At 42.7% G+C, this 144,179-nt stretch overlaps 1 protein-coding gene across 1 annotated transcript; it reads left to right on the forward strand.

Annotated features, from left to right (window-relative positions):
* Positions 1 to 19,340: 19,340 nt before the first annotated feature.
* Positions 19,341 to 76,393, forward strand: FER1L6 (fer-1 like family member 6; the record flags this gene model as incomplete). The annotated part of the gene is made up of 41 exons (XM_080609732.1): positions 19,341 to 19,372; positions 20,750 to 20,838; positions 23,420 to 23,543; positions 24,156 to 24,210; positions 24,305 to 24,436; positions 25,166 to 25,228; positions 29,122 to 29,200; positions 30,387 to 30,543; positions 31,675 to 31,861; positions 33,416 to 33,608; positions 34,502 to 34,851; positions 37,971 to 38,079; positions 39,739 to 39,919; positions 40,805 to 40,925; positions 42,233 to 42,333; positions 42,978 to 43,068; positions 43,826 to 43,945; positions 44,837 to 44,989; positions 46,289 to 46,475; positions 47,020 to 47,144; positions 48,524 to 48,658; positions 49,205 to 49,354; positions 50,648 to 50,758; positions 52,754 to 52,915; positions 54,027 to 54,210; positions 54,407 to 54,591; positions 56,850 to 56,972; positions 57,104 to 57,143; positions 57,611 to 57,726; positions 58,840 to 58,971; positions 60,024 to 60,149; positions 60,361 to 60,488; positions 63,669 to 63,839; positions 64,960 to 65,120; positions 66,042 to 66,184; positions 66,753 to 66,841; positions 68,946 to 69,044; positions 71,287 to 71,528; positions 71,868 to 72,031; positions 73,706 to 73,806; positions 76,213 to 76,393. The coding sequence occupies 41 exons, from the start codon at positions 19,341 to 19,343 to the stop codon at positions 76,391 to 76,393; spliced, it is 5,592 nt and encodes a 1,863-aa protein (XP_080465858.1).
* Between the last annotated feature and the right edge of the window lie 67,786 nt (positions 76,394 to 144,179).

Raw genomic sequence — 144,179 nt, forward strand, 5'->3', positions numbered from 1 at the left:
AAATTAGGGAAATAAAAATACCTAGGGTGAGATAGGTTCTTAATGACTTCTTAGGTTCTTAATGACTTCTTTGCCTCGGTCTTCACTGGCAAAGTCTCTGACTGCACCACCCAAGTCTTGGAAGGCGAACGGAGGAACGGTGAGAATGAAGACCCTAGGCCCACTGTAGGAGAGGATCTGGTTCGAGACCATCTTAAAAACCTAAACGTGCACAAGTCCATGGGACCTGACGAAATCCATCCACGGGTCCTGAAGGAGCTGGCGAATGAAGTTGCTAAGCCACTGGCCATCATATTTGAAAAACCATGGCAGTCAGGTGAAGTTCCCAACGACTGGAAAAAGGGAAATATAACCCCCATTTTCAAGAAGGGGAAAATGGATGACCCTGGGAATTACCGACCAGCCAGTCTCACCTCTGTGCCTGGCAAACTCTTGGAGCAGATTCTCCTGGAAGGCATGCTAAGGCACATGAAAAACAAGGAGGTGGCTGGTGACAGCCAGCATGGCTTCACTAAGGGGAAATCCTGCCTGACCAATTTGGTGGCCTTCTATGATGGGGCTACAGAACTGATGGTCGGGGCAGAGCAGTTGACGTCATCTGCCTGGACGTGTGCAAAGCGTTCGACACTGTCCCACACGACATCCTTGTCTCTAAATTGGAGAGACATCAATTTGATGGGTGGACCACTCAGTGGATAAAGAACTGGCTGGATGGCCGCACGCAAAGAGTTGTGGTCAATGGCTCGATGTCCGGCTGGAAACCGGTAACGAGTGGTGTCCGTCAGGGATCGGTGTTGGGACCGGTCTTGTTCAACATCTTTGTTGGTGACATGGACAGTGGGATTGAGTGCGCCCTCAGCAAGTTTGCCAATGACACCAAGCTGTGTGGTTTGGTTGATACGCTGGAGGGAAGGGATGCCATCCAGAGGGACCTCGACACACTTGTGAGGTGGGCTGATGCCAACCTTATGAAGTTTAACCATGCCAAGTGCAAGGTCCTACACCTGGGTCAGAGCAATCCCAGGCACAGCTACAAGTTGGGCAAAGAAGAGATTCAGAGCAGCCCTGCAGAGAAGGACTTGGGGGTGTTGGTCGATGAAAAAATGAACATGAGCCGGCTTCAGTGTGCGCTCGCAGCCCAGAAAGCCAACCATATTGTGTGCAGTTCTGGTGTCCTCAACATAAAAAGGACATGGAACTGCTGGAACAAGTCCAGAGGAGGGCACGAGGATGATCAGGGGACTGGAGCACCTCCTGTATGAAGACAGGCTGAGAAAGTTGTGGCTGTTCATCCTGGAGAAGAGAAGGCTGCGTGGAGACCTCAGAGCAGCCTTCCAGTATCTGAAGGGGACCTACGAGAATGCTGGGGAGGGACTCTTCATCAGGGACTGTAGTGACAGGACAAGGGGTAATGGGTTCAAACTTAAACAGGGGAAGTTTAGATTGGATCTAAGGAAGAAATTCTTTATTGAGAGGGTGGTGAGGCACTGGAATGGGTTGCCCAGGGAGGTTGTGAATGCTCCATCCTTGTCGGTGTTCAAGGCCAGGTTGGATGAGGCCTTGGGTGGCATGGTTTAGTGTGAGGTGTCCCTGCCCATGGCAGGGGGGTTGGAACTGGATGATCTTAAGGTCCTTTCCAACCCTAACTATTCTGTGATTCTATGATTCTATGAGATCAATGTCACTTAATCTCGTTTCAGGCTGGATGTGAGGAAGAAATCTACAATGAGGGTGGTGAATTGCCCAGAGAGGTGGTGGATGCGCCACCCCTGGAGACATTTAAGGCCAGGCTGGATGTGGTTTTGGGCAACCTGATTGCATTGAAAATGTCCCTGCTTATTGCAGGGTGGTTGGACTTGATGATCTTTAAAAGCTCCCTCCAACTCAAACTATTTTATGATCTTATGATAAAGCCCCTTTTGTGTCTACACAGTGAAGTGAGGCAAAGCTCTGCTGGACTCCTCTGGAGAGGAACATTAGCAAGCACCCTGGAGCACAGATTTGAGGGCAGCTGGTTCCTGATTTGTATCTATCTGGCATCACGAGATGCTTCTGCCTTCTTAGGATGGGTCAATATCCTAAATGTGAAGAAATTCATTATGTCAATTCTGTAATGTAATGATCAGTGGCAGCTATAATATGTACTGAGCTAATTGTTCTCCAGAAAAGTGCCCCAAGTAATTACAAAGTGATGGAATATGGAATAGAGTTAATTTTCTTCCTAGTAGCTAGTACAGTGCTGTATTTTGGCTTTAGTCTGAGCCACAGAGCAAGTGGCTGTGTGGTTCACCCACAATAGTTTGGAATGACTTCCAGAAAATTGAGTTTCCATCTTTTGTATTATTTGAATCAGTTTTCAAAGCTCAGCTTTGGGGCATCACCTGCTGAAAGCTGGTGGGTCACACTCAGCTCCCCTAACACACTGTATCACAAGCAAAATTGGAACTGTATTAGCAACAGGCACGTAGAGCCACTAGAGATACCAGGGAGCTCAGACACCCACAAAGTTTGACAAGTATAGCGCAGGATCCATAGCACACCCACAGAGCAGTGAAGGGAGACCAAGCGGGATGTCCTGAAGCACTGATTGCCCTTGTTGAGGCAGAATTGCTCCCTTTGTATCCTTATTTCTGAACCTGCGTCAGAGCACTATTGCTATAGTTGGCATAACATAAATATCAGGAACATGGCTGAGAGCAGAAGAGGAGATTGGTAAAGGGGAGTGATGCCTCTATCCCTCTAACAGCATTGAGCTGTTAAATTGATTCAGATTGCTGTGTGAAACCCCACCAATGACAAATGACTAAAAACTAGGTGATATGAACACATCTCTGTGTGTTTTCCTTAGCACCTAGAGCATCCGAGCTGACTAGCCAAGTGCTAAAGCAGCCGTAAACCCTAAAAATATTCAAATAAGAATATTCTAACAAGTATTGGTGACCTTTATTGTGTCCCTCTGACACAGCCTGTTTTTAACTGAGATGAAAGCAGTTTCTGTTTGGAAAGACCCGAATTAACCTTCATAATGTAAGACATTTATCTTGCCAAGAGATCTGGCTTTTCTTTCCTTCCCTATTTGCTCCTCAGCACAACTCCTTGGCAACTCTTGAACATGAATTGCAAAGCTACTGAACTGAGTAGCAAAATGCACATGCAATGTACTGCACAGTGAGCCAGGTCTCCTCTTTTTGTGCTAATTGTATTAATTGCAGCATTTTGCTTGCCCTTTTGTGTGAACGACAATTTTTAATACATGAAAGAGGTTCACTTTTGCAAAACTGTGGAGCACAGTGAAGCATATATATATATACTTGATAAGAGAGATCAACTAATTAACACCCTCTGTATTTGGTCAGCAGGTTGATGTTTGGTTAGTTTAATTAGGTTAAGCAAGACATTGCCTAAAATATGCCTATGCTTTCTTTCAAAGTTTATATCTGTATTGCTGCAATGACAAATGGAAGTGTTGCATTTGCTGTATTGCTGTGACACTGTACAACATCATTTGCTGTGTGAATAATTTGAAAACATTATGGTTGCAAATGCCCTAGGGAAGCAAGAAAATAGAATAATTCCCATATTGCAGCTGCATCATCTGTAGTTCAGGGCGGATGTATGACTTGTGCAGTCACAGTAACATCAACATTGCTGCAGAGAGCAGATTTCATCCTCAACCCATGCTGTAAATTGAGATATACCTGCACACACCTTTACCAGTAGCAGAATATAGGATCATAGGGCAGGATCCCAGGGCAACTGAGCTTGGAAGGGCCCTCGGGTGGTCTCTAGTCTACCCTCCTGCTCAGAGGAGTTGAGCCATGAGTACAGACCAGGTTGCTCAAGGCTTGGTCCAACCAGGGTTTGGAAACATGCCATGGACAGAGGCTGTACAACCACACTGAGCACGTGCTCCAATGCTGGACTCTCCTTATAATGAAAACACTTTTTTGTATATCCAGGACATATCTGGAGCGATATCCCTAAAGGGAACTAAAATCCTGAGCTTTTTCTTGTGCCTATCCACTCCACCAGTCTTTAATATCTTGTATAAACTCCCATTGATTTCATTGGGATATTTGCACAGAGGGGACGGTAGTCTGGACTGGCAAGCTTGGAGAGGGTGTCTGTGCATGTGGAGAAGGAGCAGGAATTGTATCAGTGCTGTACTGTCCTTAATATTTATATTAATTACATACCTGTCCTGTGAAAGGAAATGCATACCCCATTTGTGCATCATTGCACCCGAGAACATCAGATTATTGTGTTTCTGGAGCTGTTTTATGAGCCAAAATGCTGTCTTAATCATAAGCTGGTTATACCTGACCACAGCAGTGGGGAGAACCCACTCGTGGCAGGAAGAAGGAGGAAAATATGTCTCTGTAAATGAGCACAATGAGCTAAACCCACAGAGTTTTGCAAGGCTTCACTAAGCAGCCAACTACACTTGTACATCTTAGAGCTGTAGGAAACCTTATCCAGAGTAAGAGTCATGAATATAATCAAGTGTTTAAACAGCCTCACCCTACTCTGACGGATATCACAGTGGGTTAATCATAAACACAGACAGAATCCCTATGGCAGCCAAGGGAAGAAGAGTGATGTGTCTTGCAGGTGCTGGATGAGTTGGTGAAGGCTGGCTTGGCACCAGACAACAGAAAAGTATAGGAGATGGAGGAAAAAAAGCCAAGGTAATGTCTCTCATATTTTTCCTCTTTTTGGGGGGTTAGGGACAGTGAAAATATAAGACATTTTGCAGTGAGAAAACTGAGGTTTAGAAATACATGAAGACTTAAAATTTTAATACTGATGTGCTTGTGTGAGGGTTTCATTTGTGCCATAAAGTTTTGTATTTATTATTTTTATACTTTAAAAGTCTGTAAAGGAAGATCATTAATTCTATTAAACTGAAAATGGGAGCAGATGGATGTCTCTGGCAAGAATATTTTCTGGTGTCCACTGTTTCTGGATGTTTAGTGTCTTCAGGATTACTCTGGTTCACACTTGTTAGGCATCAACCCAGCAGTAAGAGAACAGAAATTACTTACGTGCTCTGGTCTAGGGCTTTTTGGCTCAAATGTAGGAGTGGTTTCTGTGACCTCATCAGCTGGTCTAACATAACTGGTATCTCTCCCTGTAGTTTCGTGGTTCTGCCTTGAAAAATATATAGAAAGAGCATGCCATGTTTCTTAGGTAGACGCAGGTATGCTTCACTTTACCCAGTAAGAACTGCTTTTGATTTCAATAAGATGCACCTAAGGGCAAAAATTGACACTTAAATCTTCTAATGCTCAGGTGCAGCTGGAAATAATCTTATTTTCCTGAAATCAATCCAAATCATGAGCTAAGGATCAATCATTTGTGAAGTGCTTGTTTCCCATAAGGGAAGGAAACTGGCTTTTTTGCTGAAACAGAACAGAGGATTGTATGGGTGTTTGTGCCTATGAGTGTAGTATACATGGAGATGTGTATATCCATGTTTATTTGCATGTTTCTATATTTCTGTTTATAGTAAGATTGTTTAAATAGGATATCTTGCTTATAGTGTATTTTCTTGTCCCTGCCCTCTTTTGCAGTAGAGCTGAGTGTGGTGTTAGCAAACAAATTTTGCCCTGGCTGTTACAAACCAAACCCAGAACTTTTTCATGGATTTTGTAGTGTCTCTACAGCCTCAGAGATGTGGAACTGAGACCAAAGGTTGGCCAAAGGGCTTACAGGATTTGCCTGAGAATTTACCATAAATTAATTTATATAAATAGTAAATAAATGGTAGTGGTTAAATAAATTTAACATAGTGACAAAGTTTAGTTTGTGCCTGACCTAATTCAAGGACAACTGCACAAGGTTTTCTGCGTGAAGAGAAAGCCAAGTTTTGTTTCAATAGTTTGCTTCCTTCATTGAAACAGGTTAACAAAATGTACCTAACTCTGGTAAGATTGAGATCAACTTTTCTATTCCTTCTGCTGAAATGGATTTGTCCTGCTGAGAGAATTGCATGGTTTTGGAGTCTGAGTTATTTACTGTTCTGTGGATCTAATCCTGCAGACAACAGAAATCTTCTCCATCAGATGCCTGGGGTATTGGGTTTGTCTCTGCACCAGAGAGTTCCCAGGCTCAGGGCTTTTTAAATTAACTCTGAACTATTCATTAGCTTTGGAAAGTGGTAATAGTTTGTTTTTCATGGATTAGATACATCTCATTTCAGGTGGTGTGGCTGAATTTTAACAAACCATGGTCATACCAATGCAAAGCTTCATAAACAAGCAGTGCTAAGAACACTCAGGAATTTCAATTGTCCACAGGAAAATGTAGAATAGCACAATGAGAGGAATCCAGTCTAAGAATTAGTAATACCAACTCTTTGTGGCTCCTTTGTTTAGATTGCTTTCTGACATCAATAGACTTTTACTTTGAGGATGCTGAAGTACTCAGTATTTCATTCAGTCCATGGTCTCATTTTCTTATGTACTGCTATTGTAACTTCAGAAGTGACCTGGGTTTCTATGGGCAGTAAGGAAATACGGGTACTATTAGAGCTGACATTCTACTTATTGATTCTGATTTTCTCTCAGATGCAGGTCTGGGATAGCTCTAGAGAAATGACTAATGGCACCAGCTAGTCCTTGTGTGTGAACATGGAGCTTCTTCCAAACTTGTCTTTAGTTGGATTTTGTCTAGCACTATGGTTAGAGGGGGTGCATTGCTCATATTAGCCCTTGGCTGTTGTGTTGCTATGTCTCTGTCATGGTTTAAGCCCTGGCTGTAAATTAGAACCACGCAGTCTACTTCCCCCCCCCACCCCCCAGAGGGATGGGGAGGAGAATCGAAAGAATGCAACTCCCACGGGTTGAGATAAAAACAGTCCAGTAACTAAGGTATAACACAAATCACTGCTGCTACCACCAATAATAATAATGATAAGAGAAATAACAAGGGAAGAGAATACGATACCGCTCGCCAGAAAAGAGAACCCGACCGAAAAAGAGGACGTGCCCTTCCGGGTAGCTCCCAGTTACATCCCCTGGCATGACGTGCTGTGGTATGGAATACCTCTTTGGCTAGTTTGGGTCGGGTGTCCTGTCCCCGCTTCCTCCTGGCCCCTCCTCCTCCCTGGCAGAGCATGAGATTCACAAAGTCCTTGGTCAGTCTAAACATCAGTGTTATCAGCTTTGTTCCCAGGCCAAAAGTCAAAACCACAGCGCTGCAACAGCTACTAAGAAGGAGAAAAACTGACTGCTACTGCTGAACCCAGGACAGTCTCCCCCGCAGCGAATGGCTCTGTGGTGTCAGGCTGCCTGCGGGTTAAACCACAACACACACATAGCTGTGTCTGGCCTTTGCTACTTCCCTGATCAGCACCTCCAGTGGGTTGCCTAGGGCCAAGGGGCAGCAGCCTTGTGTCCTATTTGTATCCCTTGGAAGCCCCCTGGGATTTGGCTTGAGCAGTAACCTAATGCTCTGCAAATAATTGTTTAAGGTGGTATTTTGTTTCTCTCTCTCATGACTAGTTTAGGACCGAAGGAGGAAGGAGTTTATTTGGCCTGACGGGCTACAGGCTATCCGCAGTGAAAATCAGATCGCCCTGCAATGATTGCTGTCTGAACTTGGACACAATTTCTCTACCAGCTATTACTGGAGAGTGATGAACAGCCAGCGGTTTGGAGATCCTATTGGTGGGCTGTAGTTTTGGGCTATGAGTCCTAATAGCTGTACTGAGTAGAAGGCAGAGCCTTATTTCCCCATCAAAGCTCATGACTCTGCCTTTGGGACTGATAGGGTTTGGTACAAAATACGGCATCCTTAAGGATGTTTCATATCCATGACGCAGGCAGCCTTTGATGACTGGAAACACATGGGTGTGGAAGGAAAGGAGAAGAATTAAACCACTGTGGCTTAATTCATGCCTTGACAAGAGACTAATCTGTGACTTGGAGCTGATCCTATGGCCATCTCCAACCTTACATATTATTGTGTGCTAAGTCCACTCAGATGGGACTTGTTACTCCTCTTCTCTTCTAGCTCTGCAGTAATTTGCTGACAAATCTTGCCAGCGGTCTTTGTAAAGTTGAAGATTAGAAGTACTGCAAAATAACAAGCCCCATGGGGAGAAGTGGGATGCACAGCTAAGCTGTGAAGCATGGGGTTGAATGCTGAGACCTGGCACTGACTATGAAGGTTTGAACCACTGCCTGTGAGAAATGGCTCAGTAGGGGATACTTGTCTGCCTGACTTCATGGGAACAAAGCTTGGTCAAGAGCAATTCCTGTCCAGGATGGAGATCCAGGCTTGATTTTACACCCACAGGGCACTAAGTGAGGCATCAGCACTGACTATGGGCTGATAATAGACCCCTCCTGGCTGATCTGGCAATGAGGCTTCTCTCTGCCTTGTTGCCTTGCTGCTGAGCGCATTTCTTTTGCAGACCAGCACAGACCCAAGCCTGTCACTAGTGCTTCATTACTTTGTGAATACAATAGGTTTTCATGGCAGTACAATGCTGCAGCACCAAGCAGGTAGGTGGAAGAGGAAGCAGGGGTGCAGACATCTGCCAGCAATTGCTCGGCTGCTTTGAGACAAAGTTGGGATTACAATTCAGGACTCCAAGTACCACCGCCTCTGCACTTCAGTGTGGTTTTCTCTTCCTAAAATAACATTTATAGTAAAGCAAGTGCAAAATGTTTGTGCTAGAGATGATGCCACAAAGCCGAGGTCCCTTGGGTAGGGCACTGAATGCAGTACTTCACTGCCACAAGCCATTTTCTTTATTTTTTCAGGTTTGAAATCTCTTCCTTTACATCAAAGCATTCATCAGTTCAATATGCGGGAAGAAAGGCAGTCACGGAGGGTAACCCAACCACATTGCTCCACACCAGCCAGGTCTTGCAGCAGTTGGCAGGTTCTGGCTCTTCATCTCTGGCTGACTGCCCAGCAACATGCTCCCTGAAGCTGCAGGAAGCACTGGGACAATGATCCTGCTATGGTCCTGAACAGATGCTTCCATATCTGTACTTCTCTTGGCCTGTGGTCAGCTCTGAAACATCACCTAAATAAGTCAAATCCTGTTTTTTCTACTTGGCTCTATCAAACCCCTTATTTTTAGATGATTATTAGCTAGATGTTCCTGCGTAGTTTTTAACACATGGATTCTTCCCTTAAAAATTACAGTAATACCATTTCCAGGGCTACCCAGTCACTGGGATAACACATCAATTTATACCTGCTGAGGAGATGGCCTCTTTGAGCTTCTCAGTTTTTCTAACCAGGTATCACTTCCTCTCAAATAAGGTGTTCCATCGCTTTGAGGACTCCCCAGCAGCAGATGATATGTGTTTCATGTTCTCTGACATACCATAAAAAGAATTCACTACTATTTATAGCTGCTTGCATTTGGCATCAACATGCCCAGTTTGGGACCACTTAGAATCATGGGCTGGAAAGGACCATTATAGGTCGCCTAGTCCAACCTCCCTGCCATAAGCAGGGACATTTTCAGCTAGATCGGGTTGCTCAGAGCCCTGTCTGACCTGACCTCCAATGGTTCCAGGGATGGAGCATCCACTGCCTCTCTGGGCAACCTGTTCCTGTGGCTCAGTGAAGCAAAAGGCACTGAGTCCCTCAGGGTTTCCAAGGTGATTGAGAACAATATTCTGCACCCATTAGAAAAACTAAGAACAAAACATGGGCACGTTCTCACGAAGTGCCTGTGGTAGTTTCGATGAACCATATTGCTCAAGCCTTAGATGCACTGTCCCATCTCTGTAAACACTGTGGTTTTCATCAGAGCACTTTTCAAACTTCTCAATTCTCCTAATGATCCTTCCATGGGACAGGTAAATTAACTGAACCCATTAACTGAACAGGACACTGAAAGCTACCTAACTTTATGGATGTGGCAGGAATGAGGCTGGAAATAGACTCTGTATCTTGGCTTTCTCCTTATCCCTTCCCTTCCACTGAAGTCCTGGTTTAGCCCAGGACTGGTCTACCTGTTATGAGAGAAGAGGGACTGAGTCACTTTTTAACTTACTGACTATTGAAAACCTCCCCTTATGTAATCTTTCTATTTCTTTACACTCCTAAACATCCTGTAACTTGGGCACTTGGTTTATCAGGCAGCTCAGAGCAACACCCCCTTTGTAAATACAAGGAGTTTCTGTTCGACACAAAATTCATAAAATGAAAACCCCAGCAGTTTCTGTTCACCCATTCCCGTGGCACAGAGCAATTCCCCACGCAGAGGGATTACTGCCTACTGCCACCTTGCACAGCAGGCAGTGCTCAGGTGATATTTTTTACTGCCTTTGATCCAATGGCAGGTAAAGGCCAGGACCTGGCTGTGTTTGGGCCAGGAAAAGAAGGAAAGGAGAGAAAGAGAAGTCCTGATTAAGTCAAAACAGCTGTCAAAAGGTCACCTCAGCTTTTGCTACTCAAGTGCTAATTGGGTGCTCAGCTTCTTGCTGAAAGGGGCACATGTTTCCTGGCTTGTGTTGGGTCTTATGGAATGGTTTGTGCAGTTAGGAAAGAAGCTGTTTGGGATTTGGACGGTGTAGGTGACTTGCAGTCTGGTAGGGAGTCTATGCAAGGAGAGTTTGTTTACCTGCCAGGATGCTGGTGAGCGAAACTGATGAGCCATGGGTGGCTATTCAGAGTGCCCAGGAGCGTCTGTCCTGGACAGCTTTTTCCTGCGGAGCTGCCAGTTCAGCTTATTCAGTTGCAAATGTTAGGGCAAGGTAATGAAACTGGTCTGTGTTGGTAACGACTCATTTCTGAATTCAGCCCTGCAAGAGAGATGGGGTTGGAAGTCTAAATAAAAAGTTTGATGTTTTCTTTTTGTTTTGGGTGTTACAAAACTGCAACTCTTCCATTGAGAGGGCTCACTGGCTGTTCACGGTGTTTAGGATTTCATCTAGAAGCAGAGTGCTTTAAAACCTGGCTTGGGTGAATGTGCTTTGCACGGTATGTCCCAAAGGACCACGCTATTCTGCTGTCAGCCAAGTCTGCCTGCACTAGATGTGCTATTAAACATGTTGCTATGCCCTTCCTTAGCGTAGTTGATGCTTTCCCCTGAAAAAGTTATTAAGCCTTTTAAGAGAATTAGATAGCTAAAGCAACAGTAATGGCCTGGGGCAGAGGCACATCATCACCCAAACACGTGATTCACCAGCATGTGGTGCTGGTGAATTCTGTTATCATTGTGGTTTTTTATGGTGGCTTGTTTGTGTTAGAAAGAAGAGGAAGATGGGAGAAAATATGAAAAGAAATTGAAGAAAAGTATGCCCAGAAAAGCCCGAATCAGAACCTGGGGCTAACTGTGAACTTCAGAAGGGTGAATGGAAAAAAACCTATTTAATTTTCTGCTCCAGTGGAGAAAAGGGTATTTTGCACATGCTTTTTAAAGATACAGGATTGCATGAAATATCTGATTTAATTACCATTTCTCCTGCTAGCAGAGCTTTGCCCAACTGCTCAAGTTAAATAAGAGTATGATTGGTGCTTGTCGTGGTTTAAGCCAGTCGGCAAGTCAGCCACGCAGTTTCTACTCTCCCCCCTCCTGGAGGGATGGAGAGGAGAATGGAAAGAATGTAACTCCCACGGGTTGAGATAAGAACAGCCCAGTAACTAAGGTATAACACAAACCACTACTGCTGCCACCAATAATAATAATAATGATAAGGGAAATAACAAGGGAAGAGAATATGATACCACCCGCCGAAATGAGCCCGACCAAGGAGAGAGTGCCCTTCTGAGTAACTCCCAGTTACATCCCCGAGCATGACATGCTGTGGCATGGAATACCTCTTTGGCGAGTTTGGGTCAGGTGTCCTGTCCCTGCTTCCTACCAGCTTCGCCTCCTCCCTGACAGAGCATGAGACTCACAAAGTCCTTGGTCAGATCAAACATCGGTGTTATCAGCTCTATTCCCAGGCTGAAAGTCAAAAACACAGCGCTGCACCAGCTACTAAGAAGGAGAAAAAATGACTGCTACTGCTGAACCCAGGACTGTGCTGGTAAAGGGCAGGGCTGCTGGTAGACAGCAAGGCAGGAAGCTTGTACCTTGTAGAACTGAGTCAGAGCAAACAAGCCTGACCTGCAGAGGCAGGCATCTCCTAAAAGTCACCCACAAGAAACTAAAGATCATCCAGTTCCAACCCCCCTGCCATGGGCAGGGACACCTCACACTAAACCATCTCACCCAAGGCCTCATCCAACCTGACCTTGAACACCGACAAGGATGGAGCATTCACAACCTCCCTGGGCAACCCATTCCAGTGCCTCACCACCCTCTCAATAAAGAATTTCTTCCTTATATCCAATCTAAACTTCCCCTGTTTAAGTTTGAACCCATTACCCCTTGTCCTGTCACTACAGTCCCTGATGAAGAGTCCATCCCCAGCATCCTTGTAGGCCCCCTTCAGATACTGGAAGGCTGGTATGAGGTCTCCACGCAGCCTTCTCTTCTCCAGGATGAACAGCCCCAACTTCCTCAGCCTATCTTCATAGGGGAGGTGCTCCAGTCCCCTGATCATCCTCGTGGCCCTCCTCTGCACTTGTTCTAACAGTTCCATGTCCTTTTTATGTTGAGGACACCAGAACTGCACACAATACTGCAAGTGAGGTCTCATGAGAGCAGAGTAGAGGGGCAGGATCACCTCCTTTGACCTGCTGGTCATGCTTCTTTTGATGCAGCCCAGGATACAGTTGGCTTTCTGGGCTGCGAGCGCACACTGAAGCCGGCTCATGTTCATTTTTTCATCAACCAACACCCCCAAGTCCTTCTCTGCAGGGCTGCTCTGAATCTCTTCTCTGCCCAACCTGTAGCTGTGCCTGGGATTGCTCTGACCCAGGTGTAGGACCTTGCACTTGGCATGGTTAAACTTCATAAGGTTGGCATCAGCCCACCTCACAAGCGTGTCGAGGTCCCTCTGGATGGCATCCCTTCCCTCCGGCGTATCAACTGAACCACACAGCTTGGTGTCATCGGCAATATTGCTGAGGGCGCACTCAATCCCACTGTCCATGTCACCGACAAAGATGTTGAACAAGACCGGTCCCAACACCGATCCCTGAGGGACACCACTCATTACTGGTCTCCAGCTGGACATCGAGCCATTGTCCACAACTCTTTGCGTGCAGCCATCCAGCCAGTTCTTTATCCACCGAGTGGTCCACTCATCAAATTGATGTCTCTCCAATTTAGAGACAAGGATGTCATGTGGGACAGTGTCGAACGCTTTGCACAAGTCCAGGTAGATGACATCAACTGCTCTGCCCCTGTCCATCAGTTTCGTAGCCCCATCATAGAAGGCCACCAAATTGGTCAGGCAGGATTTCCCCTTAGTGAAGCCATGCTGGCTGTCACCAACCACCTCCTTGTTTTTCGTGTGCCTTTGCATGCCTTCCAGGAGAATCTGCTCCAAGATTTTGCCAGGCAAGGAGGTGAGACTGAGTGGTCTGTAATTCCCCGGGTCATCCGTTTTTTTTATCTCATTTCTTACACTTACTAAAAACTTATTTCATTTTTGACTGCTGCGGTGCACTGAACTCAAATTTTACAGAGAGTTATCTACAAAGACAGCAGAATGAGTTGCAATCACTAATGTTCTTGTATGGACAGAGTTATTGTATAAGTATTATTGACACTATATTGTCACCAGGGAATCGTATTTTCTTATTGATGAGATATTAACAGTTGAGACTAGAGATACAATGTCATTGTGTCACATTGTGAAAACCACTAGCTTTAGAACTGATAACTGTGTGTGTGCCACAGCTGGTTTTTAAATAGCTTGCCATACAGGTTTGTGTATTCACCTTCTTAAGGAGATGAAGCTTTCCCATTGCAAATCCTTGGACCTATCAAAACAGCAAATCCAGTGGGAAATCAGGAAACATGGAAATAAGTTAAGACAGCTTGTGAGAGCTCTGAGATGTAAAAGAACCACAGCACAAATAATGGACTTGGGGATAAAGGGAGTTTCATTACTGAGTCAAGATAAAGTATCTGACAATATACTGTACAAAGCAAGCATGCACTGGCAAAGGAGAGAAGGGAATAAAGAGGGAAAATATTCCCTTAACTTCTGTAATCCTGTGAAAAGAAAGCAATGAGATGAGTATATGATTAACCATTTATTAAGATATTTTTTCCTTTCCATGTGTCCAAGAACACAGAAGTTATTTTATGCAGCTGCCTTTGACAATGAAATGCAATACAAGAAATTTCTTCCCTGGGACCTCATTTATTATCACAAACGACATACTAGCTTAATAAAAAATGTTTCTGAATTAAGTACTTATGCTTACATTACAGTTTTAGATTGCTTAGGCTTTTTATTTTGAATCCCTATCTTTTATTGTAATTATGTTTTACTGTTTGAAATGAGTGGTTTAAATTATGAGATAATTTACTTTTCCTTTCAGTTTCCTTGACTAATACATAGTGTGGAAATGATAACACGAGCTAAGTCTTTCTTATGTTTTTCCATTTAAAAAGGAAAGGTAAAACATTTTTATACACCTGAGAATTAAGTTTTTTCTGGTTGTGCATATTTGATCAAAATTAGAACTAAACATGTGGAGATAAGTATTCACCTAGGGCAATATTGTTTGATTTACTGCAAAACTCTTTGGAAAACAAAGATATGTTGAAAGAAGCAGAATTTTTAGCAGCTGCAAAAAAAAAAAACCAACCCTCCAAACAAACAACCTTATAAAATGCAAGGACACAGACCCACCTCACAGGTTTTACATTCATGCGCAAGAAAGCTGAAGACCATTTTTCTGCTTTCTTCAGTGTCAAATACTTTCTCAGTCAAGACACTCACTGTACCTGTATCCATAGCCTGACTGTCCATAGGCACTGGAGCTGGCTCAGATCTGAGCTGCACAAACCTTTGATCCTCCCTGAACTAAATCATTTTGATGGTGCCAGGAAGTTTGCTGAGACTCCTGCTTCCAGGGAGGAAGGAGCTTGGAGGGAAAAGCAGGGCAGCCGCTCCAATAAGGATCTTCTGCTGCCAGGAGCACACTGCAGCTCACTCACCCTGTCCACAGGAGGACTTCTGGATGGTCTCAGGAAGTGTATTGGATAAAACAGGGTTTGTTTCTGTGTCTGCCCTCTGTTTCCAAATCCCATTCCCTGGTTTTGTTCCTCTGTGTCCAACAGGCTCGTATGCCAATACTAGGGAATGGCATCCCAAGGCTCATGGCTACAAAAATGGACCTTGATAAGCATCTTTGTTTAATGCAGGTTGAACTCAAGACTGGTTTTTGCTTGAGCAAGGGGTAGAAAACTGCACTGAGAGGGGTCCTTGTGAAGGGGACAAAAGGTCCCTTTTCAAGCTACATATGCCTGTGTATAGATGGCTCAGGTTATTCTGACTTTATCACCAAAGGAGAAGTGATTTCTATCATCCTAGTGTCTTGAGTGAGTTCGATGACTTGAACCATATAAGTGCCTGTTTGTCTCGGATGATATAGGACTATTCCTAAAGCAAGAAGCTATTTTCCTCATACATCATTTCTCTGAGCACACAGACTTCTGGAAGGATTTTGCTGGAAGAAGTAACTAAATTTAAACTATGTGGAGAAATTCCAAGGAGATTCAGTATTTAGTAAGATCATTTGTACTCTTTTGCTGACAACTCTGAAGTGCCTTTTTTTGCCAGCTGTCATTTAAATTAGACTGAAAATTGCAATTATTGGATATCTGAGAGAACATTATGCAGTGCAAGAAGTGATCATGAAGCCTCTTTCATGACAGGACCTCTTAAATGAAAAAGAAAGGGCATGAAAGGACATTTTTGAAAGCTAATAAGCTAGAAATCAGAAGCTGCTATGGCTAAACCCTGGTAAGAGAAGAATACAGTATTTGAGTCTTTTTCAAAGAGTACGAAAATTAATTGAGAGACCCAGCAGACCTGTGGCACTGATAATAGGAAATAAACCCTTATATTTGTAGGTTTCTGGTGCAAATCCAACATGGTCTGAGTATAGTCAAATTCTGTGGTACGATTGGTGTCCCGCTCTTACTATTTGCATCAGGGAAGCCTCAATAAATCACAGTCATAGGGCCCACGCTGTCACTGTACATATGCAGAAGAGAAGAAGTTGTCCTAATTCTGGATTTTTTTTACAATCCCCATCTGGAAGGAGCTGGGAGATTCAGTCCTCTTTGAACTAATGAATGTTCTTGATTAGCTGAGATGTCTGATTTTTAATTGCTTCTAATCAAGGCACTTACAAAGGTAAACCTGTTGGTAGCTTATAGGAACTATTTGCTCTGCCTTCTCTTTGGGCATGAATTAGTTTCACTGTGTCTTAAATTAACTTGTTAGATTTAGGAAGGAGCAAAATCCTTCTCTCTATTTGGGCATCATGTAAGCATATGGGGGCTAAATCTGTCAATGCAGATGAAAGACTTTTTCTGCACCCCAAGCCTCTTGATTTCCCAGCTTCTTGCAGTGCCATGTTTGTGCCTTGCTGACAGCCAGAGGGTCCTGTTAGGACATGGGAGACACTTCACATGACATCTTTGAGATCTACTAGAGGTAGTGCACGATTTTATACCTGGTTTAGGGATTACAGATGGCTATGAATAACTTTGGGGACATTACTGAATCTGATGAAACTGCATGGAAGTCTGAAGTCTTCCCTTCTTGGCAACATTCTCCTGTGAAAGCATTCACTATCTTGGGAGAGGGGAAAGAGTGATTTTCAAGATTTCAGCAGCTCATTGAATTTATGTCAAAGCAGCGGTGAAAGGAAGCATTCTTTGTGGAAACTTGAAGAAAGATATTACTCTTTTTTTATTCTTAGAATCATAGACTCATAGAATAGTTAGGGTTGGAAAGGACCTTGAGATCATCCAGTTCCAACCCCCCTGCCATGGGCAGGGACACCTCACACTAAACCATCTCACCCAAGGCCTCATCCAACCTGGCCTTGAACACCGCCAAGGATGGAGCATTCACAACCTCCCTGGGCAACCCATTCCAGTGCCTCACCACCCTCTCAGTAAAGAATTTCTTCCTTATATCCAATCTAAACTTCCCCTGTTTAAGTTTGAACCCGTTACCCCTTGTCCTGTCACTACAGTCCCTGATGAAGAGTCCCTCCCCAGCATCCTTGTAGACCCCCTTCAGCTCCTTTTGATGCAGCCCAGGATATGGTTGGAGCATGACCAGCAGTTCGAAGGAGGTGATCCTGCCCCTCTACTCTGCTCTCGTGAGACCTCACTTGGAGTATTGTGTGCAGTTCTGGTGTCCTCAACATAAAAAGGACATGGAACTGTTGGAACAAGTGCAGAGGAGGGCCACGAGGATGATCAGGGGACTGGAGCACCTCCCGTATGAAGATAGGCTGAGAAAGTTGTGGCAGTTCATCCTGGAGAAGAGAAGGCTGCATGGAGACCTCATAGCAGCCTTCCAGTATCTGAAGGGGGCCTACAAGGATGCTGAGGATGGACTCTTCATCAGGGACTGTAGTGACAGGACAAGGGGTAATGGGTTAAAACTTAAACAGGGGAAGTTTAGATTGGATATAAGGAAGAAATTCTTTCCTGTGAGGGTGGTGAGGCACTGGAATGGGTTGCCCATGAAGTTGTGAATGCTCCATCCTTGGCGGTGTTCAAGGCCAGGTTGGACAGAGCCTTGGGTGACATGGTTTAGTGTGGGGTGTCCCTGCCCATGGCAGGGGGGTTGGAACTGGATGATCTTAAGGTCCTTTCCAACCCTAACTATTCTATGATTCTATGATTCCCTTTCCAGTTTGCAGTAACTTTTCATCCATAGCTAAATGCTCCTCAAATTTGCAGGTGATTTCAGATGTTTAAGCACTGATTGCTGTCAGGTTTGCTCAGCGTGTAGGGGCCTGCTGGATTAAGCTAGTTGGGCTGTGCTCTTCCCCAAGTAAGTTTTTATTCCTGCAGCAATTTAGGCAAACAAATCCTCTGATGATAAGGGAACAGAATATGTGCTGAATGTTTGTCACTGCAACTTGAAGCTAACAAAGAACCTGGAAAGTGTTGCCATTATACTTAATCCTTTGTGTTTCCACTCTCGCCCCATGGTTTGTTTGTCATTAGAGTTAATAGCACAAAATTCTAGAGCAGCATAGGTTGATTCTCCCTCTGAAATATGCAGCATATTTGTTTCCTTGGAAAAACTGTGGTATGAAATCATGCCCACGGAGAGCTCCTCTTGAATCAATGTGACCAATAACTAGGAAAGTAGCACAGAACAGCATACTAACAAAAGTGAAAATTTGTGTGAGATTTAGTGAATGTTTCAGCTCTCAAAAGGAGGTGAAAGTATATTTTCAAAATATAAAGAGGCAATTGCAACATTTAAAAATGAAAAGTTTCAGATATGCTGAAATGTTTGGCTTGACATTTCAAAATAAAAGGGACCAATTAGTCTGCAAACAGAACTCCTTATTTCACTACTATATAATATGAAATCTGAACTATGTTGATTTCAGCAAGCAGGTAAGATCTGCAACAATGGGATTTACATTTTCAGCCCCAAATAAAGCCAAGTGATTCATCTGCAATGAGTTTGGATTTCTGATATAAATCAAATTGGTCTCATTAATTCAAATGAAAAGTCCACAGGTTTTTATTTAATGAAAATAGCCTCTCAAGCTCAGTTTGGTTGTGCTGATTTCTTGTCTTTTTTATTTATTTATTTAGTTAACTTTGGTTTTGTTTTTAGTTTAGGCACTCAAAGCCATTATTGCCCACTCCTATTTCAAGCACTGTCCAGTTTACCGTTAAGGAAGAACTTTTGTGTATGTTTCCTCTGTTACTGTGGCTGTTTCACCAGACCTTGATTGGCAGCAAGAAGAGATGTGCTGACTCCAAGGGTCATTATTAAACATTGGTTCAAGCCTTTAAAGCCTTCAGAAACCTGGAAAAAATAAACTGCACACTCCAGTGCTCAGAGATTTGATTTACACTCCCCAAGCCCTTTTGGAATGATGAATCATGCAGCTTAAAACCACACACTTTGTAAGGGGATGAAAGATAAGAAAACTGTGAAGATAAACAAAAAGCAGCCAGTCCTTTCCCCAAGTGTAAGGATGTAACTGTGCTTAATTGCCCACTTTCATCTCTCAGGAAGGCAATTGCAGGACAGCCGGCTGCTTCCCACCCCTTCTCCAAAATCTTGGGTGGAAAGGGGCCTTCCATGCACAGCTCTAGTGCAGAAAATGGTGTTTCTGTTCCACATTGCTAAGAATGGATGCAGTGCTGAGCCCTGCTTATGGGCAAAGGAGAGAAGTCCCATCTTATTCCCACAGATTTCCTCTCTGCAGTGTATCAGCTCCTGCCTCGACTCCAGAGTATGGCAAAGCAGAAGCTGGAGCAGTTGGTCAGGTGTGAATTGAAGACTGTTAAAGTTAGTCTTGTACTCAGATTTGTTTTCTGCTTGCAAAACTCAGAACAGCGTTGGTGTCCTAGTGCAGGACCAGTGTTTGCGGATCCTGACATGGAGGCAAACAAAGATTTTGGTGGGTTGAGGCTAGCTGGCAACTGAGGAAGGTCTGTTGGCTATGGGAGGAAATAGGAGACCCTTTGTGGAGGGGAAAATGCTGAATGATGTTTGTAGAGACTTCCTTTTGCCCTCCTCTTTAAAACCAACTTCACAAAGCACAACAGCTCTTTTTCCCTACTTACTGAAGAGCTGAAGTATCAGTAAAAGAGTAAATTGAGAAAGGGACAACCAGCACAGACCTGAACAGCCAACATTGGCATTGCTGTTATAAGCACTTGGAGAAGTACTTTATCTTAGTTCAGCAGCTGTACTGCCTCCTGCTTGGGGCCATGGGGAGTTTTGCCATTCGTTTTCTAAGAAGCAAGACTGCACCATGTGTCCTTGCTGAGTGTCATGACATGTTTCATCTGGGATGACAACCAGACAGGGGCCATGCTTCTCTCGCCTGCATCTTGCCCTACAAACATACCTCATTCCTGGATGACTATGGTAGGTTCCTGGCAAGAAGCTGTGGTTAAAACAGTTGAACTGGAGGAGTAAGGAAGCCCTAATGAAGCTATAGAGCCACTTTAGACTGGCATGATCTGAAAAATGAATTCACCAAGCTTTAGCTGGGTTGGCTAGTTTTAAGCTGGATCAATTCCCAAATCCAGTGTAGGAAGAAGTGTGAAGCAGAAAAGCCCCACACTAGCTGGGATTGATGCTGGGTTTAAGCATCTCTAACACAGCTTGAGTACAGTTTGAGAAGAAACCCTTGTTCAGGCCATCTCATGGATTTGCTGTTGGAAAGGGCTGAGAACTAACTAAACAAATGGCAAAAGCTGTTGTAGTGTATGTGACACTGATACAGTGGATATCGTCACCAAGTAAGTTTATGCAAACACTTTTATGTTTATCTTAATTCACTGGAAAACTGCTTTTCATCTAGAACCTGTAATTTTTGAGAAGTTTTTATCTTTGGTCTTTTCACAGGCATAAGATATAGGTGTGGGAAGTCATTAGATTAAAAACTTGTCTCGAATTTCCTCTTTTTGCCTCGTCTTGGTTCGAAAAAAATGGCCAAATGTTCAGAATAAACAATATTAGATGAAACATAAAATCAAAGTTTTCTCTTGTTTGTTTTCAATAGAAGGAAAGTCAGAATATAATGATTTTGCTTGGAAATCAAAGCTCCCTCACAACAGTTCCTTGAGTTGAATTAGAGTCCAGCACAGAAGAGGGCTTGAAGATACACTGATTGCTTTGCTTTACTTTTTCAGAAAGGGACTCTTTGCTGGCATGAAGCTGAAGAAGAAGAAGAAGAAAAAAGGCGAGAAAGGGTTGACTATTGCAAACAAAGATGCACTGGGTAAGGCCTCATAAATCAATATTGTAACTGGGAAGAGCAGGTGGGGGATTATATTGTATCTAATTTCATGTGAACTCATTTGAATTATGTCTTAGGGCTTAGTATTGATAAAAAGGGCAGTAAACTCTTTGACACTCCTGAGTAAACAGAGAGCTAATTCTTTTTGCATTACCTATTTCCTTAAGTACACCTTCAGATTCTGTGGGTTCAGAGCGCTGCATTTGGTAAAGTAAAGCAGAAATGCCGGTCTGACTCTTACCATAGAGAGATGACATATTTTTGAAAGGTTTTTTTCTGCTCTAGAGATAGATAATTCATTAATTAAACAGGGGGAGTTTAGGTTAGATATAAAGAAGAAGTTCTTTACTGTGAGGGTGGTGAGGGAGTGGAATGGGTTGCCCAAAAAAGTGGTGAATGCTCCATCCCTGACAGTGTTCAAGGCCAGGTTGGATGAGGCCTTGGATGACATGGTTTAGTGTGAGGTGTCCCTGCCCATGGCTGGGGGGGTGTGGAACTTGATGATCTTAAGGTCCTTTCCAACCCAAACCATCCTGTGATTCTATGATTACAGGTGTATAATTTCTCCAAAAGATCTGCTTCTTCTAGAAAACGTAAGAACACAACCTGAGTATGCTCTGATGGCTGGATAGGCTGTCTCAGTAAAACTGTGACCTTCACTTAGTAGCAATTCTCTTAAATGTAGAGCAGCTATTTTATTTTAATTTTGAACTTTAATAATTATATTATTTTTAATTAATGTGCACACATCCATAAGACATGCAGAGTCTCCTATTTCTTTCCCTAACAGACCATTACTTTTCAAGCTAAGGACACATCTCCTGCACATCCTACCACTGTCATTCTCCTCCTATCACCACAGTCCTGCCATTCACCAAAACTGGTAGTTCAGCCACAACAAAGTCTTTACCTTTTGTAGTTTTATTTTGCAGTCAGTGATGGATTTTAAAAACATGGACTATTGTGTGTTTACAGTGAATTGTGTGATTTACAGTGCGTGAATTACAGTGTTGTAATAAACCAGCCATGTGTGTCTTGACTCATTCGTGGGCAGAAACAGGAATACATATTTGTGCCATGAACATTATTTAGCTAAGAGCAATGGTCCTTACAGCAAGGGGTTTGGGCTTTTGAAGCAGAGGAAGCCAAAGCCCATTGACCTTCTTACTAATTACAGATATGTTAGAGTTTATTTATCTTCTGCTCCATGAAATATACCTTGTTCTACAAGATAGATCATACTATAGTTTCTTCAAATTTTCCATGTAAGCATTCAGATCTCTCTTTATTTCATATGATTCTGTTTGAATCAATGGATAAATTGGAGTCCTTCTGCTGCATCTCCATGTATTTTATTAGTGTCTTTGCTGCTGATGTTTGCAACTAGCAAAAATACAGCAAACACCAGTTGTCTCTTGTCTTGACTGGAATTTGGGCTTAGGAGATCTATTGAGGGAGTGCGTATTAAGGGAATGTTGTCATTGAACCATTTGCATTTTCTCTTCCTGGATTCATACAGGGGAGTAATTCCTGCTGGTTAGTTATGCACAAACATATATATGGTTATTTAGGGAAAAAAAGTATAGCGATTCAGATAGTAAAATGTTCAGGGAAATAGAGATGTAAAGGGAAAAAAGCATAGAGTTTACATCTCAACAGAAACAGCACGGAACTCACATGCTGATGCCTGTCCCCCAACTGGTGGGAAGTTTCATCTGATTTATCCTCAAAGCAAACAAAATAGACTACTACAAGCCCATAATCAAACAGCATGCACTAGAGTAAACAGGATATCGAGGGTAGTCGTGAGAACTTGATGCTACACGTGCAAAACTACAGGCAGATACCTTTGCCTCAAGGGCTGAAAATTATGCGATGCCTACATGGATACAGAGACAAATTTGCCTTCCCTGTGTTCCATGGAGATTGGAGAAGAAACAGAGGGGCAGTTGAGGAGCATATATGTTGCGTGAGATTTCTAGTGGAGTAACCTTCATGGAGCTGATTCATGCTTGGCTGCCTCGCAACACAAGCAAAGGTTGTGTCTGTCTGTACCTGTCTGGTGGTTTTCCTCAGAGTAGGGGCTTGTGGAAGCCAACCGAAAAGGAACATTCGGACCTGGTAAGAGCAGTCCAAATGAGTTTTACTGTACATGGATGGTCCTTTGCTACCATCACCAGTTTCTAAACACCCCTCAAGTGACCATACCTTTGCAAAGAGACAAGAGAACATCACAACTCTTAGTTTAGTTTTGTAGTGGGAGCACAGTGCCATAAAATGCTTGCAGAAAATGCACTCGTATGTGTTTCCTTTCATTTGATGCAAGGTTAGTTACCATAGAGTGTTGTTGGGCAATTTATCTTTACTGTTGCAGGTACAACTTGGCAGCTTCTAGGGCAGAAATAACTGCTGCACAATACAAACCACTGCTGTATCACTATTTGTGATACCAAAATAATTAAATCTTCAGTTCATGCTGACAAATTCACTGCTGTGCTTCAAGTAGACTTTTCCTAGTAGAAATCAGAGGTGGTTTTGATTTCTTGATTGTTTTCTTCATCAGGTGATCAGGATGAAAGTGCAAATCAACATGGCACTCTCGGAAGACAAGAAGAGGGAGAGGAAGACCTAATGAACAGTGATGCATTGTCCAATATTTTTGGATCCCTAAGCCCAAAGAGGAAAAGGTGATCCCTTGTGTACCTTACCTAACATCCTCCTAAACACAGTTTTCATCCTTCTTAGGGATGACATTGCCCTAGGATAATACATCTGCTGACAGAAAATCCATCTGCTGACAGCACTGTTCCCTTCATTCATGCTCTCTCACATGACAGAGTGGGATGTACTTGTCAGCAAAATAGAATCGGTTCAAGACAGATTATCACCGTATGCTATCCAGTACAGGGAGAGATTGAAATGGATGCTGAGAGTGCCTCAACTGTGTTAATGAATTCTGCTAATGAAAATGAGCCAAAGGGGACAGCAATCTCTATACCTAAGAGCTTGTGTAGTTGTTCTTTTCATACAGGGAAGGAATGGAGTCAAGTTTAATAGGATTAGCAAGTGAAATCCTTCCCATGCATGGCAGGTAGCTGCACTGGTCTGTGGATGCAAAACATTTTCCTATTACCAAGTATACAAGAAAGAGATGATCTCTGCTGACGAAGTCAAGCATAACATTTCCCAGCAAAGCTACCTGCTGTAAACAATGTTTGCTTAGTGACAAAAAGTCCTACCAACACATGTCCAAGCTCTTGCCTAGAAGTGCCTAATGACTTGTTCTGTCATTTAAACAGGGCAAAGCTGACAGCCAGAATTCATGAAGAGGAGATGAAATCCCAGAACTACCAGGTGAGCAGGGTGATGGCCCTTATGTGCCTGTGACATCCCCAAGGCAGGCTGGACCTGAGCCCTGGAGTTTGTGTGGTGTCCTTGTGCCCCACAGATTGCCATCACTGTCATCGAGGCCAGGCAGCTGGTGGGTGAGAACATTGACCCTGTGGTGATCATTGAAATAGGTGATGAGAAGAAGCAAACGACAGTAAAGGAAGGCACAAACGCCCCTTTCTACAATGAGGTAGGTGCTTTCTTTTGGAGAAGGCACTTTCTTCAATGGCTCTGGGTGGCCTCCACCACTTGGTAGCTCAAAATGTGATGAACTAAGTTTGTGGCACCTTAGTGTCTGAGCAGGGAGGTCTGTCCAGGAGCTGTTTGAATTTCAAGCTCAGCCATGAACCAGTAATAGCTCCCTTGGGTTTAGCTTTATTTGCTTTTTCTCTTCTCAAGCACTGTCCATCCCCTTCCTTCACTGTCCACTGCATCCTGTCCTACTACCATTGCCTCTGCATTTTTTCAATTGATCCATTTGGGAGCTTTGTCTAAACTTCTCCCTCCCCCCAGACCTCTTTTTTTCTACCATTTCACTGTTTCAGACTTTCCTTGACATGTGTTGGTCCCATCTGATGATAAATGAGACCAATACAGTTGCCCAAACCAACCTTTGTGTTTTCTTCTGCCTCCTGTGCCTTTCGGCAATACTCTCTGATGCAGGATGAGGGCCCCAGGCATTTGTGAAGGGCAGTGCTGTGCAGCCATGCAAGGAGGAGAGTACAAAACAGATGTGGGCCACAGCAGACATGATCTAGGGAGCAAGGAAAGGGCTTTGCTGTGTCCATCACTGCCTCCCCAGTACACCAAGTGTCTCACCAGGGCTCTGTGCAGTAACCGCAAAAGCTAAACCATGCTGCTGACTGCGCTGGCTACCAGAACAAGGACAGTGCTGATTTGCTGTCCCCTTTCCCCACAGTACTTTGTGTTTGATTTCGTTGGACCGCAGGTGTTCCTGTTCGACAAAATAATCAACATCTCTGTAAGTACCTCAGAAAGCTTAGCACAGTAAGTAAAGGTCATTGTTGTCTGTGTGAGAAAGAGGAGGAAAAGCGGCTGGCAATGATTTGTAGAAACATCACCCTAAAAGAATATTAACTGTGCATTTTCAGGAGCATTCATTGCTGGGTTGGCAATCTGCAGGGTAGAATGTGAAAATTCAGCTTAGTTAACCCTTGCCAGCATTGTCTTCATCACTCTAATTTTCAAACTGCCACTTATTTCAAATGATTGAATTGAAACTTGTGGCTTGTCTCAGTTCCTCAGATAACAACTGTTTCTAACTGAACTGTCCAGATGCCTTATCCTCAGCAGTGGCTCTTGGGATGACTGGCTATTAGCATGGAGTGTGGGCTCCATGTGTTCAGTGCTATATCCCACGGCTCACTGTAAGTAAAGTCCTGGTGAAGCTACATGATATCTCAGCCCAGATGGGAGACATACATGCTCTTGGACTTGGGGCATTAGATAATGATTTGTGGTTTGGAAGGCCAAGTCTATGGAGCCATGCTAATTGTCTCACCTGAGGCTCATCACCACATTTAGCAAAGCTGCTAAGGAATTAAGGAAGATGTCAAGAGATTCTGGGCAGTGCTGTATTTTTATTACTTGGAAATATCGCAAGCTGTGCCTTTCATGAGCTGTTTTCTTTGCATTTCTACTGCCAGAACTCCCGCCACTTGGCCAGAGAAATGAGCAATGAGTTTTTGTCCCAGGAAAGGTTCCTTTTCCCTGAAGTACTTTGTCCATTTCAAAAGAGTACACCAGGAAGGGGTCTGTGCTGGTTGTGCTTAACAGAGACAGGCAGCGGTCAGGAGATCTGTGCGAAACCTCTTAGGGGTGTTCACCGTGTACCTGCTTTGCTGAGGCACTAAGAAAGTGACTTTCCCCAGCTACAGAAATATAAACTGTTCATTTATACATGGCCAGCTGAACAATGTGAAATTCATACCTGCATAAGGTGTCTGCAGATCTGACATTCAGTTATCCCCAAAGGCAGAGTTTACTATAGGTTGACAATGGCCCATCTTTTGCATGAGAGTGGGCATCATCTCACTGTTATGACTTATATCACAGAGTATGGCCCTGTATGTGTTTCTGACATGGTTTGTATCATCACAGTACTGAGGAGCCAGCTCTTGTTGGCTGGCTCCATCCCCCCCCCCCCCCCCCATCAGCTGATGGGGGATGTATAGTTATATTTCTCCAAGATACAGCCTGTCTTTCCTATCTCAAAATCATTTGACAAGGATTCCAAACGTCCAGCGGTGGAGGGAGGAGTGCCAGCTTCCGGAGTGTGATGGGGCGTGGGGAAATGTGTCGTAATTACCTGCTGTAAATCTGCATAGCTTTATCAGGCTCAGCAAATGTATTTGATTTATAGATGGTGAAGGTGTAACACTAACAAATTAAAAGTCATCTAGCCCAAAACTACTTTAAAAACCCCAACAAACCCCAACAAAGTAACCTAGCGCAATGCTTATGTATGCTACTGAAAACAGAGATTCATTACTTTGCAACTTAGTTTTGGAGAATGCAACATATCAGGGGAATAGAAACAAATAGAGGAAATATTTATGTGTTTGGAGTGGAGAAAACTCTGAGGGGTGGAAAGTTTCCCAGTACTTGCTTAACAATCTCATCTAAGGAGAAACAAAGATTGGCAGCCTCCATTACCAGCAATTGCTCATGCACCGAATTTGCTGAATCTGTGAAAATGAACTCACCTGCATGTGGAAGCTCAAGGAAAACAAAATAGATTTGTGCTGTTGTCCATTAGTGCAGCAGTTAGTCAAGCTGCATCCAAACCCTGCATTTGAGGGGAAAATGAGATTTTCAGTTTCTCAGCACCTGGTAATTAATTGATTTTTTTCTTCATTTATATCTTCCACTTCATTCCAGCAATCTTGTAGTAATGCCATATTAAAACTGAGATGATGCCCTTTTCATGCTAAACCTGTATCTCCAGTACTGAAATATTCCCCAGTTTCACACTGTGCGAGCTTGTCCTCATTAAGAAAATCTAAAGAAAATACTCTGGTCATCTATAGAGTCAATCAAGTGTGAAAAGACACAAACCTGTAATTAGATACAATGTAGAGGTGATGCTCCTCAAAAAGACAAGAGGTGTTTGCTATAAGCTTCATGCTCACCTGCTTTGTTAAATTAGAGAAAATATGATTAAAAAAATTACTAGGAAAGATACAGAGCATTTAATAGAAGCAGTGAGTTATTTCCTCTGTCGTTAAAAGCAATGTGTACTACAGGGAATGGAAACCCTCACTGTTTCAATGGGAACAGGGAGCTTTTACCCAAGGGCACCACATTCTAATCCAGCCTCATGGGAGCAAGGATCTGGTGCTATGATAGGACCTGGCGTCATTAGGAATTGAGGAAAAGCAGCACCAGTGCATGAAGCATTGGCTTCACACTGACTCCTCTCCCATGTGAATGTTGCTTAGTTTTTAATCTTTAATAGTAAAGTAAATAAAACTGCTCCTTCGCTCACTCTTGATTTTTAAGCCCTAGAAACCCTTCCTATGTTAAAGTGAAGAATTACCAAGGACAACTGAGTGTGTTCCCTAAATCACAGGGGCACAGTGGTCCCAGGCTTTTAATGGGGAATGACGTTATGTTGCAACAAGATACCTGAGTTTTCTGGTAGAGCTTGATGAAAGTGTCAGTCATCTTTATGACCCAGTGATCTTAAAGGTCTTTTCCAGCTTAGCTGATTCTATGATTTTGTGTATGTCTCCTCGTCTTGAAAAATGCACACAATGAAGGCACATGAATAATCCAGTGCAAAACCACAGAAGTCTTCTAACCCTAGAAAAGATGCATAGGTCCAAAGCCAGGGTATGATGTCTTCCAGACTCCTTAAATGCCCTCATAAGCTTGGTTGTTTGGCTCCAGCATTTAGATGGACCTTCTTTGAATGTGAGTGAGTCCCATGGGCTTAGTTTCTTTTTGCAGTTTAGCCAAGGTGTTAGAGACAATTCAGCCTGCTTTCAGGAGCTTTTCCACAACCAAGAAACAGGTTTCAATCTTTAAAGCTATTCTGAAACAAGGTCAAATATATTTATTGATTTATTGAGAAATACAGTTTCAGAGCCAGCCCTCCCTTAGAAGGTGTTGCTAGACTCTGCCTTGTCTGTAAAGTGAAGCACATGCATGTATTTAAAAACCAGGCACAGAAGTAATTAGATCCAGGAATCATGACATAGGAAAGTTATTAATTAAGTTTGAATTAAATTAAATTAAAGTAAATTCATTACTTGGCAAGAAGGATAAGGAGACAGGCTTGCTGGGGGCTGCTTGCTTTCTCATTTACATCTATATAACTTCTTTGATTTCATTAATATTGTGGGGGATAAATCAGAATGAAGTCTTTTATGTGCACATTGAAATTGCAAAGAAACACTCAGCTCTTTCTCCTCTGGGTGTACTCTGTTCTTATGGCAATTCAGCTATTGCACAGGAAGTGATATGATTTCTGCAGCCTAGTGTGAAACCATTTATGCCCCACGTGCTTTTATTAATTATGATTTATTTATAACTGCCAGGATAAGTAATATAACTGCATCTGCTCTGAAGACACATCCATCTTATCCTTGCTGTATATAATCCTGGGACCTGGAATGAACCTGTCTAATTCCACCTGGATGCAACTATGTTGGTTTCTAAATTAGCATAATGTTGGGTAAAGGATAGATTTCAAATGCTTGCTGTATCTTCTGCGGCTATGTACTCCCAGTTTTGGATGGTGCTTGATGTCGCTGCTTATTACCTCTGAACCCAATGAGATCTTTGGATTACTCTTTCTTATGCTGACTGAGAAGAAAGAGTGACCTTCTTTAACCAGCCTTTTTCTGACAGGTTTTGCACAATAAACTGATCGGGAGCATGCTGATCGGCTCCTTCAAAGTAGATGTGGGGACAGTGTATGGTCAGCCAGGTGAGTGGTACATTTTTTGCCCTTTTTGTCGTTAAATGAGAGGCAAGGCAGGGAAGCAGAGGACAGGGAGGTATGCTGCTTTTCCACTTAGATGATTGTGGTTTATGCCAGCGGATAAGTTAACAAGGTTTTTGGAAGAGTTGTTTTCCTATTTGGGTACCAGAGTATTAGCCAGATTTTTGGCAAAAAGTTCAACACTAAAAGCACCTTGACAAGTGGGAAGCACTTATCAAGGATGGCTTTTCTTTAGGGAATCAGAGTGGGCAGCTGAGCGTTCTACAAAACCTAATTTCATTTATTCATGACAGAGCATCCAAAGCTCTGCTACATGTGTTGGAGTGGAAGGGGTGGAGGGAATGAGAGCTGGATGGACTGTGCAAGGAACGGTAGGAGAGCATGAGACGAGAAGAGGAGCAATGAGAGAGAGAAGGAGATGACAAAAAGGTGACCACGATCCATCTTCAGAACTGTCCAGTGCCTGAAATTTGAAGCTAAGAAAAGATCACCTACCCTGGTTTTGGCCTTTTTTTACAACCATCCAAACCCCATTTATCTTTCTCTCTTTCACAATTGCTCAGGGACCTTGTATCTTCTCAGTCTTGGGGAATGAACATATTTAGGCCACTTGTTATAGATGTCACCCGGTTATGCAAAAGGTAGAGTTATTCAGGCCACCCTCTCTTCAGGGCTCCTGCAAGAGTCAGTAGAGAGAAATGGCTTGACTGAAGTGAGCAGTCTGCTTCTTCCTTTGATGGCTGTACACCCTTCTGCCTCCCTTTCTCAGCTGGCTGCCAAAGTTATGCCTGGCCACAGGTCCCAGCAAGGGTTTTGCTGACAGAGTTCTGAGACCTTCAATCAGTTCTCATCAAAAAGTTGCCCTTTACTCATAAAGCCTTAATTCAGCTGCTGAAATCTCACCCAACCTTCCACTGGTCTTTAGTCGCTGGTGTCAATAACCATTGATGAAAGTGAGCTTGTTTCTGATGAGCTCTAGATCAATCCTTTGTTTGCCTTTTTGGTCACACAACAGTTTGAACCCTCTAGATGTGCCTGGTAAACAAGTGTGTTTCTGCATGGTCCTTCTGAAAGCACAGATGTTTGCAGTGCCCTTTCTGGGAGAGGAGAAGAGAAGTGTTTGCAATTTTAGCATCCTCTATTTGAGTGTTTAACTTTTTCCATCTTACAGGTCATCAGTTTTGTGACAAGTGGGCACTTCTCACAGACCCTGCTGACATTAGGACAGGAGCCAAGGGGTACCTGAAGTGTGACATCAGTGTGACTGGGAAAGGTGATGCAATACAAGCTATGCAGAAAACAGCTGATACTGAGGAGCAGATTGAAAAGTATGGCAATATTTTCTTTTTTACTGCTTTCTTCTTTACTAAGTGTTCATTGCTCATTGCAGGTGGACTGGACTACATGATCTTTGAAAGTCTCTTCCAACCCAAACTATTCTGATTCAATAAGAGTCCTCTACCCTCCTTTTAGTCCTTTCCTCACTAGCTTAGGGTTAATAGCAGGATAGCATTGTATACCTGATGTTCTGATGTGCTCAAGGAGGGTTTTTGTAATCCTCTCAACTAAAATGTAGGACATGTTAGGGTCACATCTCTGCAGCTGATAGGGCTGACTGGGCTTGGTGGATAAGTGCCAGGTTATCCCTGACAGCAGGTTCTTTTATCTGAAACCAGTCAAATTTTTCTGAAATATTTCTGAAGAGCAGTGAAGTAAGAAGAAAAAAAAGTGAGGAAAAGTTATTCCTTCTCCTCTGTCAGATGTGTGTGCATGGATTCTTTCCATATGCTTAGATAAACTCAAGTGTATTAGCATTCTCCTTGTAAAATACAGAAGTTTAAGGTTGTAAAGTATGCTGCCAGCATACTTTAAATTTTACAGGAGCAAAGTTTCTGGCCAGTACTGACTTACTGGACCATGTTCATGGAGTGTCACCAAGAGGATGGAGGGCTGGAGCATGTGGTCTACAAGGAAAGGTGTGAATGGGGTCATGGTGGTGGTTTCTCGAGCCTTAAGAAGAGGAGATTCTGGGGTATTCTGTATGAAGAGGACAGAGCCAGACTCTATTTAGAGGAACACAGCAGAAAGATGAGAGGCATTGGATGCAGGTTAGAACAAGGGAATTTCAGAACAGAACTTTATTTTTTTACCAGGAATGTGATAAAATGGGGAATCTCCATCCTTGGAGATATTCAGAATTTACTGGACAAGTTCCTGAGGAACCTGGTCTAACTGGGCCTGGTTCTAGATCACAGACAAGTTCACATCACAAGAGTGATGCTGTATAATTTTCTCATGGTAACCAGAAAATGTTCAGTGTAGATACAGAAACAAATTCATGCACCTTTTTGTATCTTCTCAGGATGCAAGCTAACTTGAGATAACAATTTTGTTAGAAAAAACATTACTTCACTGTCTTAGTTTTCAATGTTCAGGAAATGGCTTCTTTATTCTTTCAGGAACCTCTTGATCCCCAAAGGTTTTCCATCTGAAAGACCTTGGGCCAGATTTTATGTGAGAATCTACAAAGCAGAAGGACTTCCGAAGATGAACTCTAGCATCATGGCCAATGTCACCAAAGCATTCATAGGAGACAGTAAGGACCTTGTGGATCCCTATGTGGTGGTCATGTTTGCAGGTCAAATGGTAATTGGGATCTTCTTGATCACAAATGCAGGCTTTCTTTCCCATTAGCTGTGCTACAGCAGGGGATTATGCTGATGCCCTTTAACTTGTAGTTTCATAAATGAAGTAATATACATATTTCTGACATCAGAAAGAATTTTTTCAGTTCTTAAATTATGCAGGAACAAAGTGATGGAAACACTTAATGCCAGTTCATGTAATATCAGCCTCACAGCAGTAGGTTAGATTAAGGCAGCAGGAGGGGAAAGAGAATTTTGTAGATCTGTTACTTAAACATCAGGTTACAAGACAGCAGATTACCTAGTGTGGTATTAGGTAAGTGGTTCTGGTCTACCTAGAGTGAAAAAAGGAAGCAGTAAAAGAAGAAAGTATAGTTCAGTCTGGATTTTAGGGTAGTGTATTGATTTCTGAATTATTCTGCTGTAATTCAGGACTCTTGCAGCTTTTCTGTGAGTAACAGAAGAGGAAGCATTTGATTAGTCTCTGTCTCAGTGTTGCTTGGCTTCTTTGCTCCCGGAGGTCCTTCAATATCAAACATGGTGCTAAAGAGAGCTGCTGAGAGGGGCCTTCTGACTTTGATGGAAAAGGAACACAGAGGAGCTCCAGAGGCCTGGTTCCTCTGGGCTACATCAATTACACACCATGCCAGGGACCTTGTCTTGATTCTTGGCGTAAATAAGAAAAGAATCAAACTGGAAACAATTTTAAGCCAGCAATGCTTTCTGTGTGCAAGGAAGTCTAAAGAAGAACTCCAGTTAGTCCTTTACAGGTGTTTCAGGCATGAGAACAAGGCACTTGGTGCTGAAAACATGTTTTGTTGTAAATCCAAATTGCAGAATATTACATCTCCAACTAGTATGTATTAAAACAGTCAGACACATGCAGCTACCTTAGGTTTAATAGAGGGCTGAAAAAGACACAAAAATAGGTCACTAATGTGGGTTTGCACCTGGGTGTATAAAATATGGGTTTAGAGTTCTCAGTTCTCCCCAGCAAATGTGAAGGTAAAAGACGGTGATATGGTTCTGCCATCTCCTTCAGGCTACAAGAAATAACACTGGTTTCTACCTCCCTAGGACACAGGCATATGCCCAGAATGTGAGCCACAGTAATCGTATTTTATACTAGATAAATTGCCTCAATTAAGGTATTTCCATTGGAACATGCAGCCTGGCAGCTGTAATGAATTTAATCTTTTATGAGACAAACTGTGCTACATTGCCATTACCCAGGTATTTCAAAAGCCATTTGAAGATGTGCAGTTTGCAGCAGAAATGCCAAAGTCTGGCTTCACAGATATGCTTTGTGCACAAGGGCCCTATTCCAGGCTCTGCTGTGTGCAAGTGAGAATTCTTTAGACGTAATGTGGTCTTTTACTAGCAATGGATGGGAAAGTAAACAAGCTGATAGAAAAGCTGAAGTACTTTCAAGATACGGTATTTGTGCTCTAAAAATGACTGGAGAGATATTGCTAAGTGCAGTTTGTGCTATACTCATTGCCATTCTCCAGAGTCTGACCCCTCTGGGGTTAAGTTTGCTGGACTTTCATTTCAGGGTCGGACAACAGTGCAGAAGAACTGTGCAGATCCGGTATGGCACGAACAGATTATCTTTAAGGAAATGTTTCCTCCACTCTGCCGAAGAGTCAAAATCCAGGTCTGGGATGAAGGCAGCATGAATGATGTGGCCTTAGCCACCCACTTCATTGACCTGAAGAAAATATCAAATGAACAAGACGGTGACAAAGGTAAAGGGGAAAATGTTCCAGAATATGCCAGAAAGAAAAATCTACTTGCTTGGAATCTGGGCATGCTAATCCCATTTTAGAAATGCCCAGAGCTCAAGCAAATATCCATAGTTTTTGTTGGTTCTGAGACACCTTCTCTTGCTTAATTTGAAGTTATGTTGCATTGTGCTCTACCACTGGTCTACCACTGACGTTCTTGTTACAGGGCTGCAGCATAATTTGGTACCTTCTTTGTGACTGTGGCAATAGTCTAGTCTATTATGGGTGACTGATGTACGTTTATAGACCATGCGGGTTTCTGTCAGTCAATGAAAGCCCAAAGTACAAATCACAGGTAGAGCAGGCCTATGGTTTTGATCTACCCAGTAAGAGCAAAGTGTTTATGTAAGGCTCAGTTGGGTGTTATTACAGTCCAAGGAGGAACATGGTCAGTTATCACAGCTCAGCAAAGTAACTTGATAATGTGGCAATTCAAATGCGTATCTGAGTCTTTAATCAGAAAATAAAAGATAAATCATATCAATTGAGTTGTGACATGGGCTTGAGAAGAGTTTTGACAGGGTGAGAAAGTCTCCATTCCACTTCCATCATGTCCTAACCCTCAGTTTATTGGAGCAAGCTCTTTTTACAAGAGGTGCAAATGGCCCAGCACTTTTGGTATGAACACTTTATGAGAAAGAGGTCCATACAGGCAGAGCTCCTGGGGCTCTGGGACAGGGTTCCTTGGGGCCTAAGAATTGCCCTCCAAAAGAGTGCTCTATATGAGATGGTCCTCACCTGCATAGAAATGGGTCTAGGTTTGGCTTTTGATGTGTAAGAGGCAAAATTTCTTGGAGCAGACAGGAAGTCTGTAACACCTAACAGAAATTCCATAAAAGGTGCTTTATCTCCAGGGTTTTTGCCTACCTTTGGGCCTGCCTGGATCAATCTGTATGGCTCACCCAGGAACCACAGCCTCATGGATGACCACCAGGAGCTTAACGAAGGTTTTGGAGAAGGGGTCTCCTTTAGGGGACGTCTCTTCATTCAGATTGCTGTGGAGATACTTTCAGGAGGAGCCCGTGAGTCAAAGTTTTCAAGTATTATCAAGGATATCAAATTGCCATCTAAAGATAAAGACTTCAAAGCACCCAAAGGAAAGGGCAAAACTGAGAAAGCAGGAGACGATCGCAAGTCAGCTTTTCCTTCAGATAAGATGAACTCAACCGAAGTGGAAGTCGAGCCATTTGATGTGCCTTCAGAGGTCGGTATAAGAGAAGAGGTTGATTGACATGTGGCTGTAAACCTCCAAGGGTGGCACTGATGTGTGTATTTGGATTCAGGTCTTGTAATACTGCTTTTACCTTCTTCCTACAGCTTCTACATGCCTTCATAGTCTTGAGATCTTCCCATAATAATGCATAATAATGCAGCACCTGTATACCTGTAAGGCATAAAAATATCTGAAGCAGGACTTGGTTTCCACAAAACTTAGTATCCTGTCCTATTGTCCCATATGCATTCATGTGTTCCTACTAGAAACTCATATGATCTATCTGCTAAATGACAATATGATTTATCTGCTAAATGACAGAGTCAATGGGGGAGATGGCAATTATGAAGTCTAATTTCCTACATCCGAGAAAATCAGTAGTTTTCCATTGGAGTCAGTAGGGAATGACTCACATAGGATTTGTACCAATGCAGACAGATACAGCCTCGTCTGTTTTATCTCCTCGTTTAACCCTGCATTGTCAATGTAGTTTTAGATTGCTGCTCTCTTTAGAAGCTGCAAATCTCTTGCTCAGTCTCCACTGGCGTTTATGGATGTTACTTTCCTAACTCCACCTGTTGTACTGGGTTACATCATGGGAAGATCTGTGCTATGATGCTTTGAGAAGGTTGTGCGGTTGAGACAGAGTATGTGGGCTCAGGTCCTGAGCCAACCCTTGAGCTTTGATTCTCTGCTCCATCACATCACTTTCTGGAAGCAACGGCACATTGGTGCATATGCAAGCTAAATTTTTTTTACTCAATAAATAGGAAGAAAAATATTCTCATAACCAATTTTCTTTCCACTTCAGTGTGTCATTGATCAAAATTTTGGCTTCTGTAGTGGGAGTCCCCCTTCAGTGCTTAAGGCACTCATATCCTTTATTAGATCTAATTCTTGGCCTTCTGACACCAACTCTACAAGTAGGGGGACTAATTATTCTTTGGTCTTGAGGCCTAGCCTTGACAAGTGTTCTTCCTTGACCTGTGCTCTGGCATTGCTGGTATGAGCGCTAGCTGAAACAAGGAGTGTGTTAGTAGAGAAATAGCATGGGTAATTGCAAGCTAATTGTGTGAACCTGTGCCCTGGTCTTGCTTTATATACTCACAAAGCTGTCCCTCAGTTCTTCTCTGAAGAATGTGATAGAGCTGACATGAAAATAAATGTATTTCCACATAGATTTTCCTTAAAATGGAAGAAAACCATTATTGTGAGTGGCTCAAACACTATGGTCTTAGGTGCTAGCTAAATACTCCAGGTAGAGGAACAAACCCTGCTGTAACTCCAATAAATATTAAAAGTAGCAAAAAGGATTTATGTCTGGCTACTGTGCCTCACTTTCAAATACAGGGTGAATAAAAGGCAACAACATAATACAGTGATGCTTGATATGCTTTTGGTTTTAACATTCAACAATGTTGCATGCTACAGTAAACACAGTAATTGTATTACAACTCTCTGAAAAGAAAAGCAGGAACTGAAGGCATTACAAATAAGGTGAAAAATGTGTCATAGAGCCTCTGAGAGAACAGAGGCAAATTACCCAGCCCCACAGCACAACCTTATTGACCCATTCTGGCAGCAAGAAGATATTAGACATTTGCAATTTGCTTTCTTTATAATGGGAGATAGATACATGTGTCATAGTCTCCGAGTCTTGGCTTTATTAGGCATCCTATACTTTGGGTTTGTGTTGAAAATCATTATGGTGCAGGGAAGCTAAAGCTACTCTGGTGCTGCAATCTGTTTGTGGTGTTAGCTTTGATATGTGACACTGCTAATTCATTCAATGAAGACCTATGCCCTTTTACTGTGTGTAGCAGAGGTTTTTCGAAATTAGGAGATCATGGGCTCTGTCAAAAGCTGTTTCTGCTTTGCAGAAGTCAAGGAAACAAATATTAATACACAGCTATGTTTTATTCATTGCCTCACTCAAGCAAAAGTAGCTAATACTTATCTTGCCTAATGGGCTTCAGTATGCTGGTGTCCATGCTGTGAAACAAGTAGGGTTTGCATTGGAGAGACTGCGGCAGTCATGGTGTAAATGTGGAGAGAACTCAAACCATAAAATGTATCTCCTTTGAGCTTAGTCTTTGTTTGAGGCTAATAACTTGTTTTGTTGATGACTCAAGAGTGCTAAAGGTGTCAGCTGGCTTCCTTGAGTGAGTGTGTGCCAGGGACAGGGAGACGCTGGGTCTTCAGACCTTTCAAACTCCACAAAAGGTCTTTTCATTCTCAGCATTTGCTGCTGTGCTGAGACCCTTTTGTTCCTGTGCTTACAAATTCTGTCAAAAGCTGAAAACAAGGTTACTGGGCTGTTGGTTTCTGTGCTGTGATGCCAGGGAAGGCAAAGAGAAGAGGACGGTGCCCCACCCCACCTTTGGGCCTGTGTTTTAAGACATAGTGGGATAAAAGAAAATAAAGGACTGCTTGGTTTCAGTAGGCTTTTGCACAGGGCTACCATCTAAAATGTGGATACCAGAAACCTTTGTGTCTTACTGGTGTCACTGGAGGCTGAGTCTCAAAGTCTTGAATTTGAGCATGGTCAAAGTCTTGATAGTACAAACACATGGGCAGGTTCAAGTCATCCTGGGGAAAGCAGAGCTGAGCAAGCACCCTCCTCTCTGGATGGGTTACAATGGCAGCATTTACTATTGCAATGCAAAGAAAGACTACTGCTACACTCACTGATAAATGACTTATATCAGGATGGTGATGTTTTGTTGCTGTTGCACAAAAAGTGTGCCCTTGAATTGCCATAGGTGTATAGTTTGGATGACGGTATAAGAATATGTGAAGATGCTGAAGCCATTTAATAGTGAGGCAGAGTATGAAGTGAAGGGTAGTGACTTTTATGTAATCAGTTATGATCTAACTGGACAATATTGCAAAACCCAAGTCACACAGGCTTATCTCTTTTTCCAATCACTTCACATTCTCAGAGAAGAGATATTACTTCTTCCTGCAAATTGCGCCTCCTTGGAGTGATGTATCTATGACAGTTACACAGCTGCTAGAGACTTACAGAGCCTCCTCTGTGCTGTAAAAAAGAGAAGAAGGTAAAATAAATGTGGTTTGTTTTTTTTTTCTGACTCCTTCTTATCCAATAGATCTATGAAGAGAAATTTGAGGAATACCTTCTCTTTGGGACATTCTTTGAAGCCACGATGATTGATAGGAAGCTTGGGGACAAGCCAATAACCTTTGAGGTTTCTGTTGGTAAGTGTAGGTTGGTAAGCTCTTCTCCAAAGCAGAGAGGGACTGTCAAGAGCAAGGGGATGTTAAGTGTTATTGGCAACTGTGTCTCAGTATTCAGGAGTCAGCTTCAGAATAGGACTTACATTTGAATAAACCCTTGATCTTCATTTCTCTGGATAGCAGTCAAGCTGGGCATACTGATACCTGGCTGTCTCTACTCTCAGATGTTTATTATCTCTATTAATGCAAATCATCTCTCCCACTATACACAGCAACTCACTCAGCATTTAGCCTCCTAATCTCTTAGCAGACAAAACTCAAGTAGTTTACTTCAGGGCAGAGTTCATTCCATGGTGCCCATTGAAGTTAGCCACTGGCTGTGAAGGATCCCCTTTGCAGGAAGGGTCCATGTGGACAGACTTAACCAACCCTGTTTAGCTACATTTGGGTCTGTAAGTATAGCACGGGGGTCTTGTACAGTCAAGCCTCAAAATGAATGCACCATGTTGTGCTCTAAGATCCTCCTGGTAAGTCCTGTTGTCTTTCCTAGTAAAGCAGCTCTGTAGAGTGTGAGGGGCCTCCTCATGGTGAAGCTGAATTGTCCCCAGGAGCAGACTGAAGAGCAAATGAAGACATTTTCTTGAACATTGAGTGGATAGTTTCGAAGCTATTCAAAGCTATTCAAAGTTTCAACTGTAAGGCTATGTGTGCAGGGAGAGATGCCTGTAACAAACAGGGCAATCAATGAGTGATACTGATTCCTGCTAAAACTTAGGAAGCAGAGCTGAGAATGCCACTAAACTAATTTGTATAGCTGGGCAAGAAATTCTACTGTTTCTTGTCAGAATTAGTACTAAAGATGAATCTGGCTTTCAATTCTGGACCTGAATATCTACCAGCTACCTGTGCAGTTGAAATTTGGATCCAAATTTGGCAAATGACCATTATTTACATGAAAGGCTGAACCAAAAGTTCAGATCAAGATGTCGTACGGGGTGATTTAGCACATCCTTCTCCTACAGGGAATGTTTTCTACCTGTCTCCCATAAAGGCTGTAATTGCCAGTCTAATGGATGCACCTCATTCCTAGTGCTAATAATTGCCCTTTAAGGCAAAATCCTATCAGAGAAGATGGCATTAGTCTTGAAGCTGGGGCCTCAAAGCATTGTTATTACTAACTCTGCAATTCTGCTATGCAATTTGCTTGTCTGAAAATGAGCTTTAGCACTTCTGAGACCAGACTTTGATATGATCATCCATATGTTGCAAAGAAGACATACATTTGCCGTGTAAATCAAACATGTACTGGGGCTCCCGGGTCTACAAATTTCACCAGCAGTATTGCTTTTGCTTCTGAATTTCTTTTGTAAAAGCAGAAGGTCCTCGGGTCTAACCACCTGGGATTGCATCACTTAGTGATGTGGGATAGTATACTAGGTATATGTCTATATTTCACATAGGGTAAATAAGGAAGCGCTGTGCTGGAGTCTGAAAAGTCACTGGGACTGACATACCTTGTCAGGACTTTTATAAACTGTGGTATGGCCAGAACAGATAATGAACAGGAAGAGACAAATACTTTCCACTTCTATGTCTGGTCTTTCTGAGTATTTTTAAACCTCATTTAGTTTTATCCCTTCCAAGCTAGTAATCTCTTCACTTATAACCGTGTGTCTCTAGGTAACTTTGGGAATATCACTGATGGGGTGTCAGCAGGAGCTGGAGGGAAAAAGAAGACATGTGATGGAGAAGAAGAAGAAAGTCTGCTACATGAGGGGGAGGATGAAGTTTCTCATGACCTGGGAGTACCCCTGATATCAACCACACCCCCTGAGAAGCCACTGATCACAACTGGGAACAGGTAGGATCTGTGGTTCAAAAAATCATGCAGGACTCTGGTTCCCATTTTATAATCCTGTGGGACTCATTAATGAACCCTTGCAAAACCAAACAAGTTGTGTGAAACAGAGGCTTTAAAATCCTTAATTACATCTTGCACAACAGTAAATTTTCTAAGCTGCAGTGAAGTGAACGAGCTCTGAGCCATTTTACACTCATCTTCTGATCTTGGCATCATAGGATCTTGAACTTCTGGTGTTTGTGAAAGGGTTGTGTTTACCAGCTGTGCATTGGAAGGTTTTAGGAAAGTCCAGCTCCTTCAGTGCTATCCCTGGTTGAGAGTCTATACTGTGATCACAAGTAACATCTACCCAGTGACCAGCTGTGCATTGAAAAGCTGATAAGATTTTAAGCCTTGCTTGTTTTTCATAGAATCACAGAATGGTTTGGGTTGGAAGGACTCTTAAAGATCATCTAGTTCCAACCCCCCTGCTATATAGGCAGGGACACCTTCCACTAGACCAGCTTCCTCAAAACCCCATCCAATCTGGCCTTGAACATTTCCAGGGATGTGGAATCATCTGGATTCCCTTGTTGCTTCCCAACATTAACAGTATTTCAGAGCTTCTCTGCATGCCTTTTTTTGCCTGGCTTTTCTCCCACCCTAGAAAGCGTTGAAATTAGATCCACTGACTTTCAGGGATCCTACAGATAGCATAAGTGATCTTTGTGTTTGTTCTTCCCCGTGTTTACTTGGAAGAACCATGGTTGGTTAGCACATAGGAACATGTCCTGTTGTGTCTTCAGTTTCTGTCCTATGAGAGAGCCCCAACAGTTTTACTTTCTCATGACTCCCCCTGAATTCTGCTCTCACCTTTATGATCTTCTCCATCCTTTGTTTTCACAGGAACTACCAGTACCTGCCGTACAACGAGAGGAAGCCCTGTATCTGTGTCAAGAGCTACTGGGGCAACCAGACCTTTCGTCTGTACTCTTCCAACACTCTTGAGAAAATGGCAGATCACTTGGTAAGTGGCAACTGTCCTCTCAGGCTCAGCAGAGTATGGCAGTGAGAGGTCAGGTTCCCAAAAGAGGCCTTCAAAATTTTCCCCAACTGCTCTCTTTGCTGTTCATTTTGTGAGAGAGTAACTGATATCAGTCCCTTCTCTTTTTATTTCTTTTTTTTTTTACCCCAAATTGCTTTGATCTATTAGAGCGAGTTGAGTATTCCTGTCCACAATTTGTTAATTTCTTTTTTTAGCTGTAAGGCTATCTTCTTTTCTCATAAACATTTTATTCTTTGCAAGAACAGTCAAACAATTCAAATGTGAGATATAGAGTAAATCTGTCTCCTATGGCTCTTCCTCTGATGTCTTCTTACCTAGATCATATGGTTTAACCTGTGTTTATGCTGGAGACTCTTTAAAGGACATTTTTTAGTTTCCTTAAAATCACCGTTAGAGACAAAATGTCATATCATCTCATGGGCCGTCAATGTGATGCCTTAGTCATACTGTTTTCCCATAATGAAGTTTCTTTCTACCTTTGTTTGATGACTATGAACAGTCTCAATAAAGTAGTAATCTCTTGGGTTTTCTTAAGAGACTTCTAGTGTTGAATATCTTAATTTGAGGCACTCAGATTAAGAGTCCAGTTCATCCTTCCTTTATCCTTATACACCTCATGAGCAAAAATACTGAAGTCATACTTATGCAAGGTAGCGTGAGAAGGCTTATAGGCCAACTTTTGAAAAGCAGTTAATTGAAAATTAAATTTCTAAATATCTATATGGATAGATATGCTTGTCAGTGTACCTGAACACCCACAGATCTTACTGGAAACCCAGCCACTTGTTTTGGTTTGTAAAAAACAGACTCCATTTCTCAATGATAACAGTAGGCGTTGTGGTAGACCTGATGTATGGATTCAAGTGGCTGCTAAAGTTTAAGAAGTTAACTCCAGCGGCTTGCTAAATTTGAGCAGCAGGGCTGGAAACAGAACCAAGAAGTACAGTTCCAACTCCTACCTAGTGAAGAATGTTTCCCACTGATGGGCCTTGGTCAAAGAATAGAGAAAACAAAGCTGCTCCAAGCAGTGGTAGCTTGGTCTAGTTGCTGGAGAGACTGGGGAAAGGTCAAACTAAATTATACTGCTGGAGTCTTCTCTCTGTGCACTTCAAGCATAGTGATATGACAAAGGTCTTGTTCTGTCAGGTTACAGTTACAGATGCCTCCCTTATTCTTGCTAGTTATATAGTGAATAATGGTGTTATAACACTGGCAGAATAGCAAAGTGTCCTCCTTTATATAACATATTTTTCATGTGGTTTTCACAGGAAGAATCATTAGAGCAAGTGAAGGAGTTGATCAAGGTTTCAGAGATTGCATCTGAGGAGAAAATGAGGACAGCCCTAAACGATTTTGTCAGTCAAAGCAGGTAACTACATTTACTAAAGGCATACAGAAAATCAGCTTTTTATGTTGACTGTAAATCTGGAGCTAGACAAGGAAACGGATGATAACAAAAAAAGCTACAGTAAACTTACTGAGACACATATTTTGTTTATTATGCTATAAAAGCAAAGGTCTTCCCAAAGTGTGGTTTCTATTTATACAGCTAAAATAATTTATTGCTATATTCAGTATTCAGTATTGACAGTTGACTGCTGACAATCACTGTCGTATTATTTTGGCTTTCTGGACTCTAAGCATAGAACGTATATGGGATAAGTAGAATTTAATACAGTGTGTGATATGCTGGACAAAGTTAAGATAAAAACAAAGGATTCCACATGCTGGTATAAATCACCCAGTGAGCTCTGTGTCAGATTTGATTTGGCTCAGGATAGATATAAACTGTAATTTCTAGATATTAACTCTGTTTCTGTGAAATGTAGTGCAGAATTTTTGGACTCTATTCTTTGAATCATAGAGATGCTCAATATTTATTTTGGAGAATATCAGCATCTGTGTCTTGTGGTTAAGGTACTGCAGCAGACAGAGAATATTTCATTCCCATGTCTTTTAGCAGCTCATGTTAAAAAATAGCACATGTAAGGCCCTGTTATTCTTGTGTCCTAGGGCCTTCATTACCATTGCTGAAAAGAGGCGAAAAGGATTGAACTACACTGCTTTGGACAAAAAGAGGCTCATGCTGTTCAAGCAAGAGCTGGTATGTGTATTTTTCATTGATACGATGATGTTAGCTGAAACCACACTGGTTGTATGCATTTTAATTTCTATTTGATTTCACCATACAGAATGCTTTGTAGTTAATATAAATAGCATGTTGTTTATTAATGAGCCCTACTGTGCTTAATAAAGAATTGTAAAATACCTCAAAATAATTCAGAACGTGATGTTTTAAAATACAAATAAGCCATTATAATAATGAGCTGATTTTTCTTTTCCATGCATCTTACAAGGGGATGATGCTGAGTTCAGTGTAAAACCACCAAATTAACACTGCTGTTAGTCATTTAATTACTGTGGTGTGCTGAACTTTAAGACTAGTAAAGTCTGGCATTTGGACCTAATCACTTCCACCACAGACCCAGTGAGAAGAAACCAAACCGGGTGGAGGTTGTCTGAATGTTTATTAGCTTTATTTACTGTTTGCAGCACTGCATTTGTCCATGAGTTCTTCCAGGACCAAGGCCTGATAATTCTAGGTGGTAATCAGATGTCTCTTGGAACTTTCATACATGCAGTACACATACAAAGAGAAAATGGGGGACATGCGCGTTTTATGTTATTTGGCTCCGAAGAGCTGATTGCTTTCTGTTGTGATAAAGAAGGTAGTTGTTACATTGAACCAACTGTCTCTATCTTTTCTTTTAAACTGGAATCAAAGACTGTTCTTTCCTGTGTCCAGTTCAAACTACTCGATAATGCATAAATAAGATACATACTATCTTTCCTGACTGCAGGAAACAATGTCCAGTGATGCCAAAGGAATTGTTCAGCAGCAGAAAAAAAAGATGCCACTGGATGAAATGATGCGTGAGACTCAGAGCTTCGTAGATAAAATTCGATTCTTGGCTGATGAGGTAATTCACACAGAAATTTTAATTTATATCCGTTCATCCCATATGTATACTGGCGGTTTGGGCACAGCCCACTTTCTGACCTGAATTCCTGTCTCCATTTGTGTGGATGTAGTGATTTGGGCTGGTATGATATCAGGGGTCTCTATATTATATTTCACTGTGTGGACACTGCTTAGACATGCTATTAAACCTGAGAACAGACATGGTCAGGCAAAATCCAACGAGTGTAGTGCTGTCCATCTGAGAGCTGTCTATGCTAGCAAACTAAACAGGGCCATGGCTATTCCCTGGGTCAGAGAGCAAGTGGCATAGCCTGGCATGGTTTGTAGCCTATGCCCAGATTCTCTTCCTTCCCAAAAGAGAGTGACCTTGCTCCCCATGTCTCCTGGGAGCAGCCCCTGAGCTGGTCTTTACTACCCAGGCTTTGCTGAGGAAATGTTATTTGGGACAGGGCAAGGCAATGCCATGGAGCATCCTCACAAGCAGAAGAGATGATTGTATGCCAGTGCTGAAGTCTGCTCCCTTTTGGTTTGCTGGTAGAGATGAAGTTGATGGTATTTCCATGGTAGGTACTTTTAGCTTATGCAGTCTGTGGGTAAATTATTTCCTGAGATTGTACCAAGGTTTTTAGTTTCAGTTTCTCCTGAAATGATTTATGGAGCGAGTGCTCCTTAATCTCTCTATAAAGCTCGTTATCTTCAGCTGTGCTTAGGGGTAGAGGTTAGGGCTACAAAGCCTGAAGTGACAGTCTCTTTTAGTCTGGTTGCACATCTACCAATCCACAGGAGCCATGAAGGAATCAGCTCTTGGTAGAGAGTGTTTTAACAAAAACAATGGTGTGGCTTATAGAAAGAATTCAGTTTGAGTTCAATATTCCTCATCATTTAACAGCCGCAGAATACGGTGCCTGATGTGTTCATCTGGATGCTCAGCAACCACAAGAGAGTTGCATATGCAAGAGTCCCAGCTAAAAACATACTCTATTCCCCAGCAAAAGAACAGAGAGGCAAGGACTGTGGGAAGATTAAAACCCATTTCCTGAAAGTAAGTCTGGGGTGCTCTGCAAACACAGGTAATGCCAGGGGACATTTGGTATTCAGATTTCTCCCAGGGATTGTATTTTACAGGCTCATCTTCATAATGTACTAAAAATGTGTACACGTTTATATATGCCATCTATTGTTGTTTGCTACTTACACTTATGCTTGTCCTTCTTTGAGCACTGTATCACTGCTAGGCTTTTGGTATATGAGTAATTAATTCTCTCACTACTTGTTATGGCAAGAATATAGCATTATTTATCTATAGCTGTACACATAGACAGAAGAGGCATAGCCTCTTTATTGGAAAAGATGCCAGAATGCAGCACACTGGGGGGAGACTGGTAGGAGATCAGCACACAGCATCTCAGATGGTAAGGAAACCTAGATATTCAGAGGTAAAACAGCAATTATTTATGTTTGCCATTTAGAATGTGCTTAGACTTGTGCAATATATGTCCAAAATATTGTTAAGATTTTATTCATCTTGAAAGAAAGTCTTAGTGGATGTACTCCTATGAAGGGAGTGTGACCAGGAGTGCCTGGCAGAGGAATATTATGCAATGTAATTGTTACTATCGCCATCAGGAAAAGCCCAAATAGATAAGACAATAGTAACTTCATGTAATGACTTTTCAGTGCTTTTTTTCACCTGAAGCTGTTGGGAGCACTCCCATAAAGCACAACTAAAGAGCAGCTAGAAATAGGTAAGCTCCTGATAGGTGCCATAGGTACTTGGTAAGCACAGTACTATTTGCCTGCATGAACAAAAAATGCCGCAATTAACTCTCCAGCCTCTTCAATATCAAGAATTACCTTAGAAACAGATAACACTGAGCTTAGCAGAGCTAAATGAAGTGGAAAGGGAGAGGAAGGAAATAATATTGTTTGTCAAGATTAATACTGGAATGTTTTCTGACCTGCCCAATAGAGTAATGTTTTTAGTAAAACATGGACTAACTATTGGAGACAGCAGAACTGCATGAAATGGAAAGTGGGCTGATGTCTGGGAAAAGTAGAGTATCGGCTGGCACTGACATGCTTGCAGCTCTTAGGCAGCCTGCACAAACCTCTGTATACTAGGCAGTATGCCACTGACTTTCAACAGAGCATTTCTTCCCTACGAATCACAGAAGTTCCTTGTGCTAAATAAGTCTCAGGGTCACTCACTAGGGAGAAATGCCATTTATCAGTGTATCAGTTCAGGGAATTCTCCTTTATTTTACGCTGGGTTGGTAGGATTCAGCATCCAGCCATCTCTCTCTTGTGAATTTGTTGGTGATGGGTGGATTTATTTCTTCAGTTACCAGGCAAGCGCCCACTGGGCTGGACTGTGCAGGCAAAGGTGGATATCTACCTATGGCTTGGATCTGCCAGCTATGCCCACAGCATCATGGAGAATTTGCCTGTAGGATATGAGACTGAATTACCATCGAACACCAATGCAGGGCACAGTGTGACACCCTCACCTGCCTGCCTGCTGTATAAAAGTAAGGCTCTGTTTTTTCTCCATGTTGGCAGTTAAGAGACATGGCCCCGAATGCTCTAATTCAGAGGGCAGCAATGCCTCTCATTTAAAGTAACTGTTCTAAAATGATCATGGCTTAGCATCTTTTCATTAGAAAAGGCTGGGTTTTTTTGCCAAGCCATCAGTCCTGATACTTTATGGATGTCTGGGAAAGAAAGGATCTGTTCACTTACAGTTTCTGTTCTCCATCCCATTAGTCTGTCTCCTTGTAATGAGGAAACATCCTTCACTTTTCCTGAAGCTACCATGTTGAATGCCTAGTAGATAAACCAGTGACAGGGGATTAAAACTCAGAGTTAATAACCTTGCAGTTATATTGGACATTGATTTTAAATGAATACAGAAGTCTTACACAATTTTTGAGTGTCTCGGGCATCCCTTTAGTGAGGCCTCTAGCAACAGTTGCCCCTGTCAGATCCTGGTTGGACAGCAGGTAATGAATCTTCCCTTCCTACCTACGTGCTGCATCAGTTCCATGAAGCTGACATTACTGTTTTCTGACACAGTCCTGCACCTCTTCCAGCTGAGAGCCCACATGTACCAGGCAAGGGGGCTCATTGCAGCTGACAGCACTGGACTTTCCGATCCTTTTGCAAAAGTTACTTTCACATCACACTGCCAGACCACAAAGGTAAGTTCCAAAGTCCCTTTCAGTAAATGAAAACATGTCTTTTTCCAATAAAGCCATGAAAAGGAAAAGTCTTCATTTTGCAAGGAGGTACCTAGCAGGGGAAGTTAGCTCCCTGCTGTTTAAGGGCAACTTCTGAGGGCTGACTGCAAGCTAGACAAAAGCGTAGGTGTAACCCGCTGCTCTAACATGAGGTTCAGTAGCACTGGTTTATTTCAGCTCAGATTCTCTGAGGCTACTGGGACATTGCAGCAAGTGAATTACCTTTCTCTACATCTTTTCTGTATGTTTGAAGTTTGGGCTGTTGTCATTGCATGGTATGAGGACGAACCCTCATGGTTTTCTTTTCCCATAGTCTTTGTGTGCAATGATCGAGCAAAGAATGGAGACCTTTATATGGCTTCTGTGGCCATGTCAGCCTGTGTGATGGAATTTGGCAAAGCACACTGGTGGCTTTAGAGTGGCAAAGTTGAAATGAGCTGAAACCAGAGAGATGTGAGACTTTCTGGACCACTTAAATGCTGCAAAAATGTAGCCATAGGGAGTGGTCTCACATCTCCCTCAGACATCTCCAAGGGGCAAATGGGCAAAGTAGAATTTGGCTCAGGAAATAATAGGATTTTATAGGTACAGAAGTGTTAAGTTTATTCACTGCCTGAATAAAGCATTGCAGCCAATAGCTTTCATGTTTTTTCGAATACTGTCAGCCAAGCGTCAATAAACTGTAGTCAGGAGCCTTATTTCCATTCAAAAGAACGATAGCAGGTTATGAGTCATTTTGCAGTTGTCATATTTTTCCTCTTTAAATGTTATCTTTGTTAAGTAAATTTCCTGCCAAGACAGTTAAATCGTTGCCTACGATGAAATGCCACAAGCATCCACATAAGTCAAATTACAGCGAATTAAAAAACTATTGATTTATTAGGAGTGGTTCATTAATTTTTTTTTTCATAGTGTTATGTGTCATTACACTGAAGAAAAAACAAGTTTGAATAAACAGACCCTGGACAAGTGAGAATTGGACTCGGTTTAGGACAAAGGCTTTATTGTAATAGCATTGGACATGCGTCTGCTCTCCTAAACCAACAGCTTTCCTCTAAATTTCATACTGAGCTTTGTCTATACAATCTAGTGGTCATGGATTGATATGCTTGTGAGGGGTGTGTGAGGCAAACAGGGAAGTGGAGAAACTGGAGATACCAGCCTGAGGGTGAAAGAATCCTATTCTTCTGGCTGGAAATAGCTGCTGAAAAACGTGGTGTCTCAGGCAAGGAATTGTTCAGTCTGTGGGAAAGGATGTCAGCAGCAGATCAGCACATCCTGCTGAAGGACTCCTAACCAACCAGTTCGTAGCTCGTTGACCATTTCCTCTCTTTCATTAGATCATTTCTCAGACATTATCCCCCACCTGGAACCAGATGCTGCTCTTCAACAGCATTGTGCTTCATGGTGACAGAGAGGAGATTGCTCAGTTCCCACCGGAGATTGTCATCGAGCTGTATGACGATGATGCTGTGGTAAACTCAAAATCCTTCTCAGTAAAAACATAGGCTTTTACATCATTGCCAGTGTGAAAGCAAAGCTGTGCTATTGAATAGGCATTAAATGGATGATCTTGCTGAACTGAGCTCAGTGTTACAGCGGTTTGCAGTTTAATATCTGAAAACAGCCTTGATGCCTTGAAAAGCTATGACCATTTTTTTTCCTGAGTGAATCTTGCTCCCAAAGACAGGCTTAGAGAAATCAGAAACATCTTGCCCCCACCTCCCTGGTACACAATTGCAAACATTTAGTCTAAGACTGAAAAGACACAGATTTATCTCTGACAATGCAAACTCTGTCACTGTCTCACTGACTGAATACTGAGGTCCGAACCTTTGGATGATCTGAAGAGGTAATAAACACCCAGCGTTTCCATTTTCATAGTTGCCTAGCATTCCACCTTGATCTTTCCTTCAGAAGAAGTTGTTTTCTTCCACAAATACTAAACTCCGCATCATCTTGGCTCCTGTGATATTTGTGAAGTTCAAATGAATTTGATGCCTGTGTTCTCCTTCATTTAGGGTAAGGCAGAATATATTGGTTCTACAGTGGCTGCCCCTGTGGTGAGACTTGCTGATCAAAACTATGAACCACCTAAACTTTCTTACTACCCAGTGTATTGTGGCAATCTTTCTGGAGGAGACCTTCTTGCTACATTTGAGCTTCTCGAGGTAAGCCAGACTTTCTTGACCATTACACTTCTACACCCTTGCCTCAAAAAAGCAGCCCATCAAGGCCCATCACCCTGTTGAATTAATGGGGACTGCAACTGGATCAGAATCATTCTGTTATTGGACCTCATAGTCCCCATACAACCTCTGTCACTCCCTCCACCCTGCCACCGGCCATTGTCCATGCACCCACCACCACCAGCCCCTCAGATGCTTTGAGCCTCATTTGCCCATCACTTGCCAGTAAATTGAACTCTGGCCTGAGAAACAACTGACAATCCCACCACCTCTGCAATGACCTGCTCTTTGGAGTAACACATGGCCCTGACTTTAGCAACCTCAAAACTCTCAGTACTTCTTTTACCATTAGGAAAAGCAAGTGGGGAATGATCAGGGAGACTGAATTTTCAGATAATAAGCTTTCAGTTTAGAGTGGGGTGTATCATGCCTGGGATTTCAGGGAATTTCAGTGGAATTTGCAGACTCACCAGTTAGAGGACACGTCTCCCTGATGGAAACCTACAGCAGTTTACTCTGAAATCTGAAAGGGGAAAAATGTGGAACTTGGTGACATTTTTTACAGATATTCCCAAGATAAAACAGGCTTTTAAGCGTGATGGACTAATTATGTTCTATTCTGAAACTTGAAATGTCCTACCATGTGGAACATTTCCTCATTATGGTGTATACATAGAGGATAGAGTCTAGCACCTTACCATAATTTTCCCTCTTTTTAAATTGAAATCCACTCTTTAGTGAACAAAGAGAGCATTGTATTTTGTTTTGCCATCTTCTGGGACAAGGGAGGCAGCACTGCTTCTGGGATGCATTCAAATATACCCCTGAGACTTCTCTATAGAGTTGACAAGAAAGTGTGTGTTTTAGCTGATGTTTCTGTCTGTTCACCAGCCTTTTAAAACTAGAATCAGATCTGGAATTTTCCTGTGTGAAAGTCTTCTCAGCAGTTCTGCTCAGGATTTTTGTTAAACAGAATTACCAAGCTTTTCATTTTTAGTAAATGGAATTACCATGCTTCCATACACACATGTCTTTAGGGCAGACTACGTCCTGTCAGGGCAAAGAAGCCTTCCTGCCAAATGCTTTAGCATCACTGCAGGACAGATAGCAATCCAGGTCACATTCCTCTCATGGCACAACCTGTGTCCTCTGCAATGTGTCTTGTAAAACTGCATTAAACTGATCGTTCTATGCGCTATTCACAGATACTTCTGATACTGTTTTGTTCTTCAAAAGAAAAAAACAGCCTAAGTTTAAGACTGTTCAATTTTTCAGATTCCTAAGTCAGATCCAGACAGACTTCCCCCCCTGGATCCACCAGATGCTGGCCAGTTTTACCCAGTCCCAGCTAACATCAGACCTGTTTTAAGCAAGTATAGAGTGGAGGTAAGTTACTTAGAGTGTTTCATTTCCAAATCTCAGCTTTGATTTATTATCTTATCGAACTGTAACAGTAAGGAATGATGATTTAAAAATCCCAATCAATAGGAATCATGTAAAAATAGCATCTAGATCCCAAAATAAATGTGGTAATCTTGGATCAAATTGATTCTCCCAGGCTGGGTATGCAAGGCAGTGCTTCCAGCTGAGGCTAGAAAGGGGGCATCACAGTCCTGACCTGCTGGGAAGGGATTGCTCCCGTGGCAGAGTGTAGCTGATGGACCTGTGCCTTGTGCAGCACAGGGAAGTGTCTGCAGGAGATGGAGAGCTTCCCTTTGCACCTCAGCAGAGGTGAAGTTCAGCATCAGCCACCTCCCAGGCTTTTCCTCAGTCCCAAACTTCAGCCAAGCCATGTTTCCTGCCTGTGTACAAATGCTTGTACCTTCTCTGCCCTCCTTTCTTATACCGTTTGGGTCCAAAGTCCCCTTATGCCCTTATGTTAAAAGCAGGGAAATGTGGTAGTTTTTCATGTCAGTGTAATGCCTGGATGCTCCCCAGCCTCACCACTCACTGTTAGTCATCACACAGCTTTCACACCACCTGCTTATTTGCCCCTTTTCCTATCAGACCCTGCTTGACTTCCCTGGTGGCCCTTCCCCAGAAGTAGTTCCAGCTTTGCCATCAACAATCAAGAGATTGAGCTGCTGAAAAGGAGAGAACAGTTATCAGCTCTGCTATATAATTTAGTTAAGCTACTGTTTTCTGTACATAGGAAAGAGTTTTTGTAAGCCGTATTCACCTTTTACACCTGACATTGTGAGGTAAATAAGCCTGTGAACTACTCTGCTGATGCTAAAGGACAACTTAAATCCTTAAGCTTAGGTGTTTCTCTGCGTATTGTGCCTTCTCGCTGCCCCTGCAGTAGGATTGCTTTGTGCTGCTCATACGTTTTCTATTTTACACTGCTGTGACATTCATCCCAACCAGCTCTGAGGCACCCAGCTTACAGGTATCCTCACTGCAGGCTTCTCGTTTGAACAGCTGATTAGAGCAGACACCTTCCCAAAGTGATTCAGATCTTAAATGGATTTTATCTCTGTCTCCTTTGGTTTTGGAGGGAGACCAAGACAACTCCACTCCTCAGTCTGATACCTCAGGCACCTTATAGGTGTTATAAACTATATCTTACACTGGTGGAAAAGGCCATGGAGCCATTGTAACTGTAAAAGTGTGCCCCAATTTTAAACGGGGACCTCTGGCAACAGAGCAGAATCTCACTGATCCTCATGCCCCTCTAGTGCCCCTTGCCATTCCCTGACTCACTCAAATGCCCAGTCCTGACCAGCTTTCAAGTTGTCGATGAAGCTCCCCATGATCCTTTTTGGTCCCAGTCTTCATTTCAGGTTCATAAATCTCACAGTTTCCCTCATCAGCTGTAAGTAACTATCTCTTGGTGCCCCAGCCCTCTCCTTCAGGGCCTCCCAGTGCATACTCTATAAAGTCCTATTTTTCCTGCAGATCCCTATTTTACACACCCAGTCTCCTTTTTGTCCTTCACACCAGGAGCATGGTCCTTCAAAGGAAAGCTGCTTGGAGACCTTCCACCATCCACTGCAGACCTGAAGGCTAGCTCAGCTGGCAAACCTCTGTTAATCACCTCTGCTTATATGGGATTTCTTAGCTCTTTCAACAGCTCTGACACTTCGAACAAACCGAGCCCCTGCTGTTCAGATGAACAGTCCGTTTGCCCTGTTGAAAAGACAGCTTGAAAATGTAATTGTTATGGCTTGCAGTTGGTAATAACTCCTTGGGAACAGTTGAATGTTACTAATGATTTTAATTTCCACCATTTATCCTGGTGCTTATTGGATATCAGATTCAAGTTGTTTGCTTTTTCCTGGTAGTCCTGCATTCCCAAATGGACATGAGGTGATGGGATCCCAGCAGTGGCTTCTCCTAAACTGAGGGGCCTCTACAGATTACCGATGTTTCTCTTTGCAGGTCCTATTCTGGGGTGTTCGAGAGCTAAAGAAAGTCCAGCTCCTTTCTGTAGATCGCCCCCAGGTCCTCATTGAGTGTGCAGGAAAAGGAGTGAAATCCTCTGTCATCCAGAGCTACAAGAAAAATCCCAATTTCAGTGGCCTTGCAGACTGGTTTGAAGTGGTGCGTACAGCATGCTGCTCCTTGACTGCCCATTCTCTGGTTAGGCAAGGTGTTAATTACTAATTTCCTTCCTTTCTTGACAAATACTTTCCTCTGTGTCTTGATTAAACACCAGGGGACATCCCTTCTTATGCAAAAGCTACTGATTTGAAGATGCTTTGAAAAACTTCTGCTACAACCACATGATAAAAGAAGATGATATTCCTCACGTTATGTCCCAAGTAGGCAAGGCAATATGTTGCCATCAGATTTATACTGATAGGCTGCAACTTGTTGGCAGATAACAGGTCTATTTTTAATACTTTTTCCTCCTCCTTTCCCATTTTAATGGGTAGTGCTCAGTTTCCTCTATTTTCTTTCAATTCTTTTAGTTTTCATTCGTGTGTTACTGAGCTATTAAGGGGATTGATTATTTCTGGCTCATGAGCTCTGGATCTTTTCACATTGCTGTTACAGTCTGGAAATTTGTCAGCTGACTTATAAGAGTTGGTACTTTCAATGGACAAAGATCAGCATCAGAAAAAAGTCATCTGTTCAATTTGGCTTAGTTGCTAGCATCAAAAGGGAAGAAGTTTATTTATAATACAAATGGATATCAAACCACTAACCTGGTTGCTGCAGTACTTTTAGGTTTCATTGTACATCACATGTCCAAAGAGCTGTTTTGCTTTTTGTAGTTCATCCCAACCACCCGGTGTCCACACCTCATGGTTGGCCAAGTGAGGCAGATAGGGTTAATAGCGTCCAAGAAAGTAGCAGTGGCATTAAGGCTCACAACTTCCAACACAGTGTTCATTCCTTCTGAACATTCCTGATTGTCCCAGTTTATTCTAACAAGAGATGCTTGTATATGACAGCATGGGACTCAACTCAGTAGCACGATCAGTACAGTCCATTCTGTATTCCTAAGGACAAAGCTTTCTCCAGACTTCGCAGAAAACTGTGGACAGAACCGTATTGCCTATGCTGTATGTATTTTGCATGTTGAGTATGTCAACAGATGAGAAGTAGAAGGGAGGGAAGAGTAAAGCTTCATTGTTGTGCATAACAAATATTCAATACATATTCTATATTTACAATTCTCATGCTGCTATCTGTCCTTCTCCACTAGGAGCTGCCCGAAAATGAACTCTTGCATCCACCACTAAGCATCTGTGTGGTCGACTGGAGAGCATTTGGGAGGAGTACTCTTGTTGGAACACATACTATCAATTGCCTTAAGCAATTCTTATATAAAAGCCAGCTGAGTCCTCAAGCCACACCAAACAGACTGCACATTGTAGAAACTGACAAAGGTAAATGTCCAATCCTGACCCCAAATAAAAAGACAAAGGACCTACTGGGAGGCTTAATACTAGGCACGTATGTAGAAGGTATGCTTAATTGTGTAGGGTCAAACTCTTAACTCATGTAGGATCATTTGATGATCACCAAACGTGGTGATAGCATCTCTGGCAAAATCTTAGCTAACTTGCAAAGTTTCAGTTTCAGCTTCACCTGAGACATCCCAGGCTGCTGAGTTATCCCAAGAAGAACCATTTTTAGCTGATCACACCTATGCCGAGGTGGAGCAGGGTCAATGTACAGTGCTAGAGCCAGACCCATATCTTGCAACAGTTCCTGCCACTGACCCAGAGCACTCTGCCTCTGAACCAGAGAAAGAGAGAAAACAGAAGGTGGGTGTACCTGAAGCTGCCAGCTAACTCTTTATTACAGTCTTCATAGAATCATAGAATCATAGAATAGTTAGGGTTGGAAAGGACTTTAAGATCATCCAGTTCCAATCCCCCCTGCCATGGGCAGGGACACCTCACACTAAACCATGTCATCCAAGGCCTCATCCAACCTGGCCTTGAACACTGCCAAGGATGGAGCATTCACAATCTCCCTGGGCAACCCATTCCAGTGCCTCACCACCCTCTCAGTAAAGAATTTCTTCCTTATATCCAATCTAAACTTCCCCTGTTTAAGTTTGAACCCATTACCCCTTGTCCTGTCACTACAGTCCCTGATGAAGAGTCCATCCTCAGCATCCTTGTAGGCCCTCTTCAGATACTGGAAGGCTGCTATGAGGTCTCCATGCAGCCTTCTCTTCTCCAGGCTGAACAGCCCAAATTTTCTCAGCCTATCTTCATACAGGAGGTGCTCCAGTCCCCTGATCATCCTCGTGGCCCTCCTCTGGACTTGTTCCAACAGTTCCATGTCCTTTTTATGTTGAGGACACCAGAACTGCACACAATACTGCAAGTGAGGTCTCACGAGAGCAGAGTAGAGGGGCAGGATCACCTCTTTTGACCTGCTGGTCACGCTCCTTTTGATGCAGCCCAGGATACGGTTGGCTTTCTGGGCTGCTTGCAGACTTCAGCCCTTCCTTTTAAAATAATAATCTCTCACTTTACTTAGGATTAGAGATTCTGGATACTGATGTTAACCGCTATGCTATCTTGCTGGCCCTTGAGAGAATTAGTTAGCAAATGCAGCTTTGACCCCACATAATTTCTCTATTTCTATTGATAGATACTTCCTTTTATTCCTTTTGTGCTAGGTTGTCATCTCATGGGAAAGTACTACTAGAGTAGTAGGATTTTTTTCTTTTCCTGGCCTTGAATGATCTACTTAACTGTGAAAGTCTCACTGTGAATGACTGTTTCTGTGTCCATGGCATTTAGGCAGCGATGAAAGCTCCCTTGTGTTAGACGCTGCACAAATGTGGAGCTGAAACTCTGTTTCCAAAAGATATTATGGTCAAAGCATAAAACTAGTGTCAGTCTGTGGGCAGAAGATAAGAAAGTACAGGAAAACAAAGCAATTCTGGTCAGCATGGTATTTACAAAGCAGTATGTGCTCTAGACAGCACGTTATTTTTTGTTCAGATGCACATGCTCCTCCTAGCCTCACTCATCGCACTCTTTTATTAGCAACAATAAAAGAAGAGGCTCCAGGACTGAATTGCCTTTCAGAAGCTGTTTCTGTAGCTACATAAAGCATACCTTTTAAACTTTGATGTTTCAGTGGTCAGGTGTTCTCTGCATCCTTCATAATTAGGTTGTCAAAGAAACTGCAGGGCTGTCTTGATTCCTAGATTTACGCACCAGACTGGATCTTTCATTTGGTACAGAACAATTTTAATGTACAACAGCAAACTATAGTAAGAGAAGAGTCCTCAAGTGAACCTGTAATTTAACCATCTGTGTTATATTAATTATCATTTGCACTTACCTAGGTACCATTCCCAATGATCTGCCTTTGCTCTGAACTCCCCAGCCCAAGTAACAACTCTCTGCAAGGGCATAGGATAAAACATTCTTTAACAAGGGCCAATCTTTAGACAAGAGTGAAGTTAGTAAGATTTGCCACATGATGATCTTCAGGATCAGATTTTAGCTTTTTATAAGAAGAGAACAGCTAAACTGCACAACTTTTGGAACTTTGTTCTTCCAAAAGGCAATAAAGTAATAATGGGAGTTCTTAAAATACTTGCAGACTTCAGTGGGAGAAACCAATTTGTATCTGAATGTTCACATCGATTAAAACAGCACTACCTATTTCTCTGTGTAGATTTGCCTGGTTTAGTGGTTCACCCTGTAGCAATAGCTTAAATGTTTAAAGTTCTGGCATCATCAGTAGGTAATACAGAGATAGCTTTAATAATATGATGATCATCTAATTGAAGATGTCCCTCCTCATTGCAGGGGGGTTGGACTAGATGACCTTTGAAGGTCCTTTCCAATCCAAACTATTCTATGATTCTAAGATTCGATGACAAACTGTCTAGCAATAAAAGGCAGAGACATATAATTCATAATGCATTTTATTTAGCTCTTGGAGGTTGAAATTTTCTTAATATATACCTATTCATGCTTGATGTCATGATTCAGGTGATTAGTTTTGATCAGTTCTAAAGTTCAATGGTGTTTTCCCCATGCTTTGATAGGATATGAAAAAATCCATCCGACGGTCAACAAAGAGGAGAAAAAGAACAATTGCAGATGAATCAGCTGAAAATGTTATTGACTGGTGGTCAAAATACTATGCTTCTGTGCTCAAAATGCAAAAGGTAAGTCACCCAGAATGACCAAAACTCTCATGGGTGAACAATGTTGTAAAAGTAGATTTACTGCTGAATGATTCCTTTTTGTCATTGCATGCATAATGAGGAGTTTGTCCATCATCTTTTTCTTTTGAAAGGCTAAGAGAATATTTTCCAATGAGGGAAAACCTGAAGAGAGTAAGTAAATTATTTGCATTTTTCTGTTATTTTGTAATGCCAATACTTTGCTTCTCTACTATTTTACTGTCAGCACTCAATGTCTGGTAACAGAGTACTACCGAGTACTGGGTTCTTTCCTCCACAGCTCATCAGAATTATAGCATCTTTCCATGTCAGAGCTGACTGCACTTCATCAATGATTGAGGTGATTTCTGTTTTAAAGGAGGAAGCAAGGAAGGAGTGATACAGGTCACCATCACTAGTAGTGGTCCACCAAGCTTATCACAAAGACAGCCACAGAGAGGATAACATGCCACCTCTCTGCCTGGGAGGAATGGTGGGAAAAGAGAAGACTTATGCTTGGCAATAATAAAATGAATGGAGAAGGAGTGAGGGGGACTCTTTAAAATGTATTTTGCATCCTTATCTGAAGCACTTCATGTGCTTTGCTCACTAAACCCCATGATGTCATGAAATCTTTACAGATAATCAAACTTCTGACCACATTGCATTGATCATAGAAGAGGAGCCAGACAAAAAGAAGAAGGAAAAGACACTGAAAAGGAAACAGAAAGAAACTCCAAACTTAGCAACACTGCAGGTAAGGGAAAAGTAAGGCTGAGAAGTAAGACTGTTATTAGCGTCTTCCCAAAGCTTGACATCAGCAGCTGAATTTAGCAAACCCTCTTTACATTTATTTCAGAGACTTTAAAATGAATAAAACACACAAAATGATAGTGATAATGCACTTCAGCACATGGGGCCCAGAGGAAAGCAGGGTCTCGTACAGCAGATGTGGCCAGCTTGGCCTCAGACCTTCAATTTACCAGTATAAATACACCTGGAGAGACTTCAGTGAAAATTCAGTTTTGTTGTTTGCCTGTAAACCACTGAATTTGGAAATGCCAAAATTCATGTTGGAAATATTACAGGCTATTAAGAATGACTTAAAAAAGAGTATGGAAGGCATCGCTGCAATTGCTTGTGCATCCTCCTCTTGGGGAGGTAAAATTCAGCTTGCATTAGAGTTTGGTTGGGTAACGATAGGAAGAATTCAAAGAAAACTATGCAGGTCATGCAAAATGACAGGAGAGATGAAGAGGTTTGAAAGGATTAGGACTGCTTGGATTAGACTGTAGCTGAATAAACAGGAATTTGAAACTGCTGTTTTCATTTTTTAAGAGATGGCAGTAGTCCACAGAATAACACTTGATAAATTACAGGAAGGAAGTACTGAAAAAAACCCAACCCATTCTTTTAAAAATTATTTGGTATTTTTGCCTATGCTAAGGCTCTGTCCCCACAGCACTTTATTGCTGTCTGCTTTGCTCTCATGTTGTGACACATTAACCTAATAGAATGGATCAGTACATCAAAGGCACATTGTAGAGATGAAACAGAAGCAAAGAGCAATGCATCCAGTTTTTCACCCACACCAGTGCTTGCAAATGTTCATTCCAGCCCTCCCAGAGCCACTTCTACCTGCTGATATAATGTGCTATTCCAGTAGTTGGGAAGGACTTTGATTAAGGACAAAATTGTTCCTGTTTTAGGTGGGGAATTAACTTCTTTCCCCGAAGGACTTTGCAAAACCTTGGTTTTATTAAAATCTGTATTTTGAGTCAAAATGGATTGCTAGACACCCTGCAATAAAAAAGTTGCTATAAATATATTGACTGCATCACAAAAAATAAGCATTCTCCTATTTTCAAAGATTTATGAAGGAGACTTGGAGAGTGAATTTAATAACTTTGAGGACTGGGTGAAAACTTTCCAGCTCTTAAGAGGAAAATCTAATGATGAAGTTCATGCTGACTCTGAAGACAGAATAATAGGAAAATTTAAGGTGAGCTTTAACATTGATTAAATGGGTAATAATTTGGAGACTTTATGTTTTCATGCATATTTTGGATATACCAAAGATGAAAGAAAAAGACATTGACAGTCTATTGTAAATAGAATTATCTCTTTTATTGGATCTAGAGTAATATTTTTCCTTTCCCATTATCTGATAGATGAAAGCAGCATTCAGCATCACGTGTTCACTGCTTGTTTGAGACAACGAATTACAAAAGAGTTTTAAATCACAGAAAAGGAAGAAGAGAGATTTTATGTAATCAAAATTGTGCTAATGCAACTTAGTTACTGCACTATCAGCTACAGCATCTTGTATGTAATTTTCAGTAATCTAAATGGAGGCCCTTACAGCTACTCCAGTTGGAAACAATTGCACAGCCTGATCCAGGGCACCATCAGGCAAATCTGAAAACACAGTTCAAAGCATGAATAATGTTAGTAGGATTTCAAGAACTTTGTAGTTTAGAGGAACTGATTGAACTCATTGATACCTCAATAAGTTTGCAATGCAAATTTCTGTTCAAATGACTTGCTAATTGCTTTCAGGCAGTACGAGCTATTCAGCAGTGTGAGTTAATATTGATTTATGAGTTGTATAGTGGCTGCAAAAATACAGCTGGACTCCAATTGCACTGCTGTGAAACTGACTCAGTGGAGTTGCCAATTTGCAAATATACAGTTAAGGGCAAAATAATGTTTTTTAGAATATTAAGAAAACTAGATTTAGAACACCTGCAGGTGTTAGTGCCTTTAAATAATAACCCAGAGAGCTAAGGGCATGCAAGTACTTCTTGCAAGCATGGTGATTGTACCATGATTTGATTATAGAGCAGAAGCATTTTAAAAGATGATGTTTATCACACTGAAGCCTGTGGTCTCTTTGAGTGGTACCATAAAAGGTCTTGTGTATACATCTATACTGCAGTGCGGGCTGCTTGAATGATGTTTTGTTTGCATTCAGAGAGTTGGTTTTAAATTGAACTTGATCTGTTTTCGAGGGAGATAAAAGACAATATATTGTCTTTTACAATATATTACCAGGGCTCCTTCTGCATATACCCAAGTCCTAAGGATGGCAGCTTCCTGGACAGAGGGCAGCCCCGCATCCTGCAAGGGATACCACCAAATCACTCTGTCAAAGTCCTCATCAGAGTTTATATTGTGGCAGTAAGTAGGCAGATGTTCTTTTAACCTTGCAATAACTTGAGTGTTTCTTTTCAACTCGTTTTACCTCCAGTGTCTTTGCAGTGAAGCTTGTAAAATCCTTACCTATGTGGTAGAAATTTTTTGGGTCATATTTCAGACAATGTTTTGTGTTTTAGAAATGGGTGTCCAGAGTTGACAAGCATCTTGAGGACACAGTCTTTCTCTCTAACAGGCACTTAACCTCAGCCCAGCTGATCCAGATGGCAAGTCAGATCCCTACATTGTGCTGAGACTGGGCAACACAGAAATTAAAGACAGGGAAAACTACATCCCGAAGCAGCTAAACCCAGTATTTGGAAGGTCAGTGATCTCTTATTTTCTTATTCAGGGATAATTCCTGCTTTATCACTTGCTACAACTATTGATGTTACTATTACAAAGTGGGTTTTATATACTGATTTTTGCCTGTTTGGATGTTTTGTAATTCTGTTGGTTGAAATGTTGAGAACTGTTATCATCCTGTGTGATAATAAATGCTTTAATTTTCCCACCAGTCATAACACATCATGGAATGCAAGCTGTGAGAGGTTTTGCAAAATGATGCATGAGAGGAAATGAGGCAACAAATGATCTTGCCTGTGCTAATTAATGCAATTGTTAAGCTCCAAGGGAAATAAATATCAGCCCATTGAAGTGTGGTTTCACAGTCTTTGTTGCTGTTTAAGGCACCAAATAAATCTCATGATTTTAGAACTAGGACAAACCCCCTAGTTTTTTGAACCTGCAGAGCTTTCTGAATGGGTGAGCCAGGGGCAAGCTGTCAGTAAAACATCAGCTTTGTGTTTTCAATATTTTATACTTATTTATATTGTTAATGTCAATTGCTGTGGGTTTTGCCAGCAAGTTTCCTGTTTTAAGAAGCTTGAAAATGTTTTGAATTGGGATGGAGTTGTTCTTTTAGAACACTCAGACAGAGAAACTATACTAGGTTGAACTGAAAGCTCCCTTGGCCAGGGTCCTCCCTGTGAAAGCAGAGACTCAAAAAACAGCATAAGGAGAAAAGACAAGAGTAGAGCAGCCCCTCCATAGCATGCCATCTCAGTTTCTGTGATTTAATCTCCTTAGCAGAGGCTGCAGCTGAACCATCATCATGATAAAGCACAGGCAGTATAGATGCATATACATGGAATGGGAAATCACCATTATGTTTGCTTTAGAAAATGTTAGGAATAGGCTGTTCATTTGCATAGTCCTTGCTGCTGCCAGTGACAACACCGGGGTGACTGGACCAGCAACTTCTTCGCAGCAGTAGCGTCAGTCATAGTAACTACTATTGTCATCCTAGAAACCCTGGTCAGCATGGCACCGCTGACCTCCAGCAATCCCAGACTGTTTTCAAACACCTCTAATGCAAAAACTGCTCTGCTCTTGCTAAAAAATTGACTTTGGCCACTTGGAGAATAAGGAAAGAACTCATCCTTCGGGAGACAAAGCTCAGTTTTGCTTTGGAGAAATCCAGAGCCAGTGTTGTTCTGGTGATGATGTCCCATCTTCCGCTGATTTGTCAAGTCTCTTTTAAATCACTTTTATATTTTCAGCATCTGTAAACATCTCAGCAATGATTTCTATCCCTGAAAAATGCACTGAGTGAAAAGGGAGTTCTGACCTTTGCTTTTTTGACACTTGTCTAGAACTTTTGCCTGATCATTTCAGTGGGTGACCTGGTGTCATGGTTTAAGCCCAGGCCGTAAATTAGAACCACGCAGTTTCTACTCCCCACCCCCCCCCCCCCCCCCGAAGGGATGAGTCAGCCTGACTGGGAGGAAATGGCAAAAGCACCCCATTGTGACTGGTCCAGAGGCTCCATGCATCCTCGGCATAGATTACCTCAGGAGAGGGTACTTCAAAGACCCAAAAGGGTACCGATGGGCTTTTGGTATTGCTGCTTTGGAGACTGAGGAAAATGAGCAGCTGTCCACCTTGCCTGGTCTCTCAGAGGATCCCTCTGTTGTGGGGTTGCTGAAGGTTGAAGAACAACAAGTGCCAATCGTGATCACAACAGTGCACCGGCAGCAGTATCGCACCAACCGAGACTCCCTGATTCCCATCCATAAACTGATCCGTAGTCTGGAGAGTCAGGAAGTGATCAGCAGGACCCGCTCACCCTTTAATAGCCCCATATGGCCAGTGCGAAAGTCTAACGGAGAGTGGAGACTAACAGTAGACTATCGTGGCCTGAATGAAGTCACACCACCATTGAGTGCTGCTGTACCGGACATGCTAGACCTTCAGTATGAATTAGAGTCAAAGGCAGCCAAGTGGTATGCCACGATTGATATTGCCAATGCATTCTTCTCAATTCGTTTGGCAGCAGAGTGCAGGCCACAGTTTGCTTTTATTTGGAGGGGCGTTCAGTACACTTGGAACCGACTGCCCCAGGGGTGGAAACACAGCCCTACCATCTGCCATGGACTGATCCAGAATGCACTGGAACAGGGGCAAGCTCCAGAACACCTGCAGTACATTGATGACATTATTGTGTGGGGTGATACAGCGGAAGAAGTCTTTGAAAAAGGGAGGGAAATAATCCAAATCCTGCTGAAAGCTGGTTTTGCCATAAAACGGAGTAAGGTCAAGGGACCTGCACAGGAGATTCAATTTTTGGGAATAAAATGGCAAGATGGATGTCACCAGATCCCTACAGAAGTGATCAACAAAATAACAGCAATGTCTCCACCAACTAATAAGAAAGAAACACAAGCTTTCTTGGGTGCTGTGGGGTTCTGGAGAATGCACATCCCAAATTACATCCCTCTGGGGGCGGGGGGGAGAATTGAAAGAATGTAACTCCCACGGGTTGAGATAAGAACAGTCCAGTAACTAAGGTATAACACAAATCACTACTGCTGCCACCAATAATAATAATGATAAGAGAAATAACAAGGGAAGAGAATATGATACCGCCTGCCGGAAATGAGCCCGACAGAGAAAAGGGACATGCCCTTTTGGGTAACTCCCAGTTACATCCCTGGGCATGACGTGCTGTGGTATGGAATACCTCTTTGGCTAGTTTGGGTCAGGTGTCCTGTCCCTGCTTCCTCCCGGCTTCTCCCCCTCCCTGGCAGAGCATGAGACTCACAAAGTCCTTGGTCAGGGTAAACATTCTGACCCCCAACTGAAAACATCGGTTTTATCAGTATTATTCCCAGGGCGAAAGTCAAAGCCACAGCACTGCACCAGCTACTAAGAAGGAGAAAAACTGACTGCTGCTGCTGAACCCAGGACACCTGGGATTCCGTTATTCAATATTTAACCTGAGGATTTTGACAGGCAAGCAGCAGAAAGAAAATACTTTTGTACTGTGTTTTTCCAGTATGTTCAGATAATTAATTGAAATAAACCCCCCCACTATCAAACTCCCCCTCCCCACTGATTATTCGAAGTGACACTGTCCACACGTTGTTTACTCAGTATTTTCAACTTAACCTTTTAAGCTTCAAAACTGATTTGACTGCATATAGGTCTCAATTTTTGCTGTAGATCATTTGAAATCCAAGCTACATTCCCCAAGGATTCCTTGCTCACAGTCCTGATCTATGACCATGACTTTGTGGGAACAGATGATCTCATTGGAGAGACTAAAATCGATTTGGAAAACCGTTTCTACAGCAGGCATCGAGCTACCTGTGGCTTACAAAGTCAATATGAATTGTAAGTACCTCTTCAGACAGCAACAGCGCACACAGCGAGTGACTTGACTGGAGGAGAAATTCCAGTTGTGCCTGTGTATTATACTTTCTTCAGCACTAAAGCTTCACAGGAGGTATTTTAATTAAAATTCACCCAAGAGATTAACAGAGGCTTTGGGCAGCTGCCAGCCTCAGTAGGACATGGGGATTTTAAAATTGACAGCACTGTTTGTTCACCAGGTATTTTAGATAGTAACCAGCCTATGTGTAACATATACCTGCTTAATAAATTGCCTTTGGACAGGCATAAAAGGAGAAGTGATAAAAAACCTGCCAAAGAAGTTATGACAGGGCTCTACTCTGCTCTCCGTTATTCAGCTGCAATTGGAGTGATTGCAGCAGGGCTCGTGGGGCTGCTGTGGCCCTGGGGGAAGCAGGAGCAGAGTGAGGATGTTGGCATGGCCTCTGTAGCAGAGATGAGCCACAGGGCAGTGGTGCTGCGCTCCTAGTCACTGCCATATGGCTGCATTCTTGAAGGTAGTGTGGACAAAGATGAATTTTTTATGCAAAGAAAGTAAAACTAAAATAGCTCCGTTGCTCTGGGACAGGGCACTGACCTGGGACATGTGGGTTTGGGGTTCTTCTCCTATGCTTGTTTCTTTATTTTATCAACAAACAAAAGGCAGACAATGCAGAAAAGAAATCCAGGAGCACAGACCAAATCTCAAGGCTTCCTTTACCAGGTCAGTCTCCAGTGTGATGTATTTCTTCATGAGCTTGTTCCAGGTCCCAGATACCAGCTGCTCCTCAGCATGTGGGAGCCACAGAACACTTCTCCTTAAGTGCAGGTGGAACATGCAGCTTGAATCCTTTAGGTAAAACAGGGAATGAGCTCTGGTCCTTTTCTTCTTAGGGGAGAATGTCAATGCCTGGGCTACTTCATCTAAGCTGTGGGTAAGGCTGCTTCAACCTGAGCAGGCAGAGGGGGTGTCTCAAATAAGAACTAGTGCTGGACAATTCAAAGGGAAAGTTTGGCCACTGACAACAAAGCAAACCTCCTCATGGGAAGTCCTAATTTGTCAGTGCACTTTGCTGAAGGAAAACTCACCCATTTCTTTTCACTCTCTGTTCCCTCCTTGCAGAGAAGGGTACAATGCATGGCGAGATGCAACCAAACCAAGCGAGATCCTCACTAAGCTGTGTAAGGACTACAGAATCAGTGGACCCTTCATGCGGCCAGGGGAGATACAAGTTGGAACAAAAGTCTTTAAGGGACAAACAGTCTTCACAGAAGATGAGAATGGTAATGAAGTACTTCATCATTCTTCAACTGCATTGTAGCAGTACCAAGAGCCTGCAAAGGCTGTAGCTGCGGCCATTAGGAAGGGTTTAATATCAACTCTTTAAATCCCAAACAAACCTTTTGTCAACTACCAGGACCTCAGAGATAGCACCCACAGGAAAACTCGTAACAGTTTCCTGACACAGAGAAATCTTAATTTACTTCTCATCTGTGTATTTCTCTCCTAATCTAGAAGATATCCCTCCTCAGTAGTCTGTGTTCTTTTGTGTAGAGCCCACACAAAAAAGGAGGAAAGAGAAGCTCAAGAGCTCAAAAGGCTTTCTCTGCTTTCCAGCATCCTCCCTGCTTTCAATATTAGCACTTGTCCTTCCTAGAGGCGCCATTCTCTGGGGTCTGACTTCCTCCAGTGGCCAAGCTGAGCACGTCAGAAGGTGACATGTTCTTGCCCATGGACTTCAACCCTCTTTCCCTGAGGTGTGATTTGGTTCTCTAGGGGGGTCTTTACTGTTGCCATCACAAGGCAAAATTAGGCGTAGATATAACTACTAGTGCCTATTTACTGCCAGTTCCATCAAAATCTAAGTTTCCTTGTCTTTTGTGAGCTGAAAAAAGCAGATTTGCCATTTTCTGTAAGAGTAGTTTCTCCCATCTTGTGAGAAACTGCTGGTGTAATAGTGAAATTATTTGCTGTGTTTTACTGATAAACTGTTGCCTAAGTGCTAACATTTCAGTTATCCTGTGGGTACCCTTATTTACAAGAATTAAATGCATTTCCTTACTTAGCTGGGATATATAAAACCTTTTCTTTAACTCAAGCAAATTTTTAATGATCATCTTTAATAATTAATGGAACATTTTACCTAGGTGCTTAAAAGTATAATTCAGCCGCCTTTGTTCTTTTTGTTTCACTTTTTCCTATAGAGGAGCCAATTGAATCATATGAACACCTCTCCCTGAAGGTTTTACATGCTTGGGAAGAAATTCCTGGAGCTGGGTACAAACTGGTCCCAGAGCACATCGAGACTCGGCCTCTGTACCATAAGGATAAGCCAGGCATAGAACAGGTAGAGCAGCTCAGAGGTGGTGCTGATGGTAAACCCAGGAGCAGTTTTCTTTTCCTCCAGTTACTGTGGTTTCTATTTGTATCTGCAATTTCACAGAGACAGCATTCAAGTGTTGTACTATACATAAGACTTTGTACAGTATCAACCTGGAAACTGTCACACATGTATGTATAGAGCCAGTTACTTAAATATTGTAATCACACAAGTTGTAACTGCATATTTTAATGCTTTTAAATGTTTTAGTTTATTAAGTTAACACAAGATCTTGTTGTATTTAGATTTTGGTTTTTTTTTCTGTTCATCATGTACTATTTTTATATGGAATTTACCTGAAAGTTGCCAATGTTTGAGCTCAATTCTAATTTCACCAAATTCTTGAGAGATTGATAGAATATGTGTATGGAAAATATATTTTATTGTAAGTGTATAGATTAAATCATAGTTACAGGATAGTGAGCTGGTTGGTGCTTACAGAGGAAGTAGTGTTTCTGGACATCAGAACACATTTAAATCCTTTTAAAGTCTCTGAAACAGGGTTTACAGATATGTTTATCTCTTTGTTTTCAAGGGTCGTGTACAGATGTGGGTTGACATGTTTCCTAAAGATATGCCTCTGCCAGGACCCCCAGTGGACATTTCACCAAGAAAACCTAAAGGGTAATACTCTGTACTTTCCTCCCAGGACAGTGGCATAAGTCTTCAAAGACTGCATCTTCCTCAAGTGTCTAGAAAGAAATATAAAAAGAACTATAGAAAGAACTATCACAACAAACTGCTGTAATCCTGAGAAAAGTTTTCCCAGGTTCACATGACTTCAAGTCAAACGAGAGCATCTAGTTCAGTCTCCTCCATTAAACAACTCAATGAACTGTTGGTGATTTTTTCATCAAGGACTACCACACATCTCTTTTAGAAAGATATCCCTTTTTTTCGTATAGAGATTGCAGGCGGCTGGAGGCAGGAGTCCCTTAAAAATTCTGATGTTATCATCCACTTGTTGAGCTGAAATAAGTAATTCCAATTTCACTACCTCTTTCAGCCAGATAATTTACTTGACCCCGGTTGAGATCTTTAATTTGATGCAATAGTTGCAATGGAAATGCAACCTATTGCATTTCCATCACTTTGTGCAAAGACAAGATCAAGAAACATATAAAGGAGCAGCAAATAGAAGAGATACTTTTAGAATAACCTCTCAGATTTCGCACTGATACTTATGCTGCTTTACGTACAACACTACACATGGTCCTTCATACTAACTGGATGTAAATGAAACACAAAAATGAGCAACATAGTTCTCAGCCTATCTGTATCAGCTTTATTCCAATACTTCAGCAAGGCCTTTCCTGAGAATTTTATGTCTGAAGCAGCATCAGGTACTATTCCTGTATTTATGTTTGAACAAGAAACAATGTCATAAAAACTTGTTTCTTTTCCTTTCCTTTGACATAAGCCAAGGTTTGACAAAAGTAAGAGTCCCTGTAATGATTACTTTCTTCAGATCAGAACTGTCTACAAAGCTCCTTAACAAAAAGAGCTGTCCAATCCAAACAGATTTAAACCTAACCATACCCACGAAAACAAATTGTTGCTGCCATTTATGTAGTCTACAAAAGCAGGGAAAAATTTTGTCAAACCATTTGTTATAAGAAAGTAAACACGCAAGCAGGAGTTACACATTTTGCTGCGAAATCTTATTTGCTGCAGCAAAACAGGCTCCAGGCTCCAGAAGACTTTAAGCACTTTGTGAAAACATTTCTGGTTGATGACTGAACAAGGCTGTGATAGAGCACTGCAGGTGAAAGTTTATTTGCCTAGCGTGGAGACTTGGTTTTTGTGGTCAACATGCCCTTAACAGTTGATCTTGGCAGTTCTCGGGTAATGGTTGGACTTAGCGGTCTTAAAGGTCTTTTCCAACCTAATTGATTCTATGATTCTATGACATAGGGTACGTGGTAACTTCTTAAGGCAAACTGTTTCACACCTGAGATTTAGGCTATTATGAAGACAACGCATGTCATATCAGAAAAATCATATACTGGTGTTCTCAAACATAGGTTTGGGGATCATTTTATTTTGCAATTCATACAATGACTGAATGCATACCTAAATTTTTAAGTATAATATTTTATGTCACCTGCAACATCTGTGCTTCAGTTCAAGCTTCTACAGCTTTGTATGGCCACTATAAATGCCTGTATATAAGGAGTGAAAAAGATGGGAAAATGTCAGTTCCTTTTACTGTGGCTTCTAAAGATGATTGTACTTGTTTAAATGAAAATATCTCTAAAAAGTGCTTCTCTTCCCTTTTAATACACTGGATTGCACCAAACACAATGCTTTCAGGCATTTCTATTGAAAAGCACCTCACAGGTTGCTCTGGGCTTTATTAGCAAGATGCTCACTGTTTTGAGACTTCTCTGATGATGTTGTTCAGACCAATTTTGCTTCATTTCACTGCAGCATTTCTGTGAAAAGAACTGAAAAGGAACAAGCACATAAAAAGCAAGGAATTTTCCATCCCTCCAAAACTGGCAGTGACCCTGCTGTAATCCAGCACACTCCAAGAGCTGAAAGGAGCCACATCCTCTCTCTATCACTAGACTTTTGTAAACAGAAGAAGCCTGAGGCTGATGCTGCTTTTAGAGTTTTGCAAAAATACATTTCTCATTTTGAGATAAAAGTATGATTTGATAGAGTTTTACATTAGTGTCTGACCAGAGCTTGAGTATATACAGGCCTACTTTCTTTTCTTTTTCAGTTATGAACTGAGGGTAATAATCTGGAATACAGAGGATGTAATTCTAGAAGATGAAAATATCTTTACGGGGCAAAAATCAAGTGATATCTATGTAAAAGGGTAAGTTTTTCAGGACTTGTCTTCAACAGAATATGTAATATTTCATTCAAATATCAGGAAAAAAAATGTTATGAGAATATAGGATAAGCTGTTTCTGTAACCTTGGTACTTTCCTCTAAATGGCTGCTCAAATTACTCATTTATATTTGATACTGCTTCTTTTTTGGCATCCTAAAATCCAGTAACTGAAATGACACTGGTCGTTACTTACTGTTCAAGCAGAGATGGCACAAGACAGAGAAGCAAGCCAACAGCTGAGCAGAGATCAAACACTTAGAGGGCCTGAACTGTAAGAGCTTACACAGATACAGAGAGGTTTGACGTAATCAGAGAAAGGGGAATGATGACCACATTAAAAATGAAAGCAGGTGTTTGCAGGCTGCCTCTGCTGGAAATGTTTCCTGACATCATGCGGGGAATGTGTGGGTGAATGACCATGGCCATGCTGGGAAGGACACAACATGGGGACTTTCTGCTCTTCAACTCTTTCTTGCTGCAGACTAAATGTCTATTGCAGCTTCACAAATGTTACTGGGATAGCCAGTAAAAGATAAAATGAAAAGAGAGAATGAAAGGGGAGCTTGACACTCGAACCTTGGATCTTTCCTGAGATTGCAGCGAGTTATTTCTTCAAATTGCTTTCCTGTTTTGGAGTACTGCTCTGCACTTTCTGCTTCTGAGCAGTATTTGAGTAAAGGTAGCAGACAGACTGGGGGGAAATTATGGCATAAGTAGGAAGTATTGCAAATCTCAGGTCCGAGACTGGTGTTAGATTTCTTGCTGTGTTTCCACTATTAAGGAGTGGGATTATATGTTAATACGAATTGCATCATTGTGGAGTCCTGGAAAAATCTGAGTTTGTAGGATGCTAGGAATATGGCAAAATGATTTTCCCTAAAAACCTGTTGCTGTATTGCCACTGACCACTGAGGGAAGCACTGGGACTGATGGGGCAGAGAAAAGAGGATATTTTCCATTCTGCGGGTTCTGGAAATTCATGTGAACGTAATAACAAATCCTAAGGAAGCATAAGGACAGGGCAGCCTGGTAGCAGCTCTTACTCCTCTGTAGGGTATATCTACATGCATTTTAACAGGAAAACTTGAGTCAGCTCTGACCAAGCTGTGTGGAGCACCAGGAATGGTACAACTCCTTTGGAGCAGGTGAAATTATTCCAAGTGAAGCACACACTAATACAACCATGTAGTCCTCAGCATGCTGCAACTGCAGTTATTGCACACACACTGGCTTGAGCAAACCTCCCCTTGCAGTTCCCTGAGAGGAGCTACTGGGACATCACTGGAGTTTGCAGAGATATATCCAACTTAGCAACGAACTAAGGTGTCCAGAGCAGTAGCAGAGTAGCTCCGAGTTTGAAAAGTTGAGGAAATAAATAAGGAGCCAGCCTTTGTGCTGAGCTGTGTGACAACATGAAGACACCACTATCAATACCGGAGCGGTCTGACAGGGAAAGGTGGGAGTAGAAAACTAATTGCTTCTGTGCGTTAATGATGAAGACACAAATCTCATTATGTTCAGGCAGTGTACATGGCACTGAATATGTCACAAAGCATGGACTTTCACTGGTGCAGTACTGTTCCTGGTATTGTTATTGGTTTTCCCAATGCCTTTTTGAAATAATGGAGCTTGCAGGGGAAAAGCCACTGTTTGGATGCAGCACAAAATGTTGATCTTTACTGAAGCTCTGATAAATTATCTTCAGAACTAAAACATACCTAGCTGGATCATAACCTCAGTGGAGCCCTTCAGAAGAGAAGATTATGTTGAGGAAAGCATTGTCCTTTTGTACCATAGCATTGCACATCAGGTGTTGTTCATACTGTAGCGGAAATCAAGAGAAAATCACAAGGAAAACCAGAGACTTTTCCAACCATACTTATGCCATGTTTATATCCCCAAACAGGAACTGCAGACAATTTAGATTCTAATACTGAGCACTGAAATCAGTTTTGGAACATTGTCACAGAATTTAGTAGAGTGGCACAACATGAATACAGAGTGATTACTAGTGAGTAAATGACTGATGCTGTCTTGCCTGTCCCAAGGAAGACAAACATCTTGGCCAATAGCAAGTGGCCAACTGGTTGTTGCTGTGTGTAACAGTCCTGGATGGTGTGTTGCCTCCTACTGACTAGGTAGGAATTAGTAAATAATCATGCCTGTAACCAAACAATGATAACCACAGTTCAAGCTCCCCTGGTGACAGCAGTGCTTGCCATAGGTGGATAAAGGGCCTGGAAGAGGACAAGCAGGAGACAGACGTACATTACAACTCCTTGACAGGAGAGGGCAACTTCAACTGGCGCTTTGTGTTCCCATTCCACTACCTCCCAGCAGAGAAACAAATGGTGGTTAGTAAAAGAGAAAACATATTTTCCTTGGAAAAGACAGAGCGGAAAATACCTGCTGAGCTGGTGCTTCAGGTGTGGGACTTTGAAAGACTCTCTTCAGATGATTTCTTGGGTAAGTACGTAATGGAATTGCTTGAACTTCACCTGAGGTCTCACCAGACCTGTATATTGTAGAGGTACATACAAAGCAGTGTCTGAGACCCAACTTTTGCTTGTCTTTCTCTGAAGTACCACATTTCAAACATATACATTTCTTGAAGGGGGAATAATTAGGAACTTAGATGACATCATGCTAGGGCAATACAAATGAATGACTGACAGTACAGGGAGATCCCCAGCTCTGGAGCTTGGGCTCAAGCTGCTGCTCCATGTAGCCCATCTGGGAGCTGCTGTTTGAATGCCTCCATGTCTGTCTGGTCTCTGAGAGTTGTCATATTATTTCTCCCTCCAGGCACGCTTGAGCTGAACCTGAACGGATTCCCTCGAGCAGCAAAGACAGCCAAGAGCTGTGACCTGGGCATGGCTGTGGCAGCAAGTGAAGAAAACAAGATCTCCATATTTCAGCAGAAGCGTGTCAGAGGCTGGTGGCCTTTCATCAAGGCTGGGGAGCTCACGGTAGGCAGCTCGCTACAGATGAGTAGCTTTTCTCTGGGTCTGATATGCTCTGCTGAGATCCTGAGACAGACACATGCTGATTTTGGATATGGCATCTGCAGAACAACCACCACTGATAATCCATGGGACTCCTCCAAAGTCCAAACCATCTTTAGCAGTTCCTCATAGATAATGCCAGAGCACTCTTCACTTTTCCCTTGTTTTCTTTCACTGTTCATATCTCAACACACTGGACGAGTAGAGTGGAAATTAGGTGGTTCCAGCCAACTTTCTTTCAGCTGAAGAAATCCTGGGAGGAATTTCACCTGCTTCTTTATTTCTTTACTGTTTATTTCTCACTTGAGCCAGGGCGAAGGAACTGATTCTCCTTGCTAGTGACTCATCTGAAATAGAAAGAGCACAGTCTCCTCTTTTTGTTGAAGGGTGCTCAATAAGCCAATATATTTTGGTTTAGTTATAGGATACAATCAATATAAAGGAATGTAAAGAAAAATGACAGCTTCTTTCAAACTCTACAGGACTTGTTACATTAGAAGTATCTTCCTAAGAAGAATGTAAATGTTGCCACACAAATTTTCACCTACCTAAAACCTCTAGTGTAACAAGGCTTGCAGCAGGGTGTAAATCTCACTCAGCATGTACATAGCCATTTGTCTCAGGGTTTGCTGCTGCAACTTCTCTTCATAATGTTGTAGTGCTCTCTGTGTATATATAATATGGAGCTATGCTGAAATTCTCAGTGTGTAACAGAACTTCTCCATTTTCCCTGTCTTTAATAGTCCTTTGTACTGTTACAGCAATTTAGGGACCCTCAGTGCAAACGAACAACTCTGATCCTCTGTTTCCTAGATGGAAGGCATGTATCTAGGCATGAAGTACATACCAATAGGTAACTCTGAATATGGTCTTTGGGGCATGTCTGCATGAAACAGAGAGTGAAACAGAGCTATGTGAGCTAGTGAAGAAAAACCGAAGTTCATGTGCTCACATGGCCACAGAGAACTTCGGGAGCTTGAATTCGAACCTGGGCATCGCTGCAGCACAGTTCTGGGATCAGTGTAGTTGGAGCCTTTAGGTGCATCTAGGTCCCTTTGGGGACACAGGCCAAGAGCTGCAAGCTACCTTCCTGTAGTATAGCCCTCTACAAATTCACCTGCTTTGACCTTTTCTTGGGGGATCTCCCTCTCTCTCTCTAGACTTCCATTGATTCTCCAAAGGTTTTCATAAATCTCACCCTTCCTTCATATTTCTGTCCATTCCAGCAAGAAGAATGTTTTAATAATGTGTCAACTTTAAGTTCATTGCCTTCTTCAGACTGAAGGTGATTGTGTACTTCCTATGGATTTAGTGAATAGGCTCCACTCTCAAATCCTGCTTTAGTTCCAATTTCTCAAGTCTCATACAACTGACTCTTTCTCTCAATCCACTTCCATCTCTTGATGCCCTTGTCTTCCACAGGGATGCCTCATGTTCCTTGACCATAAGTCAGGAATTTGGTGTCTGGGTTTTCCTTTGTGATTTCCCTTTAACTGCAAAGACTTGGTCTTATTTTCTTTAATCAATTTCCTTTTATTTTCTCAGCTGGTTTCATAATTTTTCCACAAGCCAAATCCCACTGGGATTTGCTGAAAATAATCCATCTTTGGATGCTTACGTATGATCTCTCCGATCCAGGGCAAGGTGGAAGCTGAGTTTCACTTAGTCACAGCAGAAGAAGCTGAGAAGAATCCAGTAGGCAAAGCTCGCAAGGAGCCTGAGCCTTTGGAAAAACCCAAGTGAGTAGGAGCATATTCATTGAACAAGCTGGGATAGGGGCATTCAGAAGGTGACAGTCTCCTTATTCCTTATCCTGTCTTTATCCTCAAACGTATGTATTGAACCAACAACATTAAACATACAGAGAAGCAGAGATATTTTTAATTAAGAAACAAAACAATTTCAAACCCAAAATCATCTCCTAGGAGCTGCTAGACAGTAGCAGACTCTTTAATGTACCAGAGCGAAGGTAGCAAAAATTAAATGTCCAGGAACTAAAGAGAAATATGCAAATGAGAAATAAAGTGCAGTGAGTCTAATTTTGTGCTGGCCAAAGTTATCCATGCAGTGATCCATCTCTTCATTTCTGCCAATCAAGAAAGGATGCTTTTCCAGACACACTCTATTATAAGAAACGTTCTGTTCTTACTGGTACCAAATTCTATTGCCTACGTTGCAAAGAAAAATTAAATGAGCAACAGTCTGCCTTTTTTTTTTCCCCCATCTTTAAAGATTATGAAAAGCCCTTAAGTAGTTGGAATGTGCAGGCCAATGGTTTTGTTACTCAAGTCTGTGATTCAGTAAATTTTACTTTTTAGAGTATGCAACTTTTAATAATTCCTTTTAACCTGGAGGGTTTATTTGTTGATTTATTTCTGAGCCATTTCCATCTCAGTATAAAACAAAGCCTGTAATTAAAATATATTCAGTTGGCCTTTTAGCTTTACAGACTTTATCTCACATTGGCATTCACTTCCACATGCTGAATGCTGAATTCTCAAGATGACTAAGGCATTGCTTAAACTCCTTAAACAGCTTTCTGGAGTGAGACATGGACATTGCTTTTTGTGACCCTCAGTTAATTTTATTCTTTTTACTACTGCACCATCTGCACAATTACAGTGATATTGGATAACAGAGACAACCTGCACCTGATTTTGCAGGTATTGATATTGCTTCACACCACTGTACACATTAGGTCATCCATCATACAAAGCTGACAGATGTTGCCTCAGCTCACTGCAGGCTGATGAAGTCAGAGACATAGTGACCTCCCAAGCTGGGTGCCATGCCACAGGAGAGAGCACGCCAACATTTTTCCTAAGGAGAGCATTGTTTTCCTTCCTGAACACAGCCAGTTTTTCTGTACAGTGTGAAGAAACTCCTGGTTATGGAGGAGAATATGACATGGGGCCACGTTTAGAAAAAAAATAGGTTTGTGAAATGCAGATCTTCTCCACCAGAAGGTGGCTCTTCTTTATTTTCCCAGTCAAACTACTTCAATTTCACCTCTTCTGTTTTCAGGAGCCCTGTTTTAAATTTTCTTTCTGAAAATATGCAATTTTGGGCCATATGCCAGGCTTGAGCTGCTCTGTTATGGCACCAAGATGATCATCGAGCAATAAGATTTTTTTGTAGTAGCTTTTTACTGCTTTGTTGTGGTTTAGACTAAGCCGGTAACTCAGCACCATGCAGCTGTTCGCTCACACCCCCATCTCCCTCTCCAGGCGAGATGCAGAAGAGAAGTGAAAGATTGTAAACCCCACAGGTTGAGATAAAAAAAGTTTAATAATTGAAGTAATACTACTACTACTAATAATAATGATAATAATAATAAGGGAAATAGCAAGGAGAGAAAATATAGAACTAAAAGCGGAAAGGGAAAAAAACCCCAATGAGCACAAGTGATGCACAACACAATTGCTCACCACCCACCGAATGACATCCAGCCTGACAAAAGCAGCGATTGGTCCCTTCCAGGTAACTCCCTCAGTTTACATCCCGGGCATGACATGCTGTGGTATGGAATACCCCTTTGGCTAGTTTGGGTCAGGTGTCCTGTCTCTGATCCTCTTGGCTTCCTGTGCCCCTCCTCACTGGCAGAGCATGAGAGACTGAAAAGTTTTTGATCAGGGAAAGTGCTGCTCAGCAACAACTAAAACATCACTGTGTTATCAGCATTGTTCTCAGACTAAAGCCAAAACACAGACCTGTCCCAGCTAAGAGGAAGAAAATTAACTCTATCCCAGCTGAAACCAGGGCATTCTTTTCCATAGCTAAATTCCTTGCAATGGTTAGAAATCTCTGTACTGAAGGTCAAGATGTCTGCATTTCTTATTTAGGATTTATCACGATATTGTCTGTAATTTTGAACCCCATATCTTCCCTTAAATCGGAGTAATTATGAAGCATGAACTGGAATTTCATTCCAAATGGTGTGTGGAGATCATGCTCAGGGACAGATGGAAGAAGAGTGACCTAATAGAATGTGAAACTTTTGAAAGTTCCCTCTAAACTATATAGTGGGTTGTCAGGAGTTACAGGTCCTTTCTAGACTCAAACATGTATTTTGCAGTGGGATAGCTTTGGAAATAGCTGGATCTGCTTTTACATTTTTTCTCCTCTTTTTCTTTCTTTCCTTTTAGCCGACCAGACACATCCTTCTCTTGGTTTGTAAACCCTTTCAAGTGTTTGTATCACCTGATCTGGAGAAATTACAAGAAGTACATCATCATTGGCATAATTTTGCTCATTCTCATCATCTTCCTGGTGCTCTTCATCTACACGCTGCCAGGTGCAATCAGTCACAGGATAGTTGTAGGATGAGAATAGGTTATGGCTGTCATTGTAACCAATCATATGCAGACACTTCAGTTAAAAGTTAGGCATACAGAATTAATCAATCTGAAACACACCTCATTCCTTGTAAAAAGAAATCACAACTATTTGTATCAGAAACTGGAAGACTAGAATATTTTAATGTTGTCTTTGGCTGCTTATTCAGATCCAGCTTATTATTAATATACTGGTGCAGCTTTATTGACAATTAAAGTTTGATTCTGCACCAAAAACTGAGTTTGAATGTAAATGACTCAGTGCTATACAGAAACTGATTTGTCAGTCACGTATTTATTATTACAGGAAAATTGTTATATAGTAAGAACAAAACGTGCACCAAGTTAAATGAATAGTTCAGTCTTTGCATAGTTTTGTAATTAATTATTTAAACTGTTATTCAATGAACTTATAACCAATATGATTATTTTGAGCTAAAAGGTATATTAAAAAAGACCTAAGGTAAAGTTGTCTCATTTGGTTTCATATGCAGAATTCATCCTGAACCTCTCAGTAGGAGCTCTGTGCTCTATAAAGACATCTTACATACATCGATCCAGGACCAAACCTCGGCTCTGGACAACAGTAGCAAGCAGTAGCAGCAGCCCTGTTAAGACAAGATGGCTGAAATGACATACACCTCCAAGTCCTGGTCTGAGTCTGGATGAACAGGGACAATGCAAAGACCCTGCCCTTTCAACTGTTGCATCCCAGTGCAAAAAAGCTTCTTCCTTCACCCCTGCTGCCCCAGGATGTTCAATTAGAATCATAGAATCATAGAATAGTTAGGGTTGGAAAGGACCTTGAGATCATCTAGTTCCAACCCCCCTGCCATGGGCAGGGACACCTTACACTAAACCATGCCACCCAAGGCCTCATCCAACCTGGCCTTGAACACCGCCAAGGATGGAGCATTCACAACCTCCCTGGGCAACCCATTCCAGTGCCTCACCACTCTCTCAGTAAAGAATTTCTTCCTTAGATCCAATCTAAACTTCCCCTGTTTAAGTTTAAACCCGTTACCCCTTGTCCTGTCACTACAGTCCCTGATGAAGAGTCCCTCCCCAGGATCCTTATAGGCCCCCTTCAGATACTGGAAGGCTGCTATGAGGTCTCCACGCAGCCTTCTCTTCTCCAGGCTGAACAGCCCAAATTTTCTCAGCCTATCTTCATACTGGAGGTGCTCCAGTCCCCTGATCATCCTCGTGGCCCTCCTCTGGACTTGTTCCAACAGTTCCATGTCCTTTTTATGTTGAGGACACCAGAACTGCACACAATACTCCAAGTGAGGTCTCACGAGAGCAGAGTAGAGGGGCAGGATCACCTCCTTCAACCTGCTGGTCACGCTCCTCTTGATGCAGCCCAGGATACGGTTGCTTTCTGGGCTGCGAGCGCACACTGCAGCCGGCTCATGTTCATTTTCTCATCAACCAACACCCCCAAGTCCTTCTCTGCAGGGCTTCTCTGAATCTCTTCTCTGCCCAACCTGTAGCTGTGGCTGCAGCAAAACCATTCCTGAGCCCCTGAACACTGAGGTCCCCTTACTCTTGCGTAGCCATGCTCTCTGGGCTAAAAGGGCATCACACAACCAAAAAGCAAGCCAGTTAACTCCTTCACAACTCTTAAATTACCTATCACTACGCTCAATCCATGTAGGATGAGCTGGATATCGTTGTCTTGTGGGACAAAGCTTCCAGATGGCTGCAAAGTAGCTGGAAAGGCAGAGCTGTCAGTAATCATTAAAGGAACAAAAAAATACAGTAGTACTCAATGCTGGACTATTCGTACAGATGCCAGATGTTACGGTTTTGCATCCTTAGTGAATTTACAGTGACATGGGTTTTGAGGTTAATAGAGAGTGAGGTTTATACAGATTACTGTTATCGTCAAGGGCTTCTATCTATTTCATACAAAAAGAAGAGATCCTTATCATAAGCGGTTATCTCAACATTCGTCTGCAATTATACTGGCTCAGTTCTGAAGGCAGTTGGAGCAATTTGGTGTTTTATCAACTAGTTTCTGACCACAAATAGTTCATTAAACAGCTGAATGCTACCACTGGCAAATACAAGATCTGTGAATGTAAGATTGTACTCTTGGGATGGGAAAGCTAGCCGAGGTAACCTGTGTCAGTGTTTTAGACACAAACTGACCTTCTCCTGGCACCTAAGGAGCAGAGCAGGAACAGAATCCTACAATTTAGTGTTGTCGAGCACATTGAACATGGATCACCTCTTCGTGCTCTAGGCTTCAGTTGTAGCTGGTTTGACCTGTGGGCACACCAAGATAGATGATGAGGACAGACATGTCAGAGGGTTGTGCTGACCAGATTGAAGCCAGCTGTAGCATGGAAACATGCACTGGTGCCAAAGCCTTGCTGCTTTCAACACAACACATCAGGACACAGTGTAAATAGGGGCCTACTGTCACCCACTCATGTGGCCATTGTTGTAGGTAGATGTGCTGCATTTTCAATCCCTAGGCAAAACTTTGCACCAGAAGAAATTGTACAGGTTATAAATGCTACCAGCAGTTGTCCAGCAGCAGAGTGATAGAGACAGAGCAACAGGGGAAGACAGACCCCTGCTTTGTCCTGATGATACAGCTGAAGAATATCTGAAGAAGGGAAACGGAAAGGCTAGTTTTAAAGAGGAAAACCAGAAGCCAGCCAAGATACAATGTGAACCACTAAAATAGTTCTCTGCAGAAAACAATCCCAGCTTCAGGCATATTCATAGGCACACTAATTTCGAATGTTTATGGAACGCCATCACATAAGTGAGAAGGAAGAAGCATTATTGCCATTGAAGAACAGAGAAACGAAAACACTTTAACAGAGCAGAAGGAAAGCGATAGAAAACCACTGTCAGATCTTTGCTGCTAGGGCTTCTCATAAAAGGGAACAATACTGAAAAAATCCCACCTACAGATTACTGAACTGTGAGTCCTTGAGCAAAATAAATATTCATTTATACCTCTGTCATTTCCATTGGCTTGGTCTGGGAACAACATGGTCATACTACACATGCAAGACCATGAAACGCTTAAGAAGCAGCAACAGTTTTGAGCCTGGCCAGCAAAAGAAAACAGTTACCAGTAACCAGTACCACCACAGTGGGGTTTGCTGTAGTCTTGTCTGATTTCTTATTGTAAGAACAGAAAAGAGCTGTTATTACTGATTTGGCTACATGATGACCAGGTACATGGCAGTATATGGTGGTGAGACTTATGGGTACTGACTTCTTATGACAGTTTTGTATTCCCATATAGCTAATCAGAACCCCCAAAATCTTGTCTCACACTACACAGTGTAGCAGCTCCCAGAGAATACACTTGCTGTTCCTAACTCTTGCTATTGAAGTCTGCAAGGAAAACATCCACATTTATCTGTGCAAGCAAAAGCTACCCTACCCCAGCTGCTGAAGGCCAGCTGTTTATATGTTCTCATCTGGAAAATATCAGAGTTTGAAATAATCGCCAGACTCACTAGGAGTCAAGGACGCGGTCACGTGCAGAACCTGTTACCAGCTGTTTCCCACTCATAACATCCCAGCCTATCACAAAACCCTCAGGAAAACTTAAGCATAGGCTTCCCTCCACAGCCACCACAACTACGGAGCTTAAATTGCCACAAGATAGAAAGGGATTAAGCAAAAAATTATAATTTCTAATTCCCCTTCCATGTCCATAGAATGAGACAAGCAAAAGCAGCACTTGATTTCTCTGCAAGCCAAGTTCCTACCAAGCTGAACCACCCAGCAGAGGCAGGACAACAGCGGCATCCCAGATAGCCCTGGCTCAGGCAAGGTGCAGCTCTGAGGCTGTGCTGGAGGATGAGATTTCAAGCCCAGGCTTGTGCTGTGCTAGCCAGGACACAATCAGCATCATCTGCAAAGTCATTTCTGCAAAACTCACCAGGCCCATGCCACTTTCTGTGTGTTGTGCAGTTAGTCTGCATTTCATACGGCAAGGTAGCATCGTGGCAGTGTGTAGGACTGGGCTGGTACACGCGTTGTCCAGATGTGCTACACTCAAATCTGCAACTTAGCATCCTTTCCAAAGATATTCTCTGGAAGTCTGTTTTCCTTTCTTTGCCATGTAGCCCCTTGGCCCTGGCATGAACCCATTGACAGCAGGAACATCCCTCTCCTGTCTCCGTGTGACCTTGGCAAAGGCCGATTTGCTTCTGCTGTGAATGAAGCAGCACATCTGCCTCCCTCCCAAAATACATGTGCATCAGTCAGCAGCGTGATTGTACAGCTGTGGCTGCAGTGTAGCAGCTGGCACCCCTATACCTGCTCCAAAATGCTAGAAATGTCACAAAACAGACAGATCAGCAGGTCAGTCCAGAGGAACTGTGACTAATTGAAAGCAAATAAACCTATCAGCTTGTATCCCTGAAATGTGTCAAGGAGAATAAAGCTTTCGGGATAAACCAGGCTTCATTAAAGAGGCAGACCAGTCCTTTCCTACACAAGGGACATAACCATGTGTCAAGCCAGGTGTTGGCACTTGAATTCTCTTGTAGAAGAGCATCACAAATAGAGAGATCTGACACTGCTTCCTGGCTCTGCCATGAACTGTGCCTTTTGAGAGGGCACAGAGAGGTTTTCATGCAAACCATGAGAAGCATCAATAAGAGGTTAAATCTGTAAAAATTCCCATGTAGAGACACCAAACCAACAACCATTGTGATAAAGATGAAAGCACAGCTTTCAAAATGTGTCCTCCAATTTTCAGGCTATAAGGAAAAGATACCTTTTTTTTTTTTTCTGGAAGCCCACTCTTTTTACTTTTTTAGCTTCTTGCAAACATTTTAAAAAGGGAAGATAGCAACGCCACTGATAGAAATTGTGTGTAGCATACTCAATTAGTTTTGGTGAGGTTACCATACTGAGAGTGGCCATTCATAGCTAGACTGCATTAATGTTCTACTGAATATTGAATTTGTGGATTGGCAGAACAATTTATGCTACAAAGCAAAGGAAGAGGGGAAAGCTAAGCTCCAAAACACACTGTATACATGCTTATCCTGCAGCTATCATTCTTCTGAGACAACAAATTCAACAGCTCTGTGCCTCTTGAAGACTTAATTCTTTGTGTTTTAAAGCCCAATAACAAGCAGCTTCTCCTGGATTTGGGGAGTTGGGTATTTTTTGTTTAGTTTTGGGGTTTGCTTTGGTTTGGTTTTCCCCCAAATTTTGCAAGTTAGGATTCTGGACAAAGAATCTCTTTACAGATTTTACCTGTAAAGAGATTTTTTTCCTACTCAGAAAAGGTTGAAGGCACTATGGTTGATGCTAATGTGATCATAGCTTCAGACGTTAGTTACGGAAATAGCTTTTGATTGCCAGAAGAAGCTCCTCATGTTTGTGTGCCAGCTATGATGGACTTAACTGAAGAGCCCGTTTGCCTTCATCTCCAAAGTACAGAGTGCTGTCTCCTTCCAGACTAATTGATACATTTTTTATCAGCTGCTTGTGACTGGGGAAAAGCTCAACACAAGATCTGGTTCCAGGTTCCCAGACATTTGGTGTATGACAATGTCGTGGTTTAAGCCCAGGCCGTAAATCAGAACCAGAAGTCCACTCCCCCCCCGCACCTTTCTTCCCTCCGCTTCTGGAGGGGCGGGGAGGAGAATCAAAAGAATGCAACTCCCACGGGTTGAGATAAGAACAGTTTAATAACTAAGGTATAACACAAATCACTACTGCTACCACTAATAGTAATAATGATAAAGGAAATAACAAGGAAGAGAATACAACCGCTCACCGACCGGTACCTCACCCCCACCCTGCCATGATCCAGCCCTTCCGGGAACTCTCAGTTCTACATCCTGGGCATGACGTGCTGTGGTATGGAATACTTCTTTGGCTAGTTTGGGTCAGGTGTCCTGTCCCTGCTTCCTTCCGGCTTCTCCTCCTCCCTGGCAGAGCATGAGACTCACAAAGTCCTTGGTCAGGGTAAACATTCTGACCAGCAACTGAAAACATCGGCTTTATCAGTATTATTCCCAGGTCGAAAGTCAAAACACAGCACTGCACCAGTAGAAAAACTGACTGCTACTGCTAAACCAGGACAGTATCCACCCCTTATTCCATACCATTCACGTCATGCTCAGATCCCACATTTTCAATATACCCTCACTCTCATCTCAGTGCACTGTTATCTTAGTGCACGGACCAATTCCTATAAAGCTACTGAGTCCATTCGGTCCATGATGGTGGGCTCCATCTCTTGTAACAGTCTTTCAGAGCAGGAGAGGCCCATTGCAAAGTCCACCCCTCGATCATGAGTCCATCTCTATGTTGCATCTCTGCCCTGATGGCCTGAAGTGTCATGGGCCCATCAGGCTCAAAATAATTCACCCTCCCCTGCAGCAGTCTCTGCAACTTGTCGTCGGGGACTCCACACAGCTGCCTTCCATCTCCAATGCTTCCAAAGCACTGGAGGGACCCAGTGGACTAGATACTCGCCCATGCTGTCCCACACACCATGACACTCATGGCTGTCCAGCCTTGGGGAAAACCTCTTGGTCCCCCTATATCATCGTCTAACCCCAGGCAAGATCCAAACCTGACTCTGCTTAACTCTCGGGATCAGACAAAATGGTTGTGGGTAGAACACACTCTGTGTGTGTGCCAACATGTTGATCCCCATCACAATCAGCAGGCAGGTCCCAAAGGTATCCAAAAGCCATTCAAAACCTTCAGAACTCTCAAATGATGCTGCTGTACTTGCTGGCTCTCTCACCACCAGCTTCCCTTTTTCTGAGTCCAGATCTTCCTCCTCTGCCTTGCTGGAAAGTGCTGCGGGGTCTCCTGCATCCTCCTGCGGCTCGGGCTTGCCGGGCTCGGCGGACGGCTGCTGGGGAATGCTCTTGGCCTCTGTGGGGCTGGGCTCGGCCGTGGGGCTTGGCTCCTCCACCGCCTCCTCCCACTGCTCGGCAGCAGCCTCCTTCCCGGCCTCCGGCCCCGCTCCCGCCGCCGCTTGGTCCCCGGGGCCGCTCTCCCGGGCCGCTTCGGCCGCCGCCGGCTCCCGGGGCCGCTCCCCCTCATCTCCCCGCAGCCTCACAAACACGGACGCGAGGACGAGGGCCAGGACGGTGAAGAGCAGCGGGACGGCCAGGTACAAGTCCACGGCCACGTCCATCCCGCCCTGCTGCCGGAGCCCCCCCGTATTACAAGCCATTACCATAAAATACAATGAAACAAGAACCTTAGCCCAAGGCCCACACTTGATAAACACTAACACAGCAAATGCCGGCTCTAAGTAAGGTACAGCATACTGAAACTGTGATATCAAGAGAAACAACTTTGAGAGCAAATAAATCAGCATTGTGCCTTGGTCAGATCTGTTGTTATCTCAACCCTTCCTGCCCCACGTTGGGCGCCAAAAAGAACTGTCGTGGTTTAAGCCCAGGCCGTAAATCAGAACCACGAAGTCCACTCCCCCCACACACACACCTTTCTTCCCTCCGCTTCTGGAGGGGCGGGGAGGAGAATCAAAAGGATGCAGCTCCCACGGGTTGAGATAAGAACAGTTTAATAACTAAGGTATAACACAAATCACTACTGCTACCACTAATAGTAATAATGATAAAGGAAATAACAAGGAAGAGAATACAACCGCTCACCGACCAGTACCTCACCCCCACCCTGCCATGATCCAGCCCTTCCGGGAACTCTCAGTTCTACATCCTGGGCATGACGTGCTGTGGTATGGAATACTTCTTTGGCTAGTTTGGGTCAGGTGTCCTGTCCCTGCTTCCTTCCGGCTTCTCCTCCTCCCTGGCAGAGCATGAGACTCACAAAGTCCTTGGTCAGGGTAAACATTCTGACCAGCAACTGAAAACATCGGCTTTATCAGTATTATTCCCAGGTCGAAAGTCAAAACACAGCACTGCACCAGTAGAAAAAATGACTGCTACTGCTAAACCAGGACAGACAACCACCTCTCCCTCCCACTTTCTAATGAAGTCTCAAAAGCAAACAGATAATAACTTTTCATGGAGTTCTAACGGAGAAAGGATAATTTACAAAAATCTTCCAGACTGCGTCTTCTGCAAGCAGGTATGAAGACTCATCAGAGCTACATTAATTAGCAGGAGCTATGCGTCTGCTTCCTGCATGCCTCTGCCAGGGCTCCAGTACTCCATGGGAGTAACAGAGGCCATCTTCATTAAGAGCAGTCTGGAAAGATCTGTAGTAGTTCCCTCTCTCCTGCTGACTAAAAAGTGGCACTGGCTGAACTCTCTCTGATGACACTGACAGATAATTAATGAGCTAATTCCAGCACCATGCTCTTTCGGAGTTACCTGCTCATCACAGCACAGGACTTGTTGCATATTTTAGCTCCTCAGAAGGGCTGTGTTTGACCTGCTGGCATAGGAGGACACTGTTACCAGCAGTGCCTCCTCCTTTTGCTGCACTGGTGCCTAGTACTCCGTCTGCAAGCAGCTGGCTCTTGCCAATGTGCACGGCGGAAAGCAGCAATTCCATTGCAAACAAAATCTGATCCAGAAGCTGCCATAAAAGGGAGGCCAGTGAAGCAGAGGGAAACCACCTCCAGTTTTCCATATCCAGCGCCAGCCTTCATTTTCCCTTGCCATTCATGGCAGAACTGCAGGTGGTACCTGCAGGTCTCCAAATGTCTTTTAAGAAAGTCACATACAGAAATCTGGCATCCATTGTAGGCAAAACTGAGAGTCATTTGGGACTGGGAAATAATGTAATATGTATAATAATATATTAAAAATACAGACCAAGAACTCTTCAGGTATCTACATTGCTAGGTGGCAAGCTTGAACAGTATACATACTGCCATCATCTTTCTCCAGTGGTTTCCTTTTACTCTAGTCCTTTGTTATTCTCTGCCGTTCTCATCCAGAAGCATCTCTGAACACCTTCAGTCCCTGAACCAGGGCAGTTGGACACCCTGTAGTACCATACCTCAGACTGATCCCTTAACCCACTTCTGCTACCTGCAGCCAATGTGACTACAGCTGGTCCAGCTACCTTGTTCAGAAGCCCTGCCTCTCAAACCTCCATCCTCCATCAAAGCACCGTGCACTCATGAGCAGTGGTTACAGCTGCAAGCCCCCGCTGGGCTAAGGGACAGATTTCAGGCACAAGGAGATCCAGATAGGTTTGTCATGCCCAGAGCATGCTGAGGCGTGCAGATCTGCCCTGCAACTTATGTGCCAGATATCAGGAAAACATGAGAAAAAGAGCCAAGTGCAAAAGCAAATCCAAAAGCTGCTGGCATGAGAGATGCTGTCAGAAGAGGCAAGGATCCATTTTTTGTTTACTGATTTTTCAGTGATGTTTCTTTTCCTTGACAGATAAGCAGTAGTGAATCCACTCCAGAAGCAAGCACATAATTCTCATATACTGACAAAGCATTGGCCTGTCTACATGGCTGTACAGCAAATAAACCTTGGCTGCGCTTGATGCATATGATGAACTTTTAATTAACCATTGCAATAAAACCTCACTGAAACACTAAGCAAAGCACTTTTCAGACACCTGTGGCCTTTTGACACCATCTCTATGTTCTTGGCTCTTGGCGTGTGCATAGCTTCACTGAAGAGAGCAGCTCTGCCTTTGACCAATGGCTCTCCAGAGCTGGTACCCAACAGTACAGATGGAGGCACACACCTTGTGTGAAAGTGCAACACTATAGCAGCTTCAAAGGATGTTTTAGAGCCTTGGAACACAACTGGATTTAATACATGCAGGAAAGTCAACCTGTTAAGCAAAGAGTAATAGTAAGAGAAACCTGTTAATCAGAGGATTAGTGAGAGCCATCCTGTTCTGCTCCTTCAATATATTAAATTTGAAATGGTTTTCATTTCCAGGCTCTGTTTTGACTGATACCTGATGGAGTGCAGCTCATGCAGATGTCTCATTAGCTGCTGTGATCACAAAGAGCGCTTGCTCATAGCTCTGAGAGTATGGGTGGATTTTGAGGACCAGGACTTTCTGTTCTTGGCACAAGGAGCTGGAGTAGCCGTTTGTGAGGGGCACTAATGGACTGGATGTATAAAGCATGACAATATGGAGAATGGGTTTCAAAGCCAGGTACTGTGATTTTTCCTCCCAGGAGCATGGTAGACCCTTGGCAGAGTAGAGTATCTGCCTTCTCCAGTGCTGTTCATGTGATCCTGGGTCAACATCTCCCACTAATAATGTTCACTGCCCACCAGGACAGACCTTTTCAGTGCAGGGCCAACACGTGCTCAAGAAATAGAAACAACTTATTAGGTCATCCAGCTTTTGGAGTTTTGGACATGAAAGGTTTTTCATCCTGAAAAGTTTAGCTGGAATGCTTTGTCAGCATTTCTCCCCCCATAACATCTGTGATGTGGGAGGAAAGATGTAAAGGCTGAACCGTTTTTACTGACTCCATAGGTTTTGGTCAGGGTCTTTTGGTTTGTAAACCCGAAGATTGTGCAGGCAGCTGAAAAAGAAAAGTTTGGGAACAACTACATTTGTAGTGCAAATCTCATTACAGCCATCAAAGATTCCTGTGACTGTAGAGCCCTTTCAGCCCCATGGGTTAAGAGCCAAATCATCTCTATTCCCAAGAACATCACTTTCCCCAAATCACCTCTAATTTGGGAGCTGAAATTTTATAGATTGGCTTTAGTGCTTCCATTCACATTCAGTGGTTTGAGAAGTCAGATAGACTTATGGAGAGGGAAACACAGGATGATGAAAACTTGGGGTTGCTGTATGAGGTTGGACCACAGGCCATGGAAGCCAGCTGGCAGGGACAGTGGCAGAGCTGTGCACAGGGCTGTATGAGGGGCATGGTCCAGGCTGAGTTCTTACATCAATCCTCGGGGGCCTGTACCACAAATACACTCCAGACTGTAAGATCTTGAGCAGCTGAACATGCCAAAGCCATTTCTTACTACATCAGGCAAATTACTTCCCAGCAGGTGTTAGGTTATCCAAGGTGTTCTTCCCATTGGACCCAAAAAGGGAAGCTGCACCTGTAAATCACTTGCACCTGTAGTCACTGGGGTGCTGATCAAACTCCCTGTGGGATTTGAGACCCCAGACACTCCACTGCCTATGCCAGGCACAAGACCTATTTTTAGGAAAAGACTAAAAAAGGTCTGGCTTCTGCCTGAAAGGTTGTTCCACTTGGTTAGTATTCAAATATGCTAATTTATTCATGGCAAGACAATTATCTTGCGGCACACAAACCTAAACACTGACACCTTTCAGTGTCTCAAAAGGTGATGGGTTTGACTCTGAATTTACCCCTATTCATTTTGCTCCCCCTGTGAGGAAGGTGAGGCGCTGAGAGCATCCCAAGGACTTCCCCAACAGGCTGCTTGGGAGACAAATATCAGTTCATTAGCTGAGTCTGGTCTTGGAAAAGCTGTAATTTAACACGCCCTGTGGATCATGCCTTGCTTTGTTAATTGATCCATCCAATAGGGCTGAAGGTTGAACATGGTGTGCAATAGAAATCCTACCTGTAAATTACCTTTGGGCCACTCTCTGCTTTCAGACCTCTTTTCTGCATGATTCAAGGGCACAAGGCTTTCCCTGCAGTCCCTAATCACGAGACAACAAGATTTCCCAATGAGCTTTCATTCACTGCTAAAATTAAACATTCACAATTGCCAAGTGCTCAGCTAACCCCCTTGTTTGTTTTCCCACTCTGCCACCAGTTGACAGTACTGCAACAGCAGACAAGTAATTCTCTCTTTGGAAGAAAGCAACCTCACAAGTTCTTCTTTCATTTTAAATACCAATGGAGCAAGCTTATCTTCCAGCAGCAATGAAAAGTAGATGCACACCTGGTTTAACTGGGCTCATCCTTGCATGTTGTTTACTGAGCCTGTATTATTGACTTTCTTAAGTAATTGGCTGTAAATTAAAGGATAAAAGCAGATGAATCACATCTCTGCAGTCCTTGGGACTGGGAAACATGCAGCCTGCCTGGAAAAGTGAAAATGAGATACAGAAAATGCATTTTACAAGAGGGTTTGGCAGCACAGATCAGACCCAGTGCTGGAACCCAGCTCCTGTGCATCCCAACCCACAGCAGAAGCACCAAGAAGGAACGAGCTCCAAATTTCACAGCTGGTCCTGCTACCTCCAGGTTTCAGAGCAGCTTGAGCATGACAGGAGCAGACTTACCAGCTGAAGCAAGGTGCCCTGTGGGATGCGGACAGGCTCCAACACTGCTGCGGCTCCTCAGTGTCTGACAGTAGTAGCCCACCCCTACATGACCTGATCTCACCTCAGCTCTCTGGGTCCAATGGTATTTCAGTACTTTTTGGAGGTCTTAGTTCACATTTCTCACAGTCTGCAGTTCAAAACCACTGGCAGTTTCTCTTGGAGTTAAGTAAATGACAATCCCTGTCTCAGAAGCACAGGCAGTATTGTTTTGTCAGTGCTTTTGAGGGGGCAAGGCAAATTTGTCAGTGAAAAATGTTATTTGTCAGTGAAAAATGTTATTTTAACCTGAGGCAGCTTGCAACTACTTCATACGTGACAGCTTTTTGATTGCACTGCTTATAATTACATTAACTCCGAGCTTTCAGCGGGCTCTTGACTTATGAATATGTATGATCATGATCTTCATTTTCAATCCCACAAAACCCATCCCAGGGTCATAAGGTCCTTTTTACACAGTAAGCCTTGTGGGTTGGTTTTACTCATTACCACATACATCACTGGAAGGAAGGCAAACTCACTGTGGTTCCAAATGGGGTGTGTGCAGTTGCAAGTCATCCACTGAGTTGTGAGCAGCTGGTGCGCATCCTGCTCACATTTTGCAAAGCTCTCATGGTGAGACCCACCATCAGAGCTGAGCTCCTGAAACACCGGTGTGCCAGAGTGCTCATGCTCAGCTCATTACCAATCAGACAGTATGGTTTGTGTGGTCAACCATCCCCTGCATAGTTTAAACATTAATCTGAAATGACTCTGCCAGTGTTCAACCCCTGGTGTAGCAAAGCATCACACCGGGAAGCAGTTCTGCTCTCACTGAATATGGTGGGAGTTTCGTTTCTGATGTGAGCAGGGCTTAAGATTGCTAAACTTCATACGGTCAACAAATTGAGAGTAAGTGATTTTGCTGCTGAAGGCTTTGGGAAAAAACCCCATTGCTTCTCATCAAATATGTGTGCTTCTGATAATTTTGCATTTTAGAGGAAATTAAGCACACAGTAAAGAAAGAACCACTGTGATGAAATACTCCATTATAAAAAAGTGCTAGTAGCGTCAGGATTTCGCGTGTTCAGTCTTCTGTTGTGCAGGACTCAAGATGAGGACTGGAGAAAAAAAAACATAAACAACAAATGTCTCTAAAGAAAAAGCTTCTCTGAACTCCTGCAGTGTGACTGCAGCCCTGGAGATCCATTTTCCCCATCCAGGATCACTGGTTGCAGTTCTGAAGCAGTGGGTGGCAGGTAGGAACATCGCGCAGAGATGTCAAGGCAGGGTCAGCACCAGATGCCCCATATACATGGATATGGTGGCACAGGCACTGAGGCAGAGCAGAAGCAGACCAGTTAGCTGCTTGCGCTCACCCCACCACCCCTCACTGCATCACCTGATGTGAGGACCTCACCAGCCTGGATATGAGCTATTGCTGCAAGTAACACCTTAAGATGGGACACAAACATTTTTAGCAGTCAGTGGCTGCAGGATTAAATCTTCCTAGTTAAGAGCATTACAATGCTGGAGAAAAGGAACATACGGCACACATAGGGCAATTTGGAGTGAAGGTGGAGAGAGATCTGAATTCAGATTGCTTTGCACCAGGGACCTAGAACAAGCTGTTTCAACAGACCTAGCAATCAACCAACCATGAGATGGTGCCAGGGTAACAACCAGAGAGTACAGTAGAGCAACGCTGGGCCAACAGACCAAACTTCTGCCTTTCCTATTTTGCTTGTTTCAGTCCTTCTATTGCAAAAGGTGGAAAGGAGTCCAATTAAATAATTTCTCAGCTGTGGCAAAAGAAGGGGTAACATTTCAGTTTGAAAATTAGTAGAATAGAGAATATGAATAAAATGAATGAGGTGGAGAAGATTCTAGCAAGTCATTTGTGATTTTCAACTGCATCTACCTTTTTCATGACATTTTTATTGGGATGACAATTTTTATCCAAAATCCATGCTGTGCTTTCACTGTTCACCTCTTAACGGTTGACCAAAATGTAGCAGACTCATGCCAGAAATCTCTCATCTAATTGTAAATCCCTGGAAGTTTATATATGGGCTTGCCATTGCACAACTGGTTAAGCATTAAAGGGCAAAATTTGAGACACCTACCTGGAGTACTGCTATCTGTTCCTTTTTCCTCATTTCCTGTTTGTACAATAAGTAATTCACAGTTATATGCAGTTATATTTTTTTATTAAGTCCTTAAGCAGAAAGGCTGTTACACCAGTGCAGAAAAACTGTTACGCCAGTGCAGTTACCATGCTGCAGAGACTCTAAATTCACTTGGCCTAATGAGGATGTTGGTGATGCAAGTGTGTCACTCCCTACTCTGCAAACTCAGTCGTTTTGACATCCTGAAGTAAATCCCCATGTCAGTATTTCTTTAAAGAATATAAAAATCATCAAGTCAAGACAAGGTATCTAAGTTAAGACCATCCAGCCAATTCCTTATCCACTGAGTGGTCCATCTGCCGAATCCATGCCTCTCCGGGTTAGAGACAAGGATATTGTGCAGGACAGTATCAAATGCTTTGTATAAGTCCAGGTAGCAGGAAGCTTCACAAGCACATAACAGCAAAGCTGTTGTAGTCTGAAGAACTTTGTATCAGACCGTCACTGAAGGAAATGTGGTTGTTACATCTCAAGTGGAAAGATTATAATAGGATGGAGATAAAGGTGCTGAGTAAATATTGCCTGAGGAAAGAGAAGGCAAGATAGTTTAGAAAAAGTGGAGACGTTATCAGGGAGAAGGAAATCATGTACTGTAAAAGCAATAATGCTACAGAGCCACTGATTTTTGGTATACAATAAGACATGAATTTTAATTACCAGGTTCATGTTTACCAGAAGTTTTGTAAGTTTCCTTAGTTCATTTTTCTGAGAGAACAACTAGGAAGAGTTTGGATTTAGGAAGATTTTTTGAAGTCTTTATATAACAGTATGCCTTAGCAGGAATATCCATAGTATACTTTGCTACTGCTTGAATGTCACATCTATTCAAATAACATCTTCCTGTAACCCACCATATTGTCTTCAGACAAGACTTATATCCACTCTGAAGAGGACATAGCCGGGATGGTGGGTTGTGCTCAGTGTCCCTGTGTGGCTACTGCGGATGGAAGTGGCTGCTTTAACCTTGGTGGAATCAGACTTAAAAATAAGTCAAGCCTGTATGGTTACCTTTGTACCTGCAAGAATGTTTAAGGGCTGAAAGATTGTAAGGTTGGGAAAGGTTATTCCCAGTGAGTTGTCTGCCTGATATGGGCAAAGGGGATGGAGACAGGATTTCGGGGAGCATAATCACTATAGGGAAATTCACTTTTTGTGAGCTATTTTTTGAAGAAAAGGAGAAATTTGCTGGTGGGACATAGTTTTTTTGAGAAGGAGCCTTCTATAATTGTTGCAGAGGGACAGGTTATTCACAGGCATAAGAAGAATGGCCAAGTGTGGAGGAACCTCAGTGTCCTGCCCTGCTCACATCTCTCACTGTGTTCACAGTAGGCTCTGTGTACCCTCATTAAGCAGCTGTTTGTGGTCCCTTTGAAACAGGCTTTAAACTGTGATTAACATCTCCCTTCTTAGGACCTCATATGGCCACACTGAGGCTTTTCCTCACCTTGTGTTTTCTCAGCAGGTACTTGCTTTGAGATGTCGTTTTTAGCAAACAGTCCCTGCGCTGTTCATGGAACTGAGAGACCCTGTAAAATGAAGAAATGATTCTTGTATGTCCTTTGTGTCTTGTCCTGTTACTGGGTGCCACTGAAAGATCCTGGCTCTGTCTTGTTTATTCTCTCTCCATCAAGTTTTTATACATATCAAGAAGATCCCCAAAGCCTTGTCTTCTCTAAGCTGGACAGTTCCATCTCCAGAGAGATGCTTCAGTCCCTTAATCATCTTCATGGCACTTTGCTGGATGTGCTCCAGTATGTCCATGTCTGTCTTGTACTGGGAGCCTGTCTCTGGGCACAGCACCCAGAAGAATCACCCATGCTTAGCAGAGAGGGAGGATCACCTCTTTCTACCTGTTGGTAAAGCTCTTCCAATGCAGCTCAGGATGCCTCCTTATTACTTATCCTCACAACTTCTGTTTCTATCTGCAAAAGGGACATTTTGTCAGAGAGGTGATAAAACTCTTTAAAGACTTTGAGGCACTCAGAAAGTGCCAACAGAGCCCTTCATAGTTATTTAAACCAAGGAAAAAGTTTTGCTCTCTGGTAATGACCAAAGAAATTAAAAACCCTTCGGCTGCTTCCCCCATATCCCATGGCACAGTAAATAAACAAAAACTGACTTCCCAGCAAGCCCTCTGTGAGAGGAGTGTGGGCAGTTTGGACAGCTCCATCCTCTGCATTACTGAGGTAGCTCCTGGCACCTGTGGACAGATAAAGCTCAGTAGTACCGTGAGCTGCCTGCAGTGTATGTACAATAAATGCACCTTACAATGTGTCATTACAGCAGAAGGAAAGTCCCAGCCAAAGAAGACTCTAGAACTGAGAGGACACCTGGGAGGACAAGGTAACTCCTGTTACACTTGCATGTTATAGCTCCAAGCCTGTCTCCAGAAGACATCCCAGGGGAAGGCACTAGAGCAGAGGGTCTCACGTAACAACAGTCCAAGCCACCAAGGCTGCCTTCCTGTTACAGGAGAGAACAAACAGGTGGAATTCAATTACAGCTGGGAAAGGAGGCACATCACAGGTAAAAGGAGCAAGAGAAAGCTCAGCCACAGCTACCCTGGGAGGGATGGGGAAGGTGTTTTGTCATGGCTAAGCTCTCAGTGGTCAGACTCCTTTAGGGTTCTGAATAGCACTGAACAGCAACATGCAGGGAGTCGAGTGGTGGTGCCTGAACTCCTTTCTGTTCTCCTGCTGAAACAAGCCTTAGGGCATCTCAGGGACTACCAGGGACAGATGTTTCTGCACAGGTAGGATCTGAGTTTGGCTTTCTTTATTCTGCCTCTCTCTTCAGTAATCTTTTTTATTCTGCCTTCTCTTTCTGTAATCTTTGTTTGAAATGCAGCTGCCTATCCTTTGGTTTGGCTGAAATAAACCTGTCACGTCGCCATTCCTGGCTTGCCTGGTGTTAGAAGTCTTGGAGAAGTAAGAAGACTGTTCAGCAGTAGCAAAGTGAATTAGAGATGTGCACAGGCAGCACCGCTGCTGATCTTGAAAGGAGGTTCATTATGCAGTTTTCCCACCTCACGTTGCGAAGTCCCTCTCCAGCAGCTTCCAGCCCCAGGCACCTTTCTCTCTTTGTCTGTTCTTGTCACATACCTCGCTTGTCTGTCTGAGGGAATGGGAAGTTTTATGCAAAGCAGTCACCAAAAACACTCGGGCCTTTTCTGCCTCAGCAAGCCTGCCCCAGCAGGTATGTTTGTCTCCTCACATGGACTGCATTGCCTCATCTCAGCCAGTGCTGGGGCATGACCATATCTGAGATAACCATGAAGAAAGGAGGAACTACCTCACCCCCATATTTGACAAAGTGAAAATACCATCATCCTGCTATCATATCATATCATAGAATAGTTAGGTTTGGAAAGAACCTTAAGATCATCTAGTTCCATCGTGCCATCATGGCATTTATCCATCAACCTCTTTAAGAAAATATATGATATCTGTTCATTTTTCTTCAAATGATGATATCATTGCTGCCTTTTCAAAACTGTTCTGATACAAACATAGCTTGTACTCCTGTCTAGGGCTCAGGATATCATTGCTGTTCTTCAAGTAATCAGCAGGAAAATCATGCAGAGACTTCAGAAATCAAGTATGCTCTTCCTATCTACTAATTACTATTGTTAAAGCTAACCAGCTGAGGAATTAAACTGTGCTGCAAATAGGTGTTTGATTGAAAATAAAAAACTAAAAACCCCATTGCACTATGAAACCAGCCCAGAAGCTGGATGCTGGTCCCATGAATGGCATGTTCAGAAAGCATAGCAGGATCTGAATGGCCCTTTTCCTCTGAAAGTATTGTCAGGATGCAGTTGAAGGTGCAGGAGCTTTGTGCAGCACTGCAGCAACAAAAGCAGCTGATCTAGTGACCCTGGCAAACTGACATCAATAGATGGCAAAGGCTTGTGCTTCATCTCAGTTTCCAAATTCAAGGAGAGCATTTAAAGTTAGCAGAGATAAGGGACTGAGATAGGTCCTGTACCAATTCCTGGAGTGGTAGCCATACTTGCATTACTTTTTCATTTACCTTAAACAGGTAAAAAAGCTGCATGTGAAACATTAAAGGCATCTTGTGAAGTTTCCACATACCATGAAAAGTAGCAATAGAAGGAACTTCTCCATCAAACATCACTTATTTCAAGAGCTACTGGGGGCTGAGCTCAGTTCCCTGAATGCAGAACGTAGTCTTTCTGATTGATAACTACAAAATGAAATGTCTCTATTGGATATGTACATATGTGCAAAACCAGGTTTGGATTGAGAACAGCAAAGACTGCAGTTTTCCCAAACCAAATCCTTCCAGTCCAAACCAACAAGGGAAACTGAAACTTTATTGCTGCTTGGGCTGAAAGTTTCACTAAGCCTCAGGTCTAAGGAGATTTCCTGGGCTGGGAAATTTCAGCTCAAACAGTTATAACTGAGCAAAATTACAAGTGATGGGAGACGTGATTATAAGGCAAATTATAGGACTAGAAGGATCCTGCCTTCAGAACAGGTACGTAGGTCATTCCTCATCTACTGATCTCATAGAAAGTATTTTCTGCTCTCTAATCTGTACCTTCTTCCATGCTTCTTTGATTACTTCTTATCCTGACTGTCATGGGACGGAAATGAGGATTACTCTTTTATCCCTCCTAGGAACTTCATGTGTATTTCAAGGCCTTTTTAATGTTTCTGCATCACAGCCTCTGAATGGGCCTAAGTGCCCCAACTGAGACATCATCCATGGTGAACAAGGCAGCAAAGAAACCTCGGGGCCTTACAGGCCAATTGCAAAAGTCACCTTAACAATTAGCCTGGTGTGATATGCTGAACTGATGTGCTTGGGTGAAAGGTGGTGAAGTCAGGCAGGATCAGTCACTTACTCTGTTGTCTGTGTTTTGTAGGCATATACTGAAGCCAGCCTGGGAGAAAGAAGGAAATGGTCAAAGAAAACTCTTCATTTTCCCCATCATTAATCTCAGTGGATTTATAAAACTGTTCTTAAAATTTTCCATTGAAAGGTACTTGGGGAGCATAGGAGTATAAAAGCAGATATGGAAAATACACTGAATTGTAGAAGATGCCTTACTGTATCAGGGCACTTCTCAATCTTTTTTATTTCAAGGTCTCATTATATGCAGAATGACCTTATGGAGTATTAGATGCAGAATCTGAGCAGAAAAGATAGCAAGAAGAAAGCTCCTGTAAGGATTCAGAGAGACCATGGACGCTACAAAAACCAAGTAAAGAGCAGATATGTAGCTTATTTACATGTCATCTAATTTCTATGTCTTATCCTGACTTCAGATCAGAATTATTAAATTATTTTAAGTTATTAATTAACTTTGTAGAACAGACACCAAATGTACACAAAATTGTCTCCAACACAAACTCAGCCTCCTGCTTCTGTTGGATTATTTGTGACAGCCTAGGCAGAAAATTGATTGTTATTATAAATCATTTCATGAACCCTCTTCCGGTGCAGTAAAAGGCAATGATTCAGCCAACCAAAAAACAGTGAATAAAAAGAAATTAAGGACTCAGTTAAGAGTAATTCTAGACCAGAAACTGGTTGATGGAAGATTGCTGAATCCATTTAAAGTTCCACTCGGTTATTTTTAGTTCTGTGACATAACTCCATCCAAAGTAAATCAGTTACAAAGCCAGTAGAACTACCCCAGCATTCCACAGTGTGAGGCTGTACCTTGACCAATCACAGCCAGTAAAGCTTTTTTAAACAGCTTATTTCTATTTTAATGTATTCTTTTGTTTAATAACATTAATATTTTCCCATGTTTTCTAGAGAGCACTGCGGTTTCCTTATCTGTGCCAATGCACCATGAAAATATTCCAGAGGCTGGAAGAGGGGAAATTTGTAAGAGAAACTGCTTTCTGCTAGTGGAAGATATTAATGTACTGTTTGTAAAATGGATGCTCTGTTTTCTAGAAGGAAATCTGAAGTGGATATTAAAAGGCTATAGCTACATATCAATTCAGGTTTAGAGGGTTAGACACAAAGGATTTTAAGGAAAAAATGGAACATTACATCAAGCAACCCCTGGGAGTGACCCACCGTGGAAGAGTCTTAAAGATGAGCGAGCAAGGTCCATGAAGGGAGCTGGCATCATGCAACATCCCAGCACCAGGATTCAAGCCACTTAACCCCATCTCTGGAGCCCTAGTCCTGAGCTCAACACCTAAACTCTCAGTGTGATGCATAAATCACATTACACAAATGCCAGAGGAATAAATAAGAATGGTGCAGTCCTTAAGCCACAGCAGGGTAAGTAGCAGGGAGGAGGAGACAGGTTAAATACACATTTTTCTATAGAACTTTCCCTGGAGCTAATGCTTCAGTCAGGACTATTCTTTTTCATAGGAAATGGTGGAAGAAGTTGTTCGTGTACCATCACTCACTAAATGGAGCAATAACCTTGTGATGACAGCACTTCAGCTGGGGAAGGCTGAGGTATAAATCCTGTTTCTTTCTCTTTTGTAGCCGAAATAAAATCTGAGTTTTTCCTTCTGCCCGGTTTCTCAGTCATAAAACAATCTCTTGTTTGGTTCATAAAAAACACCACTTCTATGGGCTTGGATATAGCTAAAATAATGCATTTTGTGCATGCAGACTCCATGTAGTTTAAGTGAGCAGGTGACGTATTACTTTGCATTACTGTAGGTTTTGATCTCCCCATACCTATAGAAAATAATGCAAATTCAATCAGACCCCTGATTGCTGTTGCTGGGATACGATAAGCAAATCCATGTGAGACAAAGTAAGATAATAGATGTGATACCGCAAATAACAATGGATGAATCACCACAGATGGAAAATTTCTCAGTAAAGGCCCTAAATGGTAGATAGAAATCACTTCATTTAGGATTCATTCGTATCAAGGCATTTAAAGAAACCAACTGGATGTTAATAACATTTTAAATTGAAAGGAAAACACAATAAACAGAGCGACTGGGATCTGAAGATTGAGGGACCATCAAGCATATCATAGGGATTACCCTCATCCTATGGTTAGGAGCTTGACCAGTGAAGTCCTGGGCAAGAAGGGATGTCCCCCCCAAAGATACATTTTTTGTTATTCTGCTTTACCTCATCTGGCAATAAATTGATGAGACTTGTATGACAAGGTCCTAGGGTTCTCCTTGTTATCTTTGCCTGTCCAATTAAAACAATGATGTAACAGGGTAAGTAATTATTTACATATGTAAAAGACAAATGCATTCAACCGAGAATTGAGAGATGGCAATTGAGAGTATCTAGGATAAGAACATTTTTCTGGGAATCAGAGTGCTTTTGTCAGATGAAAAGGGTATTTGAGTAATGATTGTCCTATTTACAGGAATGATGGTATTAAGTAAGGCTTTAGGTGGATTTGTAATGTCACTTGATGTTATGGAACCTGATTGTTAATGAGTTTGCCTTTATTGAATATGAAAGCCAAAATCTGAAAGCATTTTCATGAAGTGTTCTTCTTCAGACAAAGAAGATGTACAACAACTTGCCAGTAACACTGACTTTGAAGGCTCATTCCTAGAGTGAAGAACCCATCACTCCAAATACTGGGCTGTTCACTTCCCAAGAGCAGTGTTGGGAACCTTTGTCAACCAGCAAAAGGACTAGGGCTGCTATTTGGTGTTCACTGCTGAAGAAGGATCAGACCCCACAGCTGGAGTTGCCTGTAGGTCTCATGTACTCAGGGAACATGGCATTTGACGTATTCTCAGATGCACAGGACCAAGATTTTACACTTAGAAAGAGAATGTATCCAAAAGTCTCCCAGACCACAGCATTTTCTCACCAATTTCTTCACCATCATGAACCTGCAAAGCTGTAAAGGCAGACTTGGAAATAATTTCTTCAACAGCCCAGAAATATGCCAAGGAATCTCTGCAACTTCCCCAAGTCATTCCAGAACAGCACTTTTCCACGTCTTGTTTAGATTCTGTTTCTGAGCATGTAAAGGTGGTTTCTCTCTCAGTAACACTCTGCTAAATACCGACAATTTGCTCATACCTGTTTTTCATCCTCATACCTTTTCATCCAGTCCTTTGCAGAACAAGCCCAATGATCAAGGCAGATTTCCTCTAAATCATAGGCTCTGAGAACAAGCATATCAGGGTTCACATTGCAATATGTTCCTATGGACCTAAGAGAGGAGGAGAGTTCCCAGTATAAATCTTCCTCACTGACTTGCAAATGCTTCTGGCACTTCAGGGAGTCTCATCCTGACATCACTTGTATTTCCCTGGCAGCTTGTCACCTCCAAATCTTTCACTTCACTTTAAAATCTTTCCCCCACCAACTCGTTAGCTTGAAGTACTTAATTAATGTCTGAAGCTCTGTTAAAGCATTTAAGTGGTCTGACATCTGCAACCCACAGGGAAAAAGGCTTCCTCCGCTAATTGGTACATGGAAAATTGCAGAATCAGATACTATGAAAAACCATTTTGAGTTTCATTAAGTTTGTGGGTCCAAAGTCCTTGTCCCTTGGAACCTGCTTTGGGGTCCCCGATTGTGACTCCATGGCAGACTCTTCTCTGAACCCTAAGCAGGCAAGGAAGGATCACCCCATGCTCCAGAGGGAACCCAGGCTCAGAACACTTCCTCTGATTCCCAGTCAGAGGCTTCTTTCATGTAGTCCTCCAAGAGAAATATCTGCCTCCAGATTGGCCGAGAAAATAGATAAGTACTGCTAGCCCCCTCCATGTCAAACACTGCTCTGTGCTGAGAGCATCCCATAAGGCACAGACAACTTTGGCACCAAAAATTCTGCTCTTGGGATAAGGGCAGCAGTGCGGCTTCCATATGTTGACATAAAGCACTTGGACACCAAGACCTTCACTACCACTACAAGTGATACTGTGTTGGGTCTTGCTATATTTCTTTTTTCTAGAGCATCCTATAGAAGCATCTCCAGACATTGCCCACTTGGGTTGATAGGTCCCCTAAGTCAAAGACTTAAGACAGAGTTTAGGTGACTGAATGTAAGTGTACAGGGTACAGATTTCTACTTCTGAGCTAGTCAACCCAGATTTCTCCTGCAGCTACTGTAATCCACAATTTCATGGGTGTAATTTAATCTGATCCTATGGCAGCTGCCTGAAATAGCTCACATTAATTGCACCTAGCTTTTTGTCTTTTCGTTTAAGAACAATCTCCAAGATGTGCCTAGAAATGGTTTCCAGGATTAGCTGCTCCATCAGGGGACCAAGGTCAGGTTGACCAACTTGTAGTTCCCTGGATTCTCCTTCTTGCCCTTCTTGAAGGTAGTAGTGATGTTTGCTTTCCTCCAGTTGTCACTGCAGGGTGATCAGTACTCCAGATCATAGCTTAGTGCTCTTTAACAATGCACAATATGGAGGGAACAAAGTTAAAATCCATCTCCAAGGCCTTGAAACTGGGCTTGAAAACTGGGCCACACTTTAAAGTAAAAATGGGTTTTTCAGGGAAGGACTTCATCCTTTAAGCATGGATTTCCATAGCTGGGGAACATGGCTCCTTGCCATGTGTATGACAATAGCATGCAGAGGAAAGTTTGTCTTCATGGTATTCCAAGGCTGTATGTGTGGTTGGTGCCTGACTGCTCCCAGGTCTCTCTCCACCTCAGAGACCATGCCTCTGAGACAGGTAATTGCATGAATCTCAGAGTCCATATCTCAACAAAACTGTACTTCAATCTGTGCCATCTAACATCCACTGTACATGACATTATTAAGTGGCAAGGAATACTAAATTAATCCCTCATGTACCGCCATGGACACAAGAGATCATCATTTTCCAGCACTGAGAATTTGATGGGGACAGAATGCCAATAAAACCTCCTTCACAGCACTGAGTTTCTTACATCTTAATTCCTTTCAGTCAGCAGTATCTGGCATTTGTTGAGATACTAAAATCTGTGAAATTTACTTTTTCCTCTGAGTTTGCAGCCTTGTGTTCACCAGCAAGAAAATCCAGCTAGTAAAACTGTCTACCTCTTTTTTTGCTTGGCTTTGAGGGTAAAAGGAAGAAAATCGGTAAAAATTTAAGTGAAAGGCAATGAAACGCTCAAGAAATAAGCAGAAAGAAAGAGAGGGGTCATCCTAGGAGAAAGGAAAGGTGCATGGTTGGAAAATACAGATTGTGAAAGCAAGACTGCACAAGCAGCTCTCCTTCCTGGTAGGAGGCACAATGTACATATTTTCTATTCTATTTTCATTTCTATTCATATTTTCTTTTCTAGCTCTAGCAACTAATAACCAGACATATTGTTTTGATCCATGGAGGAGAACTGCTGAATGAGAGGTGCATGACAGGCAGAATGGGAGGATATGGGAGGCCCATTATCCAGTCCCAGCTGTGTCACTAGTGATTGGCTTTAGCTGCCTCCCTCTACCCCAGCAAAGATTGGTTCCACTTGAAGGTTTCTGACTTGCTCTTCCCTCCTTCTGACTTTCCTCCATGGAAAATAAAATTAAATATTATATTTTTTGAACTTGAAAATCCAACATGTTCCTAATTTTTTCTTTCCTAGAAAATTTTTCTTCCCTCTCTAGCCAGGTTTGCACTCTTTCCCACATTCATAAAATCACAGAATGGTTTGGGTTTGAAAGGACCTTCAGATCATTCAGTCCCAACCCCCTTGCCATGGGCAGCGACACTTTCCTGTAGACCTGGTTGCTCCAAACCCCATCCAACCTGGCCTTGAACACTGCCAGTGATGGGGCAGCCACAGCTTCTCTGGGCAACCTGTGCCAGTGCCTCAGCACTCTCACAGTAAAGAATTTCTTTCTAACATCTAACCTAAATCTTTCCTCTTTCAGTTTAAAGCCATTCCCCCTTGTCCTATCACTACCTGCCCTTGTAAAAAAGTCTCTCTCCAACAGAAGTCTGTCTCCTTTCTACATTGGGCTAAAGTAGGAAATGCGTGCTTAGTAGAGTTTCCATCTCTTTCCACCTCTTGTGCACCGAAGTCTTGGAATTTGTTGGAAATTACCTATTCATGCTCCCACCTGAATTTGTTTTTCATTTTTTTCCCTCACTGTCTTGCCTGCAATGATGTCTTTATTCTCACGGCTATGAAACTGAATATATCTCTATATTCATCTAAAAAAACAGTGTGAAATGAATTCTTCTTTTCTGTTTCTGGATGCGTTTTGAGGGCGACTCATAGGAAGTGCTGCACAGAAGAAACCATTTATAGGGCACAAACTTCTTTCCAGCCTCGGCCACCCTGGGACTCCTCTGTGTGCTCCCGAGTGCCATCTGCTGGCACCTCTACCGTGGAGCTCTGGTACACATTGATCAGACAATGCTCCTCAATCCTGAGCAATTCCCTACGGGTTTGCACAGCGCTGCCCTTACAGCCAGCCAGCCCACAGTGAGCCTGATCCCTCCATCACCAGGTCAGAGCAGTCCAGCTGGAGGGTGTATAAATCACAGAAGGCCAAATCTTCAAAGCAATTTAAATGCTTCCTTTGCCCTTCTGATCATCTACTAGAAAGTTTCAGTCTTGAACCTGTATCTTTCCTTACAGGGATTGGGATTCATGGACATAGCTGGCTGGTGAGTCACAGAAAGGTCCCAGCCGGGATTTTATCCTCTATTTTCCTCCAGGTTACCTACATAGGTGTTTTGTCTCCCTTCTCTGAAACACTCTCAGTGTCCCCTTCCACCTTTCTTTTCTGCTTATATTCCTCCATCCCACTACATCTATATAACAAAGGACCTGATACTTTCTGGAGAGAGAGCTTTGTTGCCTCTTTTCTTGTCTGGTGGTTCAAGAGGAAGCAAAAGGTGCCAGCAGGACTTTCTAAAGCTCTCTGTTCAAGGCAAACACATGATGTGAGGCTCTTACCTGTGTCTTTGTGGACCTTTAACCCTAGGTAGGTTGCTGTAGGGCACTTCGGTGGATTTGTAAAGCTCAGTGGTTAGAGAAACATAATGAGAGATCAGTTTGGCAGAGTGAACTGTGGAAGAGCTGGCAAGACCTACCAGCCTGCCTTGCCTAAAGGGGTAGATGGGTACCAAATATCATCAAGAATCTGGGTTTGGGTATATAGGAAGATGTCACCCATGGAAGTGCTACACTAAGGATTCAAATTCATGTCATTCAATGACTGGAAAGTGTGGTAAGAGATGCAGCTTCTTGAAGTGTGTTTTCTTTTGGTAGTGAACAGATGCTACAGAAATGTAGAAGAGTGAGACACAAATCAGGAGGGAAAAATGGAAACTGTAAAACTGCAAGAAGAAAATCTTGTTTTCTTGCTACTACTGTAGCAGTAGGACATGGTATGAGAAGAAAAAACAACTGATTTTGGTTATTTTATGGACAATTAAATAATTTGGAAAAAAAGATGGTAGGTTTGGGGTAAGGGGGTTTGTTTGTTTGTTTTTAACTTTCCTCTCTCTCTTCTCAGACCACCAAGCAGAAAGTTCCTTCTATTCTTGCTTCATACATCATAACTTTATATAATCTCTTGATTCAGGTACTTTTAAGTTGGCAGGGACCTCTGGAAGTCATCTAGTTTAGCTTTGTGCTCAAAGCATGGCTAACTTCAGGACTGATCAGGATGCCCAGGGCTTGTTGCAGCTGAGCGTTGGAAATCTCCAAGGGCAGAGATTCTTCCATCCCTGTGGGCACCTGCTCCTATCCTAAACCAACCAACATGCCCAGCCCCACTGCTTTGTCTAGGCAGTCTCCTCTCAGTACAGGGACTGAATATGGCAGCACAGGAGATCCCTGGTTTTCTTCATATTCTCATCACATTAACTTTTAAATGGTTACAGACCTGGATTAAGAAACAAAGTCGCATGGGTAAGCATATGAGCACCATAAAGAAATCTTGCACTGTTGTTGTTTGCAGCACTGGCTCTTTCTAGGTATACTGAAAGCAAGTACAGCGTAATGTTTCATATCTAAGGAAGTTCAAGGAGTATTTCAAAGTCACTGTCAAAGAGGCAGCGAGAGGAACAAATACCATTTCCACCTATAGATTACCCTAGTAAATCATTTAGTGCATTAGAGGACCTTACCTAGGAATATTTACATTGCTAATGGCCTGTGCCTGCATGCAGAAATCCAGCATCTACAATGCAGATGGTAGACAGTATATATAAAATCCATCACTAGTCAGTTTGGATCCTCCATCATAATTCCATGGGGAAATGAAGCACAATACAGTTGCTGCTGAAGTCAACACACGTCTCCCCAAGGACTCCTCAGTGGGACTGGCCTGAGTGCCAGGGCCTTGAAGGTATGTCTATCTTGTCAGAAACCTGTTTCTGAAAATGGCCAGTATAAGCATTTCAGCTACTTCCAGACTCATGGCCCATCTTCCCCTATACTTGTGGGCAGCAGGTAAGGTCTAGAGCAATCATCCCTTTGCCTAACAAAGGAATCCATTCAATCGACCAGCTAGATGATATTTAGACAACAAGCATAGCTTGAAGTCTGAAATGCTTGTTCTTGCTTGTGCTTTTATGTAGAGCAAACATGATCCTCTGCTAAGACAGCTATGTCAGTTAATGAGCACTGTGAGATGAGGCCTACAGGGATGCTGGGGATGGACTATTCATCAGGAACTGTAGTGACAGGACAAGGGGTAACGGGTTCAAACTTAAACAGGGGAAGTTTAGATTGGATATAAGGAAGAAATTCTTTACTGTGAGGGTGGTGAGGCACTGGAATGGGTTGCCCAGGGAGGTTGTGAATGCTCCATCCTTGTCGGTGTTCAAGGCCAGGTTGGATGAGGCCTTGGGTGAGATGGTTTAGTGTGAGGTGTCCCTGCCCATGGCAGGGGGGTTGGAACTGGATGATCTTAAGGTCCTTTCCAACCCTAACTATTCTATGATTCTATGAGAGAGCAGACAGAAAGTCCCTTTTGAGCTACTCCTGCTAAACAAGGTACATGTGACTTGGAAGAAAATGTTAGTCCACTGGGATGTTCAGCACATGACTTTCAGACTTGCCTTCTGGGCTTTTTACTTCCTCTCACAATTTGTTTGTTTGTTTTCTTGTTCAGCAATGAATTCAATCAGCTCAACTTAAGAGAAGAATATGATGATGACGCCATTGGAATAAGCAGAAATTGTGCTTATACAAGAATTCTCAAAATGGACATGATTTCAAGCCCAGCATGGCTCAGAACAGTCAGTCACAAGAATGCTGTAAAAACCAAACATATTCCTTCTTTACATTTCAGTTTACTGTTTTATTTCTGCTGGCTTGCCTGGCCTGCAAAGCTGATGTCTGCGTAAGACAACCCAGAGGAAAGAAATGGATTCATCATTTGAAAGACACAAATGAAAACTGAAATCGTGGGCTGAAACTAGACGCTCTTTTCCAGCCTAAAGGTCCTTTCCAACCCTAACCATTCTATGATTCTATGACAAATATATAGACTTCCAGATGTCTAAAGACCGGCACAGTCCTTATTTCCCCCTTCTGCCTCAGAGATCTCTGCCTCAGAAGAATGAGATGCCAACTTACAGACACCGTTGAAGTGTTTCAAGAAACACAAAAGATATGAGCTGTAAGGTATTACATTTATTCATTTCACTTGCAGATGTAACACTGTCAGTTTTCTACCCTCAGGACTGAAGGTATAGGAAGAAGACTGGGAAAGAATGGGAATGAAGAGGTGGAGAGGCCGAAGTTGTTTTGCCAGTGAGATCCCTCTACAGGGTGGTATGGGAGGAGGATGCCAGTCGAGCCTTGGCCTGAGCAGAGCCTACCCTGATGCACAGCTGCTCCTCATGGAGGAAACATTAGAAGGCCCGGACAGAGGTGAAGTGAGGTGATGGCTGTGCAGTCCCAATGGGACTGGCTTGCTCAACAGCGCTCCACTTGTGTTAGATAGGATCCAGAAAGTACTGAAGTTCATCTTCAAGTGTCAGCAATACAAAACCTCCCCCTTTCGTATCCACAGCATGCAAATATATGTAATTATATTGCTTTCTCCAACACATGCACAGAGCAAAATCCCTTTATATCCGGCTGGGCTCTTTCTGATTCTCCATATCCATATTTTCTATCAGCTGGAGAAAAGCACCTCAAATTCGCTTAATTAAATCTGTCCCATTATTAGGTGCATTAGTTTACACTAGAGATTCACCCAGCATTTCCTACCTTTGCCACATAAAAAGGCAGTAACAAGAACAAAGACACTTCATTAGGATAAGAAGAAATACAGGTATGCTTATCACCTGAATGTACAGAGAAGGTCAGTACTGGCATTACAACATGACTTTTTAAGACTGACCATTTATTTTTAATATCTTTCACATCATAGCTTATGACCAGAAGCCATCTGCCAAACAGACATGACAGTAGCAAATAAACTTGCTTTGAAACTGGAAAGGTAGTCACAAGGTATGTGCTACTGTTTGTACCAGCTCCCCATGGCCTATCTGGGGAAAAGCTATTTGAATAGAATTAGCAATGTTACAGAACAGCACACTGGCAAAATAATGTCTCTTAAGACAGGATCCTGTCAAGTGAACTTAGTGAAGAAGGTCAGAACTGAATAAGGAGATAGCCTTTATTAAGTTGTGAATGAAAATATCCTAACTAACAACTTCCCTTTGAAAAAAAAATTTGTTTAGTGGAATTCAGACTTTCCTCCTTAATTCCCTGGGCCACAGCTGAAACTGTCTGTATTGGTATAAAATTTCATATTTCCTTCTGTTTTTTCCTCCCCATTTTGGAATGAAAGGTCAGAAATGTTTTCCATTTTCCACCACAGGGAAACTCTTCCCAGTGGTGGAAACTGCCATTGCTGAAGAGCTCAAAGGATGGAAATGAATCAGGAACATCCTTCCCAGACTCTGATATCAAAATGGCAAGAAGCTCCAGGAGAAAGACCAGGAAAGCAAGGTAGATCTACAACAGAAGCCAAGTGGTCATTAGTCACCTAAACAGCAGCGTACATCAGACTGCGCTACTGAAGGCCAAAGGATCTGGGGGGACCTTATCTACACCTCAGATCTTTACAGGCTGATTGATACACTCCTGTCAGCATCTGTTTCAGTAGAGTGAGAAAAGACTAGACTGCCTATTGTCCTAGCAATATGCTGTAATGCACTCTGCAAAGTACAGCTCTTGCATCCTTATCCCTGTTGGGAAGTGAAATGGGTAGTGCTCAGGTATCCCTGAAGATACAAAGATGCTGGAACAAAGTCCATGAAAGAGACCTGCTTCAGATGATGCTGCCCTAAAGGCATAGGTCTCTTGCTAGACATAATCCTCCCAGTAGGTGTTGCTCTGCCTGTGACAGCAGGGACAAAGATCAGACACTATCATCTCTAGCAGATCTCTATCTCTAGCAGTGAGGCTGTCCCAAATATCTGTCAAACACTGTAGGTTAAGATAAATCAGCATCTTCACATGGGGCAGAGGGTTACAGTTACTAGGCAGTACTGGGAGTCCAGATAGGCCAAAGTCCATTAGGGTGAACTACTCCTTTGGCGGGATTCATGTGATCAGATGTAGAATATGGCAGAGACATTCGTCTTGGCTTTGCTTAATAGCGGTTGCAACTAGGTGTATCAGTGTCCATTATCTCACTCTAAGTCAATATTTAAGCATGCTATACAAATCATGTTTAAAATTGCCTTTTTTCTTTCCATTGACAGTGACACGAGCTTAGGATGAACTGTTCAGATAAAGAAACATGCACTATAGCCATCCAAACAGAGCTATGATGTATCTTCGAGTATCTAACCATAGCAGAGGTATTTTTGACACAGAAGTCTATGCCCAGTCTCTTTAAAGTGAATTATCTGCAGAAGCATGTACTTTAATGACTTGTTTATTGGTTTGCATGCAGCATATAATCAATGAAAATGCTTTGTTCTTCTTGCAATGCATTGAGCTTTATTTGGTTACACTGCCAATAAATTCCTGTCCTGAGAGTGTGTCAAGGCTGTTTGCTAAGAACCCCTTGGCAATGACTGACAGATTGCTCTGGCTGTTGTTGGTCTGATTCTGCCTATTCCTGCTTCTGACATAATCTGGTTACTTTAGGAACAGATCCCTTCCTTCCTTGCCAGAGGCAACCGTCTGCAAGCATTAGCAGGGATACAGATGAGTGTTTCAGAGCCCTCGAGAAACTTGAAAAAGAAACCAAAAGATCTGCTTTGACATAGGCAGTAAATTACATTTGTAAGAGTATCTGACCTCTGAGTAACCTCTCAAACTGGGGGAGCAATGAGAACAAGAGAACATCAATACACTAATTGGAGAAGAGGCAATAGTTCATGATGCACATTATCTTCATTTTCCCATGAAAAGGGATGCTCAGTGAGAAGACGAGATTTCCGTGTGCTTTCCTGGCTTCTTCCAAGTCTCAAGAAACAGAAAGGCTGGATGAAGGTGGCAATTTTCCTCCACTTTAGCATTTCAAACAAAAATCTGCTGCAGCCACCTGCTTGTCTCCAGGACTTTCTGTCTTGCCTGACAACTTCTATTTTTAAACTGGCTCAATTCCTCTCTGTAAGAATTATCACAGCTATCGTTACCCCCGCCCCAGTTCTACCCTGCTCCAGGCTCTGGATTACATTTACTCATGCGTTGTGGTCTTGTTGCTATTATATAACTTCTGATGGGGTGTTTCTCCAGTTCCTTCACAACACATGCTGCATGGAAGCAACTGGCATAAGGGAACAAAGTCAGAAATGCATCTCAATCCTTCCTGCATGTCTCCAGGCTGCAGAGCACACTGAATTTTGATGTTTGGTTGGGGGTTTTTTACTTCTTTTCTTCTTTTTTTACCTCTGTCCTTATTTTAATTATGCTCTTCATATTTGATTAGTGTGGCTTGCAATTGCCCTTGACTTAATAGTGGAAAAAATACGGCTGTTACAGTGTGTTAGCTTACAAATTTTGGTAGCTTTTGCAATGATGCATACCTCCAGCAACACTCCCCTAATACACTGGAAAAAGGCCATTTGAGTATTACTGCTCGTTCATTTACATGAGCCTAGGCCCTGTGTGCCACCTGCATGACCCAGATCTCACGGTCCTCCTATACGTAAATCACGAATCAAGTATTTTTAGCAGAAGTCAATAATTGATTTGTTTCTCCTCTGAAATTTTTTAGTCATTTGCTTTTTCTCTAATTGCTATGCAGAAGAACTTATTTTTCCTGTGAATGACTGAGGGGAGCATGCAGGAGCATAAGCAGGTCACAGGACAGAGGACCATACTCTGTTATAGGTCTCCTCAGTCACGTTCTGTGGCACACGAAACAGCTCGTGGAGATTAATGAGATCTGAGAGTGCTGTGTACAGTTTCCCATCACAAGTGTGTATATGTCTCAGGAAAACACCACCTCCTTTGTTTGCTCAAGACATTTAAAACCTGGTTTTAATTCCTGTCTAATGCATTCCCCGCAACCACACATTTGTGTCCCAGTTTTCAGAATTGGGCCTCCTGCCACTAAATGTTTATGATTCTATGATAGTACAAATGCAGTGAGAGCCAACAGTTTTGGAAATCCAGGTCAAAACCTGAGTGTAGATAGGTCAGGACCAAAACCTCAGCTTTGAACACAGGCATGAGAGATCCTGCATACAGCATGAGCTCAGTCTCGTTTTTCTCCAGGTGGTAAATTCATGCAGGCAGGGATTTTGTTTCGGAGCTTTTTTTGTCCAGTGCTTAGCACAGCCTAATCCCGGTGTTTAAGACAAGAAATAAATCTTGAAAGGAAGTTTTTCACATGAGTTCAGGTCAAGCCAAGCCATAATCCTCCATTTCCCCACTCTGTGGTTTCTTTATCTTTATCTTTAGGTTTGACAACATGCCTACCTATAATCTATAACAACAAACAGAAGGAAATCAGTGTTCACTACAGCATTCAAATCCTTTTCAGTCCCTTGTTACTGCTCAGTCCCTGTTTAAAGGAAAATTTCCTCCATTGTCCTGATAGATTACTCTTTTAAACAGGCATTAAAGACAGAAAAAAACAGATCCTTTATTACAAAACCTGTCCTGTACAATTCCATAACATTAGATATAAAAGCCCATCAGCCTATGAAAACGCAAGAATCCACCTGCAAATAGGAATTCAATTGGCAAAAGTACCTTCTGTTCTGATGCAACACTGAGATCTTGGAATCACAGAATCATTCAGGTTGGAAAAGACCTTTAAGATCAAGTCCAACCATTAACCAAACAGTGCCAGATCCACCACTAAACCATGTCCCTAAGTGCCATATCTACACGTCTTTTTAATAGTTCCAGGAATGGTGACCACCTTTGCTTGTTACTTAGGAAAAGAAATTGACATGTACCTGGCTACAACCTCCTTTCAGGTAGTAAGAGCAGTAAGAGTCTCCCCTGAGCATCCTTTTCTCCAGGCTAAACAACCCCAGTTCCCTCAGTTGCTCTCCTAAGACTTGTGCCCTTCTCTATACACTTCTTCTCCAGCACCTCAATGCCTTTCTTGTAGTGAGGGGCCCAGAACTGAACATAGTAATCGAGGTGCAGCCTCATCAGTTCTCAGTACAGGGGGATGATCACTGCCCTGGTCCTGCTGCCACACTAGTGCTGATACAGGCCAGGATGCTGTTGGCTTCTTGGCTGACTGGGCACAAGCTGGCTCATGTTCAGCTGGCTGTTGACCAACATCCCCAGAATCCACATGGCCTAGTCCCAATCTCCTGCAGGGTCCAGTTGCTGTTGTGAGTCCACAATCACCTTGCAGCACCAGTAATTTCAGCACCAAACCACTCAGACTTTGCAACAGCAAAATGAGGCACCAAGTCCCCAGTGTTCTGTGTGCGGCAATGATCTATGTCCAAGACCAGGGCTCAGAGATCCAACAGTTGTAGCAGAATTAAGCAGTAGCAGAACAGTGGATGGTAAAGAGCCTGGATCTTATACAGGTTTTTTTGGCTCCAGCCATGAGCTTTTGTTGGCTTTTACTCAATGGCCTTTATGCTGTTTAAATGCTATGGCTATAACGGTCCTTGAGAGAGAACTTCCTTACCAGCTGTTCAACCCATCCCATCATCTGAGACATGGTTTATGTTTTGCACATTAAAGATTTAATGTATCTTGGAAAAAGATAAAATGCAGCTAATTTACATACAAATGTCTCGGCTTCACAAAGGCATTGGGCATCCTTGTTTTCACAGCAGGCCAAACTCAGCTTCAGAGCCAATACAGCTCCAATGGGGGCAGAGCAGATGACATGAATTTACTGTAAAATTGGCTGATTTGGGGTTTCTTAGCCCAAAGAGGCTAATGAATGAGAAGAAGGCACTATCCTGTGTGATTGGACTTATCCCTCCTCAGAGGCTTTGCTGGAGGCTGCCACATGTCAGCTGCATAGCTCCCTTGGGTCTGCACCAAGGTGGGTGCAGAAGGACATCCCCCTTCGCACTTCACCTCACTGCACTGCTCTCAGGTAGAGATCTCAAAGTGCTCTTTGAGTGGAAATCAGCAGCACTAACCTTGCCAAGGGGGGCATGTGGGCAGTATCAAATGTTTTCCCAAAATGCATGGAGGTCACGTATTTCCTGGCTCACAGTAATACAAGGATTGTGCAACGTGGTCAGAGGTGGTTCAAGGACACTCGGACACATGCTGCTTTCTGCTTGCACAGCACGGAGAGGAATGGACAGGCACAAATAGAGCCTGGCAAGGTCTGTGTTACTCTGTCCTGCACTGATGTGAGGTGCTTAGGTCCTTTTCTCCATGGCAGGCGGAACCTCCTGAAACCTGTGAACACCAGGACCCCTTCCAAAACACGCTGCCCAGGGTGAGGAAGGGGCTAGTGTTTGCCAGCTCTCACAGTCCTGGTGCCAGGCAGAGAGGCCTGGGGATAAGGAGGGGCACTTCATTCTATCATATTATTTTATGATAACAATTTCCCCAAAATCCTTTAAATAGCTGTGTCTTCTGTACAGAGGTTGTGAGGGGAAGGCAATGGTAATTTACTACTGTGTGTCCAGACCAAGTGAATTCTCCTGACACAATTTAAAAACCTAAATCCTAGTGTGTAGTCTGTTTGCTTGCCACTTTACTCCTTTAATGAATGTTGGGGTCACATGAAGTTGGTGTTTTAAATAAAACAGGTGAAATAGCTCTACCTCTTATAGGAAGAGGAGGATGTAACAAGACACAGCAAGAAAGAGAGCAAAGGCAACATTTCATCCACATGTTGAGGAAGATTTTTTGTTAAATACAACATCTTTCATACTTTAGAAAACTCTGGAGATTCAAACACAAGATGAAGGGAAGAAGGTGGTCTTGTGGTAAATTAGAGACAGAGTGACACTTTATTCAGGAGCTGGAGAGACTAGGGCAGCACAATATCGATCATGTTTGGCAGCGAGTGATACCAAATACCTAGGGGTTAGCAATACACAGGAGGACAGACCCAAAGGACAACTGGCATGAACTATAAGGTGAGACTTGACACTAATTGATTGAACTCCTACAACTGAAAAATGAAGCGTAGATATATCCTGCAAGTCTTAGAAACTTGTAGTAGGGGAAAATGCAGGAATGACAAGCTACACCTATGGGTACCCATGAGCATGATCCTGCACCACCAGAGGTAATAGGTCATATTCAGTGGTTGCAAGATCAGGCCTCACTTGCACAGGAAAATATGTGGCCTGTGCATGTGACTGCATTGGCTGTCAGTTAAATCAGGGCTATGCTGTGCACACATTTCCAAAAGTAAAACTAACGTGGAAGAAGGATCCAACTTCAACAAAAACTCTTGCAGTCCCAGAGTAATTGAATTCAGTTTCAGAGCACGATTACTACTAAATTACTTTTATTCTCTAGGTTCTTTTCAACCTAATAAACAGCAGTGCTGAGAATCAACATGAACTTGTGGTAATAGTTTTACAGACTCAGCTCTAGCAGTTTGAAGGTTGTAAGAGTTATGATGTGCAGATGTGTTCAACCATCCAGCCTTTGGACAGGTCTGCAAGGTCAGACAAGCCAAAATGAAGAGGATGCTTGTAAGCAACTGAATATTCAGATATTCAGGCACGTTAAGGAACCTTAACCAAGTAGTACAACCAGGATTACTCTGAGTAAATACTGGCTTCTATGTTCTCCACATCTCCCCTGAACTGCATCATCTAGACACCCACTGGAGTCAGCAGAGTGGACTAGACAGATTTAATACACAGTTTGTCTCTTTTTACAATGGTGTTTAAATAGGCAGGATGACTCACACTCTAAAAGAAGTCCCTGTCTTCATTGACTGTCAAGACAGATTGAGATGTGACAATGTTCAGTCAATGATTTTGACAAACATTAGTAAACTTGTATATTAATGTCTATGGGCAAGCTACTAGCTCTTACCAGTCAGATAGCAATGTGAAAAGCTTTTTTATCTGGTGTTTACAGTTGTTCTCTATTGTCTTTCACTGGATTTTGACCTACTATCTCCTCTTTGTGGCATTGCCTCAAATTGGTAGCTTGGATAGTTCAGCAGACTAGAGGTGACTTGCTCCATCGAAGGAGGTGATCCTGCCCCTCTACTCTGCTCGCGGGAGACCTCACTTGGAGTACTGTGTGCAGTTTTGGTGTCCTCAACATAAAAAGGACATGGAACTGTTGGAACAAGTCCAGAGGAGGGCCACGAGGATGATCAGGGGACTGGAGCACCTCCTGTACGAAGACAGGCTGAGAAAGTTGGGGCTGTTCAGCCTGGAGAAGAGAAGGCTGCGTGGAGACCTCCTAGCAGCCTTCCAGTATCTGAAGGGGGTCTACAAGGATGCTGGGGATGGACTCTTCATCAGGGACTGTAGTGACAGGACAAGGGGTGACGGGTTCAAACTTAAACAGGGGAAGTTTAGATTGGATATAAGGAAGAAATTCTTTACTGTGAGGGTGGTGAGGCACTGGAATGGGTTGCCCAGGGAGGTTGTGCTGGCAGTGCACTCCATCCCTGGCAGTGTTCAAGGCCAGGTTGGACAAAGCCTTGGATGACATGGTTTAGTGTAAGGTGTCCCTGCGCATGGCAGGGGGGTTGGAACTAGATGATCTTAAGGTCCTTTGCAACCTTAACTATTCTACAATTCTATGATCTCCATTGTTTGGTTATTGTCTGAGCCAGACAGTCATCCTGAGAAGCCCAATCTTCATCTGCAACATCCACTTGAACATGTAATTTTTTTTCCCTGTCTATGGACAGACAATCTGCATTCAGAAAATTAGGCAAAGTCTACCTACAAGGAACATAGATTACTAAGCAGGCTTACATTAATCTTTCCTTTTTCCCCACCTCATTATTGCAAGCTTATTATCAGTCATGCAACTTAATATAAAAGACCCATTTAAAAATCCAGTTCTAGCTCAGGTTTTGATTGATTACACTGCCACGTGGAGCCGTTCCTGCCCTTGCAACATGTGGAGGAAGCAGAGAACTGTGAGCTTGAAAATCTACTTGAATAATGAGATGAGAATTCATTTCCCGATGAGAATATGCCTTCAGCTTGTTCTTCCACACTATAGATCAGCAGAAGGAGTTTAGGGAGAGATTTTGTGGCATTGGTAAACCAAAGATCAATCAATCAGCAGCAAGAGCCATGTGGCATAAACCACTTCGTAATCTGTGTGAGGTCTAAGCCAGGCCACTAATTACAAAGATGGCAAATAAATGTGGTTTCAGCAGTGGCTGAAGTGAGTTCCTCACATAAATACATTGTCTGCAGCACTGACCTACCAAGAGCAAAATAAGACAGTATTCACAATGCACTCTCCATATGGCGCTGTATTTTCATTCTATTTGCACGGGACCTGACATCTGCCACACACCATACTGGTCCACCCCCAAAACTGGGCACCACAGTCAATGCATTCAGCCAGTCCAGAGGGGTAAAATGTGCAGGTACCTCTTGCCTTCTCCACTACCAACTGCTGGAGCAGGGCCAACCATACAATAGCTCAAGATGTCCTGCTCACACAGCTATGCTCAACCAGCTGGAGCAAACAACAAAGAGGTGCTTTGTAGCATTCAGAAAAATAGACCAGAGTTGAGAATTAGAAGCAGGAGGCATGACCTTGCCTCCAAATCAGGAGACCTCTGATTTGAAGGGAGTGTTTCTGTGGCAAAGCACTTGTTGCATGCTAGATGTTGCCACTGCCCTTACACTGCCACTGACCCAGAGGTGGGGATGAGGCAGTAGGGCCATGAATGGCCTGTTATCTTCTCTGTCTGCACCAGTATCACACAGGACAAGTTAGAAAATTTACGGATACACTTTTCACTTCTGTTAGGATATAGTGTGAATTTGTGTTCCCAAACCCTTTTTTACTCATCTCTGATACACATCCCATGTTGAAGATAGGGGCTATTTTCATAAAACAGGGACAAAATAAAACCAAACTGCTTTTAAACAGGGCTCTGTGGTGAGGGATGAGTTCTTGGTGTTGCTCCAAGTATGTTATCTAAGTTGTACACTCTCTGTCAGAGAGAGCATTTGTGTGAAGAGACAGGAGCAAAACTGGAAAGCCTTCATGAAATTAGAGGTGCAAACATCTGCTTAATGGTTCACAAGGAACCTAGAAATGAGCATCAGTTATTTAAAATGCCTGAAGTTGCCAACTCTTGCGGCTTTACAATGTATTTTTCTGGAAGTCCCTGATGCTGAGGTAGTTCATATTTGGCAATGAAAAAAACCTCCATTTTTCTTTAAGCTGTTTCCATTCTAAACCTGAATGTGGAGCTGAGACTCTTCTGCTTCTCTGGAAATCTTAACAGCAGTAGATGGGTTTCTGGAAGGCTTTTTTTACTCAAACACATGCTGTTAAGCTTTGTCCAGGAGTCCCAAGGTGGAAGTCTAAGCTCCTTCCATTCAGACTGTCACAACAAATTATTTAACAGTCTTTGCTGACTTTAATATTTATGCATTTGAATAATAAAAAACAGATGGCAAATTAAAATTATTCCATTGGCTTTTGTTGTTGCTTTTCAAAATAATCTTGCCATGAGATTCAGTTTTGCTATTTTAGGTTTACAGATGGGAAAAGAAGGTAGCAAGAGGCTATGCAACATCATTGTGATAATTCAGTCTTTCTTACAGCTGGGAATGGATGTGGTTTTCAAAATAAAGCCATTTGCAGCCATTTCATGGCCCATATTAGCAATACCTGCAGTAGCAAGCAATTTGGTAGATCAGATTCTTTGGTGCCAAGGCTTTTTCCTCTATGCTGCATGTGCCTGGGGGAGTGCAATATTGATGAGTTCTCCTGGACTACACGTCTCTATTGTTTGTGTTGCCCCCAGCTGCCCTGGGAAAGCTCTTCCACAAAATTCTTCAGGTTATAACTTCAGGTTAGATATATCTATAGGTTAGATATAAGGAAGAAGTTCTTTACTATGAGATTGGTGAGGCACTGGAACAGGCTGCCCAAAGAAGTGGTAAATGCTCCATCCCTGGCAGTGTTCAAGGCCAGGTTGGACAGAGCCTTGAGCAACATAGTCTAGTGTGAGGTGTCCCTGCTCATGGCAGGGGGGCTGGTACTGGATGACCTTAAGGTCCTTTCCAACCCAAACCATTCTATGATTCTGTTAAACCTTTGCCCTTCCACAGGCTGCCCTAAGAAGGGCTGCACTGAGCTCATGTGTGCCATGCCAGGGTTGGGAGCACAATCACCACCTGTCCATGTACAGCTTCACACATGGAAACAAGCCCTGCTATAGCCGTTGTCTTGCCTTATTTCATTAAGAAACTGTCGTTTATACAGAAATATCCCATACAGCCTCTGCACAAACAGCTCGCTTCATCACTTTGAAGTGGTTTAGATTTCACTGTGGAAACAAGCCAGGCTGTAAGCCGACACAAAGGTCTTCCTTGGCCAAAAGTGCAGTCAAAAAAGTAGAGCAAGTGTCTCCCCAGGCCCTGATGTATCACCACTATCTCCCTATTTACAAGTCCTGTTCAAGTGGAATGCTGCAGGACACAGGATCACGGACAGGACTGCAGAGCAGCCTCAGTAACTCAGTCTGAACAACGGGCTGTCTGTAGGAGTGCCCCAGAGCTTCCCTGAGGCTGGGAATGCAGGAGAGGGCTGTGCATTACCAGCAGAGCTGTGCAGCTGTGATCTGCAGTTCTGGTACTTTCCAGGCAGTGAGACAAATTCTCCATAGAATGAGGAATTTGTTAGAAATGAGCACTGCAAACACCAGTCTCTGGGTGAAGAGCTCTCAGCTGAACCATTTACATATTAACTGTTTGGGAGCATCTTTCTGAATGCAAACTCAAAAAAATTGAACAAAATAAATCCCAGGAACCAGATGCACAAACTGTGTTTTTAAAGCTGTCAGATCTAGGGGAAAAAAACCCATTTGCTTTCTGTCTGGTATTTGAGTAACGAAATTTATTTTTCAAGTTTTCTGCAATCATACAATCACAGAACGGTTTGGGTTGGAAGGAACCTTAAAGATCACCCAGTTCCAATCCCCCTGCCATGGCCAGGGACACCTTCCACTAGCGCAGGTTAATCAAAGCCCTGTTCAACCTGGCCTTGAACACTGCCAGGAATGGGGCAGCCACAGCTTCTCTGGGCACCCTGTGCCAGTGTCTCACATAAGGAATGAGTAGCTAAATCTGTGTCAAATTTGACCATCTCAGTTAGGAACTAGGGTTATGTGAAAATAGCCATCAGAAGATGGGAGGTAGAAATAGACAATCTTTTGACATCCTTCTGAACAATAAGTGAAACCAAACAGAAAATTCTGCAGTTACTGTAGATACACAGTTCCCCTTTGAATTCTCATAATGTCTTCAACCTCTTTGTTATTATTTAACTGTTCAGGACTCACATCAACAGGGTGAGAGTGTTGTTTGGAGCTATTAGATACCATTTATCAGAGATAAAAATATGAGTGGAAACAAAAGGTAAAGGAATTCAAATATGCTAATATTAAGCTCCCTTTTTCCTGCATTTTACCCATATTACGTAAATCGTGGCAGCATCCAATTGTAAACTATCTGCAAATGAAAGGTTTTATAGCAACCCACAACCCACCAAGAACAAGGATTAAAGTTTTATCTATCCTAGGAGATGATGATTTACATTTCTCAAGAAATGTGAAGTTCTAACAAGTTCTAAGTTATCAGATCCTTAAACTTTAGCTTTATGTTTTATAGCTGCCATGAAATAGCATATTTATGCAAACAGAAAGTACTGGATTCTGTTCAGGAGTAATTTATGAATCAATGTCCTTTGATGGGTACACTGTGTTCCCAGCTATCCTGCGCTAGCAAAAGTGAAAAGCTTACAAGCATTAAAGTTCCAAACAACCTTTACTGAGACAGAGAAAACTGTCCCAGGAGCCCTCATAGTTAATCCTGGTAGTGCTTCTAAAAGCTCAGTTTCAGAATCAGATGTACAGAAAGGTTTCTCAGAGCTCCAAGTACGCCTGTGCTTCAGATTAGAGGTGTGGGGCTGGAGAAGGTTTCACTGGCAGAGGCACTGAGCGTGGTTTTACGTGAATGAATTACACACATTAGGTGTGGATTTTGAATACTGAATGGGGTTGCATCCTTTTTGATGTTTTCTTACAGTTACTTTTGGACATGGAAAAGGCTAATTCCATTTCATATAGTTTTACTATGGATCTTCAAAAAACTTTGAATTAGTCAACAACCATTAAGTCTTTGCAGTCTGACTAGTCTTAATGTAACAGCCATTCACATCTTCCTTTCAGACATATATGCCAGTTGAGGACATTCTGCTCCTCTTACTGTTTTCTTTTAGCTGTCTGTCTTGTGAAGGTGTCAGTTATCAGGTTGGTTGATTCTTTAGTAATTAACAGTTTGAAGTTCTTTATACATCTCAGCAGATATCATGAGTCAGAAAACAACCCACACTTCTGAATGGATCATTAAGTCAAAGCAGTTCCATCAATCATTTGATGAACCTTAGAAACATATCCTGTTTTTCCTAACTATTCTTCTCATTTGGACTTCTGAGCATGATTGCATGATAAGGAAGGACAGTGGATTAGCAGCTGAGGGGCAGCACAGAGGCCATATAGGTCATGTTTGATTCATCCCTCCAGTGGTGGAATCACCCTGCTTGGCTTAGATATAGAACTTCACCATCTAAAAGGCATTAAAAGGTTTTTATGTGTCTTGTGCAGCTGGGGAAACAGACATAGAAAGAACAGGATACAATCAGATGTGGTTTTTTAAATTGAATTTAACTGAAACTACAGATTCTTGCTGCTGTAAAAGGTCCTACTCTTTCAAGGATCTGAGGCACGCAGCTTTCACCAATGGCTAGGCCTCCAACAACAGTGAAACTCCTCCAAGGTTGAGCTGTCACCTCTGAGCTTTCACAGCCAGCATTACCACCAAAAGGTGCAGAAAAGGGCACGTAAAATACTTGGTGGTGTTCCATCAATCACCTACCAAGCAGACCAGACAGGACCATTACTGTCATGGGCACTGTGCCCTGACACCTTGCATGGACTGGGACTGGTTCTTAGTGACTAGTAGCTTGGTGCATTGGAAGTACCATTTCCATCTCCAGTTTCTGCCCAGTTGTTTTAGCTAAGCCAATTGTGAATTCAACTGAAGCATTTTCTCAGCATTATTTCACTACCTTAGTTTCCTTATGTATAATGATATATTTTTGCAAAGTAGTTATTCTGGTGAAACAGCTCAAACCAGGTCAGCATCTGAGTTAGGATCAAATAAAATCAAACTGTATCACATTTGCCATAGGCTCCGAAGTATGAACAAAGGATCTGCTGAAACAATACCTTCATTGTGTGGCTAAGTAAGTCCTTCACCTGCCTGTGCCATAGCTACCCACCTGCAATGATAATAGTTCTTTCCCTGACATGGGTTTGTAAAAACAAATTCATAAGAACCTCAAGCAGCACTTGATGCTTTGAAGGAGTTTTTACAGAATTCAGTCAGGATATGTGCTAAGCTTAGTATTGGTCTGTCTCTGGGAAAGAGCTGGAAAAACTAAATAATCATTGTTGGCTCCCAGAGACTGAAGTGAACTGGCATGACCTGTGGATCTGAGCATCTCTGTCCCCATGAAATTAATGCTGATTATCTCCTTCCTTCCTGACTACAATAAGATTTGTGATTAGTTTTGACCAAAGTACAAAACTGAAATTTTTGCAAACCAGTTCTTCTTCTGAATGCTGCATATCACCGGCATTCTTTAATATGCTTTATTTATTGCTGCCTAGGAAGCAGATTGGAGTCTTGCAAATCTGCCTTGTGATCAGTTTCTCATTTCCTTTTATTTACTTATTACCCCAAACTCGGTGTTTAAATTATAATTCTATAGCTTACCAGATTTTTTCATTATTTTAAATTTGCTTTCCATAAAATGTACACACTTCCTAACATTTCTTTAGGAACAAAATCAACATAATGTAAAATTATGCATAGTAATCAACTGAACAATACCAGAATGCTCTTAGTATGTGATTTTCATGTTAAGTGATCAGTGGATTAAGAGGAAATTCAAAGAGAGTTCATGTTTCTTTGAAATGTTTAGTGTGAGGTGTCCCTGCCCATGGCAGGGAGGTTGGAACTAGATGATCTTAAGGTCCTTTCCAACCCTAACTATTCTATGATTCTGTGAGATGTGTGATGCCAAAAACACTCCCAGGTGAGGAGGAAGTGAAAGTCTGCATTTTTTGTTCAGGCCAAAAAAACTCAGCCACTGATGTAGTTAATCCTTTCAAGACTTAACACCTTTTTGTTTGCTTTCTGCTGCTCGAGTCTCTATATTTTATTCTGGCTATGTTTTTAATTTGCCATCATGGTAGAGAAAGACTTTTAAAAACAGAAATAAGTGTGACATGATTGTAAATACATAAGAAATAAAATTTCACCCCATGAGAATCGAGAGATTTTTGACATCTCAAACAATGAGATTTACCCTTTCCAGAGAAGAGGGTGACAGCCAAAGAGAAATAAATGTTTATCAGTTAACACTGCAGCCCTCAAAAAAACCCAGAAAAGCAGAACTCACAAGGCAGGAAAAATGTCTAGCTTTGGTACCACACCATCACTGTGGCATCAGGTTCCAGTTAGTGGAGGAAAACACTGTTTCCTACAAATATTCTGAAACTCAAACCATTTTTTTATACGCTGCTAGGACACGAGGGGTAAAACAACTGTGAGCAGTAGCAATATCTGCACATCAAACATTCTGTGCTGGAGAAACCGACAAGCAGTAAACCTGCCACTCAGCCATCCTGAAGGGCTTCACAAGATGCTACAGCAGCAAAAATGTTATAGAACTGACAAGACCAGAGAAAGGATCTTTTTCAAATCAGTGCACTGTCATAAAGTGCAGGATTGTGCCCCTTTACGGTAAAGAGGGTCTTTGTCATTACATTCAAGACATGCAAGTTACAAAAAGTTTCTCAGGAACATTTTAAAATCCTAATTCCTTACAGAATAGAAGTTTATAAAGCAGCCATAAGAAACGGTTAAAATGCATTTCTATGTTTTCTCCTGCTCTGGCACAAGTAGCTCATCCTTCTTGCTTTGCAATGGAGACAAATGTATTTTCAAGTACTATCAAGAACACCCTGAAGCTGCTTCAAAAGTTATGATATAAGGCTGACTATAAACAAATGTCTATGTGCATCTCTTCATACCCCATATTAAATTTAAATTACAGCCATTACAGCTCTAATTCTGAAGTGTCATTTCACACCTAAGAATAATAATTGTTCATCAAAACATTCTGAGGGGTTATTAACTGCTTGCTGAATATTCCCCAGGTCCTGCAAACTTTCCAAACTCCTTAAATGAGCCTCTTTTCAAATTCGCACCTCCATTTGCAGTTCTTATGTGGCCTGTCTATGAAAAGCTGGATATGGATGATAATGTCAGAGGGGGGAAAAATAAAAGTAAGGACAATAGATAAAGATGAACCTGTGTTTGGAGATCATTTACTGTGTCCAGTTCTGGTTCCCACAGTTCAAAAAAGACATGGACAGACTGGGTAGGGTCCAAAGGAGGGACAGAAAGATGATCAAAGGGCTGGAGAGCCTGCCCTAAGAGGGAAGACAGAAAGAGTTAGGTCTTTTCACCCCAGAAGAAGGGAATCTCATCACAATATTCAAGTACCTAAAGGGAAGCTGCAAAGAGAATAGAGGCTTTCTCTTCATAAAGGAGCCACACGAAGAGGACAAGGGTCGATGGGGGCAAGTTACATGAGAATAGGTTTCATCTCAATATAAAAAAGATATTTTTTACAGTGAGAATGATCATACCCTGGAACAGCCTCTCCAAGGACATGGTGGAGTTGCCGTCACTGGAGGTTTTCAAGATGTGATTAGGTAGGCTGCTAGATCATCTCATTGAGGCTCCCTTTTCCTCAGAAGGTTGGACCAGATGACCTTTTGAGGTCTTTGTCAACTTGGGCTGTTCTGTGGTTCTGTGATCATTAGCCAAGGCTTGCTGTGTGACTAGAGCAAGACCAGGAGTTGGGGTGTCCCTACTCATGTTTAATATCATCATCAGATGACAGGAGAGTTCAGAGCTCCAAAATGGGGCCACTCAAGGCCAATCAGGGCTCCCTGTGTGATAGTTACAAATACCTGTTGTTTTCACTATGGGGTCTCTGGGAGGACAGAGAGAGTAAAGGGTAGCACTATAAAAATACATTTGCTCTTCAAGGCTGGCTGAAATTTTTCTGTTAATTGTTTGTACAAGTGGATACTGAGTTTTTGAGAAAACTCATTAAACCTGCTTTCTCCAGCTGTGTGCAGGGATATTGGCTCATCACTAACTCAACATGGAAACCATTTGTTCTTTTATTTCAATGCTGCAGCCCCAGGAGAAGCCTGCTCTCCGAGCTGAGACCCACATCAAGTTGTGAGCAAGCGACTGAAATCTGTCATGTCATGCTCAGTCCCAAAAGCCCTCAGGCTTCTTCCATTTCTCCAGCTGCTTTCTTGTGTAAGTGGCTGAATAACCTACTATCAGCTGAAAATCCAAAACTTTCATAAAACTTAAAACATGGAAATACTACACTGGGTAGGGGTGTCACAAATTAGGAAGGGTCATAGTGGGAAGCAAACCTACAGAGACACAGAAGTCTGATGACCTCCAGTACAGAGAAAGGGAGCTGAAACCTCTCTTCTGCAGCCCAGCTTCTAATAATTTTATACACATTAAAATGCAATTAAAGTGACCTATTTTTGTGTAACTATCTTATGAAGGATAGAGCCAAGTCTAACTTTCAGGCTGAACGTTGGTGATGAACCACTATGTTATTCCAATGGTTGATGCCAGGTGATCCAACAGCACCAAATTTATTATTATATCTAACTGCTCACTTTGGTTTGTCAGCTTGTTATTCCTACCTTAAAAGTAATCTAATGTAATGTACTGTCATGCTCTCCTTCTGCAAGAGTTTTGTTTGAAAGGACTGCTGCGGTGCAAGAAACACAATCTACTTTCATATTCTGCCACTGTGATTTGATAAGGAATGGCAGCAAATGTGTTTTCCTCACTGGTCCATCTAGCTGGGTAGGATTATAGACTTCTAATACAGCTTAAATGAATGAAAGTCCTTTTAGGACAACAAAAGAAGCAGAAATGTGAATTGAAAAAACGTATTTTCATTTGCTGTGTTACCAACCTGAAAACGCATCAGGCCTTTCCCTGTAAGGTTGTTCTTATTTTCTGCTATTTTCATTTTAGAAATCTGAACACAGTGTGAGCACACACATATGCACATATGCATGCACGCTACTTAAAACCATGTCCTCGATAATCATGCTGCTTGAAACCATGTCTCTGATAATTTCACCCCCGTATTTTGCAATCCTAGACACTCAAAAGCTCTGTGACTCTCAGTAACAAGTCTGTTCTGATGGGCTCCATTTTTTCTGCTTGCAACACTTGAAAACACAGATTGGTGTCTTACACTGCTTTTTAGGTGTCATTTTTCCCTATAAAGAACAGTCTCAATCTGACTGGGATTACAGGGCAGAAGGAGAGGACAACCCTGTGCCACAGGAGATGGTGCTGGGGTTTATATAGATGTGCTGCTGAAGTTTGACCCACATCCCAACACACCCTGGAGCCCTTGCACAGAGGTACGTTGAGTTGGAGACAGCAGCTGCAGAGCTGCAAATCAGTTCTGAGCTGGATAAGGCCCTGCAGGTTGTTGCCAGCCAATACACGCCAAAGCACCCTGTTGGCTGGTCCAGTTTGCAGCCTTGACAGATGTGGACCTGCAGATGCAGAGACTGAAGAAGCTGTAAGGGGCTTCCAAACAGTTTCCCCTGTGAGGCCAATAGTGACCTTCTCTCATCTCCATGGCACTCCATAATGTTCTGAAAACTTTTGTACTGCACAGGACAATGTACTTGTATACACCTCTATCTTCATGAAACTTCCTGAAACTTCTATCTTCAGGACTTCCAGCAAATTCTTTGGTTCCCATTTTTAGAAGACTGGAATTATCTTTTCTGCAAGGATAATTCCTCCATTTCTGTCCTGAGCATTTTGTGGAAAAGCATATCCTAGGCACAGGGAAGGACTGAGCACTCTTATCCACTGCATCTCAGATGTATATAATCTGGCTTGGGAAGCTAGGGAAAGGAGACGTTTATGTGGGCATATTGCTATTCCTGCAGCTGTAACTGCTATTGAAAGATGCCCAGAGCTTTTGCTAAGAGCAGATGTATCTCCTGATGAGGGGACGAAGTGCAGGAAAGAGACAGCTCTGAGGGTCTCCATGCTGCTCAATCCCTTTTTTACAGGGATCTGCATAACTATCCACCAGTCTCCATATGCCCTGTGGGTGAAACAAAGGGGTAGCCTGTGTTGGCTAGACTCTCTCCTCCTTGCCTTCCAGCCTGAGTAACTATGCAGTTACAGACAGCCACTGAGCTGATGCACGTCTGCATTAAAAATTATCTCAGTACAGCATCCAAGTGTTTGCTTGTCAAGTGTCTGGCAGCCAGGAAGCCTCTAGAGGTGGCCCCCAGCAAGCAGCTTTAGGCATGGCAATATCTCAAGAGAAACCAGTATCTCCAGAGAAATCCTGTTCTGTTGGTGCCTGAGCTGTGTATCATATTCTTGCCAACTTTATATCTTATTATAATCTGATAAAGTGAAATGAGCTCTCTCCCAGGTTTGTGGCCTGGATGAATATGGGTAATATTCAGAGTAATAATAACAGCTATCTTTTATATTGACCTAATGTTGAAATATTATATGATTTAAATGAGGGTACTCAACCTCCTACCATCAATAAAGGCTTTAAATGGCAACTTTTGACACTAATTTAACAATTCTTCTTCTATAGAAATGGAAAATAGGAGGTATTATCAGCTCACTTTTTTTCCATGCAGCACAGTCTCAAACCAGCAGCTCTCTCACAAGGCTGCACAGAAGGTGGGATAAATGGGAAGAAGAGCAACTGCAGCCACAGTCCAAATGCAACCTCATTCCCTGCTGAGAAGACCTGGGTTTGATGGTGGTGCTGATGCCCTCAGGGATCTCTGATCATTTCACCTTTCCTTTGTTTCATCTTTCATCACCTCAATGTAAGAGGTCAGGAGCTGGCTGTATCTTGCATTACAATTTTCTTAGTCTAAGCATGTCAAGACCAGACTTGGAAGAAACAGATCTGGGGACATTTATTTTCAAAGTAGCCTCCCTGCACTAATTCAGTGATGATGGTTTTCTATATAAAGACTTGTGCAGATTCATTTTTCGGAAGTATGGAGTCTGGGGCACTGTGTGAATAACAGAAGTTATTCTTATTGTCTTTTAAAATTCAATGCAATCCCAAAACAGCCCCTCCTCTACCAGCAGAGATAATTCCCAATATTCTCATTTAGTGAGCTTTGGGAGAAAGAAAGTAAAAATCCTTAGGGAGATATAAGGGGGAGAAGATGGGAGAGTACAGAAGAAGCACCAGCCAAGCAGCTAAGAATAGCAGCAATCCAGCTCAGGCTAAAAATATCTTCATTTCTGGTGACGGGATCCAGACATGGAACAAACGCCAGTCCATGTCACCCAGCTCCAACCCAAGCACATGTGGTGAGACTGTCAGCTAAGAAATGACAATTAAACAGAGTTATAAACCTGTGACTCATGGGATCACAAAGCAGCAGCATTCCGGTTCCCATGATGAAGAAACCCAGCTACCTGCACTCACCCCTAACATAATAAAACAGGCCAGTGCTTTTTATATTCCATAGCTTTAATAACTTGGGAATGTCAAACACACCTTTGCCAAAGATTAATCTCTGCTTTCCAAGCTCCTTTGCATCCAATTTGCATTCCAAATTGCAATCCAAATTGCTTCCAAGCAATTTGTGTCATCTCTGAGCTCCTGAACTCACTGCAGGTTTCCTGCTCTGCGTTCAGCAGAGAGCAGAGCCATGGAGCTGACAGAGATTCTGGCTGGCTGCCTCAGTGCTCCACCAGCCCGGCCAGGTCGAGAAGGATGGTTGGGCAGGGCAGAAGAGCAAAGGGAAATTACTTTTCCTGAATATATCTTTGCTGACTTGCAGCTGCCCTGTGCTGGTGTTATAATTTCCAGCACAGCCGTGGGCCTGTTGAAGGTGAGCCAGAAGCAATTATGGTGGGTCCTAATTGCAGAGTGCACATCATGTTAGATAACACTGAAAAAGAAGGGCAAGGAAGGAATACAACCTTGCTAAACTCACCCTTGGAAAGATGTATAAGTGATAGCAAAAGGTTTCAGCTGCATAACACGCTTGTGTACACGCATGGGGACCCCCTGCTTGGGCAATGTGCCCTGGCAAGACCTAACACCACGATTTTAATAGAGCTTTGCTCTAGCAACTGTGCCATGATACAGGGACAGAAAGATTGGAAGCGCAGCTGAGATGGAATGCAGCAAAGGAGAGATATAGCCCAGCAGCATAGAAGAGCTCTGCTTGCTCCTTTTTCCCCACTCACCTAGGGAAAAAGGATGAGCAGCACCCAGTTCTGCACTGTCTCTGAACCCATAAGCCTGAGAATAAACAGGGAGAAAGAGGCTTGCCTACTGATGCAGATCTGGGAAATAGAAAGGATCTTCTTGTGACTCCCCTAAGTCATTGGAGAAGAACTTCTGGAGCTGGAAGATGATCAAAGGAGCAAGGGAACACAGAGCTGCTTTGCTGCAAAGAGCCACGTTGGGAGGTGACTCCAGAGAACTGCAGCTGTGGGACCCAAACTACCCTGAAGACCTGCAGCACTGCAAACATCTCAGCCTTCAAACATTAGGGAACAAAAGATGCACAAAAGAGATAATTAAGTACCGATTTGGAGATACTTACACAGCACTTCATGGTCTTTTTGGTGTCTTATTTGTTGTTTGTCAGCTTTTGGGGGCTTACAAACAGTACCCTAGGGCAAAAGGAGGTCCTGCTTAGGGAAGCAAGACCTAGAAAGGTGAGTAAGGAGCAGGCAGGGTGCTCAGTGTAGTCCAGCACCAAACAGACCAAGGAAGATAACTGCAAATGGAGGTAGGGCTGTCACAGATATGGCCATGAGTCCAGCTCAATCATGCTGCTGCTCAGATTATACAAAATCATCAGTCTATGAGCAGAATGATACCAATAAAAGCTTGAGAGAGCCAATAAAAGCAACCTGTATTGCAGGGAATTAATCTGGCACATCACTTCTTGCTTGGGGAAGAAGTTACCTTTTAAAAGTGGGTGCAGTAATAGCTTGATACATCCTACAGCACCTTAAAAGCACAAGGAACTACTTCTTTGACCCTGGCCATGCCCATTCAGAACACAAGATATAAACATCATTTTTTGGTTTGCTTAAGGAATAAAGGAAACCAGGACCACCAGAACAGATGAAGCCCCATGCAGTACACTCATGCTGCCCACTGCCCTCACTCCTGCAGGGAAACTGCTATGTCAAACCAAGCAGGTGACCAAGGAGCTTGCACTGACATCTTTATTGCAGTGGTGAGACTGACTGATATCTCTGTTCCCTACCTCTCCAAAACTTACTGGCACTTAGTAAGTTCCCATCTTTGTCCAGACAGATCAGAAAGCTGGATTTGAGATATACTGGGAGGTAACGACTGACAGGCAGACAGATGAAATGCAGTTGCATAAGCTTTGTCCTATTGGCAAAAGGTTTAAAAAATCCTGTCTACTTCCTTTCTTGTTATTACCAAGATCACTTCAAAACAAGATGACAAAGATAAAGCAAAGTGGCTGCTGCTTAGAAGAAGTTATGTTGGGTGTTTCCCTCTGTATTTCAAGGGATCAAAAGTCTGTTCAGTTTACAAGAAAATGTTATTAGAAGGTTTAGGCTACACCCAAAGAGCAGGGAAAGTGTGATTCTGTCTGGTGATAAACACTGTAAGTAACATCGGAAAGTGCATCTGTTCTCCTTGTCACAATTTAGCTGCTCTAAACTGTAGCATTCAACTGTGCATTCTGATGATAGTAATTCATTCATAGAACTGTATCAGAGCTCCTGATAGATCTTTTGACCACATGGCAAATCATCTTCCCATTTACAGACATTTGAGTGGTTATCTATAGAGCTAATCGGGTGCCAGAACAGTCATGAATGATGTACTTCAACCTGCTTTCAGGGTATCTGAACAATGTCATCCAAATTGTCATGCCTAGGTCACTCTGCCTGCCTTTTAAAAGCTTGTAAGGGATGGCTAGAAGGGTTTAGAGGAGAAAGGCATCAATCTCTGTGTTCAACCCAGGCATCTTTGTTCCCTTTTTGAAGTGTGATGGCTCAGCCTGTGATCCAGCTGCCTGTCTGCAAATTAAAAGCATCAGAAAATATCTTTCATCAGGCTAAAACTGAAGAAGATAGTTTTACAGGACATATATACACAAGTAAGCAGAAATGTAGGCCAAGAGTATTAATAATTACTGACTAACAGTCTTTGACGCAGTATTAGGGCAGCAGGAGGCAAAGGCTCAGTGTAGTCCATTAATCCACCCAAGTAGAGCACCCATGGCTGCAACATTGAATTAGCTTTTCCTGTGACCCAGATAAACTGGGTAAGGAAAATTTCAGTTGTCGATAGGATTTTGCACTGCCAATTCATCCATCAACGACTTAATTTTCATCTTAATCAGAAATTTCTGCATTGCTCCCCAAGCAGCATTTTTCACCCTTTTGGATCCAAAGCATTTTGCATAGTCGACAGCTGCTGGGATAACTTTGGCTCAGGGAACATTTTGCTCATCACTGAAAGCAGGTGATGTTTTGTACAGAGATGTAAAACCAAGAAACCGTAAATGAGATGCTCTCTCTCTCTTCCTACCCAGAAACACAGAGGGGTACTACATAGCTAAGATGGAGCCATTCAAGCTATATACCAACCACAACACATTCTCATGATGACCACACTATGATTTTTCATATGGTTTTGTTTTTCATCAGAGCTGTTATTTAGGTCGGAATTAAAGCAAGCAAGAGACTACCAAGGTCAGCTCTATCCACCCCATGCAGTGATCAAAGACCAGCCCTCCATCTCTGAGAAAGGCCATGTCTGGAGGATTCAGAAAGTTGAAGAACTGCTCCTCAGGGTAGTTATGCAATGATTTGCTCAGAAAGATGGTTTCCTGCAACTCCTTTTCAGGTATTGATTAGCTTGTCCATTGCACAAATGCTATTGCACTGTCCATTCTGATTGCAGGTACTGCTGTTCTTCAGACAATTGCCTTATCTTTCTCTAGCTCTTATTCACTTGTCCATGAAAAACAGCTGTTTAAAATACCTAAGCCTGTTCCTCCAGGATATCCGGTCCATTCCTCTGCAGGAAGCTTCAATGCAGGGATAAATATAATTTGGATTTCTACATGTTCCCTCAACATACACTCTCAGTATTGCTTGTTATAAGGGGAACAAGAAGTCCAATCTATGTAAAGTTTGGGGAAGCATTTCTATGCATAAGATTAAGGATTTCGGTCTTCAGGCTGTATACTTTATGTCCCTTGAGTCTGTTTGCTTTGGCATCTGTAATTCATGTTGACTTAGAGCATTACAGAATGTGCTACAGTTGTGCAATAATTTACTGTTCATTTCATTCCAAGCATCTGCTCAGACCTTACTTTTCTCCCATGTGTAGCCTGGTTGAAATCAGAATTGACAGAATCAGTAAGTTTGGGAAAACCAGAGAATTTAATAAAAGAGATAAAAGGGCAGTGATTTCGAAGGCAGCACAAAGTTGCTCTGTTTTCCTGCCAGTTACCTTAAGTTTCCACAGCATTTGAGTTTTACTCCTCAAAACTGTTTCTACAAAACCATCCAAGCACATTTGGTTTGCAATTGGCTGTGCAGTGAAAAGTGACCAACTGGCTTTAAAATAATAGCTCCCTATATCTTTTTGAGGCAAATGAAGCAGAGAGCAAATCTCTGAGTATCGACTGAAAAGTCATTAAATTGCATCTGCCTTAGAAATAATGATAAAACCATAACTCGTAGGGGGAGGCTGCCTAAAGCCTCTCTGTTCCATCACTCTCAAGATAAATTCCCATTATCTTTTGAGGCAGGGGTGAATCGTAGGTAAAGACCTGCTGACCAAAGAGGCTACTTCTGGGGTGCTCCCACCAGCTCCTTGTGCTTCCCATGGCCAACACCTCTCCAAGGTACAGGGGGAGCCAAATGCATCAGGACTTTACCATACAGCTGGTGGATTTTCATGCCAGAACAGAAGCGTGTGCTGGGAGGAGCATTTCAAGAAATGAATGCAACTTGGCCCTAAAGTCAGAATCTAACTTGCAGGGCAGGGCACTGGGATTGTCTCTTGTGCTGGTATCTAACCATCATTTCTCCTCAGCTGTTCCTATATAGCTGGCTACCTGGATTTTCATTTACAGGTAATTGGTTCAGCCAGCCTTTACAAACAGGAATGCTGTGGTTCGGTTTGTTCATTTCTATATGAAAAATACAGACATTTCAGAGCTGAATCAAGAGTTTCTCCTACCTCTCTATGAAAAGGAGATGGCTGTATCTGTCCATATCTCTGCCACCCCAGCACCACGAAGATACACCACGGAGTTTCATGGGAAGAGGGAACAGAGGCCTCTTCTCATGAATGGTATATTTCTGGAGATGCCACCCCACACAGTTATTAGAGATTCCTAATAATCTTGAATGTTTTCCTGCAGGTTTAAACAGTTCATTTCATCAGTTAGCTCTACGGTCAGTGCACGCCTCATGCCGTGGCCTAGATGTAGTGTTTGCAAAGATCCCATGCACAAGTCTTGTCCCAGCAAAACATGCAGGAATTATATCAAGTGCAAAGGCAGCACAAATAATTTTAGCGAGTCTGGTTTCCATCATCTGCAATGACAAGTAATGTCTTCCCAAAGAATGGGCAGTAAAGTGTACGTGCTCCAAGATAGCTGTCTATACGCATAAAATAGGGAAGTGCTAAATACTGGGGGGAGTATATTTGTTTTGTCAAGTAGCAAAAGAAGAAAAATGCTTCCAACTGAACAGAAAGAAGAAAATAAAATAGCAGGCACCAATCTCCAGATTTTTAAGCTGTCTGCTGCTGTTGAATTAGGAGACAGAAGGAAACTTTCATCATTTTGAAACTCATTCCTTGATCTTTCCACTGTGTAAAAGGGAAGGCACAAGGGTAATATGATTAGACCAAACCAGAACAATATATTGAAGTTGGATACAAAAAAAGCCCTCGGCTGGCTAGAAACCTCAAGGGCTTCTATGGGTGGAAGGGCCACAGTTTGCATATAGCAAATTCCAAATCAAACTATATCCTTCCCTGAGTGGGTAAAAAACCTACTGCTGTATATGGGGACAGTATCTAACAATTCTATACCAAATCCATTAACAGAAATAGAAGCTATTTCTAATTTAGACGGAAATTGCATGTTTGATAGATTGTCATTAATTGAACTTGTGCTGAATCCAACAAAAACCAGAGTTTCACACTCCTTCCTACTTTACTAACAAATACTCACAAAAGCATCATAGAATCATAGGAAAATTAGGGTTGGAAAGGACCTTAAGATCATCTAGTTCCAACTCCCCTGGCATGGGCAGGGACACCTCACACTAAACCATGCCACCCAAGGCTCTGTTCAACCTGGCCTTGAACACTGTCAGGGATGGAGCATTCACAGCTTCCTTGAGCAACCCATTCCAGTGCCTCACCACCCTCACAGTAAAGAATTTCTTCCCTATATCCAGTCTAAACTTCCCCTGTTCAAGTTTGAACCCATTACCCCTTGTCCTGTCACTACAGTCCCTGATGAAGAGTCCATCCCCAGCATCCTTGTAGGCCCCCTTCAGATACTGGAAGGCTGCTATGAGGTCTCCATGCAGCTTCTCTTCTCCAGGCTGAACAGCCCCAACTTTCTCAGCCTGTCTCCATACGGGAGGTGCTCCAGTCCCCTGATCATCCTCGTGGCCCTCCTCTGGACTTGTTCCAACAGTTCCATGTCCTTTTTATGTTGAGGACACCAGAACTGCACACAATACTGCAAGTGAGGTCTCACGAGAGCAGAGGAGAGGGGCAGGATCACCTCCTTCGACCTGCTGGCCACGCTCCTCTTGATGCAGCCCAGGATACAGTTGGCTTTCTGGGCTGCGAGCGCACACTGAAGCCGGCTCATGCTCATTTTTTCATCGACCAACACCCCCAAGTCCTTCTCCGCAGGCAGGGACAGGTTGTAGGTCCCTCCCCTGCAACCTATATCTGTGCCTGGGATTGCTCTGACCCAGGTGTAGGACCTTGCACTTGGCATGGTTAAACTTCATAAGGTTGGCATCAGCCCACATCACAAGTGTGTCGAGGTCCCTCTGGATGGCATCCCTTCCCTCTGGCGTATCAACCGAACCACACAGCTTGGTGTCATCGGCAAACTTGCTGAGGGCGCACTCAATCCCACTGTCCATGTCACCGACAAAGATGTTGAACAAGACCGGTCCCAACACCGATCCCTGAGGGACACCACTCGTTACCGGTCTCCAGCCGGACATCGAGCCACTGACCACAACCCTTTGCGTGCAGCCATCCAGCCAGTTCTTTATCCACCGAGTGGTCCACCCGTCAAATTGATGTCTCTGCAATTTAGAGACAAGGATGTCATGTGGGACAGTGTCAAACGCTTTGCACAAGTCCAGGTAGATGACGTCAACTGCTCTGCCCCTGTCCATCAGTTTCGTAGCCCCATCATAGAAGGCTACCAAATTGGTCAGGCAGGATTTCCCCTTAGTGAAGCCATGCTGGCTGTCACCAACCACCTCCTTGTTTTTCATGTGCCTTAGCATGCCTTCCAGGAGAATCTGCTCCAAGAGTTTGCCAGGCACAGAGGTGAGACTGACTGGTCTGTAATTCCCCGGGTCATCCATTTTCCCCTTCTTGAAAATGGGGGTTATATTTCCCTTTTCCAGTCGTCGGGAACTTCACCTGACTGCCATGATTTTTCAAATATGATGGCCAGTGGCTTAGCAACTTCATTCACCAGCTCCTTCAGGACCCGAGGATGGATTTCGTCAGGTCCCATGGACTTGTGCGCGTTCAGGTTCTTAAGATGGTCTTGAACCAGATCTTCTCCTACAGTGGGCCTAAAGTCTTCATTCTCACAGTCCGTGCGTCTGCCCTCCAAGACTTGGGTGGTGTGGTCAGAGCCTTTGCCAGTGAAGACTGAGGCAAAGAAGTCATCAAGAACCTCAGCCTTCTCCAGATCCAGGGTAGCCAGTTCTCCTGATAGCTTCCGGAGGGGGCCCACATTGTCCCTAGTCTGTCTTTTATTCGCTACGTACCTATAGAATCCCTTCCTGTTATCTTTCACATCCCTAGCCAAGTTGAATTCTAAGTGAGCCTTAGCCTTCTGAACCTGGTCCCTAGCTTCCCTGACAACATCCCTGTATTCTTCCCAGGCCGCCTGTCCTTGCTTCCACCTTTTATAAGCCTCTTTTTTCCCTCAAAGTTTCCTCAGCAGCATCCATGGAGGTCTCCTGTCCCTCCTGCTGCACTTCCTTCTAGTTAGGACATCATTTTTAGTTGCTGAAGTTCAATGCCACTGGGATGGGATATTTGAAGCAATTTGAGAAATACTAAAGCCTTGCTTACGGTGAGACTAGAAATGCAAGATTTCCTTAAAACTTATTCATGACACTTTTGCTCTTTACAACAGTGTGCCATCCCATTCAGAAATCTGAAATACCTTATGGTTTCATATTTTCTATGTAAGACTTACTTTAGCATCACCTTTATTACCCCTCTGCTAAAGTTGTTTTATACTAATTCATATTTCTTTAGAATCTTTAAAAAACACTGAGCAGGGTTTGCTTTAGGTTCAATAAATACTTTTTCTCCCAATTTTTGCTACCACTCATCATTTTATTTAAAGGTCTTAATATCTAGCGTTTTACTTAAAATCAGATCTTCTGAAATCACATCATGATGTGAATGCCTCTGCTTTAAATAAAAAAACCTCCCACATAGTTGCAGAATAAACCAATGAAACATTCATATGATGGGTTTTGGAACTTGATTTACAGCTGAAATTTCAAGAAGAGCATCCTTTCCCAGCTAGGTAAATAAATATTTATATTAATAGAAATAAAGCAAATCTCTTTTTTTCCTCAGAGGCATTTTGAAAAGAAACTATTGCTGTCATCTTTGTAAACTACAATTTCTACTTTGACCTTAATATTTAACTACCCATCCTGTTCATAATATTTCAGCTCCTGTTAATACTGACCCTAGGGAAGTCTACAATAGAAGCTCATTAGCATGCTCAAGACTATTTTCAGCTCCGCATGGAGCAGGATGTCTCAGTACTCATTACAGTAACACCCTGCTGGTTTTGAGTCTTAATTAGTAGTTGATAAAGCACTTCTAAATCTTGAGGTGAAAGATGGTATACCCTTCCTAAATATTACTACTTCTCCATTCCTGGATGATCATCTTTTACATCATCATTTCCCATCTTGAGAAGGAAAAGCATGAAAAGGCTGTTTAATGAGCAAGCTGAGCTTACACTTTACAGATACTGGTTGGCTCATTGCTCACAGTATTTCATGATAACACCAGGTGCACACATATCTGTAAAAGCTATGTTGAAATACTGACCATTCACCAGTTTATAAAATCAACTGTAGAGGCAAAAACGTAAAAAAATCAATCAGATGACTGCATACTTCTCATGCAAATGATCACTGAATGAGCCAAAGGAAATCGATTTACCAAGAAAATGTTTAACAGGGTCAAAAGAAGAACGGCAACTACTGTGCTAAATAAAGTCTAAGTCAGTTTTGATTCATTTCCCTACACCCAAAATACACTTAGGTTGTAAATAGAACAAGGGAGGGAAGAAAAGTCTAAGGTACTTTCTGTATCTATGAACTCATGCCCATACCCTGGCACAAACAAAAGGTCACATTAACTGATGTCCTTACATGCGCTACTGCTTGTGTCCTACTGCTGCTAGGAGCTTGAATGCATGCTAATAATAACCACACAAGCTAACCTTTCTTAGTGAGGCATGAAGTAAAAGTGTTAAGTACCATTTGACAAGGCCCAGCATACTGAGAGGCAAAATAGGCTTAGCCAGCCAAATTCAGGCATGGGCACTCCAGTGATATCAACAGCACAGTCAAAACAGAGTGCTCATCTGGAGAAAACTGGTGATACGCTCCCAATGGATAGCTTTCAGCATCCTTTTCCTGATGGAGTGCTTCCCATTTGATTCTGTTACACGGGCAGCCCATCCTCCTGGGATGCGGCTGCAGTGGAAATCCCAGGGTGAGGGATTTCCTGGGATGCTGGAGAAAATGTGTAATTCCTCAGGTCCTTAGGATGGGGAAGCCATGTTGCTTCAGCAGGGTGCCCAGCTCACCCCACTAGAGTCCAGGTAAAGAAACAACTTGTATTTCTGCTCCAGAAGTTAATACAGCAGTTTGCTGTTGGAGTGCATTTGGCTCAGTGTTGGACAACTCTCCAATGAGCGCAGCAACCAACAGATGTGCAGAGCCATGGAGTGTGTCTGGCTGCACTGCATCAGGATTTTGGGCAGCACACAGGAGATAACAGACTAGGTCCATGAAGTGGGTTTCACTTTCTATTGCTGAGCAATAGATGAAATATCTCCTGGCTCTACCTTCGCACCTTTCCTCCATCCTGGGCTCTCAGTGCACATCCCCATGGCAGCGCAGCACTGACAGGCAAGAACGGACACAGTGTGTGAAGGTAAAGCCAGAGAAACCTTGTTATTCCATCTGACAATGGCCAACAGCAGATGCTTTGGGAAGAAGAAGGACAGGTAACCAGAATGCTGTCCCAGAGAACAGAAGCAAATTGCTGTTCAGGGACTTCGGGGGCTGAAGGTAAAGTTTGGGAGTTTAATAGTCTTTGATTCATTTTTCTCCCACCTTCAAGGAAACATTTGTCCAGTTCCACATAAAATCTCAGTAATATTCTGCAATGAGAGTCCCACCATTTAGCTGTATGTCGCAGGAAGTAACATATTCCTGTGTTTCTTTTGAACCTGCTGTTAGTGCTCCTCATTCCTGCTGTGAAGACACACTCACCTTTTATTATTTGCTTCCTGTGTTTGACTCATGGTGTTAGACTTCTGTTGGACAACTCAGCAGGTGTACAGATAACCAGGGGTGCACCACTGACACCAGTGATGGCTATTCCCTGATCACTGTGATCACAAGGACACCGAATGGTTTTGATAGCTTCAGGCAAGGAGTTTTTCCTCCAAACTGATACAATCATACTGGTAGTGTTGCTCTGCAGACTGTGTTTCCTAAGGTCTTCCATACTCTCGCTTCCTTGGGAAATGAAGAACTATGTCAAACATAATAACTGTCCTACAGCAAGGAAAGAATATGTTATTAAAGGAGCAGATGCTGGGTGATCACAGTGTGAGCCTCTGGCAATTTAAATGACCCATGAAAGGTTGTACAAACAGGCTGGAAGCTTCCCGGCAAACATCTCTGTTATCAACGCACACTGTGTTGACCACGCTGTTCGGGAGGCCAAGAGAGACACGCAATTGCTGGGGACCTGGGAATGAGCCATCTGTTGATTCCCAGCAGCCAGCTGTGGGGCAGGCACAAGAACCAGCCGAGGCGCTGGGAGGGTGAGGAGAGCCTGAACCACACAGTCCGACACAGCTGCTTACAGCATATATCACAGTGTGATACTTTGTGCCTGTAGTCAGGAGCTGCTTTTTCTTTCCTTGGAGAGTCCTCCAGATCAGAAAGATTGATACTCTGCACCTGCACCAGAACAGAGAACTTGGCTTTCCACACAACAGGGATACAACACAGCGAACAGTACACTGACTGCTCACAAAATAAAGTGCTTCCTGGGCCCCTGTGAAAGCCTGGATGCATTCATTAGTCCTGCCCCCCACTGCAGAAATGATCTTCCCAAAAGCTTCCTGATGCATCACTCCAGGGGAAGGCATATGGAGGAGGACACAGCTGTACCCAGTACAGCACCTCCTGAGACGGCCCTTCGGCTCTTTGCTTTCTGTCTCTTTGAAGTACTCTGGTTTGCTCTGCAGGGATCTGGAGAAAAGCTTTGCATACCTCTTAGTGCTTTTCTCTCTCTTTCAGACCTACTCTCACAGCCTGAAGTTTCGTGCTATTCTGTGAATGTCACCTGTTACATATATTCTCACTTCACCAAGTCTCAGAGGGTTTAGCAAAAACAGCTCTTTCAGGTACTATGAGCTCCCGGGTAAGGTAAACAGCTTGTGTGTTGTTGCTAAATTCAAAGAGGCTAACATCAAAATATGAATAGACAAACAAACAGACAAACAAATTCATATGAGTACACATATTTAGGTATTCATGGCTGTTGAAGAGCAGCTGAGCACAGTGAGACCATGGGCACACTTCTGAATCTTCTAAATGAGGTGGGTGTGGATGAGCTGTGTGACCTGAGGGAAAACACAGTGCAAGCTATGAATTTTCTGATATGCAATGGAAAGCATGATGGATATATCCTGGGGAGGAGATACTACATGGCAGACAGATGTGTGAGACATCCTGTGGCTGCCCACCACCACCATATTGTAATTACTGTCCTTCAATGAGCCATCTTTTCCAAGATCTCTTAGAGACTTGCATTGGAAAGGTCCCCGAAGTGGAGAGAGGAACAGGGCAGCTCTGCCTATGAATATCCAGGCTATGAGCAAACACCAGCTGGGTGAAAAGTTTGGCAGTTGTTCCAAAGGAGCTGAAAACTGTGCAAGCGGAGATAAACCAGAGCCTTTACAAATGACGAAGAGCTGTTATCCTGGCCAAGTTACACCCCTTCAGCAACCCAGGCATGTACTGGTTTGGCTGCTTTCAGAGCCTAACTGCAACATCCAAATAGCGTATTATAAAAACTGATGTTCAAGAACTATGCTGCTCTTTCTTCCTACAAACTCTTGTGGTCTGGATGCACGGTTATTGCTTGTTCACAAATCCTTTCCTAATTCCAGTGCATTTCTTTGTTAGCAGGAAGATACTGTCACCATAGCTACCCTGAGTGCTCCGGTAATGCTCTGCACACAGCTTACCATCAGTGAAAGCAGATTTATTAATTCGAAATGTGTTTTGCTGGATTACATTCCCACAAAAGCCCAAGGTTTTTATGCAACAAAGGTGATTACAGAGTACTGATGTGGGAAGACATGTTGGCTGCTGACTCTTGTTTTTAAATTATCAGTCCTCCGTTGTGCTGCCAGGTCATGCTCTTAGAATTAGTGAGTTATTTCAACAGCAGAATCCCTTTTGTCCCTGCCAGTGCACTCTCATCTGCCATCCAAGTGAGGAAAGAAAGTCACTTTTAGAGGCTTCGAAAAACACATGAAAATGAATGGATTCAGAGAACCCTGCCCCTGCTTCAGAAGGTAATTTGTCATTCTTTTCATCTGAGTATCAGCAAGGTCTTGGCCCTCTGATGGTCTGAGGTGTTGCCTCCTTCCAAACAATTCTGATGGCTCTGCCTGGTCTTCCTGTAACATCATCGTGTCACTGAAATACAACTTTGTTCCTGAGTGCATGCAAAAGTGAGCTACCCACCATGTGCAAAGAGAGGAGGAGCTGTGAGGAATCAGAACACTTCCAGACACTACAGCTTCTGGGCAGGAGGGTTCAAGTATGAACAAAAATGTGGGGGTCAGGGACTGCAGGGCTTTTGTTGGAGGAAGGCAAACATGAGTGCTTCAGCAAAAGCCATGTCTGTGGCTAGCAGGAGGCACATTTCACCCAGCAAATGAGTTTAACATCCCTTGGCAGCACTTCAGTGTTCTGTCGGCATGGCGCAAGCTGTGTCTGCCAGCCCATGAGGACACCAGTGAGGCTGGCGCGACTTGGTAGGGCAGGGAAAACCCAGGTAGGGCTGTAAAGAACGTGCCACCTAGTACCTCGGTACATCAATATCACACACCTTGTAACAGAGCACTGTAGACAGGAGGCATGATTCTGCAGCCTTTATGTGGGAGCAAAGCAAACATCTGCTTAAGTGGATATTCAGTTCACAGACTGAACCATGGAAGATATTCAATCAAACATGAGCCAGCAGCTGAGCTGGTGTGATGTACATCATGTACATTAGCATCACTGAGATCAGTGTTCTTGACTTACTGACTGTGCTGGCACTGCTGCAAGTATGATGAATAGTCTAACAGGGACAGAGTGCTAAAGAAAGACAAACATATACATAAAGTATTTCTAAACAAAAGCCAGGCTTCCAAGAAACCACAAAAAAAGAAGATGGGTAAAATTACACCCTGTAGTTAGGTTTCCTCTCTCTGCAAATGCTATCGATTTTCCCTAAAAACCTAGGTGTAGGAGATAATCCCTGCTATCCTAAAAACAGAGTTTAAGTCATCTGGGATGATGGTCCTTCCAGATGTGCTTGTCTGCCTCCCTCAGCTACCTCTAAAACTTTAGAAGGCTGAAGGCAGATGAGATGATTCCCATGCTATGCAAGAAACTGCAGCACCTTACTGGAATTGGGCGGAAGATGAGCATGGAGCTTGTAAATAAGCTGTAAATTAAAAGAAAGGAAAAGCAAGAGTTTTTCACATCAGGAACTAATGTGTTACCGCCAGCCAGTCCCATAATGATAAGAACTCCCTCCTTTCAAAGCCTCCAAAGTGGAAAGCTTTCAATTCATGTCCCATCAGTCTTATCAGTTCTCTGAGATGTCCCAAGCTATGGCTGCCCTCTCAGTGCTGTTGTAAGAAGCACAGACCAGCTCATGTCGATGGGGTTGGTTTGTAGTTGAGAACATTCAGAAGCTGGGTCCCCTGCCAATGCTATAAGCTTGCTCTCAGAAACCCCAAACGCAGGTAGCGGACACCACAGCAAGCATGGACAGCAAGAGATCAGCAGCGCCGCCTCATTCCATTCAAGAGGCTCCAATAGCTTTCAGCTGCTTTAGTCACACTGGAGGTAGAGAGGCTTCGTTTCCATTCTCCCAGCTCTTCCTGGAAGAAATTCCTTCCAGACCCTGGCCAGAGGGATGTGGTCTGACTCGGTCCCTCCAGCTCTGTGGGACAGATCTGTACAGCACAAACGTCTGGGGGACACGGAGGTTGTGAAGATTTGTCAGCATCAGCCTGAAGTCACCCCCAAAATCAGTCATTGCAGCACCCTTCCAAGAGTCATTAATATAACCAAAACCTGGATCTACCTGGCTGGAATCACAGCTCCACCTGATGCTCCAGCCAGTCCCTTTTATTGTAAATTCTGAAGTTAATTACAATGGCTAAGCCTGCACCTAAATATGGGTGGAAGCAATGGTCAAATCAATCCTATTCTTGCTTATAGGATTTTATAACCTGAAGGTTCTTGGCTAAGGGAATTAGCCTGTACGAGGATGTGAACAGCATTTGGGGGTCTCTGAAACAACTCATGAGCTGAATTACCTGGCTAAAAATTAATTCATTGGTGCTCCCCTTGGAGGTGATTACCTTCCACTGCCCATTAAGACAACACCTGACCAGATTATTTACCACCTCATTACACTGCGTTGTCTAATTCAGCTGCTCTGTTTTCCACATTAAGCACTATTAAAAACCATGTACTTCATGGCATCAGCTGGTACACGATATCCACAGGCTTTCATAACAGTGTTAGAAGGATAAAATACGGAACAACCCCAAATCACACACAGCTGTCAAGGTACATAAGATCACATTTTGGCCAAGCAGCACAGTCACTACTGTGACTACTGTTACGAATATCCTCAAGGCCTCTGGGGATATTCATAACAGATTTAACTGTCCCCAAAAGGAATTAGTCTTGCAAGCTTGAAGGGAGATGAGCTCCCCAAGACACTGCTTTTCTGAACAATGAAAATCTTATCCCGTTGCTTTTCTGCCTTTGGGATAAAAATGTGATTTTTAGATTGAGAAAAGAAGTCAGAATCTTGGAATTTTGAAACAAAAAAGCTCAATGTCAGTGGAAATTATTTTGGTTTGATGTCATACTGCATTTGCCAAAAATATTAACTGAGAAAATTAAAAGCCATTTTAAACCATAAATATAATCGGTTTTGGGTTAAAGATATCACCAGTTCTTTTAAAACTGAAACACCTGTCAAGGCCAATGTTCTCCTGGGAATATCTTTAGTTTTGACAAACATGATTCTTTTAATGTGTTTATTTATGCACTAGATACAAGTTCTAAATCTATACATCTTCTGTAAATCAATAATGACCTTCACCAATGAATTGCTCACAGGTCCTTCACACACAGGAAAAAAGCAAACACAGAACTTATCTGGGGCACAGTTCACAACAAAATCTGTCCTCCTCTGTTTGCAATACGTTCTTGGAGATATCTAATGTGCACAAACAGCACAGGCATTTTTCTTCACTTTGTGGTTTGATCAACCACAATTGGTTTAAAGCTTATAAAAAATTAATTCTATGCTTTTCCTGAAAACCCAGCAGCCAATATTTACATTTCTCTCCAATCCACATTCATTTCACAGCGACTAATCAGTCTCCACTCAAGGATGTAGCCTGTTTATAAGTGTATATACACCGCACGGTTAGCATACTGGTCCCTGGTTTTGACCAGTAGCTTTGAGTAAAGCCATTGCCTTAAACAATTGCCAATCTGATTTTATTTTTAAGAATAAGACAATTGCTACTTGTGTAGTCAGAGTCGCTAAGTTTCACTGTGGTGGTGTTTCTTTCCAGATCTTTTGTGACTTCCACGTTTATATTGGGACTGCAAGGCAAGTACCTAACACTGCAGCTGATGCAGTTATTTCATGGCATGGGGAGTAAATTTGTTTGGCATCTTAAGTTGCATAATTGTCTTAGGGCAGTGCTTCATTTGCATTTAAAACACTTTTTTTTATGCTTTGGGTATTTATTGCACACCTACAGTAACTGGAATATCAACATTCTTTTGCTTCCATCGAAGTTCCTGCCAAAATCCTGCAGCCAGTCCTGGAAATGGAGTTCAGACAGATTGGCTCCGAGTGCCATGGAGGTTTACATCTGTTCCAAGAAAATGCTTATTGCCAGATATTTGACAAAAAAACCACCCAAAATTGTTAGAAGGCCAGTAGAAAAATGCATTACTCCCCTAGCAGCTGAATAGTGGTGCCAGGGGTTAAGCATGGAAAATAGAGGTGGACTTTGGGCTCTGTAACTGCTGTATAATATGAGGTAAATTAGCATAGCTCAGTTTTCCCCTTATGTCAGACCGGCAAGTAGTCATCCACCTTCTCAGATGTGCCATGAAGAGAAATTACCCAAGTTGGGGTTTTTTGAGTCCTAAGAAGCCCTAAGTGATTATTCCCACAGTAGCGTCAATCACCATAAATCTCTTCTAAGTCATGGTCTAGCAAAGGCAGCCCAAGGCAGGATTCCAGGTATTTCTGAATTCAGAACCTAGTCTTTAGAGTAACTCATCCTACATCCTTCACCAAACCAGTTAGATCCAGATTGCAAGAGATATTTCAGCACTGCATGATGTAAATGACTGAAGCCAATATTGAAAACGGGACTGTGAAGTTACTTTGCTCATTGCAAGCCTAAATGAAGAGACATCGAGGCATCCCAATTCTGTACTTTGCCAAGTAGGGCAAATGCAATCTATCCTCAGTGGGGGTGGAAGGAGGAAGAGAAATTATGTATGCAAAGTACTTTGAGAGTTTTAAGCAGATATAAAATGTATCACCTGTTATTGTCATCACAGGGTTAAGTATAATTCTTAAACAGAATAGGCATTTCTTTGGCTGGGGGTACTTCTCTGAGCTACCTGAGACAATGCCTGAGAGAATTCAGGGCACAGACAGAGAAAAACCACAACGGTTCCACATGAGCTTTTGCTATTGAATAAACTTTGAAGCAGACTTATTTCCTATCAGATAGGATGATTGTAGCAGCTGGAAACTTCCATAATCGCCATAGGCCCACATGTTGTGGCTTCTAACAGTTTCAATATCCAAGTTATACTGCTTAGTAAAGAAAATAACTTCTTTTATGAGAGTTAGAGCCAACTTTTCATGTTCCTTGGCCCATGGAAATGCCATATGTATTACAAAACATATCCTGGCTTCATTAAGGAGGACATCATGAGTTACTCTGTTTGCCTGAGGCAAGGTTAGATTGTTTAATGAGGCTATTTTGTGTGCTAGAGCCTCTCTGATAGTTCTTGCACTGTTCAGAATGTAATTTACACACTTCATGCAAAGGGGTAGTAAGCATAATTGCAGATATATAAAATGAGACAAATCAATAGAAATGTGCAAACTAATTGCCCGTACTGGTGTCAGTAAATTGCTTGATTTCCTTGGCTTTGTTTTAATGAGATTATCTAATGAACAACCTTTTTCTTTAATTGCCTACTAAATAGCCAATGATTATGAACTGACGTTTTTTGGTTTTTTTAACTGGCTATTTCAAACTAAATGCTCCATTTCCTTGTTTTAAAAACATTGTGCTGTTTTGCATTGATGTTTGCATGATCAGCGATGGGACCAGCTTTGGGCCATGGTGACACATGTTTACAGCCAGCCCTCTGTTTGAACCGTTCTCAGAAGAGGATGAAACTCAATAGCAGTTGTTATAAAACTTCAGTGCAGTTTCAGGGAAAACACTGCCCATGATTGCACACATTCATGCCTGGATTAACTCACTTCATTTCACATGTATAAATACTAACCTCTATCGTCTTCCCATTGCCCTTTAAATCAGTTACACATACTGCCACATATACATGGATGCGTTATCTTACTTCCCAAACAGCAAAAGGCATGGCAGATGAGTCTTGCCTCCCTGTACACAGGACCAATCCTTGCTGCAGAAGCCCACAAGCTCTCAACACATTTGGTCATAACACACTGCATTATCCCCTATGGGATACAGCACAAGCCTTTGACTCCTTGAAGATGGGCCAGCTGGAAGTGGCCCAGGGTAGAGCACGCAGGGGAGAGACTGGAGCGTGCTGCACTCATGCAACCACCCCCTCAGCTAG

This window comes from Psittacula echo, assembly GCF_963264785.1.
Source record: "Psittacula echo genome assembly, chromosome: 2".
NCBI classification, from domain to species: Eukaryota; Metazoa; Chordata; class Aves; order Psittaciformes; family Psittacidae; genus Psittacula; species Psittacula echo.